This window comes from Dermacentor variabilis, chromosome 3 (genome assembly GCF_050947875.1).
Source record: "Dermacentor variabilis isolate Ectoservices chromosome 3, ASM5094787v1, whole genome shotgun sequence".
NCBI lineage: Eukaryota > Metazoa > Arthropoda > Arachnida > Ixodida > Ixodidae > Dermacentor > Dermacentor variabilis.
The window spans coordinates 172,534,234-172,656,129 of record NC_134570.1 but is presented as its reverse complement, the minus strand read 5'-3'; the positions used below and the strand labels follow the sequence as shown (position 1 = coordinate 172,656,129).

The 121,896-nt window shown below is 47.9% G+C and overlaps 2 protein-coding genes and 31 non-coding genes across 33 annotated transcripts; all 33 read right to left on the bottom strand.

Annotated features, from left to right (window-relative positions):
* Positions 1-11,566: 11,566 nt before the first annotated feature.
* Positions 11,567-11,638, bottom strand: TRNAA-UGC (transfer RNA alanine (anticodon UGC)). Its single transcript has one exon. It is a non-coding gene; the product is annotated as a tRNA-Ala (tRNA).
* Positions 11,639-12,230: 592 nt separating this feature from the next.
* Positions 12,231-12,302, bottom strand: TRNAA-UGC (transfer RNA alanine (anticodon UGC)). Its single transcript has one exon. It is a non-coding gene; the product is annotated as a tRNA-Ala (tRNA).
* A 5,509-nt stretch (positions 12,303-17,811) lies between these two features.
* TRNAA-UGC (transfer RNA alanine (anticodon UGC)) lies at positions 17,812-17,883 on the bottom strand. Its single transcript has one exon. It is a non-coding gene; the product is annotated as a tRNA-Ala (tRNA).
* Positions 17,884-18,146: 263 nt separating this feature from the next.
* Positions 18,147-18,218, bottom strand: TRNAA-UGC (transfer RNA alanine (anticodon UGC)). The gene has a single exon. It is a non-coding gene; the product is annotated as a tRNA-Ala (tRNA).
* Positions 18,219-18,478: 260 nt separating this feature from the next.
* On the bottom strand, positions 18,479-18,550 carry TRNAA-UGC (transfer RNA alanine (anticodon UGC)). Its single transcript has one exon. It is a non-coding gene; the product is annotated as a tRNA-Ala (tRNA).
* A 258-nt stretch (positions 18,551-18,808) lies between these two features.
* On the bottom strand, positions 18,809-18,882 carry TRNAA-UGC (transfer RNA alanine (anticodon UGC)). The gene has a single exon. It is a non-coding gene; the product is annotated as a tRNA-Ala (tRNA).
* Positions 18,883-19,145: 263 nt separating this feature from the next.
* Positions 19,146-19,219, bottom strand: TRNAA-UGC (transfer RNA alanine (anticodon UGC)). The gene has a single exon. It is a non-coding gene; the product is annotated as a tRNA-Ala (tRNA).
* A 6,785-nt stretch (positions 19,220-26,004) lies between these two features.
* Positions 26,005-26,076, bottom strand: TRNAA-UGC (transfer RNA alanine (anticodon UGC)). The gene has a single exon. It is a non-coding gene; the product is annotated as a tRNA-Ala (tRNA).
* Positions 26,077-29,539: 3,463 nt separating this feature from the next.
* Positions 29,540-30,751, bottom strand: LOC142574911 (uncharacterized). The gene has a single exon (XM_075683906.1). The coding sequence runs from the start codon at positions 30,749-30,751 to the stop codon at positions 29,540-29,542; it is 1,212 nt and encodes a 403-aa protein (XP_075540021.1).
* Positions 30,752-31,037: 286 nt separating this feature from the next.
* Positions 31,038-31,109, bottom strand: TRNAA-UGC (transfer RNA alanine (anticodon UGC)). The gene has a single exon. It is a non-coding gene; the product is annotated as a tRNA-Ala (tRNA).
* A 262-nt stretch (positions 31,110-31,371) lies between these two features.
* On the bottom strand, positions 31,372-31,443 carry TRNAA-UGC (transfer RNA alanine (anticodon UGC)). Its single transcript has one exon. It is a non-coding gene; the product is annotated as a tRNA-Ala (tRNA).
* Positions 31,444-31,706: 263 nt separating this feature from the next.
* Positions 31,707-31,778, bottom strand: TRNAA-UGC (transfer RNA alanine (anticodon UGC)). Its single transcript has one exon. It is a non-coding gene; the product is annotated as a tRNA-Ala (tRNA).
* A 265-nt stretch (positions 31,779-32,043) lies between these two features.
* TRNAA-UGC (transfer RNA alanine (anticodon UGC)) lies at positions 32,044-32,115 on the bottom strand. The gene has a single exon. It is a non-coding gene; the product is annotated as a tRNA-Ala (tRNA).
* Positions 32,116-32,714: 599 nt separating this feature from the next.
* Positions 32,715-32,786, bottom strand: TRNAA-UGC (transfer RNA alanine (anticodon UGC)). The gene has a single exon. It is a non-coding gene; the product is annotated as a tRNA-Ala (tRNA).
* Positions 32,787-33,051: 265 nt separating this feature from the next.
* TRNAA-UGC (transfer RNA alanine (anticodon UGC)) lies at positions 33,052-33,123 on the bottom strand. The gene has a single exon. It is a non-coding gene; the product is annotated as a tRNA-Ala (tRNA).
* Positions 33,124-33,386: 263 nt separating this feature from the next.
* On the bottom strand, positions 33,387-33,458 carry TRNAA-UGC (transfer RNA alanine (anticodon UGC)). The gene has a single exon. It is a non-coding gene; the product is annotated as a tRNA-Ala (tRNA).
* A 263-nt stretch (positions 33,459-33,721) lies between these two features.
* Positions 33,722-33,793, bottom strand: TRNAA-UGC (transfer RNA alanine (anticodon UGC)). The gene has a single exon. It is a non-coding gene; the product is annotated as a tRNA-Ala (tRNA).
* Positions 33,794-34,056: 263 nt separating this feature from the next.
* On the bottom strand, positions 34,057-34,128 carry TRNAA-UGC (transfer RNA alanine (anticodon UGC)). The gene has a single exon. It is a non-coding gene; the product is annotated as a tRNA-Ala (tRNA).
* A 5,164-nt stretch (positions 34,129-39,292) lies between these two features.
* On the bottom strand, positions 39,293-39,364 carry TRNAA-UGC (transfer RNA alanine (anticodon UGC)). The gene has a single exon. It is a non-coding gene; the product is annotated as a tRNA-Ala (tRNA).
* A 262-nt stretch (positions 39,365-39,626) lies between these two features.
* TRNAA-UGC (transfer RNA alanine (anticodon UGC)) lies at positions 39,627-39,698 on the bottom strand. Its single transcript has one exon. It is a non-coding gene; the product is annotated as a tRNA-Ala (tRNA).
* Positions 39,699-39,957: 259 nt separating this feature from the next.
* Positions 39,958-40,029, bottom strand: TRNAA-UGC (transfer RNA alanine (anticodon UGC)). Its single transcript has one exon. It is a non-coding gene; the product is annotated as a tRNA-Ala (tRNA).
* Positions 40,030-40,291: 262 nt separating this feature from the next.
* Positions 40,292-40,363, bottom strand: TRNAA-UGC (transfer RNA alanine (anticodon UGC)). The gene has a single exon. It is a non-coding gene; the product is annotated as a tRNA-Ala (tRNA).
* A 261-nt stretch (positions 40,364-40,624) lies between these two features.
* TRNAA-UGC (transfer RNA alanine (anticodon UGC)) lies at positions 40,625-40,696 on the bottom strand. Its single transcript has one exon. It is a non-coding gene; the product is annotated as a tRNA-Ala (tRNA).
* A 262-nt stretch (positions 40,697-40,958) lies between these two features.
* TRNAA-UGC (transfer RNA alanine (anticodon UGC)) lies at positions 40,959-41,030 on the bottom strand. The gene has a single exon. It is a non-coding gene; the product is annotated as a tRNA-Ala (tRNA).
* A 263-nt stretch (positions 41,031-41,293) lies between these two features.
* On the bottom strand, positions 41,294-41,365 carry TRNAA-UGC (transfer RNA alanine (anticodon UGC)). Its single transcript has one exon. It is a non-coding gene; the product is annotated as a tRNA-Ala (tRNA).
* Positions 41,366-41,628: 263 nt separating this feature from the next.
* TRNAA-UGC (transfer RNA alanine (anticodon UGC)) lies at positions 41,629-41,700 on the bottom strand. Its single transcript has one exon. It is a non-coding gene; the product is annotated as a tRNA-Ala (tRNA).
* A 263-nt stretch (positions 41,701-41,963) lies between these two features.
* On the bottom strand, positions 41,964-42,035 carry TRNAA-UGC (transfer RNA alanine (anticodon UGC)). Its single transcript has one exon. It is a non-coding gene; the product is annotated as a tRNA-Ala (tRNA).
* Positions 42,036-47,199: 5,164 nt separating this feature from the next.
* On the bottom strand, positions 47,200-47,271 carry TRNAA-UGC (transfer RNA alanine (anticodon UGC)). Its single transcript has one exon. It is a non-coding gene; the product is annotated as a tRNA-Ala (tRNA).
* A 260-nt stretch (positions 47,272-47,531) lies between these two features.
* Positions 47,532-47,603, bottom strand: TRNAA-UGC (transfer RNA alanine (anticodon UGC)). Its single transcript has one exon. It is a non-coding gene; the product is annotated as a tRNA-Ala (tRNA).
* A 5,228-nt stretch (positions 47,604-52,831) lies between these two features.
* Positions 52,832-52,903, bottom strand: TRNAA-UGC (transfer RNA alanine (anticodon UGC)). Its single transcript has one exon. It is a non-coding gene; the product is annotated as a tRNA-Ala (tRNA).
* Positions 52,904-53,165: 262 nt separating this feature from the next.
* On the bottom strand, positions 53,166-53,237 carry TRNAA-UGC (transfer RNA alanine (anticodon UGC)). The gene has a single exon. It is a non-coding gene; the product is annotated as a tRNA-Ala (tRNA).
* A 263-nt stretch (positions 53,238-53,500) lies between these two features.
* TRNAA-UGC (transfer RNA alanine (anticodon UGC)) lies at positions 53,501-53,572 on the bottom strand. Its single transcript has one exon. It is a non-coding gene; the product is annotated as a tRNA-Ala (tRNA).
* Positions 53,573-78,371: 24,799 nt separating this feature from the next.
* Positions 78,372-100,782, bottom strand: LOC142574910 (organic cation transporter protein-like). The gene is made up of 2 exons (XM_075683905.1): positions 100,267-100,782; positions 78,372-79,784 (listed from the first exon to the last, which is right to left on the bottom strand). The coding sequence occupies exons 1-2, from the start codon at positions 100,780-100,782 to the stop codon at positions 78,372-78,374; spliced, it is 1,929 nt and encodes a 642-aa protein (XP_075540020.1).
* Positions 100,783-121,896: the final 21,114 nt, after the last annotated feature.

Sequence of the window (121,896 nt, the reverse complement as noted above, 5' to 3'; positions counted from 1 at the left end):
ATCTAATCACGTGCATTATGGCTTGGAGCGCTAAGGCCTACACTATGTGGCGGCGGAGGAAGTCAGTATACGGAAGGCGATTCCTTCAGTGCGCATTGCGTGCTATTATGTGCGCAGTGCGAAATAATTAGTTCATCGTTCTCACTATTGTACAAAAAAAAAGTAATTCAGCCAACGTGGATGTACCGGGGATCGAACCTGGGGCTTTTCGCATGCAAAGCGAGCTCTCTACCTCTGAGCTATACCCCGTTTTTTTTTCTTTATTACCGGCTTGGCAAGTACATACAAATATTGTCAAATAAAACCGAATGTTAAAACGTCTAGTCGTTAGTAAGACTGACGTGTCATGTTAAAATAGCTTCATCGAAGCCAAACTGTCCAACACCGAAAGCCAAATTGGTGGATCACTTAGCAGTTTCAACACTTCGTTTGTATAATTAACATTCTCAATAAAATAATACATTGCTGACCTCGCATGAACATCAGCATTTCGTACCGCCATACGAGTTCGCCACACGCTTTGCATGCACAGTAGCATCAACATGTCTACCGGCACACCGTCAGGTTCAGCACATGGCAAAAACCTTATTCCGAACGCATTGATAGGAAGCTCCTTTTTTAACGTTCTTTGCAGGATTTCCCAAAGAAAGCGGGCATCGTGGCACTCAAGAAAAATATGTTCGACAGTTTCTTCCTTGTTACATATGGGACAGTTGTCTGACCATGGGACAAACAAGCCCTTACTTCTTAGCCATGGCTTAACAGGCAGTGTGCCGGTATGCAGTTTGAAAAAGAATGATTTTGCGTTAGCTCGTACAGGCATATTATTGACTCGTTTGAAAACGTCTCGTTCAGGGCCTAAGTAATACATAGACCGATACACTGGTGTAGGTACAGACGCTTCGACAAGATCCTTATACAATTGTTTTCGTGACACTGCAACCAATCTTTCGAAAAACGAGCGTTTAGAAGACGTATCGCCATGGAAACTTCATGCAGATAGCCCTTTAGTGCCATCGGTTCGATTGCGTGCGACGATACAAGAAAATCGGGCAAAGCGTCGCGCAATCTCACTTGGATTACCGTTCGCAGAAACCCATCGCTTTGGTCGCGGAAGAAAACAAATCTCGACACAAGTTGCTTGAAAAACGAACGTGTTAAACCAAGTCCCCCATTGCGCTATGTGTGAAACAAATTACTTCTGCTCGTGCGTTCCCACACCGAACCCCAAATAAACTCAGCAAACACTCTGTATTTTTTGAATTGAAGATCGGTTCATGCATAGCACCTGCAGGACGTAGAACACTTTAGCTACTAAAAAGATATTACATACTTTGTCCCTAGCAAACATTGAAAAGTTGTGGCCTCCCCATTTGTTAGTTTGCTCTTTCATTCTGTCTCTCTCGCTCGTCCAGTATTCGATTGGCTCACGGTAGGCACAGAGCGGAATCCCAAGATAAGTGCCTGGTAATACACTCCACTGCACTTTGCAAAAGGCTTCAGGTGCATCTGGCCAATTCCCGTGCCAAAACCCTAAACATTTTGACCAACTTATGGCACTACCGGAAGCATTGCAAAAAGCTTGGGCATCTCTCACAGCTTCTGCAATGCTCTGTTTATCGCGACAGAACACTGCTATGTCGTCGGCATAAGCTAAAACCTTTATTTCTCTACCAAGGAATGTGTACCCGCGAATATTATGGCTATGTAGTAACTTTAAACAGAAAGGTTCTAAATAAAGTGCAAAGAGCAAGGCCGAGGTCGGACAGCCTTGCTTTATGCTAGACATTACTGCAATCCGCCTGCTCAGTTTGTTGTTAATAATTCAGTTTGTGGTACAACCATCATACATCATTTTCACCCCATCCAAAATGACTGACCCGACATTAACATAATCAAGAAGCATAAACAGGATTTCGTGTGACACCCTGTCAAAAGCTTTGGCCAAATCTAGTTGCAGCATAGATACATGATCCCCCATCGCATCGCAACATTCAAGTAGGCTTCGCGCTATATGTATATTTGTGAATATAGTCCTGCCTTTTATACCGCATGTCTGATGTTCACCTACTAGGGATTTCACTACACTCTGAAGGCGATGGGCGAGCACCTTCATAAATACTTTATTATCAATATTTGCTAAGCTTATTGGCCGGTAGGCCTCTACGGATTGAAGTTTGATGTGGTCTGTTGATTTAGGTATCAGTACTACATGTGTCTGTCGGAAAGAAGGAGGCGTCCATTTTTGTTCGTAACACTTGGTTATGACGCGGTGCAGAGCCTCAGCCATTTCAACCTTGAAAATTTTATATATCGCTGCCCCAATCCGTCCGGTCAAGGTGATTTTCTTACACTAAGGTCATCTATATCCTTTTCAATTTCTGTTACAGAAATCGGCCTCTCAAGGGCATCCTTAAGCTCGCCATCAATTTTCGGCATCAGAGGTAAATATTCACTCTTAAACGCAGAGATATCGCTTGTCCTCTTGCTTAGCAGCGTGCTATAGTAGTCAACGAAAGCGCGTTCTATCATTTCCCCGTCATTTGTTAGCTGCCCTTGATAAAAGATTTCTTTTGCTTCCTGGGTCATAGCGTACCTCTTCTCTTCACTTAAAGCTCGCTTAGTGGGCGTTTCACCCAGCCATACACGTTCAGCGCGTGCTCTTAAAACCGCGCCACGATATCTCTCTTCATCAATCACTTGAAGTTTCGCTTTAAGTTCTTTGATATCATGTGCAAATATACCAGCCTGACGTAGTAGTTCTGCGGAAACCCGCAAGGTGGAGAGAAATAATGAATAAAGGGAAAATCAGACATCCACCCGATCGTAGTAATTGCTACAAAGGAAACCCTTTGGGTTTCCTTTGGATGTCTGATTTTCCCCTTATTCAAATATACCAGCCGCGCCGCTTTCCATGTTCAACAGGTATGTTAACGGGCATTGCAGTTGCTTTTCTTCTTGCTTTTGTTTCTGCCGCAACACGCATGCTCTCTCTAAAGCAATTTTTTTCGCTTCGGTTTTGAACATCTCCCAAGCTTCTAGAACATTTTTTGCATCCTCAAGGAGAACAGCGTCTAATTTCTCTTTTATTCTTTTAAGAAATACTTCATCTTGCAAAAGGTTGTCGTTAAGTTTCCATAGGTGCCAATTAAATTTCTGCTCTTTCTTTTTCATACCTATCGTAACCATTACCAAACAATGGTCACTGAAACTGATACATTCTACACTATATTCAGAAAGCAGCGAGTGAACAGGAACATAGATGTGGTCGAACCTTGAGTGGTTGTCTCCTTGAAAATGCGTATATTGCACATGACTGTAAGAACCAAGAACACTCCCAACATCCTCAAGATCAGCATCACACAAAATTTCATGCAGAAGTGCGGCACTTTTATCTCCGCTAAGTTCCTTTTTCAATTGATCTATCGGCCGGCACACACAATTGAAGTCGCCAAACATTAGAACGTGTCTTTCATACCGCAAGAAAGACCTCAGATAAACAAAAAATTGTTCACGTTCACGAGCATTACTAGGGGCGTATACACAAACCGCCCGCCACAGCAATCCAGAAAAAGAAAAATCACAAATAAGGAAACGCCCCCCCCCCTCGCATGAAGTAACTTGTTGCTCTGTTATCCCAATGCTATTTCTAATAAACAAAAGGCAGCCCCCAGAAGTACCACTCGCGTGGCAAACGCATACATTGTACTTATTTCTGAAAATTTCCACCAATCTAGCCGTTTTTTCTTCAGATTAAATTTTTGTTTCTTGGACAGCCATCAAATCAATTTCTTTTTCAAGTAACATGCGACTTATCTGACACTGTCTTCGTCTCTGCGACAACCCTCTGACGTTTAATGTCGCCAAACGAAGCGGACTGGTGAGGTTAATAGTGTCTGCCATTGTTTTAGTTACATTTAGGGTACGCCCCTACACAATTTTTCTTAGGAAACATACGGACTCTGGTATGCAGTGATGCTCGTTGAACATGGCCCTCCCTTTCGAGCCGACGACTGCCAACCCACGTAGTCGCAGGCCCATCCCGATCAAAGATCGGGTTTTGGAAGTTCTTTCCGGGACACTACCTCCGCTAAGGCGGAGGTGGCCCATGTGGCAGCCGTCCGTCTGGCGGCACGTCGGGTTTGATCTTCAACGTCGACCGTCGGCCTGTCTGGGGCTTCTGTGCCGGTCTTTCGGTACCCGCGCCGTCGGTGTCTCGGCTGCGGTCCTCAACATCGTCGCGCAACCGCTTTCCGGCACCCTTAGCGTCTGAAGTCATGTCCATGCTCTCGGAGATGCTGACTGTCTCGTCAACCGCGGTGGTTGGGGTTGCTTGGATATTTGAAGACGCACCCGTCGCCTCAACACCACTTTCCTTCACTTGAACCTTCGCGGGTGGAGGCGCAGAATCCGGCACGTTGCCCTTATCAGTCCCCTCAGAGTTCACCTTTTCGGTCTTCATTTCCAGACATGTAGACTGAGCATCCACCCCTTCAGTTGCTTCCTTAGCGGCCTCACCGGCATCCTCTTGATCCATAAGGAGCTCCGATGTGTCTTCGCTCCTGCCTGGACCAGCGACGTTGGCGTACGTTCTCACGCACTGGGTGTCGTCGTGGCCGAAGCGACGACACAGCCCACAGCGTGGAACCCGGCATTCTCGTCTAATGTGTCCGGTGCCAGGGCACCGGAGGCAGAGGGGTGCTCTGCCCGGGACAATGACGAGAGCCAGGTCTTCCGCGACCCGAAGCTGATGTGGTAGGTCGTCCGCTGTCATTCCGGGCTTGAGTTTAAGGACCACAGACCGTGTCGTGGTTCCTTTGTCGTTGCAGCCTTGTACTTCCCACTTCTCCCTCGTCACTTCGGTCACTCTACCGAACGGTGCCAACGCTGTTCGTACGTCTTCATCAGGAACACCGTGCAGCAGCCAGAAGAGCTTGAGCCTGACACCCTGATTGCGCGGGTCAATGACCACGAATCGATGTTCTTTAACAAGAAATGCTTCAGCGTCAAGTATCTTCCTTTTTGCCGCCTCATTCGAAAAAGTTACGGCACACACATGATTCATCTGATAAGCCCCAAGGCCCACCACTTCCGGCAGCAGCATCAGTCTTGAAAGCGCGTCTCTGAAGTGCTCAACACGGTAAGGCCGTGCTTTAACTTCGCCGTGGATAAAAATAGTGTTCAAAACACTAGCACCTGAAGGAAGTTCTGGTAGAACCATCTGGTAGTCCGGAGAAGGCTTTTCCGTTGACCGGGAACCGCGCCCAAGGGCCGCTGTAACCGTTCCTGGGGAGCAAGACATTCCGCAACCGTTCACTGCGGTGGCCAGAAGTCTGCTATACCCCCGAATGGCGCTCAAACGGGAATATTACGCACCTAATGTAATATTTTAATGGAATATTATCAAAAATTGAGCAGTTTGATCTAATCACGTGCATTATGGCTTGAAGCGCTAAGGCCTACACTTGTTACTATGTGGCGGCGGAGGAAGTCAGTACACGGAAGGCGATTCCTTCAGTGCGCTTCCTTTCAGGTGGCACATTAGGCTTTGGCTTGTAGCCCATCCGCCTTCCTTGTGGCGTCTGCGTCGGTGGCCCTTCGCTGGTGCTGGTGGCACCACCATCCCTGTCCTTGGGCTCGTCGTGGGGTCGCTTGACTGGGGCACCGAGAGTCACAGTCCGCTCACCGTCGTTGACGCCCTTGTCCTGCAGCAATGCCGTCGGGTCATTGTCGGGCGCCTCTTCGTTAACGCCCCCCGTAGCACGGTTCAATGCAGGGAGGTCCTGTACCGGCTTGCCCGCTTTCTCGGAAGTCTCAGCTACTGAGCCTTCTGCGCCGGCGGTCGATGACCCGCTGAGTGTCCCTGTCGAAACCACGTCTCCCGTTCCCTTGGCGGCGTCCTGTGTCTCGACCACGTCCATGACGTGCTCTGCAGCAAGGTCACTCGCTGCTGTTCCTGTCACGGCGGCGTAGCATTTGACGCAGTCAGCGTCAACGTGGCCGAAACGTCTGACACTGGAACAGTGCGGAACTTTACATTCTCGGCGGACGTGCCCCGTGCCTTGGCAGCGCAGGCACTGCATGGGTCCACCGGGAACGACCACGTGCTTCTAATCACGTGCATTATGGCTTGAAGCGCTAAGGCCTACACTTATTACTATGTGGCGGCGGAGGAAGTCAGTACACGGAAGGCGATTACTTCAGTGCGCATTGCGTGCTATTATGTGCGCAGCGCGAAATAATTAGTTCATCGTTTTCACTATTGTACAAAAAAGCAAAAGTAATTCAGCCAACTTAGAGGTACCGGGGTTCGAACCCGGGGCTTCTCGCATGCAAAGAGAGCGCTCTACCTCTGAGCTATACCCACGATTTTTTTTATTGCCTGCTTGGCATACAACAAAAGTAGATACAGTGCATTGTCACTTTTAAAAGTGCTGTCACATCACTTTCAGCACGTGAGGGGTTAAAAACGCAGTTGTTTCATCCGCAGATAGTTCCCCTAAAAGGGGGTACCACTCAGGCTTTTCCGTTTGAACTGTGTACACTTCTCCCAAGTATTCTACACTCTCAATGAAATACTCTCGTGCCGGTCGCGAATTCAGGTCCTCGTTGCGCACGGCCATCCGCGTCCTCCACACGCTGTGGAGTACTGGTGCCATGAACATGTCGTAGGGCACACCCCCTACGTTCTTGACAGGCAGAAAACGGATGCCGTACGGGGTAATGGGCAAGTCTTTCTTCAAAGTCCTCTGGAGGATGTCCTAGAGAAAGACTGCATCACTACAATCCTGAAATATGTGTTCGACTGTCTCCGGCTTTTTGCAGATGATGCAGTCTAATGACCAGGCAACAAAAATGCCCTTTTCTCGCAGCCAAGGTTTTGTAGGGGGTGTGCCAGTATGTAGCTTGAAAAAGAACGTTTTTACTGATGGTCGTACAGGCATCCTTTTAACTCTTCCTAAAACATCGTCCCCTGGACCTCTTGAGTACAATGATCGGTATACAGGAAGCGGCAACATGGTTTCTACAAGATCTTTATATAATTTCTTACGCGTCACCTCAGAGAGATACTCCATGGAAAAGCGTACTTTTAGGATTTCGAAAGCACCAATAATTTCACGCATATGACCGCTTGGCCGTCTTTGTTCGACATTGACCGTTGAAACAATAAATTCTGGCAAATAATTCGACAATCGCACATGTAACACTGTTCTCAAGAAGCAATCGCTTTGATCGCGTAAGAAAATAAACCTAGCCATGATCTGCCGCAAGAAAAGGTGGACTAGGCCAAGCCCCCCACTGCGCACAGATCGAAACAAATTTGTGCGACTGGTTCTTTCCCACGTAGAACTCCAAACAAATACTGCCATCACTCTGTGTAGCGTTTGAACTGCATTACGTGTCATAGATAACACTTGAAGAACATACCACACTCGCGAAACAAGAAATATGTTGCACACAGTTGAACGCGTAAACATTGAAAATTCTCGGCCACACCATTTTTGGGTCTTCTCGCGTAGTTATTCCGTTTCTTTCTTCCAATATTCTGTTGTGTCCCGGTAGTGTTGGAGTGGTACGCCTAGATACTTATCAGGCGTCACCGTCCATGTGACATTTTCAAACAATGAGGGTGTACTTCGCCAATTTCCATGCCAGATACCGCGGCATTTATTCCAATTAATTCTACTACTGGTGCACCCACAGAATGTCTTCACATCATTTACTGCCGCTCTCACACTTTCTTGATCATCACAGAACACTGCGATATCATCCGCATAACTAAGCACTTTGACTTCCGCGGTCATCAAGCGGAATCCACGAACTCGTTCATTCTGAAGCACTTTTTGGCAAAGAGGCTCTAGGTAGAGAGCGAAAAGTAATGCTGACGCAGGACATCCTTGTTTTACGCTTGATAAGACTTGAATGCTTTCGCTGAGCTGTTTGTTCACTACAATCCTCGTAGTGCATCCAGTGTATACCATTCGTACCCCCTCCGAAACCACAGATCCCAGTTTTACGTAGTCGAGGATGCACAAAAGGATCTCGTGACTCACGCAGTCAAATGCTTTCTCGAGATCGATTTGTAGCATCGCTACCCTACTCTCAAAATCTTCACAACATTCTAAAATATTCCTTGCAACGTGAATATTCGTAGTTATAGATCTACCTTTGATGCTGCAGGTCTGATGGGGCCCTACGATTTCTTTAATAACAGTTTGAAGTCGCCTGGCCAACACACTCATAAACAGTTTATAATCAACATTGGCCAAGGTTATGGGCCGATACGATCCAATAAATTGCTGTTTCGCGGGGTCTGTTGTTTTGGGAATCAACACAATGTGTGATCTGCGGAAGGACCCTGGTAATTCTTTCTTTTCATATGCCTCGTGCAAAACTTCACATAAGGCTGCTGCCACAGGGCTTTTAAATATCTTATAGAAAGCTGCGCTTAGGCCATCTGGGCCAGGTGTCTTTCGAGAGGTAATTTTTTCAATTGATTTTTCAATTTCTTTGACGGTGATAGGTGCCTCTAAGCTTGCCTTTATGTCGTCGTCGAGTTGCGGCATAAGTGATAAGAATTTATCTTTGAATGTGCTACTGCCCTGCTTGATGCTTCCTAATAATTCGCGATAATGTTCCACAAACGCTTGTTCAATTATTGCTTTATCGCTTGTGACGACGTTTTGATATTCTATCGCCTTGATTTCGTTTTTAGTCGCGTAGCTCCTCTCGTCTGCCAGCGCACGTTTCGTGGGCATCTCGCCACACCAAAGCCTTTCGGCGCGTGCGCGCACCACAGCTCCCTTGTATCTTTCTACGTCTATAGTCTCCAACTTTCTTTTCACATCTTTAATTTCATTACTGCGCATGGCCGGTTGCACACATTCTTGACAAAGCAAAAAATCTAACTGGCACTGCAACTGATTTTCTTCTTTCATTTGGCGGTGTTTTATACAAGATGCTCTTTCAATAGCTTTCATTTTTACTTTTTCTTTAAAAGACTCCCATGTATGAATTAAACTGCCCATGTTACACTCGAATACTTCTTCTAATTCAGTTTTAACGTTCTCTACAAACGTGTCATCATCGAGTAGCTTGTCGTTCAATTTCCACAGGTCCCAGCTAAACCTCTGCTTTTCTTTGTTATTGATGGTGAACAAGACTAGGCTATGGTCGCTGAAAGATACGTGCTTCACACTGTAATCTCGGCACAAGGGGAGTAGCACAGTAGACACGTAGGCTCTGTCAAGCCTCGCCTGACTGCTAAGCTGGTAATGTGTGAACTGCGTGCCCTGAGAAAGCACATATCCTACGTTATCCAACTCTCGCTCGCGAACCAGTGCATTCAAAAATAAGGCACTATAATCACGCACCGGCGCTTTGCTTGCCCTATCTTCGGGAATGCAAACGCAGTTGAAATCTCCGAGAAGAATAATTGTCCTATCACACGACAGGTGCACTTCAAGGTTTTCGAAAAATATTTTGCGCTCTTGCTCCCTATTTGGTACATATACACAAACAATCCGCCAATTCGCGCCAGAAAAGGAAAAATCACACACAATTAATCGTCCCAAATCGTCAATATGCAGACACTCTACTACAATACCAATGCTGTTCTTCATAAAAAGCAAGCAGCCACCAGATAGAATGGCTGACACATACATTGTATAGGGAGCGGAAAGGCGAAAGCATGCAGTCTGTCTGCTCTTGGGACTCGACTTTCGTTTCCTGCACGGCAGCAATATCAACGTCATTCTCAAGCAACAAACGACGCAACTGATACTGTCGCCTCCTAGACCCAAGTCTTCTAATGTTGAGCGTTGCTACGCATAAGGCTCTTTCTAATTTAAAGGACATGTTGTCGCTATGAGTAGGCCTACCACACGGTTTTTACTTCAAGTGGTTTCTCGCCAGAAAACAAGGAAATCGCACGACTTACGGGCGTCTCGGCTTTTTTTCATGTTTTTACGTCTCGGCTCCCGTACAACACTTTCACATTTGTCTCTTACATATTACTGTCTCTCCAAAAATCACGACAGTCTCACCTACCCGGGCGATGAAGACGGGATAGGTAGCTTGGCCTCTGCCCGTGGGTCGACCAGAATTTTTGGCCGCGGTTTGAAAGACGGACGCCTAATCCCCGTTGTCTTCGTCGGTGGTTCTCCACCCTCGCCGCCATCAGGAGTACTTGTCTCGTCTCTACTTTCGTCCCAAGGGCGCTTGCCGACCAGGCCGCCGACTGCGCTCTCGCTGTCGTCCATGTTGCCCTGTCCAGCTGTAAACTCTGTTTCCTTGGCAGAAGTTTCACATGATTCTGGCCTCTCTGAGGCCGTTGCATTCCCAGGTTGTAGCTCCGACGGCTGTTCTGCGGGCTCTTGCCCTGTTGTCGCGTTGGGCCCTTTCAGTGTAGCCGGGTCTAGCGTCGCCAGCACTCTGTCGGACCCTCTGCCACCCGGACTTGCTGCGTCTTCAGCGTCAGCCTCGTCCATGAGTAGCTCGGACGCGTCGGCACCCTCCACGGGCCCGGTGACGCTGGCATAGGATAGCGTGCGCTCGTGCTCCTCATGACCGAACCTCCGGCAGCTACTACAGCGCGGCACTCGTCAGTCACGACGAATGTGCCCTTTTCCTCGGCAGCGTAGACAAATGGGCGCTCTTCCCGGCACAACAACAAAAGCTTGCTCCCCGCTTACGTTCACTTGATGAGGAAGGTCGTCAATTTTAAGGCCCACCTTCAACCTGAGAGTTACCAGACGGGTCGTTGAGCCCTTGTCGGCCACGCCGTGCACCCGCCACCGCTCCCTGCTGACTTCCGTCACTTGGCCGTACGGCGCTAACGCACGTTTCAAGTCTTCGTCTAGTACATTGTGGAGTAGCCAGTGTACCTTCATCCGCACATCTTCGTTTCCTGGATCGATCACGAGGGAGCGAGAATTTTTCACCTTGAGGTCACCGACGCCAAGGATCCTTTTCGCAGTATCCATATTCTTGAACGTCACGGCCCACACATGGCTCATACGATACGCCCCTAAGGCAACAACCTCGGGGAGCAGCGTCAGACGAGCCAGTGTGTCACGGAAGACTTCCACTCCATATGGCCGGGAACGCACGTTAGCACGCAAAAAAACAGTATTCAAAACAACACGTCCTGTAGGAAGGTTCGGCAATAAAACTTCATAATCATTCTCAACGTCAAAAGACCTGTTACCGCGGCCAAAAAGTACCGCTGTAGCCACCCTTGAAGGGCCTGCCATCCTGCGTCCGCTCAGCTCGGCTGCCGGAAGCAGAATCCCAGCTATACCCACGAATTGCGTTTGAACGGGAATATTACGCACTCCGTGTACTATTTTAATGGAATCGTATATATCAAATGTTGAGCAGTTTGATCTAATCACGTGCATTATGGCTTGAAGCGCTAAGGCCTACACTATGTGGCGGCGGAGGAAGTCAGTACACGGAAGGCGATTCCTTGAGTGCGCATTGCGTGCTATTATGTGCGCAGTGCGAAATAATTAGTTCATCGCTTTCACTATTGTACAAAAAAACAAAAGTATTTCAGCCAACGTGGAGGTACCGGGATTCGAACCCGGGGCTTCTCGAATGCAAAGCAAGCGCTCTACCTCTGAGCTATACCCCCGGATTGCGTTTGAACGGTAATATTACGCACTCCGTGTAGTATATAATGGAATCGTATCAAAAATTGAGCAGTTTGATCTAATCACGTGCATAATGGCTTGAAGCGCTAAGGCCTACACTTATTACTATGTGGCGGCGGAGGAAGTCAGTACACGGAAGGCGATTCCTTGAGTGCGCATTGCGTGCTATTATGTGCGCAGTGCGAAATAATTAGTTCATCGTTCTCACTATTCTACCAAAAAAACAAGAGTAATTCAGCCAACGTGGAGGTACCGGGGTTCAAACCGGGGGTTTTCGCATGCAAAGCGAGCGCTCTACCTCTGAGCTATACCTCCGAATTGCGTTTGAACGGTAATATTACGCACTCCGTGTAGTATTTAATGGAATCGTATAAAAAATTGAGCAGTTTGATCTAATCACGTGCATAATGGCTTGAAGCGCTAAGGGCTACACTTATTACTATGTGGCGGCGGAGGAAGTCAGTACACCGAAGGCGATTCCTTGAGTGCGCATTGCGTGCTATTATGTGCGCAGTGCGAAATAATTAGTTCATCGTTCTCACTATTCTACAATAAAAAGTAATTCAGTCAACGTGGGGGTACCGGGGTTCGAACCCGGGGCTTCTCGAATGCAAAACGAGCGCTCTACCTCTGAGCTATACCCGCGAATTGCGTTTGAAGGGGAAAATTACGCACTCCGTGTAGTATTTTAATGGGATCGTATCAAAAATTGTGCAGTTTGATCTAATCAAGTGCATTATGGCTTGAAGCGCTAAGGCCTACACTCATTACTCTGTGGCGGCGGAGGATGTCAGTACACGGAAGGCGATTCCTTGAGTGCGCAGTGCGTGCTATTATGCGCGCAGTGCGAAATAATTAGTTCATCGTTTTCACTATTCTACCAAAAAAAAAAAAAACAAGAGTTATTCAGCCAACGTGGAGGTACCGGGGTTCGAACCGGGGGCTTTTCGCATGCAAAGCGAGCGCTCTACCTCTGAGCTATACCTCTTTTTTTTTTATTTATTGCCGGTCTTCGACATTACTCAGACGGTACAGTTAGCACACACTTGTGTATCACAAATTCCAACCGTTGGAGGAGGAAAAAAAAAACGGAAGGTGCGTAAGGAAAGAAACCGCACAATAAAGCCGTCTGTCCATATTGGACTGGCTTTGTCATACTAAAATTCCTTCATGGCTGTCAGGGGTTCTAGCCTCGACAGCCAATCCGGTACACATTCTTGTATTTTATGGATTTCAATAAATCGCGACATACATTCCTTGAAGTAAGCACGAGCTGGCCTAGCATCAGGATCGCAATGGTACCCTGCCATACGAGCCCGCCATATACAGTGTAGAGCATTTAACATAACAAAGTCATAGGGAACCCCGTCGTCATCTTTAATGGCCAGATACCTGATACCTTGGGGGTCCACCGGCAGCTCTTTCTTCAGGGTTCGCTTTAAGACGTCCCAGAAGAAAACTGCCGCCCAGCAATGTAGGAAAACGTGATCTATATTTTCGGGCTTCTTGCATATCAAGCAGTGCGACCCCCAAGGTACGAGACAACCCCGTTCCTCCAGAAACGTCTTCACGGAGAGCGTTCCTGTGTGTAGCTTAAAGAAGAAGGTCTTTACCCCTGGTGGCACCTGCATCTGTTTTACTCTTTTAAGTACATCCTGTCCTGGCCCTCCACTGTATATGGCTCTGTATAAGGGCACTGGGAAAACAATGTCGCATACATCTCTATACAATGTTTTCCTTTTCACATCACAAAGGTAATCATTTGTAAAACGAACAGAAAGGAAGCGTACACTGTCAACAACTTCCTTGAAATAACCACGCAGGGTTCCAGTCAAATTTGCCGTGCTAACAACATGTGCCGGCAAAGCGTTACACAACCTTAGCTGACATACGGCGCGCAGAAAAGGATCGCGAACATCGCGAAAAAACAAAAATCGGTTTACAACTTGACGAACAAAAAGATGCGCCAGGCCCACACCCCCATCCTTCACTCTTCTGAACAAATTTGTTCGGCTGCACCTTTCCCATGTTGATCCCCAGATGAAAACTGCGAACACTCTGTGCAGCCTTTGCACATTTACTCTAGAACAATACAGCGTTTGCAAGACGTAATATAACTTAGTAATAAAAAACACGTTACAAATTGTCGCTCTTGCAAAAATGGACAGGTTAGTACTTTTCCATTTGTCTACTTTTTCTTTCAGCTCCTTGGTTTGGTTCCTCCAGTATTCGTCGCTGCTATTATACCTGTCGAGGGGAACACCCAGATACCTGGTCGGAGTTTTCACCCGGTTCACGTTCGCGAAATAGTCGGGTGCAGAAAACCAGTCCCCGTGCCACAGGCCTAGCGATTTGCCCCAGTTTACTCTGCTACCCGTTACGGCGCAGAAATGTTGTACTACAGATATGGTTTCCGTTACACTTGGTTTGTCAGTGCAACACACTGCAATGTCATCTGCATATGCGAGCAACTTCACTTCGGTCGCTGCCAATCTGAAACCACGTATTCCGTCATTTTCATTAATTGCTACACACATTGCTTCTACGTAGATAGCAAATAATAGCGGACTGAGGGGGCAGCCTTGGCGCACTGAACGCCTGATGTTAATGGGGGCCCCCAGACACTTGTTAACAATTAATCTTGTTGTGCAGTTCTGGTACGCCAAGGCCACGCCCTCAGTGATGATGGAACCGACATTAACATGATCTAAGATGGCAAACAAAATAACATGAGCGACACAATCGAACGCTTTCTCTAGGTCGAGCTGAAGTACTGCAACATGGCCACCGATGACGTCACAGCACTCGAGCACACATCGCATCTTATGGATGTTTGAAAAAATAGATCGCCCTTTGATGCCACAAGTTTGATGGTCTGCGACTATTTCCTTGATGACGCCTTGAAGCCTGCTAGCTAAAACCTTCATAAATATTTTATAATCGACGTTTGTTAGTGAAATCGGTCTGTAGGATGACTCAAATCTGAGTTTGTCTATTTGATCGCTCTTCGGTATTAGAATGGTGTGCGTTTTTCCAAAGGAAGGTGGTAATGATTTCTTTTCGTATGCGTCATTAAATACATGCGCAAGCAAAGGCGCCAGCTCTCTTTTAAAAGCTTTATATAGACCCGCGCTGAGTCCATCAGGTCCCGGTGATTTACCCAAGTTCAAATCGTCGATTGCCTTTTCGACTTCTCTCTCCCTTATTTTTTCCTCTAATCGCTTTTTTACGTCATCGCTCAAACGTGGCATGAGATGCAGAAAACCTGCTTTAAAACCCTCAACATTCGCTTCCTGAAATGCGAAGAGCGAGTGATAGTACTCAAAGAAGGCGCGCTGAATGCTATCACTGTCTTCAACGACATTCCCATTCACTAAAATCTGCTCGACATGGTTTCTTCGTCCATACGCCTTCTCAAGACCCAGCGCCCTTTTAGTGGGCGTCTCCCCTGCCGCTAGTGCATCCGCTCGTGCTCGCACGATGGCTCCTTGATAGCGTTCCTTGTCAAACAGTTCAAGTTTTTCTTTGACGTTTCGCACATCGTCTTTGTACGCACCAGGCTCTTTGCACTCAAGCGTTAGCAGCTGCCCAAGCAGTGTTCTGAAACCCTTTTCTTTCATTTCCTTCTCGAATTTTTTACAACTGGATCTTTCTATTGCTTTCATTTTAATCTTTTCTTTAAAACATTCCCACTTCTCGACGATTGTTCCCGCAGCATCACATTGAACTTCATTAATCGCATCCCGTACTACCTGTAAAAAGGGCTGGTCATTTAGTAACAAGGCATTCAGTTTCCACATATCCCACTTAAATACATGTCGCTTTTTCATTATACCTACGTTACATTTCACAAGGCAGTGATCTGAAAACGACACTGGTACTACATAGTAACCGTGGCATCTTGGAATCATATCCAATGAAATGTACATTCGGTCCAAACGCGCATGGCTGCTGCCCTGAAAACGTGTAAAAGTCACTTGACGCCCCCCTTCCAGACATTCATAAACATCATCGAGTTCATTTTCATCAATTAAATTTGATAACACTTCACTGCTTCGGTCACGCACACCTGCATTATTGACTCTGTCTCCAGCACTCAACACACAATTAAAGTCCCCTAACATCATCACGCGCATATTACAACAAACATATCGTGAAAGGTTCGAAAAAAAACGGGCGCGCTCATCTACTGAATTCGGCGCATATACGCATATGATGCGGAACTCTGAATCACCCATAACAATATCACAAAGAACAATCCTTCCTGACTGACACGAAAAAATGCTCTGAATCTGCAGTCCAGGCAGCTTCTTCACAAGAAGAACGCACCCTCCAGCCGTGCCAACAGCATGGCTAACCACCGCAAAATACCTAGTCGTGAAACGTCGCACCATGCTCCCGGTCTCCTCCTCTCCTTCAACCTTAGTTTCCTGGACGGCTAGTACGTCTATGTCGTGGTCAGTGACCAAACGTAGGACCTGACTTTGCCTACGACTAGCCGCCAGCCCTCTCACGTTTAATGTGGCAATCCTCAGGGACGGTATTTGAGCCATCTTGATCTAAAAGAAAAGTAAAGTAGGCCCGGAGCATGGTGCTTACCGCTCACGACTAGCCCTCGGCTAGCCGCCTCCGGGACCTCCCGGTTTGTTGGTGTCCTTAGACGTGGCCGCTCTGTCGGCAGGCTTCCTTTCAGGCGGTACATTGGGCTTTGGCTTGTAGCCCATCCGCCTCCCATGAGGCGTCTTCGTCGGTGGTCCCTCACTGGTGCTGGGTGCCCGATCCTCGCGGTCCTTCGTCTGGTCGTGGGTGCGCTTGACGGAGGCAGCAAGAGCGCCAGTACGGTCGTCGTCGGTGACGCCCTCGTCCTGCTGCATTGCGGTCGCGTCGTCAGTTGCGTCTTCACTGACGTTTCCCGTCGCCTGCCCCTGGGTCGTAGCATCCCGTTCCGTCCTACTCGGCTTCTGAGTAGCCTCAGCCGCGTTGCCGTCTACCTCCAGAATCGTCGTCCCACTACTTGTCTCTGTCGACACCATGTCACCGGTTCCTTTAGACGCGTCCTCCGCCTCGGCCACATCCATGAGGTGCTCTGCCGCAACATCATTCACTGGTGGGCCTGTCACAGCGGCATAGGACTTCACGCATTCAGCGTCGACGTGGCCGAAACGTCTGCACCGGGTACAACGCGGTACTCTGCACTCACGGCGGACGTGTCCCGTGCCGTGGCAGCGCAGGCACTGCATCGGTCGACCGGGAACGACGACCAAGGCTAACTCTCCACCGACGCGGATCTGATGTGGGAGGTCTTCCACCTTCACGCTGGCCTTCAGCTTGAGAAGGACGGTCCTGGTGGTTGAGGTCTTGGTTCCCATGCCTTTAACGCGCCACCGTTCCCGGCTCACCTCCTCCACCTTGCCGAAAGCCGCGAAAGCCGTCCGGACGTCCTCGTCGGCAACGCCGTAGAGCAGCCAGTGAAGCCTAAGCTTCACATGTTGGTCCTGCGGGTCAATGATGAGGCACCGTCGTCCCTTCACTTGAAGTTCCTTCAGGGCAAGCAGCCTTTTCGTTGCAGTTGCATCGCAGAGGGTCACTGCCCAGACGTGGTTGATTTGGTACGCCCCTATGCATACCACATCCGGCAGCAGGCCCGTCGGCAGAAGGGCATCCCTGAAATCCTCCACCTTGTACGGCCTCGCACGTACATCACCGTGCAAAAATACGGTGTTAATCACCAGTTGTCCTTTAGGCAGCTGCGGCAAAATAAAAGCATAATCCTTATCATCGTTGAGCCTATTTCCGCGGCCAAAAGTGGCCGCTGTCGCTGCTCCACTAGAGCCCATGATCCTGCTGACCGCTCAGCTCGGCTGCCGGAAGCAGAATCCTCTGAGCTATACCTCCGAATCGCGTTTGAGCGGTAATATTACGCACTCCGTGTAGTATTTAATGGAATCGTATCAAAAATTGAGCAGTTTGATCTAATCACGTGCATAATGGCTTGAAGCGCTAAGAGCTACACTTATTACTATGTGGCGGCGGAGGAAGTCAGTACACCTAAGGCGATTCCTTGAGTGCGCATTGCGTGCTATTATGTGCGCAGTGCGAAATAATTAGTTCATCGTTCTCACTATTCTACAAAAAAAAAGTAATTCAGCCAACGTGGGGGTACCGGGGTTCGAACCCGGGGCTTCTCGCATGCAAAACGAGCGCTCTACCTCTGAGCTATACCCCCGAATTGCGTTTGAAGGGGAATATTACGCAATCCGTGTAGTATTTTAATGGGATCGTATCAAAAATTCTGCAGCTTGATCTAATCAAGTGCATTATGGCTTGAAGCGCTAAGGCCTACACTCATTACTCTGTGGCGGCGGAGGAAGTCAGTACACGGAAGGCGATTCCTTGAGTGCGCATTGCGTGCTATTATGTGCGCAGTGCGAAATAATTTGTTCATCGCTTTCACTATTGTACAAGGAAAGAAAAGTAATTCAGCCAACGTGAAGGTACCGGGGTTCGAACCCGGGGCTACTCGCATGCAAAGCGAGCGCTCTACCTCTGAGCTATACCCCCGGATTGCGTTTGAACGGTAATATTACGCACTCCGTGTAGTATATGATGGAATCGTATCAAAAATTGAGCAGTTTGATCTAATCACGTGCATAATGGCTTGAAGCGCTAAGGCCTACACTTATTACTATGTGGCGGCGGAGGAAGTCAGTACACGGAAGGCGATTCCTTGAGCGCGCGTTGCGTGCTATTATGTGCGCAGTGCGAAATAATTAGTTCATCGTTTTCACTATTCTACAAAAAAAAAAGTAATTCAGCCAACGTGGAGGTACCGGGGTTCGAACCCGGGGCTTCTCGCATGCAAAGCGAGCGGTCTACCTCTGAGCTACACCCCCGAATTGCGTTTGAACGGTAATATTACGCACTCCGTGTAGTATTTTAATGGAATCGTATCAAAAATTGAGCAGTTTGATGTAATGACGTGCATTATTGCTTGAAGCCCTAAGGCCTACACTCATTACTATGTGGCGGCGGAGGAAGTCAGTACACGGAAGGAGATTCCTTGACTGCGCATTGCGTGCTGTTATGTGCGCAGTGCGAAATAATTAGTTCATCGTTTCCACTATTGTAAAAAAAAAGTGATTCAGCCAACGTGGAGGTACCGGGGTTCGAACCCTTTTGGCTTCTCGCATGCAAAGCGAGCGCTCTACCTCTGAGCTATACCCCCGAATTGCGTTTGAAGGGGAATATTACGCACTCCGTGTAGTATTTTAATGGGATCGTATCAAAAATTGAGCAGTTTGATCTAATCACGTGCATTATGGCTTGAAGCGCTAAGGCCTACACTCATTACTATGTGGCGGTGGAGGAAGTCAGTACACGGAAGGCGATTCCTTGAGTGCGCATTGCGTGCTTTTATGTGCGCAGTGCGAAATAATTAGTTCATCGTTTTCACCATTGTACAAAAAAGCAAAAGTGATTCAGCCAACGTGGAGGTACCGGGGTTCGAACCCTTTTGGCTTCTCGCATGCAAAGCGAGCGCTCTACCTCTGAGCTATACCACCGATTTTTTTTTTTTATTTCCGATGTTCACATGAGGAGCAATAAGTCACAAACGATAAAGCACTTCAGCTACGCTTGAGGTGAGGCGAGCAAAGTTAAATTTTCTTCAAACTCACTAAATCATCCAGAAGTGTTACCCACTGAGGTGGGTCATGCTGTGCCCGGATACATTCGCGAAGGTAAGCGGCGCTTTCAATAAAGTTTTCACGTGCACTGCGCGTATTAATATCTGCATGCCTTACTTGCATTCGTGTTTTCCACAGGCTGTGGATGCCAAGAAGCATGAACGAATCATACGGTACATCTTCGTGATCAACCGGTAAAAACCTGATACCGTAAGGGTCTAGTGGTAACTCTTTCTTTATAGTTCTCTGTAGGACGTCCCAGTGGAATATCGCGTCCCAGCAGTCCAGAAAAACATGTTCGCCTGTCTCTGGCCTCTTACATAACAGACAGTTCGTTGTCCAAGGGACAAAGATTCCCTTTTCTTGAAGCCACATTCTGACAGGTAATGTATTAGAGTGTAACTTGAAAAAGAATGTTTTCACGCCTGGCCTAACTGGCATCTTCTTCACTCGCTTTAAAATATTCTGCCCTGGGCCTCCACGGTAAGACGCACGGTACAATGGCACAGGCAGCATCCTATCCACAAGATCTTTGTACAGCTTTTTCTTGGAAACACTGTACAAATAGTCTGGGGAAAAACACACTTCTAACAACTTACATGAAAGCACAACCTCGCGCAAAAATCCGGTTACAGCACCGCACATGTTTTCACCAGAGGACACTATGTTTCTTGGGAGTAGCCTCTGCAATCGGACTTGTATAACCGTTCTTAAGAAGATGTCATTTTGATCACGAAAGAAAAAGAAGCGTGATACCACTTGACGCAAAAACAAATGAACCAGTCCAAGGCCTCCACCCTTCAGTGAAAGAAACAGGTTCGTCCTCCTCGTTTTTTCCCAGGTCGAATTCCAAAGAAAGACGGAAAATATACGATGCAATTTTTGAATAGAGGTCCGCGAAGCACACAGCACATTCATGAGGTACCATATTTTTGAAATGAGAAAAACATTGCAGACAAAGGCACGTGAGAAAATTGATAGATTCCTTCCTTGCCATGCTCCCCCTTTCTCTCTCGCCCTTAACATCTCTTCGTTCCAAAGTGAGCTGGGATCGCGATAACATTCTAGGGGCACACCAAGGTATCGCGTTGGCATGGGAGACCATTGCAGCCGTGAGAAAAATTGCGGTGTAATATCCCATTGCCCGTGCCAAAATCCAGAGCTTTTTTCCCAGTTTACTTGACATCCAGTCTGGTTACAAAACCTTTCCAGAGTGTTTGTAACTTCACAAATGCTTTCTCTGCTTGTGCAAAATACCGCTATGTCATCCGCATACGCAGGAAGTTTCACCTGAGCAGATTGCAGCTTGAAACCCGTGACGTAATCACTGTTGATAATGGCCAGACATAAAGGCTCTAGATACGCTGCAAAAAGCAGGGGAGAGAGCGGACAACCTTGCCTCACCGAAGAACGCACTGTGAGGCGCTCAGTAAGGTCACCATTAACTATAATGCGTGTCATACAGTTTTGCGTCCGCCATTTTTACTCCTTCTACTATTACGCTACCCAGGTTAGCATGCTCTAGAATGGAAAACAGAATGTCATATGAAACGCGGTCGAACGCTTTGGCCAAGTCCAGCTGTATCATAGCTACCTGGCTTCCAAGCACGTCAACACGTTCCTATACGGTTCTGGCCACATGTATATTTGTTGCAATGCTGCGACCTTTGATGCCACAGGTTTGGTGCGGCCCTAGTAATTTGTCGATTACACTCTGAAGTCGTCTGGCTAGTACCTTCATGTACACCTTGTAGTCGACCTTAGTGAGGCTGATAGGTCTGTAGGAACCAACTAACATTCGTTTCTCCGGATCATCAGACTTGGGAATAAGTACAATGTGTGAAGTACCAAAGGACAATGGTACTTTTTTGCGTTCATAGGCTTCTGTTATCACTTGTAACAAGAGCTGAGAAACATAATGTTTTAAGGTTTTATAGAAGGCAGCGTTCAGCCCATCTGGCCCCGGAGCTTTTCCAGACGGAAGATTATCTATTGCTTTCACGATCTCTTCCAAAGTAATAGGCAATTCAAGACGCTCTCTTACATCATCGTCGAGTGTTGGCATTAGTCGTAGGAAATCACCTTCAAACCCTTGCGCATGCTCGCGCCTATTGCTAAAATGTTCAGCAAAGTATTCCGTAATAGCGTGCTGAATCTCACTAGGGTCGCTTGTAATGTGCCCCTCGTATCTTAATTGCTTGATTTCCTTCTGGCAAGCGTACCGCTTTTCATCTGATAGCGCCCACTTTGTATGCGCTTCGCCTGCCCATAAGTTATCGCTCCTTGAGCGTATTATTGCTGCTCTGTACCTGTCAGTGTCAATTGTTTCAATCTGACACTTCACGTCTTTTCTTTCTTTAATAAAATTTCCTGGCTGATTTTTTTTCATGCTAACCAAGCACTCGAGCTGTTCGCGAAGTTCCTTTTCTTTTTCTTTCTGTTTATACCGAATTGCGCTACTTTTTTCTATAGCTTTAAGCTTCACTCATTCTTTGAAACTTTCCCATTCAACGGTAAAGCAGTCCGCTTGCTCAGCTAGTAGACCATCGAGATCGCTTTTAATTTCCTTTACGAATCCTTCATCGTCTAAAATTTTCTCATTTAGTTTCCAAAGGTACCAATTAAAGCGTGATTTCCTTCCCTTCGTTCCAAAAGTCGCGCTCACAAGGCAATGATCGCTAAACGACACAGGTTTTACATCATAGGCTGTGCATAGTGGCACGAGATCAGCAGAAACATCATCATCATCATCATCATCATCATCATCATCATCATCATCAGCCTAGTCACGCCCACTGCAGGGCAAAGGCCTCTCCCATACTTCTCCAACTACCCCGGTCATGTACTAATTGTGGCCATGTTGTCCCTGCAAACGTCTTAATGTCATCCGCCCACCTAACTTTCTGCCGCCCCCTGCTACGCATCCCTTCCCTTGGAATCCAGTCCGTAACCCTTAGTGACCATCGGTTATCTTCCCTCCTCATTACATGCCCGGCCCATGCCCATTTCTTTTTCTTGATTTCAACTAAGATGTCGTTTACCCGCGTTTGTTGCCTCACCCAAACTGCTCTTTTCTTATCCCTTAACGTCACGCCCATCATTCTTCTTTCCGTAGCTCGTTGCGTCGTCCTCAATTTCAGCAGAACCCTTCTCGTAAGCCTCCAGGTTTCTGCCCCATATGTGAGTACTGGTAACACACAGCTGTTATACACTTTCCTTTTGAGGGATAGTGGCAACCTGCTGTTCATGATTTGAGAATGCCTGCCAAACGCACCCCAGCCCATTCTTATTCTTCTGGTTATTTCAGTCTCATGATCCGGATCCGTGGTCACTGCCTGCCCTAAGTAGATGTATTCCCTTACCCCTTCCAGTGCCTCGCTACCTATTGTAAATTGCTGTTCTCTTCCGAGCCTGTTAAACAATACTTTAGTTTTCTGCAGATTAATTTTCAGACCCACCCTTCTGCTTTGCCTCTCCAGGTCAGTGAGCATGCATTGCAATTGGTCTCCTGAGTTACTAAGCAAGGCAATATCATCAGCGAATCGCAAGTTGCTAAGGTATTCTCCATCAACTTTTATCCCCAATTCTTCCCACTCCAGGCCTCTGAATACCTCCTGTAAACATGCTGTGAATAACATTGGAGATATCGTATCTCCCTGTCTGACGCCTTTCTTTATAGGGATTTTGTTGCTTTCTTTGTGGAGGACTACGGTGGCTGTGGAGCCGCTATAGATATCTTCCAGTATCTTTACATATGGCTCATCTACACCCTGATTCCGTAATGCCTCCATGACTGCTGAGGTTTCGACTGAATCAAACGCTTTCTCGTAATCAATGAAAGCTATGTATAAGGGTTGGTTATATTCTGCACATTTCTCTATCACTTGATTGATAGTGTGAATATGGTCTATTGTTGAGTAGCCTTTACGGAATCCTGCCTGGTCCTTTGGTTGACAGAAGTCTAAGGTGTTCCTGATTCTATTTGCGATTACCTTAGTAAATACTTTGTAGGCAACGGACAGTAAGCTGATCGGTCTATAATTTTTCAAGTCTTTGGCGTCCCCTTTCTTATGGATTAGGATTATGTTAGCGTTCTTCCAAGATTCCGGTACGCTCGAGGTTATGAGGCATTGCGTATACAGGGTGGCCAGTTTCTCTAGAACAATCTGACCACCATCCTTCAACAAATCTGCTGTTACCTGATCCTGCCCAGCTGCCTTCCCCCTTTGCATAGCTCCTAAGGCTTTCTTTACTTCTTGGGGGGGGGGGGAAACATACAGCCTATCTAATCTTGCGTGACTGTCGCGTTGAAAGTATGTGTAATCAAGCCGTGTTCCAGCCGAAAACACACTTCCAACGTCCTCCAATAAATAATCGCGCACAAGTTCAATCAAGAGTTCCGCGCTCTTATCCCTCACTGGTCTACACTTCACTCGGTCAGTAGCAGCACAGACGCAGTTAAAGTCTCCCAGTAGAAGCAGCACCTTGTCACAATTCAAGAACGGCTCAATGGAATCAAAAAAACATTTACGTTCACTTTCAACATTGGGGGCATAAACACATACAAAGCGCCAGTGTAAGCTTGAAAAAGAAAAATCAACAACCGAGAGGCGGCCACTTTCACATGCAATTACAGACTCCACACTTATACCTAGTGTGTTGCGAATGAAGAGGAGGCATCCACCCGATGTCCCAACGGAGTGACACACACACACTTCAAAGTTGGCGCGGAAAGTGGGCACCATGCGGTTAGCGTGTTCTTGCGACTCTATCTTTGATTCTTGCACAGCTATTAGGTCAAGGTCATTATCAATGAGCAGGCGATTAAGCTGACATTGCCGCCTTCGTGCTCCCAGCCCTCTAACATTCAAAGTTGCTACACGCAATGGGGCTCTTAGCTCAACTACCATACGTTTGCGTAATAAAAAGGGGCGTGCTCCGCATGATGCCTACCTCTGTCGACCATGTGGTTCTCCCGACTGATGTTCCGCAATGACGTTCGGGGGATCTGTCTGGCCACCCAGAAGGGTTGTCTGGTGTTTGTCTCGAAGTGGTCTGAGGCACTTCCTCGTCACATCCTCCACTTTGCATGCGCGCAAACTCGAAATGTCAGCCAAAAACACTGTGTCGGTCGACACACAACCGACGCTGACATTCCACAGAACACCCTTCCGTGACTCGGCCAAGAGGTTTGGCTGCGGCTTCAACGACGAAAGTCGACTTCCTGTCGTTTTTAGAGGCGGCTCCCCACTGATACTACCACCAGGCTGCAGGTTCTCTCCGGCGCTCTCTTCGCGGGACCGTTTTCCAGCGGTTAGGGCAGCCGCTTCATCGTCGGCGTCCATGGCGTCGCCAATGCGAGGCTCCACGCAGTCCGGGGTTTTCAGCGAAACTTTCGTAGCGGCCACCGCACTGTGACCGCTGTCGATTTGGGGGCCACGCTGCGCTAGCTGAGATGCCACCACTGCAGGAGGCGTCAACGTTGTCTTCTGCTTAACCAGAGGCGTAAAAGAAGGCCCATCTTTCGTCCCCGTTTTCCAGTTGTCCTCGCTGCCTCTTCTGCGTCCGCCTCATCCATCAAATGCTCCGAGGCATCTTCACTGGTTCCAGGGCCGGCGATACTCGCATAAGTACGGGGGCACTCACCGTCTTCGTGACCGAAACGTCGACAAGCTCCGCATCGCGGTACCTTACACTCCCGACGAATGTGTCCCGTACCTCGGCAGCGAAGACATAACGGAGGCCTTCCAGGCACAACGACGAGTGCCAACTCACCCCCAACGTTAAGCTGGTGCGGCAAGTCGTCCAGTTTAACGCCAGCTTTCAATTTCAGCGTGACCATCCTGCTCGTTGAGCATTTCTCTGACACGCCGTGCACACGCCAGCGCTCCCGGGCCACCTCGAAGACCTTCCCGTACGGTGCAAGCGCGACACGCACGTCCTCGTCCGGCACGGTGTGAAGCAGCCAATGGAGCTTGAGACGTACGTCCTGGTTCGCCGGGTCGATAACCATGCAGCGGCGTTCTTTGACGCGCAGCTCACCGACGCCTGCAATCTTCTTAATGGCATCCGCATCCTTGACCGTTATGGCTCAGACATGGCTCATCCGATACGCACCCAGGGCGATAACGTCCGAGAGAAGCGATTGCCTAGTCAACGCGTCTCGAAAATCTTCCACCCAGCACGGGCGGGCCCTAATATCCGGGTGCAAAAAAAAAACAGTATTTAAAACTAAACGCCCGGTTGGGACACTTGGCAGAACAATCTGCTGGTCGTTTTCCATTTCCATAGCCCCGTTACCGCGGCCAGAACTGGCCGCTGAAGCCCCTCCAACGGAGCCCGTCATCATACGTCCGTCACGCTTGGCGGCCGGAAGCAGAATCCTCAAGCTATACCCCCCGAATTGCGTTTGAACGGGAATATACGCACTCCATGTAGTTTTTTGAAGGAATCGTATAAAAAATTGAGCACTTTGATCTAATCACGTGCATTATGGCTTGAAGCGCTAAGGACTACACTTATTACTATGTGGCGGCGGAGGAAGTCAGTACACAAAAGACGATTCCTTCAGTGCGCATTGCGTGCTATTATGTGCGCAGTGCGAAATAATTAGTTCACCGTTTTCACTATTGTACAAAAAACCAAAAGTAATTCAGCCAACGTAGAGGTACCGGGGTTCGAACCCGGGGCTTCTCGCATGCAAAGCGAGTGCTCTACCTCTGAGCTATACCTCCGAATTTTTTTTTCTTTATTACATGGAAAAGAAAACTGAAGGTGTATTACAAAGTGGACACGACTACACACTTAAAACTCAGGCAAACACACACATGCATCCAACAAGAGCATCCAGTCTGGCGGAGGTTCCTGCGCAGCGTAGACACTTCTTACATAAGCAGCACTTTCGCGAAAGAAGGACTTTGTAGATCGCGGGCTTTCGGCATGGCGGTCACAGTCTACTTCTCCATAGGCTATGTAAACCAAGTACTATGAACATGTCATAGGGAGGACCACCCGTAACCTTAAACGGTAGAAACCTAATTGTATATGGGGTCATGTCAATGTCCTTTTTGAGCGTCCGTTGGAGAATGTCCCAAAAGAATACAGCGTCCCTACAGTCTATGAAGCAGTGATCTATGGTTTCGGCACGTGGACAGAGCCGACAGTTTGTTGACCACGCCACAAAGCAACCCCTCGAATTCAACCAAGTTTTAACAGGGAGTGTTTCCGAATGTAATTTAAAGAAAAATGTTTTTACTCCAGGAGGTACACACATTTTTCGGACGCGCTTAAGTACATCCTGATAAGGTCGGTTTAAATAAGGTGCACGATACAAAGGATCTGGGAAAATAGAGTCCACCAGTGCCGCAGAAATTGCTTTTCGACTCGCAGTGAACACGTACTCCAGGCTGAATCTAACTTTCAAGAAAAGAAATGTGTCAACAACCTCCTTAAGAAAGCCCCAAGGGGCCTGTGGGACATCTTTGGCATTTGATGACACTACTATATTAGGAATATAATGAACTAAACGGAGTTGCAACATTTCACGCAAAAATGGATGGTCATTGTCTCGAAAGAAAAACAGGCGTGAAACAATTTCCCTGGTGAAGAGGTGGACTAATCCTAGACCACCACGTTCAAGAGGGAGGAACAGATTGTCGCGCCGCATCGATTCACAACTGGAACTCCAAATAAATGTTGCAAATACGCGATGCAGTGCCTGAAGGCGAAGTCGTGAGCAGTGCAGTACTTGCAGCACATACATAAGACGGGAAGCTAAGAAAACGTTACACACTTCAGCACGAGAGAACATTGACAAATTCCGCCCTCGCCATGAATTCACTTTACGTTGAATTTTGCCAACTTCTCCCGACCAATGAGCGTTGCTATTTCTATACTGTGAGAGAGGCACACCTAAATAACGCAGATCTTCTTTCCATTGAATGCCTGCGTAATGTGATGGCATTGTGGCCCATAATCCAAACCAAAAACCTGAACTTTTTTCAAAGTTAACGCTTGCACCAGAAGCCGCACAATATTCTTCTGTAATTGCAAGAGCAGTCATCACACTCTCTTTATCTGTACAAAAAAAGGCCACATCGTCTGCATACGCAAGAACCCGAACCTCATTAGTGAGTAATTTAAACCCTTGGAAATTTTGTTCATTAACAATGCTCATACAAAGTGGTTCTAAATACAAGCAGAACAGGAGCGGTGACAAAGGGCATCCTTGTCGTACTGATGATGCAAGCCTAATCGAATCGGAGAGAGAGCCATTCACTATCAGCCTCGTTGAACCATTAGCATAACATATCCTGACGCCTCTAAGGAGCAGGGACCCGATATTTATATGCTCTAGTACAGTAAACAGGAATGAGTGATTTACCCTGTCGAACGCCTTAGCCAGATCTAGCTGTACCATTGCCACCTGTCCAAACCCCTCAGCTACACACTCTAGCACCGATCTCGCAACATGAATGTTCGTCTGAATGGACCGGCCTCTGATGCCACATGTTTGATGATCACCGACCACAGATCTTATTACAACTTGCAAACGGTTAGCTAATACCTTAGCAAAAATTTTATAATCAACATTGCATAAGGAGATAGGCCGATATCCGTCAACGTTTTGCAATTTAGTCTCATCATCGCTTTTGGCTATAAGGACGGTGTGTCCTTCGTACATTGTGGTGGTTAGGTAACCTACTTCCAAGGCCTCACGGTACACCTGAAGTAATAATGGTGATAAGAGGGAACGAAAACACTGATAAAATTCGGCAGTAAGGCCATCGGGGCCGGGCGTCTTGCCCTTCGCTAACGAATCGATGCATGAAGTTACCTCATTGATATCAATGTTTTCATTTGTGTAATTGTAATCATCCTGATTTAACTGGGGCAGCAACGATACAATTTTTTGGCAGCATCTGTATCCAATGGCTTGTGGTCTCGAAATAGTTTTTGATAATGCTCGAAAAACGCTTTAGTTATTAGAGTAGGGTCATTAACAAGGATTCCACCATACTCTATATGTAGGATTTGTTTAGACAGCGCGTGTCGGTGTTCATCACCAAGGGCCCTACTGCAAGGCTGTTCTTCCAGGAAACGCTGCTCTCGCGCACGCACTAGTGCACCTCTGTATTTTTCTGCGTTCAAAGTTTGTAACTGTGCCTTGACCTTATGAATATCATCAATATATTGACCCGGATGTAGGCATTCAAGCTCATGCAATTCACTCAGAAGTTTAAACAATGTTTTGTAATTATTCTTTTTTTCAAAGGCCAATATTGATGATTCTTCGATAGCTATCATTTTAACTTCCTGTTTGAATAATTCCCACACAGCAAATAGTGGCAAGTCCTTGCGGCATGATGCATGAGCTATAAGCTCAGTAACACGATTTAAGAAACACTCACGCGAAAGTAATTGGTTATTAAACTTCCACAGCTCCCAGCACATACGCCGACTTTGATACCGACGGCTGCCAAACGATGCTGAGACTAGGCAATGGTCACTAAAGAATATAGGGTGCACAGTGTAACCATATATAAGAGGTAGTGCGCTAAGTGAAACGTAAATTCGATCAAGCCTTGCATGCGAGGTGCCCTGGAAGTGCGTATATCGACATCCTGCGTTTTCATTTTCGCCAATGTCCACAAGCTTATAATCACATATCAGGCGTTGCAATGCATCACTACTTGGATCATGTCTCAGCTTCAGTGACGTACGATCTTGCGCCTTACATACACAATTAAAGTCTCCAAAGAGGACCAATGCGCGACCAGTACAGAAATGATGTTCTAGAGATAAGAAGAAGCACTCGCGTTCACGTAACTTGTTCGGAGCATAAACACACACAAATCTAAAGCTCATACCACTGATATCCATATCGCAACAGATTAGGCGCCCTTCCCTATCTGTAAACAAATGTAGCAAATCACATGGTAAATGTTTTCTAACAAATAACATACAGCCTGCGGAAACGCCGACTGCATGGCTGACACAAACATTATAGTCAGATAGGAATGGAGATAGAGCTGCTTCTGTGTTTTCATCGGATTCAATCTTTGTTTCTTGGATAGCAGCAATGTCTAATTTTCTATTGCGTAACAAATGAAGAAGCTGTACTTGCCGTCGCTTACTTCGTAAGCCACGGACATTTAAAGTGCCAAAATGGAAGGGAAGAGCGCCCGCCATGATTACCTATGTAGGTGCAGCGTCTAAACACTGCTCCAGAGGTGCACCACTCCCTTCTTGATGAGGTGATGCACAATGGGCCTTATGGTGCACGTTAACACACGGGACATCTGCAGGAGTAGGCGTTCCCCGGAGCGGTTTTGTCAACTTTGACACCTTGGGAACGCGAGCCTCTTTTCCCGAGGGCGATGAATTGTCAGATGGCGCTGGACGCTTCTTAGCGGCCTCGCACATCGATCCAGATTCCACTGACGGTGGGCGATCTTGAACTGGTGGCGATTCTGCCCATGACACAGATGGTTCGTCGTCAGGCGCCTTCGTCTCATCCTCGCTCGCAGGCTTCTGGCTGAGGCTAATGTCAGCCGATGACGGCTTAATCTGTTCTTGTCGATGAGTCTCAGGGAGTGTTTCTCCAGTTGCATCCACAACTTCGGTCACGTCCATGAGATGATCGGTGATGGTATCATCCTCAGCTGGTCTATTCCCACGAAGCTTGTCAGCGTAGGTTCCGACGCATGCATCTGCAGGGTGACCGTAGCGGTGACAGTTACTGCAGCGTGGTGTTCGACATTGTCGCCGGATATGCCCAACTCTGTTGCACCGGAGGCAAAGTGGTGGTCGGCCAGGTACCAAGATAAGGCACTGGTGGCCATATATGCTCAACAGATGTGGCAGATTACTGGCAGAAACGCCATCTTTCAATGTGAACGCCACGTCTCGGTTAGTCATTTGCCAGCCCTCCATGCCGTCACACCGCCACATTTCTCTCGTGATGGACTGCACTGTGCCATATGGCTCTAGCGCTTCAACAATCCGTCTCTGTTCGAGGTGTGGGGGAAGCCAAAGAAGCTTCATCTTGATATTCTTGCATTCAGGGTCAATGACAAGGCACTTGAGGCCCTTCACCAACAACTCGCCTTTGTCGACAAGTTTCTGTTTCGCGATGCTATTAACGCATGTCACCAACCACAAATGGCTCATCTCGTATTGTCCAGCGCCGAGTATGTCAGTTGCATTTAGCACTGACAGGAGAGCATCGCGAAAGTCCGGGGCTCGATACGGCCGCCCTGCCAGGTCAGCATGCAGGAAGACTGAATTGAGGACGGTGTTGCCAGTCGGTAGACGAGGAAGAACGACTTTATAATTACCGGAATCGGTAGATGACGGTTGGTGTGATCCTCGGCCAAGGGCCGATGCGCTGTTTCCAGCGGAGCTCATCGCAAACGTGGCCGTTCGAACAAGCCTGCGTTTCAACGGGAATATTACGCACTCCGTGTAGTATTTTAATGGAATCCTATCAAAAATTGAGCAGTTTGATCTAATCACGTGCACTATGGCTTGAAGCGCTAAGGACTACCACTTCTTACTCTGTGGCGGCGGAGGAAGTCAGTGCAGGGAAGGCGTTTCCTTGAGTGCACACTGCGTGCTATTATGTGCGCAGTGCGATATAATTAGTTCATCGTTTTCACTATTGTACAAAAAAACAAAAGTAATGCAGCCAACATGGAGGTACCGGAGTTCGAACACGGGGCTTCTCGCATGCAAAGCGAGCGCTCTACCTCTGAGCTATACCCCCGAATTGCGTTTCAACGGGAATATTACGCACTCCGTGTAGTATTTTAATGGAATCCTATCAAAAATTGAGCAGTTTGATCTAATCACGTGCATTATGGCTTGAAGCGCTAAGGCCTACAATTATTACTATGTGGCGGCGGAGGAAGTCAGTACACGGAAGGCGATACCTTGAGTGCGCATTGCGTGCTATTATGTGCGCAGTGCGAAATAATTAGTTCATCGTTTTCACTATTGTACAAAAAACAAAAGTAATTCAGCCAACGTGGAGGTACCGGGGTTCGAACCCGGGGCTTCTGGCATGCAAAGCGAGCGCTCTACCGCTGAGCTATACCCCCGAATTTCGTTTTGACGGGAATATTACGCGCTTCGTGTTGTGTTTTAATGGAATCGTATAAAAAGTGAGCAGTTTGATCTAATCACGTGCATTATGGCTTGAAGCGCTAAGGACTACCACTTGTTACTCTGTGGCGGCGGAGGAAGTCAGTGCAGGGAAGGCGATTCCTTGAGTGCGCATTGCGTGCTATTATGTGCGCAGTGCGAAATAATTAGTTCATCGTTTTCACTATTGTACAAAAAAACAAAAGTAATGCCGCCAACGTGGAGGTACCGGGGTTCGAACCCGGGGCTTCTCGCATGCAAAGCGAGCGCTCTACCTCTGAGCTATACCCCCGAATTGCGTTTCAACGGGTATATTACGTGCTTCGTGTTGTGTTTTAATGGAATCGTATAAAAAGTGAGCAGTTTTATCTAATCACGTGAATTATGGCTTGAAGCGCTAAGGACTACCACTTCTTACTCTGTGGCGGCGGAGGAAGTCCGTGCAGGGAAGGCGATCCCTTGAGTGCGCATTGCGTGCTATTATGTGCGCAGTGCGAAATAATTAGTTCAGCGTTTTCACTATTGTACAAAAAAAAACAAAAGCAATGCAGCCAGCGTGGAGGTATGGGGGTTCGAACCCGGGGCTTCTCGCATGCAAAGCGAGCGCTCTACCTCTGAGCTATACCCCCGAATTGCGTTTCAACGGGAATATTACGCACTCCGTGTAGTATTTTAATGGAATCCTATAAAAAATTGAGCAGTTTGATCTAATCACGTGCATTATGGCTTGAAGCGCTAAGGCCTACACTTATTACTATGTGGCGGCGGAGGAAGTCAGTACACGGAAGGCGATTCCTTGAGTGCGCATTGCGTGCTATTATGTGCGCAGTGCGATATAATTAGTTCATCGTTTTCACTATTGTACAAAAAAACAAAAGTAATACAGCCAACATGGAGGTACCGGGGTTCGATCCCGGGGCTTCTCGCATGCAAAGCGAGCGCTCTACCTCGGAGCTATAACCCCGAATTGCGTTTCAACGGGAATATTACGCACTCCGTGTAGTATTTTAATGGAATCCTGTCAAAAATTGAGCAGTTTGATCTAATCACGTGCATTATGGCTTGAAGCGCTAAGGACTATTACTTCTTACTCTGTGGCGGCGGAGGAAGTCAGTGCAGGGAAGGCGATTCCTTGAGTGCGCATTGCGTGCTATTATGTGCGCAGTGCGAAATAATTAGTTCATCGTTTTCACTATTGTACAAAAAAACAAAAGTAATGCAGCCAACGTGGAGGTATGGGGGTTCGAACCCGGGGCTTCTCGCATGCAAAGCGAGCGCTCTACCGCTGAGCTATACCCCCGAATTGCGTTTCAACGGGAATATTACGCACTCCGTGTAGTATTTTAATGGAATCCTATAAAAAATTGAGCAGTTTGATCTAATCACGTGCATTATGGCTTGAAGCGCTAAGGACTATTACTTCTTACTCTGTGGCGGCGGAGGAAGTCAGTGCAGGGAAGGCGATTCCTTGAGTGCGCATTGCGTGCTATTATGTGCGCAGTGCGAAATAATTAGTTCATCGTTTTCACTATTGTACAAAAAAAACAAAAGTAATGCAGCCAACGTGGAGGTACCGGGGTTCGAACCCGGAGCTTCTCGCATGCAAAGCGAGCGCTCTACCTCTGAGCTATACCCCCGAATTGCGTTTCAACGGGAATATTACGCACTCCGTGTAGTATTTTAATGGAATCCTATAAAAAATTGAGCAGTTTGATCTAATCACGTGCATTATGGCTTGAAGCGCTAAGGACTATTACTTCTTACTCTGTGGCGGCGGAGGAAGTCAGTGCAGGGAAGGCGATTCCTTGAGTGCGCATTGCGTGCTATTATGTGCGCAGTGCGAAATAATTAGTTCATCGATTTCACTATTGTACAAAAAACAAAACTAATTCAGCCAACGTGGAGGTACCGGGGTTCGAACCCGGGGCTTCTCGCATGCAAAGCGAGCGCTCTACCGCTGAGCTGTACCCCCGAAGTGCGTTTCAACGGGAATATTACGCGCTTCGTGTTGTGTTTTAATGGAATCGTATAAAAAGTGAGCAGTTTGATCTAATCACGTGCTTTATAGCTTGAAGCGCTAAGGACTACCACTTCTTACTCTGTGGCGGCGGAGGAAGTCAGTGCAGGGAAGGCGATTCCTTGAGTGCGCATTGCGTGCTATTATGTGCGCAGTGCGAAATAATTAGTTCATCGTTTTCACTATTGTACAAAAAAACAAAAGTAATGCAGCCAACGTGGAGGTACCGGGGTTCGAACCCGGGGCTTCTCGCATGCAAAGCGAGCGCTCTACCGCTGAGCTATACCCCCGAATTGCGTTTCAACGGGAATATTACGCGCTTCGTGTTCTGTTTTAATGGAATCGTATAAAAAGTGAGCAGTTTGATCTAATCACGTGCTTTATAGCTTGAAGCGCTAAGGACTACCACTTCTTACTCTGTGGCGGCGGAGGAAGTCAGTGCAGGGAAGGCGATTCCTTGAGTGCGCATTGCGTGCTATTAAGTGCGCAGTGCGAAATAATTAGTTAATCGTTTTCACTATTGCACAAAAAAACAAAAGTAATGCAGCCAACGTGGAGGTACCGGGGTTCGAACCCGGGGCTTCTCGCGTGCAAAGCGAGCGCTCTACCTCTGAACTATACCCCCTTTTTTTTTCTTTATTGCCAGTCCTCGACATAACACAACACAAATTCCTAAATGATATAAACAAAGACCAAAGAAGCAAAAAGGGATGAATACACAAACGGAACAAGGAACAGTAATATTTACATTCGCTGCCGTCCGCTACTGTGGCACGACGTTGTCGGATTAAAATTCCTTTAGTGCTGTAAGGGGTTCAACCCTCGACAGCCACTCAGGAACAGGCTGTTGCATCTTGATCACTTCCACATACCGTTGCATGGATTCACAAAAGTACAGACGCGCCGGTCGGGCATCCGCGTCACAATGGTAACCCGCCATTCTTGCGCGCCATAAACTGTGGAGGCCCGTAAGCATGATCAGGTCGTACGGGAAACCTTCGTCGTCATATACTGGCAGAAACCTGATTCCGTGGGGATCTATAGGTAGCTCCTTTTTTAGAGTCCTTTGTAGCACGTCCCAGAAAAAGACCCCTTCCCAACAGTGGATGAAGACGTGATCTATGCTTTCTGTTTTTTTACATATAAGGCAGTGGGTTCCCCATGGCATGTAGAACCCACGTTGTTCAAGGAAGATTTTAACAGGTACAGTACCAGTGTGTAATTTAAAAAAGAACGATTTAGTGGCTGGTTGAACTGGCATCTTCTTCACCCTTTTCAATACATCTAGGCCTGGGCCTCCACTGTACGGGGCTCTGTACATAGGTACCAGCAAAGCACTGTCACATAAATCACGATATAACTTTTTCCGTTTTACACTCCACAAATATGCACTTGAAAAACGAACACGCAAAAAGGAAACACTCTGAACTATTTCCCGAAAGAAACCACGGACTGGTCCTGGCATTATTTCCGTACCTACAACGAATTCGGGAAGTGATCTTGACAGCCTCATTTGGATCACCGTGCGCAGAAATGGGTCGTTAGTATCTCGAAAGAAGGAGAATCTATTCACCAGTTGACGCAAGAAGAGGTGCGCCAACCCCAGACCACCATCCTTCACGCGCCGGAAGAGATTATCTCGGCTACATCGCTCCCAGCTTGATGCCCACACGAATACAGCGAACACGCGGTGCAGTTTCTGCACATTAATACGAGAGCACTGTAGTACCTGCATTACGTACCAGATCTTTGTCACGAGAAACATGTTGCACGCTGTAGCTCTCGCGAATATTGATAGGTAACAGGCGTTCCATCGGTCGGCTTTTTTTTTTAGTTGTTTTGTCCGCTCCTTCCAGTACTCGCTACTGTCCCTGTAGGCATCAAGGGGTGCTCCAAGGTACTCAACTGGCGTCGTGACCCAGTTTACGTTCGAAAAGTGGTCTGGTGTAGACGCCCATCTTCCATGCCAAAACCCCAAACATTTCTGCCAGTTAACGTTGCTGTTAGTGACGTTACCAAACTTTTTGACGATATTAACAGTATTCAATACACTTTGTTTGTCCTTACAGCACACAGCCACATCGTCAGCGTATGCCAGTAGCTTCACTTCTGCTGATTGAAGAGTAAACCCCTTAATACGTTCATTTTCAATGATGGCCAGACATAGCGTTTCTATGTAGACACAAAACAGGAGTGGACTGAGTGGACAACCCTGGCGAACGGAGCGCTTCACGTTAATGGGGGCCCCCAACATCTGATTAATTATAAGTCTGGTATAGCAGCTCCGGTACGCCATGGTCACCCCTTCAGTGATTATGTGGCCAAAATTAACGTGTTCAAGGATGGTAAGCAATATGTCGTGAGAAACACAATCAAACGCCTTCTCCAAGTCTAGCTGGAGGATGGCTACTGCATCGCACATGGCGTCACAACACTCCAGCACACACTTCATTTTATGGATGTTAGTGAAAATGGTTCTTCCACGAATACCACACGTCTGGTGTGGGCCGACTACTTCCTGAATAACTGACTGGACCCGTCGTGCCAACACCTTCATCAATATTTTGTAGTCACAGTTAGTAAGCGCTATGGGTCTGTAGGAGGAAAGTTGCTTGAGCTTTTCGGTCTCTTCTGTTTTCGGTATTAGTACTGTATGGGACTGGCCAAAGGATGGTGGAAGTATTTTCAGTTCATATGCTTCATTGAAAACTGCTGTTAAGATAGGAGCTAGGTGGCTTTTGAACGATTTGTACCATGCGGCACAAAGACCGTCTGGACCTGGCGACTTCCCAGGATTCAGGTCTTCGATGGCTTTCATCACTTCATGTTCTGTTAATGGTCGTTCTAAGGTTTCTTTAACCTCACTCGACAGCTGTGGGATTCGTTGCAAAAATAATTTCTTGAAATCGTGCATGTTGACAGGCCTGAATGTAAAAAGTTCTTTGTAATGCTCAAAGAAAGCACGCCCTATATTATTGTTATCCGTTAATACCACCCCTTCATATTCGATAGCCTCAATCTGCTTACGTCTCGAGTGCTTTTTTTCTAACCCCAGTGCTCTTTTCGTTGGCGTTTCCCCGCATGATAGCCTTTCTGCTCTGGCGCGCACTAGCGCACCTCGGAAGCGATCTTCGTCGAATACCTCGAGCTTCTTCTTAACGGCGCGCATATCTTGTTGATAGGCGCCAGGTTGCATGCATTCAAGCTTCGCAAATTTTTCTAGCAATGTTGTTAAATCCTTTTCTCTGGCCTTTTGTTCATATCGCAGTACGCTACTTCTTTCGATTGCCTTCAATTTAATGCTTTGCTTCAGCAACTCCCATTCCTCACCAAATTTCGTAGAACTGTCTGTTCCAAAAGAATTCAGAGCAGCCACTACATTTTCGTTAAAAGTTTCATCCCGTAACAGCTCTGCATTCAATTTCCACAGTTCCCAGACGAACTTGTTTCGTTCTTTCTTCCTGCCCACCGTGCATTTTACCAGGCAGTGGTCAGAATATGATATGGCCGTAACTGTGTAGCACTGGCATTTTTCAACTAAATCATATGAAAGATAGATACGGTCTAACCGTGCGTGACTTGTGCCCTGAAAGTGAGTGTAGCTTACGTCTCCGTGACCGCGAAAACATTCTGCGATATCTTCTAATTCGAATTCGTGTGTGATCTGCGCCAGGATGTCACTACTTTTGTCACAAACCACGCGACGCGTAGACCTATCCTCAGCTTTCAATACGCAGTTGAAGTCGCCTACACAGGCTATCATTTTTTGCACATGTAAATGATGCTTTAAACTCAAAAAGAAATTTGCCCTCTCTTGCACAGTATTAGGCGCATAAATGCAAAACACGCGCCATTGGACATTACAATAGCTGAAGTCACAAAAGACAAGTCGACCAGAAGTACAGGAGAAGTAACCATCTATAACAAGACCAGGGAGCTTCCTCACGAACAGCACACACCCTGCCGAAGTCCCTAAGGCGTGGCTCACTACCGTATAGTAGTTATACGTGAACCTTTGCACCATGCTCCCGGTCTCCTCCTCGCCGTCTACCTTGGTTTCTTGAACTGCTAAAACGTCGAGGTCGTGGTCCACTAGTAGTCTGTAAACCTGACTCTGTTTCCTTTTGGCGGCCAGACCTCGAACGTTTAGCGTGCCGAGGCTAAGCGACGGGTTGGTAGCCATTATTGGTGAAAACCAGAAGGGCAGAAGGCCCGGAGCATGGTGCTCACCTTAACGTCTAGCTGACCGCTAGACGCCTCCGTGGCCATCCGGCGGCCGTCGCCCGGGTTCCTCTTTGGTCGGCTTCGGGGTAAGCCTACGGTCAGTCTCCAGGTTCGGCTTAGGCTTGAGGGTGGAGCGCCTTCCAGGTAGCGTCTTAGCGGGTGGTGCCTCGGAGTCACCGCCGGCCTTTCCGTCGACTTTCTCCTCGTGCTGCAGGGATCTCTTGACCGGTGCCGAGACGGATTCGACGCGGGCGCTAGCAGGGGTCGCGTTGTCGTCCGCCTCTGCCTGCGTTGCATCCGTAGCTGGCTGGTGGCTCTCATTTTCTTGCGGGGCCATCTTCACGCTCTCGACTGTAGCTGCTGGTTCTTTGGGGGGAGGGATATTCCTTCCTCCTTCGGCTTGCTTGGTCGTCGCGCCGGTTTCTGCCGCCACTTTGCCGTTTCCAGCTCCCGTGGCCGCTTCCTCCGCCTCGGTCACGTCCATTACATGGTCTAACGTCGACGGCTCGCTCTCCGCCGAACCCGCGGCTACTGCGTATGAACGCACACAGTCCGCGTCGTTGTGTCCAAAACGCCTGCACCGCGAGCAACGGGGAACCTTGCATTCACGACGAACGTGGCCAGAGCCCCGGCAGCGCAGGCACTGCATGGGACGTCCTGGGGCTACCACCAGCGCAAGCTCGCCGGCGACGCGGATCTGGTGGGGCAGGTCGTCGACTTTCATTCCTGCCTTCAGCTGCAGCAGCACTGCTCGGGTCGTCGAGCCCTTGTCGGAAACGCCATCCACTCGCCAGCGCTCCCGGGTCACTTCCGTCACCTTGCCGAAGGAGGCCAGCGCGGTCTTGACGTCTTCGTCGTCCACCCCATGCAGAAGCCAGTGGATACGAAGCTTCACCTGTTGTTCCTTGGGGTCGATGACCAGGCAGCGACGCCCCTTCACCTGCAGCTCCTTTAGGGCCGCCACCTTTTCGGCAGCCTCGGCTGTCTTCATCGTCACCGCCCATACATGGTTTATTTGGTATGCTCCAAGGGCGACGACGCCAGAGAGCATACCAACAGCTTGAAGCGCGTCTCGAAAATCTTCTACACGAAACGGGCGAACACGAGCGTCGCCGTGCAAAAAAACTGTGTTCAAAACAATACGTCCTGTAGGTAGGCGAGGCAAAATTATTTGGTAATCTTTATCTTCTTCCGTCGAAAGCCTGTTGCCGCGGCTAACAGCCGCATATGCCGCTCCATTGGAGCCCATGATCCCGCGATCCGTTCAGCTCGGGAGCCGGAAGCAGAATGAGCTATACCCCCGAATTGCGTTTCAACGGGAATATTACGCGCTTCGTGTTGTGTTTTAATGGAATCCTATCAAAAATTGAGCAGTTTGATCTAATCACGTGCATTGTGGCTTGAAGCGCTGAGGCCTACACTTATTACTATGTGGCGGCGGAGGAAGTCAGTACACGGAAGGCGATTCCTTGAGTGCGCATTGCGTGCTATTATGTGCGCAGTGCGATATAATTAGTTCATCGTTTTCACTATTGTACAAAAAAACAAAAGTAATGCAGCCAACATGGAGGTACCGGGGTTCGAATTCGGGGCTTCTCGCATGCAAAGCGAGCGCTCTACCTCTGAGCTATACCCCCGAATTGCGCTTCAACGGGAATATTTCGCGCTCCGTGTAGTATTTTAATGGAATCCGATCAAAAATTGAGCAGTTTGATCTAATCACGTGCATTGTGGCTTGAAGCGCTGAGGCCTACACTTATTACTATGTGGCGGCGGAGGAAGTCAGTACACGGAAGGCGATTCCTTGAGTGCGCATTGCGTGCTATTATCTGCGCAGTGCGAAATAATTAGTTCATCGTTTTCACTATTGTACAAAAAACAAAAGTAATGTAGCCAACGTGTAGGTACCGGGGTTCGAACCCGGGGCTTCTCGCGTGCAAAGCGAGCGCTCTACCTCTGAACTATACCCCCGAATTGCGTCTCAACGGGAATATTACGCACTCCATGTAGTATTTTAATGGAATCCTATCAAAAATTGAGCAGTTTGATCTAATCACGTGCATTGTGGCTTGAAGCGCTGAGGCCTACACTTATTACTATGTGGCGGCGGAGGAAGTCAGTACACGGAAGGCGATTCCTTGAGTGCGCATTGCGTGCTATTATGTGCGCAGTGCGAAATAATTAGTTCAGCGTTTTCGCTATTGTACAAAAAAAAGCAATACAGCTAACGTGGAGATACCGGGGTTCGAACCCGGGGCTTCTCGCATGCAAAGCGAGCGCTCTACCGCTGAGCTATACCCCCGAATTGCGTTTCAACGGGAATATTACGCGCTTCGTGTTGTGTTTTAATGGAATCGTATAAAAAGTGAGCAGTTTGATCTAATCACGTGCATTATGGCTTGAAGCGCTAAGGACTACCACTTCTTACTCTGTGGCGGCGGAGGAAGTCCGTGCAGGGAAGGCGATCCCTTGAGTGCGCATTGCGTGCTATTATGTGCGCAGTGCGAAATAATTAGTTCATCGATATCACTATTGTACAAAAAACAAAAGTAATTCAGCCAACGTGGAGGTACCGGGGTTCGAACCCGGGGCTTCTCGCATGCAAAGCGAGCGCTCTACCGCTGAGCTATACCCCCGAATTGCGTTTCAACGGGAATATTACGCGCTTCGTGTTGTGTTTTAATGGAATCGTATAAAAAGTGAGCAGTTTGATCTAATCACGTGCATTGTGGCTTGAAGCGCTGAGGCCTACACTTATTACTATGTGGCGGCGGAGGAAGTCAGTACACGGAAGGCGATTCCTTGAGTGCGCATTGCGTGCTATTATGTGCGCAGTGCGAAATAATTAGTTCATCGTTTTCACTATTGTACAAAAAACAAAAGTAATTCAGCCAACGTGGAGGTACCGGGGTTCGAACCCGGGGCTTCTCGCACGCAAAGCGAGCGCTCTACCGCTGAGCTATACCCCCGAATTGCGTTTCAACGGGAATATTACGCGCTTCGTGTTGTGTTTTAATGGAATCGTATAAAAAGTGAGCAGTTTGATCTAATCACGTGCATTATGGCTTGAAGCGCTAAGGACTACCACTTCTTACTCTGTGGCGGCGGAGGAAGTCCGTGCAGGGAAGGCGATCCCTTGAGTGCGCATTGCGTGCTATTATGTGCGCAGTGCGAAATAATTAGTTCATCGATATCACTATTGTACAAAAAACAAAAGTAATTCAGCCAACGTGGAGGTACCGGGGTTCGAACCCGGGGCTTCTCGCATGCAAAGCGAGCGCTCTACCGCTGAGCTATACCCCCGAATTGCGTTTCAACGGGAATATTACGCGCTTCGTGTTGTGTTTTAATGGAATCGTATAAAAAGTGAGCAGTTTGATCTAATCACGTGCATTATGGCTTGAAGCGCTAAGGACTACCACTTCTTACTCTGTGGCGGCGGAGGAAGTCAGTGCAGGGAAGGCGATTCCTTGAGTGCGCATTGCGTGCTATTATGTGCGCAGTGCGAAATAATTAGTTAATCGTTTTCACTATTGTACAAAAAAACAAAAGTAATTCAGCCAACGTGGAGGTACCGGGGTTCGAACCCGGGGCTTCTCGCATGCAAAGCGAGCGCTCTACCGCTGAGCTATACCCCCGAATTGCGTTTCAACGGGAATATTACGCGCTTCGTGTTGTGTTTTAATGGAATCGTATAAAAAGTGAGCAGTTTGATCTAATCACGTGCTTTATAGCTTGAAGCGCTAAGGACTACCACTTCTTACTCTGTGGCGGCGGAGGAAGTCAGTGCAGGGAAGGCGATTCCTTGAGTGCGCATTGCGTGCTATTATGTGCGCAGTGCGAAATAATTAGTTCATCGTTTTCACTATTGTACAAAAAAACAAAAGTAATGCAGCCAACGTGGAGGTACCGGGGTTCGAACCCGGGGCTTCTCGCATGCAAAGCGAGCGCTCTACCGCTGAGCTATACCCCCGAATTGCGTTTCAACGGGAATATTACGCGCTTCGTGTTGTGTTTTAATGGAATCGTATAAAAAGTGAGCAGTTTGATCTAATCACGTGCATTATGGCTTGAAGCGCTAAGGACTACCACTTCTTACTCTGTGGCGGCGGAGGAAGTCAGTGCAGGGAAGGCGATTCCTTGAGTGCGCATTGCGTGCTATTATGTGCGCAGTGCGAAATAATTAGTTCATCGTTTTCACTATTGTACAAAAAAACAAAAGTAATGCAGCCAACGTGGAGGTACCGGGGTTCGAACCCGGGGCTTCTCGCATGCAAAGCGAGCGCTCTACCTCTGAGCTATACCCCCTTTTTTTTTTTTCTTTATTGCCAGACCTCGACATATCACAACACAAATTCCTAAAAGATATAAACAAAGACCAAAGAAGCAAAAAGGGATGAATACACAAACGGAACAAGGAACAGTAATATTTACATTCGCTGCCGTCCGCTACTGTGGCACGACGTTGTCGGATTAAAATTCCTTTAGTGCTGTAAGGGGTTCAACCCTCGACAGCCACTCAGGAACAGGCTGTTGCATCTTGATCACTTCCACATACCGTTGCATGGATTCACAAAAGTACAGATGCGCCGGTCGGGCATCCGGGTCACAATGGTAACCCGCCATTCTTGCGCGCCATAAACAGTGGAGGCCCGTAAGCATGATCAGGTCGTACGGGAAACCTTCGTCGTCATATACTGGCAGAAACCTGATTCCGTGGGGATCTATGGGTAGCTCCTTTTTTAGAGTCCTTTGTAACACGTCCCAGAAAAAGACCCCTTCCCAACAGTGGATGAAGACGTGATCTATGCTTTGTTTTTTTACATATAAGGCAGTTGGTTCCCCATGGCATGTAGAACCCACGTTGTTCTAGGAAGATTTTAACAGGTACAGTACCAGTGTGTAATTTAAAAAAGAACGATTTAGTGGATGGTTGAACTGGCATCTTCTTCACCCTTTTCAATACATCTAGGCCTGGGCCTCCACTGTACGGGGCTCTGTACATAGGTACCAGCAAAACACTGTCACATAAATCACGATATAACTTTTTCCGTTTTACACTCCACAAATATGCACTTGAAAAACGAACACGCAAAAAGGAAACACTCTGAACTATTTCCCGAAAGAAACCACGGACTGGTCCTGGCATTATTTCCGTACCTACAACGAATTCGGGAAGTGATCTTGACAGCCTCATTTGGATCACCGTGCGCAGAAATGGGTCGTTTGTATCTCGAAAGAAGGAGAATCTATTCACCAGTTGACGCAAGAGGTGCGCCAACCCCAGACCACCATCCTTCACGCGCCGGAAGAGATTATCTCGGCTACATCGCTCCCAGCTCGATGCCCACACGAATACAGCGAACACGCGGTGCAGTTTCTGCACATTAATACGAGAGCACTGTAGTACCTGCATTACGTACCAGATCTTTGTCACGAGAAACATGTTGCACGCTGTAGCTCTCGCGAATATTGACAAGTAACAGGCGTTCCATCGGTCGGCTTTTTCTTTTAGTTCTTTTGTCCGCTCCTTCCAGTACTCGCTACTGTCCTTGTAGGCATCAAGGGGTGCTCCAAGGTACTTAACTGGCGTCGTGACCCAGTTTACGTTCGAAAAGTGGTCTGGTGTAGACGCCCATCTTCCATGCCAAAACCCCAAACATTTCTGCCAGTTAACGTAGCTGTTAGTGACGTTACCAAACTTTTTGACGATGTTAACAGTATTCAATACACTTTGTTTGTCCTTACAGCACACAGCCACATCGTCAGCGTATGCCAGTAGCTTCACTTCTGCTGATTGAAGACTAAACCGCTTAATACATTCATTTTCAATGATGGCCAGACATAGCGTTTCTATGTAGACACAAAACAGGAGTGGACTGAGTGGACAACCCTGGCGAACGGAGCGCTTCACGTTAATGGGGGCCCCCAACATCTGATTAATTATAAGTCTGGTATAGCAGCTCCGGTACGCCATGGTCACCCCTTCAGCGATTATGTGGCCAAAATTAACGTGTTCAAGGATGGTAAGCAATATGTCGTGAGAAACACAATCAAACGCCTTCTCCAAGTCTAGCTCGAGGATGGCTACTGCATCGCACATGGCGTCACAACACTCCAGCACACACTTCATTTTATGGATGTTAGTGAAAATGGTTCTTCCACGAATACCACACGTCTGGTGTGGGCCGACTACTTCCTGAATAACTGACTGGACCCGTCGTGCCAACACCTTCATCAATATTTTGTAGTCGCAGTTAGTAAGCGCTGTGGGTCTGTAGGAGGAAAGTTGCTTGAGCTTTTCGGTCTCTTCTGTTTTCGGTATTAGTACTGTATGGGACTGGCCAAAGGATGGTGGAAGTATTTTCAGTTCATATGCTTCATTGAAAACTGCTGTTAACATAGGAGCTAGGTGGCTCTTGAACGATTTGTACCAAGCGGCACAAAGACCGTCTGGACCTGGCGACTTCCCAGGATTCAGGTCTTCGATGGCTTTCATCACTTCATGTTATGTTAATGGTCGTTCTAAGGTTTCTTTAACCTCACTCGACAGCTGTGGGATTCGTTGCAAAATAACTTCTTGAAATCGTGCATGTTGACAGGCCTGAATGTAAAAAGTTCTTTGTAATGCTCAAAGAAAGCACGCCCTATATTATTGTTATCCGTTAATACCACCCCTTCATATTCGATAGCCTCAATCTGCTTACGTCTCGAGTGCTTTTTTTCTAACCCCAGTGCTCTTTTCGTTGGCGTTTCCCCGCATGATAGCCTTTCTGCTCTGGCGCGCACTAGCGCACCTCGGAAGCGATCTTCGTCGAATACCTCGAGCTTCTTCTTAACGGCGCGCATATCTTGTTGATAGGCGCCAGGTTGCATGCATTCAAGCTTCGCAAATTTTTCTAGCAATGTTGTTAAATCCTTTTCTCTGGCCTTTTGTTCATATCGCAGTACGCTACTTCTTTCGATTGCCTTCAATTTAATGCTTTGCTTCAGCAACTCCCATTCCTCACGAAATTTCGTAGAACTGTCTGTTCCAAAAGAATTCAGAGCAGCCATTACATTTTCGTTAAAAGTTTCATCCCGTAACAGCTCTGCATTCAATTTCCACAGTTCCCAGACGAACTTGTTTCGTTCTTTCTTCCTGCCCACCGTGCATTTTACCAGACAGTGGTCAGAATATGATATGGCCGTAACTGTGTAGCACTGGCATTTTTCAACTAAATCATATGAAAGATAGATACGGTCTAAGCGTGCGTGACTTGTGCCCTGAAAGTGAGTGTAGCTTACGTCTCCGTGACCGCGAAAACATTCTGCGATATCTTCTAATTCGAATTCGTGTGTGATCTGCGCCAGGATATCACTACTTTTGTCACAAACCACGCGACGCGTAGACCTATAATCAGCTTTCAATACGCAGTTGAAGTCGCCTACACAGGCTATCATTTTTTGCACATGTAAATGATGCTTTAAACTCAAAAAGAAATTTGCCCTCTCTTGCACAGTATTAGGCGCATAAATGCAAAACACGCGCCATTGGACATTACAATAGCTGAAGTCACAAAAGACAAGTCGACCAGAAGTACAGGAGAAGTAACCATCTATAACAAGACCAGGGAGCTTCCTCACGAACAGCACACACCCTGCCGAAGTCCCTAAGGCGTGGCTCACTACCGTATAGTAGTTATACGTGAACCTTTGCACCATGCTCCCGGTCTCCTCCTCGCCGTCTACCTTGGTTTCTTGCACGGCTAAAACGTCGAGGTCGTGGTCCACTAGTAGTCTGTAAACCTGACTCTGTTTCCTTTTGGCGGCCAGACCTCGAACGTTTAGCGTGCCGAGGGTAAGCGACGGGTTGGTAGCCATTATTGGTGAAAACCGGAGGGGAGAAGGCCCGGAGCATGGTGCTCACCTTAACGTCTAGCTGACCGCTAGACGCCTCCGTGGCCATCCGGCGGCCGTCGCCCGGGTTCCTCTTTGGTCGGCTTCGGGGTAAGCCTACGGTCAGTCTCCAGGTTCGGCTTGGGCTTGAGGGTGGAGCGCCTTCCAGGTAGCGTCTTAGCGGGTGGTGCCTCGGAGTCACCGCCGGCCTTTCCGTCGACTTTCTCCTCGTGCTGCAGGGATCTCTTGACCGGTGCCGAGACGGATTCGACGCGGGCGCTAGCAGGGGTCGCGTTGTCGTCCGCCTCTGCCTGCGTTGCATCCGTAGCTGGCTGGTGGCTCTCATTTTCTTGCGGGGCCGTCTTCACGCTCTCGACTGTAGCCGCTCGTTCTTTGGGGGGAGGGATATTCCTTCCTCCTTCGGCTTGCTTGGTCGTCGTGCCGGTTTCTGCCGCCACTTTGCCGTTTCCAGCTCCCGTGGCCGCTTCCTCCGCCTCGGTCACGTCCATTACATGGTCTAACGTCGACGGCTCGCTCTCCGCCGAACCCGCGGCTACTGCGTATGAACGCACACAGTCCGCGTCGTTGTGTCCAAAAAGCCTGCACCGCGAGCAACGGGGAACCTTGCATTCACGACGAACGTGGCCAGAGCCCCGGCAGCGCAGGCACTGCATGGGACGGCCTGGGGCTACCACCAGCGCAAGCTCGCCGGCGACGCGGATCTGGTGGGGCAGGTCGTCGACTTTCATTCCTGCCTTCAGCTGCAGCAGCACTGCTCGGGTCGTCGAGCCCTTGTCGGAAACGTCATCCACTCGCCAGCGCTCCCGGGTCACTTCCGTCACCTTGCCGAAGGAGGCCAGCGCGGTCTTGACGTCTTCGTCGTCCACCCCATGCAGAAGCCAGTGGATACGAAGCTTCACCTGTTGTTCCTTGGGGTCGATGACCAGGCAGCGACGCCCCTTCACCTGCAGCTCCTTCAGGGCCGCCAGCTTTTCGGCAGCCTCGGCTGTCTTCATCGTCACCGCCCATACATGGTTGATTTGGTATGCTCCAAGGGCGACGACGCCAGAGAGCATACCAACAGCTTGAAGCGCGTCTCGAAAATCTTCTACACGAAACGGGCGAACACGAGCGTCGCCGTGCAAAAAAACTGTGTTCAAAACAATACGTCCTTTAGGTAGGCGAGGCAAAATTATCTGGTAATCTTTATCTTCTTCCGTCGAAAGCCTGTTGCCGCGGCTAACAGCCGCATATGCCGCTCCATTGGAGCCCATGATCCCGCGATCCGTTCAGCTCGGGAGCCGGAAGCAGAATCTCTGAGCTATACCCCCGAATTGCGTTTCAACGGGTATATTACGTGCTTCGTGTTGTGTTTTAATGAAATCGTATAAAAAATGAGCAGTTTGATCTAATCACGTGCATTATGGCTTGAAGCGCTAAGGACTACCACTTCTTACTCTGTGGCGGCGGAGGAAGTCAGTGCAGGGAAGGCGATTCCTTGAGTGCGCATTGCGTGCTATTATGTGCGCAGTGCGAAATAATTAGTTCATCGTTTTCACTATTGTACAAAAAAACAATAGTAATGCAGCCAACGTGGAGGTACCGGGGTTCGAACCCGGGGCTTCTCGCGTGCAAAGCGAGCGCTCTATCTCTGAACTATACCCCCGAATTGCGTTTCAACGGGAATATTACGCACTCCGTGTAGTATTTTAATGGAAGCCTATCAAAAATTGAGCAGTTTGATCTAATCACGTGCATTGTGGCTTGACGCGCTAAGGCCTACACTTATTACTATGTGGCGGCGGAGGAAGTCAGTACACGGAAGGCGATTCCTTGAGTGCGCATTGCGTGCTATTATGTGCGCAGTGCGAAATAATTAGTTCAGCGTTTTCACTATTGTACAAAAAAAAAGCAATGCAGCTAACGTGGAGGTACCGGGGTTCGAACCCGGGGCTTCTCGCATGCAAAGCGAGCGCTCTACCTCTGAGCTATACCCCCCTTTTTTTTTTCTTTATTGCCTGCTTAGACATTAACACACACAAAAAAAACATCCATATACACAGTGCACCCACATCACATCAGGTGGGATGGTCGCTAAAATTTCTTGAGGCACACCAGCTCATCAAGGATGCTAACCCAGTCTGGGGTTTCGCTTTGTGCACGATACACTTCTCGTAATAGTGACATACTTTCAATGAAGTTCTCTCGCGCAGAGCACACATTCACATCAGCATGACGTACAGCCATTCTTGTTTTCCACAAACTGTGGAGACCCAGCAACATGAACATGTCGAACGGTGGCCCGTCATCGCTTTCAACTGGAAGGAACCGAATTCCATAGGGGTTTATGGGGAGTTCTTTTTTAAGAGTGCGCTGCAAGATGTCCCAGTGAAAGACAGCGTCCCAACACTCAATGAAGGCGTGTTCAATTGTTTCAGGCTTTTTACACAGCCGGCAATCGGTAGTCCAGGGTACGAATATTCCTTTCTGTTCTAGCCATACTTTAACGGGGACGGTGTTCGTGTGTAGGTGGAAAAAGAAAGTTTTCGCAGCAGGTCTTACAGGCATCCTTTTGACTCGTTTCAGCACATCTTTTCCTGGGCCTCCACAATAAACACTCCTATACAGTGGGATAGGTAACATACTGTCAACTAAATCTGCGTACAGTTTCTTTCTTCTCACTGAGCACAAGTACTCCAGCGAAAAACGTGCGCAGAGTATTCTAAAAGATGCAACGACTTCACGATAGTACCCAGTCGCTCTAGTGATAGCACTAGATGTGGACACAACAAATTCAGGCAGTTCTGTTGCGATTTTCGCCTGAATGACCGTACGGAGGAAAACATTTCTTTCATCTCGCAGGAAGATGAACCGCGATACGATCTGTCTAATGAACAAGTGTGAGAGCCCAAGGCCCCCATTTCGAACTGTGCGAAAAAGATTTGTTCGACTGGATCGCTCCCAAGTGGAGTTCCAGATGAAGGTAGCAAACACTCGATGCATTTTTTGAACGTTTACACGGGACATGAACATTACTTGCAGTATGTACCAAACTTTGGCAATTAAAAATATATTGCAAGCTGAAGCACGTGCAAACACTGACAATCCCCGGCCCTGCCATCCTTTTATCTTTTCTTTCATTGATTCTATTTGGCCGGTCCACAACTGTGTCGAGTCCCGATAGTGCTCAAGGGGCACTCCTAGATACAGTGGAGGCACTGTAGTCCACTGCATACCGGCGAATTTTGTGGGTGTCGCGTCCCAGCTTCCATGCCATATCCCAACACTTTTTTCGAAGTTTATCTGGGCACCAGTGTACCTACAAAAGGATCTTGCAAGGCGGACAGCCTCGACCACGCTTTCCCTGTCTTCACAAAAGACGGCGACGTCATCTGCATAAGCTAGCATTTTAACTTCTGCGGCGTGCAGCCTAAAACCACGAATGTTTTCATTCCGTATGACTGCCATACAAAAGGGTTCGAGGTACAGGGCAAAAAGCAAGGGAGACAAGGGACAGCCTTGCCGTACAGACGAGCGGAGTGGCACCCGCGAACTAAGACACTTACTAACTATAAGCTGCATGTAACAGTCTTCATAAGCCATTTTAACGCCATCTACAATGACGCTCCCAACATTACAGTACTGCAGTATAGCGAAAAGCACCTCATGTGACACCCGGTCGAACGCCTTCGCAAGGTCTAGCTGCCACATGGCCACCCGACCCCCAATGGCATCGCAACATTCAAGCACATTCCTTGCAATGTGGGTGTTCGTGAAAATGGTGCGGCCTTTAATGCCACACGTCTGGTGTGGCCCTACAAGCTGCTGAATCACGCTTTGAAATCGTCGAGCCAGTACTTTCATAAATATTTTGTAATCTGTGTTGGTCAGACTTATCGGTCTGTATGAACTTACTGAAAGGAGCTTTTCCCGTTCATCGGTTTTCGGAATTAATACTATGTGCGAAGTCTGGAATGAGGGTGGTACTTTTTTAAATTCATACGCCTCTGAGAGTAGTCGGTGCAATATACACGCAAACTCCTGACTGAATGCCTTGTAAAAAGCGGCGCCTAGGCCGTCCGGCCCTGGCGATTTGCTTGATGGCAGTTCTTCTATCGCCCTTTCAATCTCGGACACAGCTATTGGTCTCTCAAGACTTTCTCTAACGTCGTCATCCAACCTTGGCATCTCGCTCATGAATTCACTCTCGAAGGCCAGTCCAGAAGGAGTCACATTGCCGAACAATTCGCGATAGTGTTCCACAAAAGCTTTCTCAATCGACGAAGCGTCTGACGTCACCTCGTTTTGAAGACGTATCTGTTGGATCTCATTTCTTGGCGCGTGACGCTTTTCATCGCTCATTGCCCGTTTGTTTGGTATCTCACCCATCCATAGGCGTTCGCTTCTAGCGCGTATAACTGCTGCTTTGTATCGCTCGGCGTCGATAACTTCAAGCTCGTGTCTTACTTTCTTTACGTTTTCAGCTAATAGATCGTGACCCGCATTTTGTGCGCTTGACAGATATTCTAGCTGTCTTTGCAGCTCTCTTTGTTTCTGTAATTTATCGTGCTGAAGGCTGCTTCCTCTTTCTATTGCAATGAACTTAACTTGAATCTTAAATTCCTCCCATGTGGCAGTAAAATATTCACCCTCATTTGTCATCAACTCTGTTATCTTTTCCTTAACTCTGCGCACAAATGGTTCATCATCAAGCAGCTTTTCGTTGAATTTCCACATGTTCCAGTTGAATCGTGTTCTTTTAACTTTTTCCCCAATCGAGAAGCTTACCAGGCTATGGTCCGTGAACGATTGCGGTGCGACGTTATAACTATTACAAAGGGTGATCAAGTCGTCAGAAACATACACTCTGTCCAGCCTTGCTCGGCTATTTCGCTGAATGTGCGTGTACTGCGGAATCATACCATCAGTGAGGACTAGGCCCACATCTTCTAAGTTGTGGTCTTCAATTAGTCTGCTCAAAAGGAGAGCACTTTTATCGCGAACCCTTTCCCTTTTTAGTCGGTCTTCCGGAGAACACACACAGTTAAAATCACCAAGTAATATGACAAAGCGATCACATTTTAGATATTGCTCGATACATTCAAAAAACAAAAATCGATCATTCACATTGTTTGGCGCATAAACGCATACGAGCCGCCACAAATCGTGGGAAAAAGAAAAATCTACAATAAGCAAGCGGCCAGTTTCAGAAACAGTTACACTTTCTTCAATAATACCAGCACTCTTCCGTATTAACAACGCACATCCGCCTGATGTGCCATTCGCATGGCACACGCACACATTGTAATGCGCCGTGAAAGGCGTCACCATGCGATCGGTCTGCTCTTGGGTTTCGACCTTAGTTTCTTGTAAGGCAACTACATCGAGTTCCTTCTCCATACACAAGCGGCTAAGTTGATACTGCCTCCTTCGCGCTCCAAGGCCACGGACATTTAACGTGGCAACTCTCAGTGCTCTCTCTAGTTTCACCGCCATTTATCTGCAAAAGCAAGCCGATCGCACGGTGTCGCTGAAGAACAAGCGATCCAGACACACTGTAGAAAAATTTGCATGCATAACTTTTGCCCTGAAAACCGCTCGATCCACACGCGTACCTTTAGAGCGTACGCGAAGCCCGATTCCAAAAAGGACGCCATCTCTTCACGACGTTAGTCCGGGCGCCCCAGTAGGCGCCGAGTCCTACTTAGGCGGTTTTGCCGCCGGCCGTCTGTCCGGCGGGATGTTTGGCTTCGGGCGCGCGGGCACACGACGACCCGCCTGCGCTTTTGGCGGCGGCTCGTCTTTGGCCCCGTTGTCAAGGTTGCCGTCCAGGCTGCCGTCCAGGTTGCCGGTCGAGTCCCTCGCTCTTTTCATGGCCACATTGCTTGCACTCGATTCTTCGACGTCCATCAAGGGAGTTGCCGGTCCGTGCTCCGTGGCGGCCTCCTCGGCAGTGGCGGATTTTGCGGCCGATTCTTCTTTGGCTCCTTCGTCGCATGGCCTTTGCACTGCATCTTTCGGGCTCGTAGGCAGCACATTTACCACCTTCGTGGCTTTAGCAGCCGGCACATAAGGTGTTGCAACTATGTCCGCCGGTGGTACTAGCACGCGGGAAGCCTCATCAACGTCAGCCTCATCCATTAACAGGTCAGCCACGTCCTCTCGAAGCGCAGGTCCTGCGACGGATGCGTAAGTCTTAACACATTCCGTATCCTGGTGGCCGTAGCGACGGCATACTGCACATTTCGGGACGCGGCAGTCACGTCGGACATGTCCGGTGTTTCGGCACTTCAGGCAAAGGGGTGCTCTGCCCTGTACCACAACTAGGGTCTGCTCACCAGCTACACGAAGTTGATGGGGCAGGTCTTCTACGGTCATACCCGTCTTCAGAACCAGGGACACCGCCCGTGTCGACGATGCTTTATCTTGAACTCCTTGAACACGCCATTTTTCATGGAAAACGTCCGTGACCTTTCCGAACGGTAACAGGGCTGTCCGTATATCCTCGTCCGACACGTTATGAAGCATCCAATGCAACTTCAGCCGCACGGCCTGATTGGCAGGATCAACGACAATGCACCGATGTTCATTCACCTTGAGGTTCTTGGCGCTTGAAAGCTTTTTCACGCCTTCGTCGCTCTTGAAAGTAACCGCCCAAACGTGGCTCATCTGATACGCCCCTAGGGCGATGACATCGGCAAGTAGGCCTAAGCTAGCCAACGGATCTCGGAAATGTTCCACACGATACGGCCTGGCACGCACATCCGCATGCAGAAAAACTGTATTTAAAACTATCCGACCTGTCGGCAATTGAGGCAGCAAAACTTGGTATTCCGGGTCTTCTGAGGCAAAACTCCTGGTACCGCGGCCCTGCTGGGCCGCTGAAGCCGCTCCTACGGAGCTCATGATCGGCACGTCCGCTCGCTAGCGCGGCAGAAAGCCGAATCTCTGAGCTATACCCCCGAATTGCGTTTCAGCGGGAATATTACGCACTCCGTGTAGTATTTTAATGGAATCCTATCAAGAATTGAGCAGTTTGATCAAATCACGTGCATTATGGCTTGAAGCGCTAAGGCCTACACTTATTACTATGTGGCGGCGGAGGAAGTCCGTACACGGAAGGCGATTCCTTGAGTGCGCATTGCGTGCTATTATGTGCGCAGTGCGAAATAATTAGTTCATCGTTTTCAGTATTGTACAAAAAAACAAAAGTATTGCAGCCAACATGGAGGTACCGGGTTTCGAACCCGGGGCTTCTCGCATGCAAAGCGAGCGCTCTACCGCTGAGCTATACCCCCGAATTGCGTTTCAACGGGAATATTATGCGCTTCGTGTTGTGTTTTAATAGAATCGTATAAAAAGTGAGCAGTTTGATCTAATCAGGTCCATTATGGCTCGAAGCGCTAAGGACTACCACTTCTTACTCTGTGGCGGCGGAGGAAGTGGGTGCAGGGAAGGCGATTCCTTGAGTGCGCATTGCGTGCTATTATGTGCGCAGTGCGAAATAATTAGTTCATCGATTTCACTATTGTACAAAAAACAAAAGTAATTCAGCCAACGTGGAGGTACCGGGGTTCGAACCCGGGGCTTCTCGCATGCAAAGCGAGCGCTCTACCGCTGAGCTATACCCCCGAATTGCGTTTCAACGGGAATATTACGCGCTTCGTGTTGTGTTTTAATGGAATCGTATAAAAAGTGAGCAGTTTGATCTAATCACGTGCATTATAGCTTGAAGCGCTAAGGACTACCACTTCTTACTCTGTGGCGGCGGAGGAAGTCAGTGCAGGGAAGGCGATTCCTTGAGTGCGCATTGCGTGCTATTATGTGCGCAGTGCGAAATAATTAGTTCATCGTTTTCACTATTGTACAAAAAAACAAAAGTAATGCAGCCAACGTGGAGGTACCGGGGTTCGAACCCGGGGCTTCTCGCATGCAAAGCGAGCGCTCTACCTCTGAGCTATACTTTTTTTTCTTTATTGGCATTTCTCAACGCTTTCACATACTCGTACATCTTATGAGCGACACAACCAAAACCAACAAAATAAATAAAACATTCCACGCTTCATGTAGAAAATGAAGCATTCTGCGATAAAGCGGCCAGCACAACTTGGCTGACTTTGTCTATTAAAATTCTTTGTGGAATGCCAACGCTTCAATCCTCGGTAGCCACTCAGATACAACAAATTCTCCTTTTTTTTTACTTCAATAAAGCGTGACATGTGTTCACGGAAATGCAGGCGCGCAGGCCGTGCGCCTGGGTCACAATAGAAGCCCTCCATTCGGGCTCGCCATAGACAGTAGAGGCCTGTGAGCATGATGAGGTCAAAAGGGACGCCGTCCTCATTATCTAATGGCAGAAATGTGATGCCGTACGGATCCAACGGGAAATCTTTCTTTGTGGTTCTTTGGAGGACCATCCCAAAAGAACACCCCCTTCCAACAATTCAGGAACACGTGGTCTACTGTTTCTGCTTTTTTTTGCAAATCAGACAGTTGGAACCCCACGGCATGTAAAAACCGCGTTCTTCCAAAAACGTTCTCACTGTCAAAGTGCCCGTGTGAAGCTTGAAGAAAAAATGATTTCACTCATGACGGCACGTCCATTCTTTTTACGCGTTTTAAAACATTGTTACCTTGACCTCTACTGTATATGGTTCTGTACATCGGCACTGGATAAATAACATCACACAGGTCACTGTACAATTTCTTTCTTTTTACACTGAACAGATAGTCATTCGAGAACCGTGCTGACAAAAAACGGACACTCGCTACTATCTCTTTTAAAAAAAGACGAATACAGTACGAGGCATTATTTGACTGCTGATAACAAACTCTGGTAACGCATAACAAACTCTCGCTTGACACACCGCTCTTAAGAACGGGTCGTTGACGTCACGAAAGAAAAAAAAATCTATTTACAAGCTGTCGCACGAAAAGGTGTGCCAGACCCAAGCCCCCATCTTTCACTCGCCGAAAAAGATTCGTACGGCTGCAGCGTTCCCAGCTGGACGCCCAAATAAAGACAGCAAAAACTCAGTGCAACTTCTGCACATACTCTCGTCAACAATACAACACTTGCATAATATACCATATTTTACTAACAAAAAATAAATTGCACGCTGTCGCTCTGGCGAAAAATGAGAGATGAGCACCTTTCCACCTCTCCGCCTTTTCTCGTGTTTCTTTCACGTTTGCTGGCCACAAATCATGAGTCTTATAATTTTCAAGTGGAACGCCGAGGTACTTTACTGGTGTTTCAACCCATTTCACGTTGGGAAGTCTGTTGGGGGCTGACGGCCACTCGCCATGCCAGAACCCCAGGCATTTTCCCCAATTCACAAGGCTCCCCGTCACTGCCTCAAACCTTCTTACTACCGCAACAGTCTCCAGGAGACTCTCTTTTTCCGTGCAACTCACAGCTATATCATCAGCATACGCCAAGAGCTTTACTTCCGACGCCTGTAATCGGAAACCATGAACCCGGTCATTTTCAATAATTGCCAGACATAACGTTTCAATATAAATACAAAATAAGAGCGGACTCGCTGGGCACCCTTGACGCACACTCCGCTGAACCTCAACTGGGCCCCCCAATCTGTTGTTGACTATGAGGCGCGTTTTGCAGTTTCGATACGCTATGGATATACCGTCCGTGACGATTGAGCCTAAATTAACATGTTCAAGTATGGCAAACAAAATGGCATGAGGTACACAATCAAATGCCTTTTCTAGGTCAAGCTGAAGGATTGCAACAGCCGACATCACAGCACTCGATAGGCATCACAACACTCAAGCACACACCTCATAGAATAAATATTAGTAAAAATAGAGCGACCCTTAATACCACAGGTTTGATGGGATCCTACAATCTGCGTTATAACTGTCTGAAACCTGCCAGCCAATATTTTCATAAATATTTTATAGTCACAGTTAGCTAATGAAATTGGTCTGTATGAGGTCACAAGTCTTAGCTGATCCTTTTGCTCTGTTTTTGGAATGAGCACAGTATGTGCTTGGGAGAATGACAGGGGCAACGTTCCCAACTCAAATGCCTCATCAAAGACATCTTTCAACTCAGAGGAAAGGTCATGTTTGAATGCTTTGTAAAATGCCGCGCTCAGACCATCCGACCCGGGCGACTTGCCAGGGTTAAGATCATCTATCGCTTTTTCTATTTCTGCTAGTGATATCGGTGCTTCGAGAGCTGCTTGTCTTTCTTCTCACAGCCGCGGCATGCGTTCCAAGAATGTTGTTTTAAAACCTTCCACATCTACTGGTTTATGGGCAAATAGCCCTTCATAGAATCGAAAAAAACGCTTGGCCTATGCCCTCTGTATCGGTTATCTCAACACCAGTGGCGTAGCTAGGTCGTCTGGCACCCGGGGCCCACAGTGCTTCTGTCACCCCCCCCCCCCCCCCGGGTGTACTCGAGGAAGGCGAGGATATTGACAATTTCCGGGTTTCAGCACCAGTACAGCCGCCTTGGACACCGCGCACGTCCTCCGGGTCCCCCTCTCCTTCGCTTTCTTTCCCAGAGGTCACGAATGCAGCAGGTCTTGGCGGCGAGGAGTTACGGAGTCGCCATCTATAGGAAGCGCCTCGCTGGCGTAGTATGAGGGATCACGCGGCGCGCTCCTCATAGGTTTTTCTGTCAGCGCTCACTGAAAACACCACACGGGAGCTGTCCCGGAAATTTCTGTAAATACTTTCGAAACGAGAGAAGTTTTTTACTGTCTAAATAATAATCTTGGGCAAACTGAAAGCACAGAATCGTTTGCAGACGCTATCTCTTTACCGAATACGTACAGTGAACGCCACTGCGCGCGGTCGCCGCGATGGAGTCTCCTGAACCGGCTTCTTGCGTGAAAGGTAGGCAAACGCCAAGACGAAACTATGTGAAATATGGTCTTATAGTGTTTGTATATCTAAATAGAGCGTAATAAAATGAAGCCTCAATGCAGCGATCGCACAGATTCGCAGCGACCTACTGCGCGTCTGCATGCTTGTCCGCGCACTGTTTCGCTTTCACCGCGCGCGCGTTTTCGCACCGTGACATGAGCTTTAGGTCGCTGAATATCAGCATTTGACAGTATACAAGCAACCAATGTTGCGTGGGCGCTATCAGAGCTGTTCAAAAATAATTTCATTGTAGAGACTTCGACGCCTACGGGGACTGATGTGCCGGACGTCGCGACGATTCAATCTTCTTTTTTTTTCTAAATTCTTGGTCGTTTCAATATTGTTTGTCGAGTTGCGTCGCACTGTAGGTTTATCGGTTTACTCAGCGTGCGATTTCCCGCTGCTTCTTTTTTTGTAATGCAGTGCATTAATTCATAACACAAACATGACCATATGCCACGCGTTTTTTTTTTTTGTGCTTCTTACCACTCCCTATCCACTCCAGTGAACTTGCCAGTATATATAGCATCGACAAGTTCATAGACCAAACCGTCATGACAGTCGGGCAGCGGACTCGGGCGAGCCTCTGAGTGCGCGTTTTCCGAACATTACAGATCCGGCGCCGTAGCAGAAATTTTCCTCGCGTCTGTGCTTGCTGAATACCCGAGTTGTAGCCGATGACTGTTTGCCGGTTTTATGTTTCGCGAGCCAAGCTTCACGTAGCTTCTTGTCCTGTGGCTACGTGTGAATAAGGCTGCCACCGGACACCGTTGCGTACGTCCGGCACTGTGGCACCGAGCAGTAGCCTACCATGTTGCGCGCCTTCAAAGGCAGCCACTACCTATTGTAGTGGTTTCAAGCGTTGCAAAGGAGACACTCGAAGCGGGAAAATATCGCCACTAAATGAGGACGGCAGCGTAGGAGGGAATTTAAACCCTCGTTTTCAGCTCGCTTCGGCGCTCCCGAAGCAGCCGACGCGGCCGCTATGACCACGTGATCCCTAATAGCACGTCAGGCCGACGGTGGCGCCAGCTTTTCCAGTGGTGGAGTTCGAGGCCAATACCGTCCTCCCTCGGTCGGCATCGTCGTCATGCTCGGTTCTGCCGCCGTATTGACGTTTCCAGCTCCCTTTGCCGCTTCCTCCGCCTCAGCCACGTCCATCAGGTGGTCTAATGTCGACGGCTCGCTCTCCGCCGAACCCGCGCCTACTGCGTAAGAGCGTACACAGTCCGCGTTGTCTCCGAAGCGCCTGCAATGGGAGCAACGAGGAACCTTACATTCTCGTCGAACGTGGCCAGAGCCCCGGCAGCGCAGGCACTGCATGGGGCGACCTGGGGCTACCACCAGCGCAAGCTCGCAAGCAACGCGGATCTGGTGCGGCAGGTCGCCAACTTTCAGCTCAGTCTTCAGCTGCGACAGCATTGCTCGGGTGGTAGAGCCCTTATCGGAAACGCCATCCACTCGCCAGCGCTCGCGGGTGACTTCCGTCTCTTTGCCGAAGGAGGCCAGCGCTGTCTACCTCGACGTCTTCCACGCCATGAAGAAGCCAGTGGACACGAAGCTTCACCTGTTGTTCTTTAGGGTCGATGACCAGGCAGCGACGCCCCTTGACCTGCAGCTCCTTCAGTGCAGCCAGCTTTTTGGCAGCCTCGGCTGTGTTCATCGTCACCGGCCATACATGGTGCATTTGGTAGGCTCCTAAGGCAACGACGCCAGAGAGCATACCAACAGCTTGAAGCGCGTCCCGGAAATCTTCTACACGGAACGGGCGAACACGAGCGCCGCCGTGCAAGAAAATCGTGTTTAAGACGATGCGTCCTGTAGGTAGCCACGGCAAAATAATGTCGTAGCCCTTCCTGCGTCGAAAGCCTGTTGCTGCGGCATATGCCGCTCTATTGGAGCCCATGAGTCCACGATCCGTTTAGCTCGGGAGCCGGAAGCAGAATGTCTGAGCTATACCCCCGCATGTCGGTTAAGTGTGAATATTGCGCGCTTCATCTAGTATTGCAATGAAATCGTTGTATGAAAAATTGAGCAGTTTGGATCCAGTCTCGTGCTTTATGGCTTGAAGCGCTAAGGCCTACACTTATTACGATGTGGCGGCGGAGGAAGTCACTGCCCGGAAGGCGACTCCTTAAAAGCCCATTGCGTGCTATTATGTGCGCAGTGCGACACAATTATTTCATCGTTTATACTATTGCATAAAAAAACACAAATAATTTTGCCAACATTGAGGTACCGGGTATCGAATCCGGGGCTCAAATCCGGGACTTCTCACATGCAAATCGAGCGCTCTACATCTTAGCTATACCCCCAAATTGCGTTTAAATGTGAATATTGCGCACTTCATGTATTATTATGGGTAATCGTCGTATGAAAAATTGAGCAGTTTTGATTCAATCACGTGCAATATGGCTTGAACCGCTAAGGCCTACACTTAATACTATGTGGCGACGCAGAAAGTCACTGCACGGTGGGCAACTCCTTCACTCGCAATTGCGTGCTGCCATGTGCGCAGTGCGAAATAATTACTTTCTTTAATGTTTTCACTATTGAATAAAAAATAATTTGGACGAAGTGGAGGTTCCGGGGATCGAACCCGGGGCTCTTTGGATGCTCTCTGTTGCAGATGTGACCTCGCCCTGTCACTCGGAGGAAAACTAATGGTCGCAGTCCAAGAGGCAAGGGCTGCGACACCGTCGAAATGTGAAAGTTCTCAACGCAGTTCCTCGAACGTAATTGACGTGCTTGTTGATGGTGTTCATGCCTCTACACTCGTGGACACAGGAGCCACCCTATCTGTTATGGACGCCATGCTTTGCCGTATACTTCAGAAAGTCTCGACACCCCTTTATGAGCTGTCCCTTCGCACAGCCAGTGCTCAGTTAATTCACAACTTTGTGGCTTGCGCTGCTCGTGTTGTGATTACCGACGTTCTATACGCCCTAGAAGTCATAATCCTTTCCTCGTGCTCTAATGACGTTATGCTCGGCTGGGATTTTCTCTCGCACCAGAATGCCGTTATCCATTGCGTTCGGGCCAAAATAGAATTTCTGCCGCTGTTCGTTTTGCCGTTCAGAAAATCGAACCCAGTAGCTACAGCGCGCGATGTTGCCTCCTTCCTGCTTCGTCGGATCATCCTGCGTCATGGGCCACCTCAGGAACTTTTCAGTGATCGCGGACGTGTCTTCCTGCGCGAAGTAGTTGAAGCCATTTTTAAAGAGTGCCACGTTGTTCATCGTACATCTACGGCGTGCCATGTTCAAACCGATGGCTTTATGGAACGCTTCAACCGTACGCTCGGCGATTTGCTTGCCATGTACTTCGCCTCCGACCACACGAATCGAGACGTCATTCTGCCCTTCGGGACCTACGCGTACAACACCGCTACTCAGAGCACCACCGACTTTTGAACGTTTTTCTTACTGTACGGTCGGCACCCGTTGCACACAATCGACACAATTCTACCATACCGGCTGGATGCATTTGAATGTGCTCCCATTTCTGTCACGGCAACACATGCTGAAGAGTGCCGCGATCTCAGTCGGGCCCTTACCTCCAATGGCTAAGAGCGCCAGAAGAGCACTCGCGGTGACACCACATCTTCGCCCACCTTCCTGGAGCACTTGTGTGGCTCTCGGTTGCCTCTACTGAACCTGGTCTCTCTTCGAATCTACTACCCAAGTATGAAAGGCCTTACCGTGTCATCGAACGCGCATCCCCCGTCCACTACGTGATCGAACCCGTTGAACCTTCTTCGGACATGCGCCGTCGTGGACGAGACATTGTCAACGTCGACCGCCTCAAGGCCTACTATGACGCACTCATAGTGCCAAGCTGTAAGGTCGCCGGGTGGCTTCCTTTTCGTTGCCGGAGTGAATTGCAGAAGAGGATTGAAACGGTATTGGCAGCGAGCTCGACCACTGAAAAAGCTAGCGCCACCGTCGGCGTGACGTGGCATGAGGCATCACGTGGATACAGGGGCCGCGTCGGCTGCTTCGGAAGCGCAGACGCGAGCTGAAAACGAAAGTTTAAAGACCCACCTGCGCCGCGGTTCTGATTAAGTGGTGAGGCTTTACCGCCTTGGGTGTCCGCTTGACAATATTTGAAAGTGCTATAATAGGTAGCGGCTGCCTTTGGAGGCGTACAGCATGGTAGGCTACTGCTCGGTGCCGCAGTGCCGGACGCACGCAACGGAGCCCGGTGTCAGCCTTATCCACACGTAGCCACGGGGCAAGGAGCTGCATGAAGCTTGGCTGGCGAAACTTAGAAACGGCAGACAGCCATCGGCTACAACACGGGTATGCAGCAAGCACAGACGCGAGGAACATTTCTGCTACGGCGCTGGGACTGCGCGATGTTCGGCGAGTAGGAGAAAACGCGCACTGAGACGCTCGCCCGCGCCCGCTGCCCGGCTAATGTCATGACGGTTTGGTCTATGAACTTGTTGATGCTAGATACTGGCAAGTTCACTGGAATGGAAAGGGAGCGGTAAGACGCACATTAAAAAAAGGCACGGCATATGGTCATGTTTGTGTTATGAATAATTGCACTGGATTACGAAAATCAAGCAGAGGGAAATCACACGCTGAGAAGACCGATAAACATACAGTGCGACGCCACTTGAAGACTAATATTGAAATGTCCAAGAATTTAGAATACAAAAAAGATTGAATCGTCGCGACGGCACATAACAGTTGCCGTAGCTAGGCGTCGAAGTCTCTATAACGTAATTATTTTTGAACAATTCTGATAGCGTCCACGCAACAATGGTTGGTAGTGTACCGTCAAATGCTCATATGCTGCGGCCTAAAGATCACGGCATGGTGCAAAAACGCGCTCACAGCAAAAGCAAAACATTGTGCGTGGACATGCATGCAGACGCGCCGTCGGCCGCTGCGAACCCGTGCGATCGCTGGATTGAGGCTCCATTCTGTTATGCCCCATTTGGTTATGCAGACACCCACAATAACAACATATTTCCCATAGTTTACTCTCAGCGTTTGCCTACTTTTCGCGCAAGAAGCCGGTTCGGGAGACTCCATCACGGCGACCGCGCGCAGTGGCGTTCACGTACTGTACGTATTCGGTAAAGGGATAGCGCCTGTAAACGATTCTGTGCTTCCAGTTTGCCCAAGAATATTATATCTACAGTTTGAGAGTGCGTGCATAAATGACCAGGAGGGCTGCCGCGTGATGAGCACCGTATGCGAAGCCTATGAGGAGCGTGCCGCGTGATCCCTCATACTACGCAAGTGAGGCGCTTCCGACCGATGGCGACTCCGTAACTCCTCGCCGCCAATAGTGGGTTGTTCTCTCCAGCGCTTTCCAGTGGGTCGTTCGTTTCAGCGCCCTTGTACGGGGAAACGCTGCTCGCGCTGGCAGTCCGTGCCCTGCCCTAACGATCGGTCTCAAACGCCGATGACAAATAAGCACATTTACAGTTCCATAGACTTAGACGTGAATCAACAGTGAAAAAAGTATGTCGTTTCCGATGTATCTGCAGAGCGCGTAGTAGTCTGATTATGCGATTGACGAATTACCACCATACGAATTATACGATTATACGAATTGCCACCATCACGCGGCCACACTGAGTCAACCAGCACCCCATAAAAAGAAAATACTGCGTGTCCCGAACGCTAATGCAAAGCACAGAAAGGCTAGAAAAACTGACGGCAATACAGTCACGTGGTATGCATAATTGACATTTGAAGAATTTTATTTTCACCCTGAAGTCGTTTAGCTAGTCAAATGGCCGAGCTACAAATCCTTCGCGTTACGAGCACACAGATAAATCCGACAGCGCAAAGCAGCTAACAAGCCAGGGAGTAAGTTCCAATTTGCTGAGTGTACCATGACACAGCTGCCGTACCGAACGCGCGAAGTGCGCGTCGTCAGATGAGAAACACCTCTCTAACCAAGGCCACGTCGCCAGTGCGAGGTACGAATGTGGGACAGCGCTAACAATGCATGATGAAATGATCATGCCCACTATTGGGCCCGACAGAAATTCATCCTAAACTGCGACAACCCGTTAATATGGCACAGTTTCCTAACGGCGGACAGCTTACATTCGCGAGCAGGCACTGGTTTGGATTAGCGCAGCGAAGCTCAGCGAGTCTTTTGCTCATTAAGCAGCATGAATGGCAGGAGATGTGAAGACAGTCTTCGCATTAGGCGGTGGCGACCACCACCAGGCAGTCAACCACTACTCTTCTTCGCTGTAGCCTCAGGGACTTCGCGGCCAGCCTTATCCTGGAGCAGCTTTGGAGCAGCTTCATTTGTAGCACGATTGTAGCAGCTTCAACGGAATGAAGCAGATCGGAGCAATTGTAGCAGTATTCCTACCACTGCGTGCCTGTTCTCATTCTACAGGGTGTTTTTAAGCTGCACCAACTCAATATTCAAAAATTGCCTGTGGCAGATACCGCAGTTTTGAGCCTTGTCCTAAATTAATCGATGAGGCGGCCCATTACTTCAACGAAAAATCATATATTTAATTCACTAATTAACTTAATTAGACGAATTACCGTTCTAATTAGGCACCTTACGGCACATATTCTAATTTACGATTTGTAGGTAGGGAGTATGCAAGGCATATCGAGTTGGCAGAACAAATTCTGAGGTTGGCACCGGTTTCGAGACGTGCTGTCAAACTTGAGATTAGCCAAAACAAACGCCCTAGTGATTGTAGGAGATTTCAACGCCAAAGATCTGACCTGGGGTTACAAAAAACCAGACAAGAAAGGCATGCAAGTTAAGGAAGCAGCAGATATGTACGGCTGCACCCTCATAACAGACGACAGTACGCCAACCAGACTAGGTAACAGCGTAAGCTCCGACACATGCCCCGACCTGACATACATCCGGGGAACAGACAAGGCGGTATGGGAAAACCTGCTGGAGAATCTGGGCAGCGATCACTACATCCTAAAAACGCAATTGGCAACCGGAAGAATAAAACGCAAAATTGGCACCACCAAGGGGACAGATTGGAATGCCTTCAGCAAGGAATGCAAAACTATAGAGGGAAACATCGAGTCGCTAGAAGGCTGGGGAAACAAGCTCAGGGAGGTGCTCGACAAGTACACCAAAGAAATAGACAGAACAGAGGAAACACCTGAGGTGGACTCGCGACTACTCAAGCTATGGGAGGCAAGACGCGGGCTCACTAAAAGATGGAAAAAACAAAGGCTAAACAGGAAGCTCAAAAAGAAAATCGCAGAGATAACCAAGGAGGCGGAGGAGTATGCGGCTCAGCTGACTAGGCAAAACTGGCAACAGTTTAGCGAGTCCCTAAACGGAACGCTTAGCACGGCAAAAACATGGCACATACTCAAGGCGCTCCTGGACCCAACAAAAACAAAATCTGAAAACAATAAGGCCATACACCGCCTGGTACACCAATTCGAGGGACCGGACTCGGAACTGCTAGAGCAGGTCAGAGTCAAATGTTTCGGACATGACCACCCGGCGTCCTACACACAACAATACAAAGGGAAAGAAAACGAGCTGCTGGACAGGCCAATCACAAAAGAAGAGGTGTACGCGGCCATAAGAAGCGTAAAAAAGAATACAGCAGCGGGCGCGGACAAAATCAGAAATTCACTTATTCGAAACCTAGGGGACGAACAGGTGGAACAACTCACCGCCTTCCTCAACCAACACTGGGCTGCGGAAACGGTACCAGAGGAATGGAAACACGCCGAGATTGTAATGATTCTCAAACCAGGGAAAAAACTACAGGTAACAAACTTAAGACCAATCTCCCTCACATCGTGCTGAGGCAAATTATAAGAGAGGATAGTAACAAAAAGACTACAACATTACATGGAGGAAAACGAGCTATACCCCCATAGTACGTTCGGTTTCCGATCCAAGCTTTCGACACAGGATGTCCTTCTCCAAATTAAACATGAGGTTCTCAGCAACATACCATACAACGGAGAACACATTTTAATGGCGCTAGACATAAAAGGAGCTTTTGACAACGTAAGCCACGCGGCAATCCTGGAGGGCCTTAACAGCGTAGACTGCGGGAAGAAAGTACACGGATGCGTCAAAGCTTTCCTCTCCAATAGAACAGCAACAATAGGTTTGGGAGAGATTCGATCACAAAAATTTCCCACACCAAACAAGGGGACACCCCAAGGTTCAGTAATTTCCCCGATACTCTTTAACATCGCTTTGATTGGCCTAGGGCATAAACTAAGCAAAATCGAAGGCATAAAACACGCCATTTATGCAGATGACATCACTATCTGGGCCACTAAAGGCTCGCTGTGCCAAAAAGAAAGCTATCTGCAAGAAGCAGCCACTTGCGTGGAAGAATACGTCGGGGAAAGAGGCCTTGAGTGCTCCACGGAGAAATCCGAGCTTCTGAGAATTACACGGGGCAAGAAAAGCAAAGAAAGCCTTAACATATGGCTAAAGGGGCAGCCGATACCCGAAAGCCAACAAATCAGGATCCTTGGAATGTGGGTGCAATCCAACCAGCGCTGCACCCACACGCTTAAAACACTCAAGCAGTCAACAACCCAAATAGCACGCATGATCACGCGGGTGTCACAAAAGAGATATGGGATGAAAGAAGGAGACACACTTAAGCTGGTTGGCAACCTGGTGGTCAGCAGGGTCGCATACTCACTCCCGTACTTCAACTGCACCAAACAGGAAATACAAGAAGCGGACACAATTTTACGCAAAGCGTACAAAACAGCACTTCACCTGCCGAACAATACATCGACAGAGAAACTAATGGCACTTGGTTTAAGCAACACCTTCGAAGAATTAAAAGAAGCCCAAAGTATCGCACAGCTGATGAGACTCCAGCAGACCAAAACGGGAAGGGAACTGCTAATAAGGCTAGGCTTCGCGGAATCAATCAAAGAAACCCAAAGAACGGAGGGGATTCCTGATGGATATCGGAAAACATACACTGTTAGCCCCCTACCCAAAAACATGGACCCAAACCTCCACACGGCGCGAAGGGACGCAAGGGCGAAATACGTCGAAAAGTACCTGGCCACAAAAAACACAACAGTATACACAGATGCTGCAGTATACGCCAAGCAAAGAGGCACAAACATAGTAAAGACAGCTGCGATAGTAATAAGCCAGGACTACAAAGAGATCAGCAGCGCGTCAATGAAGGACTGCTCGGTAACGGAAGCTGAGGAAATAGCCGTAGCTCTAGCGGCAGTGGAGGGCTACCGATCCGAAAGGTCTTTAACAATACTCACCGACTCGCAAACTACGTGTCGGAATTACATGAACGGCAGAATAGGACGCAGAGCGCTTCACATCCTCCGCTCCTGCAGGGCTAACAACAAAGTCAGGCATACAATTTTCTGGGTACCGAGACACGCTGGAATAGAAGGGAACCTAAGGGCGGACAAGGCAGCTCGAGAGCACACAAACCGAGCGGCCACAAGCACCGACCCTGAGGAACCCATACCAGTCAACCCAAGCTATTCAGACATTTTGAATTACTATAAGGGGGTCCGAATCAAATACCCTCCACCCCACAACAGCCTAAATCAGCATGAAGCAACCTTTTGGAGGAGGCTGCAGACAGGAACATATCCAAACCTAAACACACTAAGCAAGATGTTTCCCACCCAGTATAGAGACATTTGCCCCTGGTGCGGCGCCAAGCCCACCTTATATCACATTACATGGGAATGCGTTCAGAATCAACAATTCCTTCAAATAAAAGACCCGAGTGCGGAGCAGTGGGAGAGGGTGCTCTCCAGCAGCGACCCGAAAGTCCAGCATGGACTAGTAAGGCACGCTCGCCGAGTAGCCACCCTCAGTGGTGCCCTGGAATAGGGGCGTCGACCCTGCGCAGATGGGGAAGAAGACCGTGAAGACGGCCGACCGCATCTGCCACCGCTAATTTCTAACCAATTAGAGCAAATAAAGTTTTTCCTCCTCCTCCTTGAGGAAAAAATTCACTATTATTTTACTTCATCTTTAAGGCAGCGCTGCCTCATGCGTCGAAGCGCAGACTAATTGGAACGGCAATGCATTTCATTGGGCACTGGAAATTATTACCTCAAAGCTGTCGCAGTCCAAAAAATGCGTTGTAGGTCGATATCGTTTGCATATGTAGTTGAAATGTTCCTTAGCGTAATTATGCCAATTGTTCAGTTAAGCATATTGATTTCTCGTAGAAGTAATGGCTGCCTCATCGAGTCATTGTATCCATGTTTAGAATTGTGCTATCCGCCTTAGGCAATGTTTCAAATTGTGGTTCAGCTAAAACAGATTTTGAATATCACAACACCTAATCCACTGTAAAACCAAAATATGGCCTCCTGTCAACGTAAATATGTTGCCTCATGAAATGCAGATACTTGTAAACTACCTTTCCGCGTGTGTAGGATACAAGAGGAATAAGAAATTACCTTTCTTACTTTACAAATAATTAGGCTTGCGATAACAATGCCCTATCGTTATGTGGATTACAGTGAACAGCGTTCCCAGGCATCTTTCTGCTAACCAGCTCGTGACCTTGCTGATGGAACGCCACAACAGTCTGATTTTTCGCAACGCTTGCCACTAGGTGCGATTGAGCAGACATACCTAAATTTAGTTAATTATTCAGATACCTTTTAGGTTTCCACTGGAACACTGGTTGAACAAGCTTTAAGCTCTACCGCTGCCGCTACCGTCACCACCATCTACTGCGGGTATGCTTGCATTACCTACACCGCCCCACGCATGCAACTGGCGCAGCTTAGCGAGCATGCACCAACCAACTTGTACCGGAGACCGTCCCGGCAACGGTAAAGAGCGATATATAGCGCTATGCTAAACGTTTGCAACAACGTTAACATCGCAATTCCCGTTCGGATCCAGAGAATAGTGCTGGAGAAAATCGAAAAAGGAAAGTAGGACTTCACCGGTGATCAATTGAAGAGAGAGAATACCTTCATTGAATTGGGGAAAGCGGGATAGGGATTAGGAGCTTGATGGGTGGCGCCCCAGGTCCAGGGCTCCACTGGCTTCTGCCGCTAGCCGAACGTGACCAAGAACAGCCTTTTGCACCTTCGGATCTGAGCTGGAGAGTTGTGCCTCCCATTGCTCCAGTGTGTGGGTTAAATTATACCTAAGTAGGCATTTAAATTCAGCGGTCTATTTTTGCATCCCCATGAGATGTGGTACAAAGACGGTGGCGAGTCGCTACACCACGGACAGGCACGCCCGTACATTGTTGGGAAAATTTGCTCAATCTTAAATTTTAGTAGACCCCGTTTGAATCCTGCGGAGATCTATTGCATCTTTCACTTGCAAAGATGTGTGGCGGGCGCCGTATCTTTGCCGCATGCCGCGCTGGTGGGCAAGAATGTAGCGTGGTGCCATACGTGCCAGATCGTTATCCTCCTCCTCGCGCCGGCTTTCCTGTGAAGTGGCGGACTGTGAACGGGAGGGCGATGGTTGCTCCGCTCGGTTCGTGAGCTCTCGAGCTAGAGCGTCAGCCCTCTCATTCCCCTCCAGGCCTGCGTGTCCCGGACACCAGACCAGTCTGTGTGTATTCTTGAGTTCCTTTCCCAGGAGGTGGCTAACCTTGAAAGGAAGACGGCCGTTCATAAAGAAGCGCCACGCCTCCTGAGTGTCTGAGATGATGGTGATATACGACGGCCCCATCCGTTCCCGGTCTTTGATTGCCAAGGCGATGGCGAAGCATTCTGCCTTGGAAATAGAGGGTGTGACCAGGGAGGCGCTTGAGATTAGACTAGTCTTGTTGTTGCCTATGACAGTGACTATCGCACGCTTCCAGTTGTACTGAGAGGCGTCAACATAAACTGTATTCTCATTATGTCTGACTAGTTTGCCTAGCCAATTCACCCTCTCTTCTCTTTGCTTTTTTGTTTCTTTGTGCATATTTCTCGGGACAGGAGTGACGGAGATCTTGCTTCGGACGGGACCGGGAATATTCACCAGTACCTCGTCCAAGTTTTGGGGGTGTGGTGGAATACCCGCCCTCACTAGGATCTCTCTGCCCGATCTCGTCTGGCTAAGTCGGTTTCTGTGTGAAATTAAAGTCGCCGCCTTGAGCTCGGCGTATGTGTTGTATACACAAAGGCCAAGGAGCTTGTCTGTCGGGGTGCCTACCGGTAAGCGCAAGGCCACCTTGTAGGCGCCTCTGATAATAGTGTCAACCAGGTCCTCCTCACTCTTGTTGAGCGTGTGAAAAGGGAGGCTGTATGTTAGTTTGCTGATAACGAGCGCCTGTACTAAACGGACAGTGTCGCTTTTCTACATGCCTTAGTTGTGGAAGCTGATTCTTTGAATCCTCTTTGCCACTTGTTTTGTTGCCGACTTTAGTAAATTTATGGTGTGGCTGGCCCTGCCGTTGCTCTGAATCCAGAATCCCAAGATCCCAGCAACAGTAACCTCTTTGGTTTGCTGATTTTTGATTGCAACTTCTATGTCCCCATTACTTTTATATCGTTTCCCGTGGATGCGTATTATCTCCAATTTTTCGGGAGCACAGCTGAGACCGCTGGCCCTGGCAAAGTTTTCAACTGCAGTGGTCGCCTCTTGGAGTGTTTGCTCCTTCTCTGCTAGGGACCAGCGCGTGGCCCAAAGGATGATGTCGTCCGCGTAAATAGTATAACCCAGTAGCGGGACACCGTCTAGGGCACGCGCAAGTCTACACATGCTGATGTAAAAAGCAGAGGAGAGATGATCGCACCTTGAGGCGTACCTTTGTTGGGCAATTGAAACGGATCGGATTTGACATGCGATATTCCTATCGTAGCTTTCCTCCGCGTGAGGAATGCGCTAATGTAAATAAAGACATTTTCTCCCCAGCCAATTATATTAAGCTCGGAAATTGTCGTTCTTGCGATATATTGTCAAAGGCACCCTTCAGGTCAAGAGCTAACAATAGGTGCTCCCCACCCTTGGGTACCCCTTTGAGTACCTCTTCCTGCAACAGGAGGAATGCGTCCTGTGTTGAGAGGACGATGCGAAAGCCCAACATGGTGGCCGGGAACAAGCCCCTGTCTTGAATGAAATTTTGAAGCCTCGTCTGTACGACCCGTTCAAAGAGCTTTCCCATGCAAGACGTCAGTGGAATGGGTTTTGGTATTGTAATAATGTTTGTAGTTTTCCACTCTTCGGGGATCTCTCCCTTAAGCCAATAGTTTTCATTAAATTGCCTTGTGATAGCTTCTAGGACTTTATCGTTAAGGTTTCTAATCATAGCGTTGGTAATCTGATCGGCGCCAGGGGCTGTATTCTTCTTGGCCGCCTGGGCTGCCACAAGAACTTTTTCCGTGGATATTGGGGCGTCTAGCTTTTCATTTTCGATGCCCGTATAGTTAATTTGACCCGTTGATTGTATCGCGCTCCCTCCGACATATCTCTCCTTGAGAGCATCTATTATTGCCTCATTCGTGCCTGGAAATTCCTCCGCGATCCTTTGCAATGTTCTGCTGGTCGCGGATTTGGACTTTTCTGGGTCTAGGTTATTCCTCAGGATGGCCCAGGTTTTTGCAGTGCTCAGTGTGTCTTGTATCGAACTGCAAAACTGGATCCAGCCATCAAATGACAATTTACTGGCATATTTATTTGCTTCCTCTGCCAGAGCTGCGATCCTGCGCAGAAGGTTTCTGTTCAGACGTTGTTTTCGCCACCTTTTTAGCAGTTAGGCCTGCTTTCCTACAGGCTTAGGAGGTGGCTGTCTACCGCCGGTGTTTCCACCGTCCGCGTAATCTATTTAAAAGCCCGCCCGTGTGCTGCTTTAGTGAAATCGGACCATTCCCCCATGGAATCTGGTTCGGCATTGGATGGAGGGTTGTGAAGCCGAAATTTTGCCCAGTTTGTCAGCGTCGTTTCCCCCGCCACCCGGCGTAGTTTGGGAGTCGATAGGGAAATGTTGCTGAGGAAGTGATCTTTTCCTAGATTTTCATCTAGGTTGGTCCAGGTGACGTCCCTGATATTGCGTGTGAAAGTGAGGTCCGGGAACGTGTCTCTACTCACGCTGTTGCCCATCTTGGTGGACATGGTGGGGAGCGTGATCAGGCTCAGCCCCAGCCTGGATGCAGCGTGTTGGAGACGCGTTCCCTTGGGTGTGTCTTTTGGGTAGCCCCATGCGGTGTTGGGAGCGTTGAAATCTCCCAGCACGACGACGCGGTCTTTGGTACCAGATATTTTAAGAGCCTCCGCAAGTAGTTTGCTAAAATCTTCATTCCTGTTTTTGGGGGACTGTACAAATTTACTATTACAGTTCTCGCCTTCCCTCGCTTTAGTGGGAATAAGCTTATTATCTGATGATTGATCTGACGATTTTCTATCTGCTCTGCTTTGGCCGCGATAGTCCTGCTCACCAAGGTGTCAACGTGGGGATAATTTGAATTTTGCAGGGTGTAATACCCTGCAGCTTGACCACTTTGGGGCCAGTTTGCTGCAGGGTCTGGTCGCCTTGGTGCACAGATTATGTAGTTTTGGAGTGCGGCTGCGCGCTTTGTGAAAAGTGCGGCAACTCCACTGCCAAATCTCTAATTGTTCCGCACTTTTCAATTTAGTTTGAGCCATGACGTACGAGAGCCTCCGCGTCATCCCGACCCGCCTTCGATGGTTTATGGATGATTGGGGTAGCAAGAGGACGCTTATTAATTGCTCTCTGCAAGCCTCCCACAGCCTCGTTTATATATTGTTTCTGTATTCTTAATTCCTCGCCGATGAGTGATTTTATGTCTGACATGAAATTCGTTAAAAGATCGTGGAGATTCGCAATACTACTCCTATTTTCTTGGACTTGGTTCTGGATCTGTTTTATAAGGTTGTGCGTGTGCGTGTGGATGCCGAGAAGTTCATCGTCTCTTACCTTGCCTACTTCCATTTCCCTTTCTTGGGTGGGATGTATTTGTGTCTCGTGCCCGTTAGTGTTGACCACCGAGCCAGAGGCCTGCAGAGTTTTAACTGTGTTTCGAACTTCTTTTACAATGAGGAGATTGCCAATTGGAATTCTTGATGCTCGGGCTGCATTTGGACCTTAAGGTGTTTAATTTCTTGCGTTAGTTTTTGTTTTCATCTATGATTTTTCTGTATTACTGATTGTCTGTTGTTGGAGCACTGGGAGACACGACCCCCGCCAAGGTCACCTGATTGTTTCGTCGGTTGGCAGCTTCTCCTTCTGCTCCGGTTCCGGTCTGGGGGGTGTCTTCAGTTCGTTTTTCTTGGCCGAGGTGTTCTTGAGGTTTCGTTTCCAAGGGGTGTCCTCGGGTTTGTTGGCTTTGGTTTGGCGTGCACTCGATGGTGGTCTTGATCCTGATGGTGATCTTGATCGGGTCTTCCTTCGACTCATCGAGTCCTCCCGTTCCGAGCTGAACCATCGGGGGTGTCTCTGTTGCTCGATTTCGGGGAAGTCCTTTTTCAAATTAATCCACTCTGATTTCCGTCGAGCCTGCTCGATTCGAGAAGTTCGGGGGGCGATGTTTTTTAGCTTCTTTGTGCATGAACTGTCGCCCGTCGCATGTTCGTCACCACAGATGGCACACTTTGGCGAGCACTCGTGCCCCTGATTGGGTTCAGTTGCTCCACATTTGGAACAGATGATGATATCGGGTGTTGGGCACACATCGGTACGATGACCTGTTGAGCGGCATATTTTGCAAACCTGGATTGTGAGTTTTTATGGGTAACGGATCGCTTCCGCTCCCATGAAGTATACACACCTTGGAAGCACCTCTCCGGTGAAAGTCACTATCGCCGATTTGGACGAGCCCAGCATGCGAGCTCTTTCAATTTTCACACCCTGAGTGCGGATCCGCAGGTTCTCCATTAGTTCCGCCTGAGGTGTTCCGGGTGGTAAGCCGTGAACAATGCCTTGTACAGCATCTTATGGGCCTGCCCCATATGCATTAAAGGGGTGAAGCTGCCCTCTGATGTTTAGTTGTCTGATTTCTCGCAGCCTTCCCGCCACTTGTTCGTGTGGTGTGGATAATATGACAATATTTGATCCGGGAAGAATCTGCAGCAAAATCTGCTGCCTCCAAAAGTATTCTGGCAGGCCTCTATCACTGCCATAGAGAGCTCCGATCCAAGCAGATCTTTAAGAATGAGGCCATTGTGTGGCCTCAAAATTACCTTGATGTCATCCTTCGGGAGAGGCGGCGGCCCACGGCGTTTCCTACGTCGGAAGTCGCTGTTAGCCTGGCTCTCTCTATTTCTTGTCGAGTCGCCCTCGGATTTCATGATATTCCTTTCGGTTCCTCTTCGGCTTCCTTTTCGCTTTTCTGACCGTTATTTTTCTTGCGGCGCGATAGAACGGTGTGCCACCCGTCCTCCGTCCACGTTTGAGACGCAGAGATATCCGCGACGTTCTTGAGAGATGCGTCGTTATTTCCCGGCGCCTCATTATTTGATGTTATATGTTGCAGGATGCCCTCCGCTTCATTTGGTAGAAGGTCAGGCCCGGAATCGTCTCATCCACATCCATATGACCTTGAGTAATTGTTAAGCCCCGTCCGGCATGCTCGGTGGCCAAAGAAAAAGGATCGGCCACGGCCGTCCTCAGCGCTAAACATAATCCTAGGCTTGGGCTTTTCCGTCAGAACGTGAGTACTTTCCCACTCAAAAGTCTGAAAAGAGGCGGGAACGGCTCACCTTCGACTTTCCTGGCGTTAGTAAAAGTTCGTAGAGTCCATAAAAAGTTGATTGGAGTCCTGTGAGCACACACAAGCACCGCATCCGGCACGTACGAGAGTCTTCCCGCGCCGCGTCGCCGGCCGAAGTCGACGTTAGCGTTAGCACTTCCACATGTGCTTCGAATCTTCTGGCGACGATAGTTCTTCGTGAAGTCGTCGTAGGCCCAAGAATTCGGTATCCTCGGAAACCTTGTGACTCTACTAACAGGACGCATAATATTTTGGTAGTGTTCGGCGAGATTTCCGCACGATAACATTTTAAAAGCGGAGTGTGACGCGATCTCGTCCTCACTGTTCTCAGACGCTTGGAGCGTCCTCTATCCATTGAAGAGCCGACAACATAAACGCTAGACAAGAAACGAAACAGCAATTAACAACAGCGCAGAAACGCATAGCTGTTCTGACGATATTTCTTTGACCAGCGAAGCCAACACGAACACAGGGAAGGGTCGTACAAAGAGGAATGCTGCACGTGCGTATGTGTGCGCACCTTAGCAAAATCCATAAACTAAAATGAAAATTTGCTGGACTCTTAAGCTGCATCGTTAATAGTGGAACGCGGTAGCATTCCAAGATCCCCGACTGCTTCTCACGCTTTCCGGCGACTGCAGCTTATGCAACCGCCATGTTTTTCTGGAAACGCTGGCAGCCTACGCTATGCACGAAAGCAAGCTTCCCGCTTCCTTTCTTTTTATGCTGACCGCCTGCTCGCGGATGTGTAATACCCCTGCAAGTTTAATAGCAGTGCCATCCTTCACAGTTTTCCGCCGCCACGCGCGCCATGAGCCTTTCTCGCTATACCCGTTCCCTCCGCCGCCCCTCTTTCCCATTCGACTACCACCTTCACGTGACAGCGATAGCTTTTCCATTTTGTTGCTTTTTCATCCGAGGAAAAAAGCGCGCACTTTCACAAGTCTCTCCGGCGCCATTTTCTATGAAGATGAATGAATACGCATTGTAGTGTACGTACTGTGTGGTTTATATGGCGGCGGCAGCTTCCCTAGTGCGCGCGTCGTTAAAGGGACACTAAAGGCAAATACTAAGTGAAGCTAAAGTGATAGATTAGTGCTGGAGAATCTCCAGGGCATCAATATTATCGGGAACAGAGCCTTAGTAATCGATAAATTTAGGTAAATGCAGGACGTGGTTAGAGACTCCCCCCGGGACATTCAAGCACTTGCCCGATGACGAAAGCACTTCTCAGTTAAATTCTGTCACTAGTACTCAACGACTCATTGCAAAACCAAAAAAAAAACATCCTTGTACTGTATTATAAGGGCAAATAAAATGCTACTTGTTCAGTTCTACTTCATTTTTAGAAAGAAGAACTAATCGAAATTACCCTTGACAACGACGCGGGCGGTCGAATGGTTTCAGTTACGCTTGGCTCCACGCCGCCCATGCTTTCGTGTTTCACTGGCTTCCTTATTACGTAGTGCTGTGCTGGTTTTGCTGGCCCGCGAAGCTCGCACAAGCTACAAGTAGCAGAGAATCTAACTTACATGTGATGTCGCGGGATGCCCGAACGTTCTACGCCACTTGACCAAAAAGCAGTTGTAGCGGCGAATTCAGCGCTCTGTCTCGGCTCGGTACCGCCGTCTGTCAGGTGCCGTTTTACTCAGCGACGGCAGCAATGGGCGGTGAAGGCATTTGCGACGCCACCTCCCACTGTTGAGTGGCGGGAGATTTGAATTTAGAAAAAGGCATTCGGACCCTTCAGATGGAATTTTCTCGTGAACTAAGTCTTTTCATGGCGCGAAAGAAACGTTTAGAGATTTCTGTAATGGTATTTAAACAGTCCACGTCGACTTCGCATTTGCCTTTAGTGCCCCTTTAAGAACTGTTTCTAATCTTGGCCAGCAGCCACTGGCTGCCATCCTTAGCATTAAGAAAGAAACAAAAGTGACGTCAGATGCATGAATGAATGGTTTGAGTTCAGCTCTCATGCAGCATCACGGAATGGCGTCCCGTGGCATCAAGGGTGCTGACTGACGCGGAACAACGTTATTCACAGATAGAAAAAGAAGCATTAGCAGTGACTTTCGGTTGCCAGAAGTTTCATTACTTCAACTACGGTCGACATATTTTTGTGGAAATCGATCATCGGAAGTTGTAGCTGTAGCTCAAAAAGCAAACGCTCATATGCCGCCCAGACAACAAAGGTTTGTTTATGCGTCTGCTCAAATATGACTTTGATATGTTCTTTGATACGTTCCAGGAAACGTACTTATCTTGGTGGACATGCTGTCGCGAGCCATAGCCGTGATGCCGGACCGGGACGATGCGGACGCTGTTGCCGATGTGGAAAACCATGCTGTGAGCGTAGTTAGGGTTTTTGTGAGCGATGTCACGTTGAAGCGGCTAAACGAAAGACAAAAACTGATAAGGATCCCTATTTACGCGCAGTAATTCAGGACGTTCGCGCTGGTGGAAAAGTTGTAGGAGAGCTGAAACCTTTCACAGGCGAGCTGTTAGTTGTGAAATGCATTGTACTGAAAGGTACAAAAGTGATCATGTCTGTGTTCATGAGGGGCGAGGGGATGGAACGAGACCAAGAAGGCCACATGGGCCTTAATAAATCTAAAGCCAGGGCAAGGAGATTCATTTTTTGGCCAATCATTATCGCAGATATCACAGAAATGGCCCAGAGGTGTGTTGTCTTCAAACGCTATGCACATAGCCAGCCCAGCGAACTACTCATCATTAGACCTACACCACATCATGAAGGGGCGGCGTAAGACGACGAAGACAGAAGGCAGGAGCACATGGGACAGCGCTGAACTCACAACTAACCTTATTCGAAGGCATAAACAAAAATGTGTACTGCAACCCATAGCCACGGGCTCTCCCTTCGATGGTGTTATTATCGGTGCGCATGTAAAAACGCACATTCCTGTAATCTAATGCTACACTATGAGGCGGATTAGAAATTCAAATTCTTTGTCATACAAATTTAATGATGGTATGCTTACACAAGGCGATCCTCTGCTCCTGAAATAGTAGGCCTCAATAATCTCCATCGTAGTCCGATTGCTATGCGCGCAACGTATTGCGGTGTCTTCATAGATTGGAGTGCACCCATGCGCAGAGCAATGCCGCGGGACATGTGAGTAGGCATTACCCGTTAGCGAGTGCCTATGCTAAGACAATCTAATCTTCAGGCATCGGCCTGTTTGTCCGACATAGACGTGACCGCAGGAAAATGAAAGCTCGTAAACAACTCCCATTCTACAGTGCACAAGCGGGGGAGGTGTGCTTAACAGTGCGACCTTTTCCAGCATGAGTGGAGGCAGCCTGGGCCAACTTCCTCTCAATCTTACCGGAAATTTAAGTCATCTTGTTAGAGGCAGAAAAAAGAGCCTTTACATCAAACCTGCCTGCTATATTCCTGAGGCTGTGTGTTAGTTTATGTATAGATGGAACTATAGCTAGTTTTTTCTTCTTGTCGGCAGGCTCTGGATTATTCATTCTTGTGGGTGCTCCTAATTTTAGATGCTTAACAAGCTGCTGTAAGGCCATCCGGATAGCATCCTCCCGAAAACCTGCCGCTCTCAAATGCTCTAGTTGTTTTAAGAAATTCTCAGAAGCGTGGCGAAAACACAATTTCGTAAGTGCGGAAAGTAGAACCGAAAAAGCAATGCCATTTTTTACCACCTTCGAATGTGCGGAGTGAAAATTTAAAATTGGTTTTTCTGACCTTCAGCAATACATCCAGCACACATGCTGATCAGTTAGCTTAAGCCTCTTACCTAAAAATTGCAGCTCTTTCTTATCTGGCACTTCATGCGTGAAATCTAACCCTGAGCAACTTTTGTGTAATACTTGGAAGTACATCATGAAACATTTGTTGGAAATTAGTATTCTTCGCAAAGATAAGAAAATTACTCATCAGAAGATTTTCTGATCACTCGTCACCTTTTCCCAATGCGAAGTTTATTATCCAAGTCCCTTTTCCATGCGTGTCGTCTGCTCCTTTCGCGCAAAGATGGAATCATAGATAGCTGTCGCACGCATAATGGGACACAACAATTCCTTCGACATGTGTATATTTTTTTTTATTTTCGGGCTTGTGCGTGGGGGAATCACGACGATTAGAGAAATATGGGGCATTTAGCGCTTGCCATGATAGGAAGCCTTCTTTCGCTTCAAGCTTGAACCCGGAAGGGCTGTTTCTCGGTGTGGTCGCTAGGGGGAGAGAATTTAGTCGCAGTTGCCAATAGCGTCGCCCTGTTTATCTCAACGTCGCGGACTTGATGGGAGGAAAATGCAAAAACTCTTGTGTACTTAGATTGAGGTGCACGTTAAGAATCCCAGCTAGTATAAATTAATCCAGAGTCTGCACCTACTGTGTTCTTCATGATTAGACAGTGCTTTTGGCACGCGAATCTCCTGAATTTATTTTAAATGTCTTGTGTTTTGTTAAAGATGGTTAAAGGCCTTGGGTCCAATATATGTGCTTGCATACGCTTTGTCACTCGAGTCTAGCGCTATTTCTCGCGTTTGCTTAGCGTTTTTTCTTCGTTAAATATGTATAGACGCCATGAGTGGAAAGACAGCGCAGAGACTTATGTGCGGCTAACGGAAATGTGTGCCTTTAAGCATAATAAAATGACAAACTGAAAGAAACAAAGTGCATGTACGTGTAATTTGGTGCAGGCTGTGTAATAACTAACTACCATATAAAGACGAGGAAAGCACGAAAATTTGTTTTATACTTATATCCAAATAAGGATCAGCACACATACCTTCCAGTCACTTTCTCAAAACGTTATGTAACTATTTTCGCAACATCCAAGCAAAAACAGCTTAAAAAGACGTCGTGTGCTCACTGGGATTGTAGCCCACAGAAAAAAGCACTAGGCAATGAGTTCTCAAGAATTGTGCAAGGTCGGACTAAACATATACATAATTTCAAACCTCGGCTAACGGCATAGTTTCCAAAGAATATACAAAGAAGTGGGAGAAGTCCATCGTTCATGTCGTTTAGGGTCTTTCAACTATCACGTAAGAGTAATTTGATGGTTCATTTTATTTCCTAAAGGCAAAAAGAAAATATAAATGCACCCCAGCAGATTATTTATCACAGACACGCACACAAACAAAAAAAAATTTTTGAGAACTAACCACCAGTAAATATGTTCCTCTGGTGTCCAAGCCATATCACTTGAATTATCACACGGTGGCAGTGGTACCTGAAAGACTACTGCGGCGACTTTGCAGATTCCGGCGATTTGACGCTTTTGCTCTTGTGGTGTCGCCTATTCTTCCGGACATGTGGTGCTAGGGACTTTTTGAGGGCAGCCTTTGTTTCTTGTGGGCTCAGGGCTGCTGCGGATTTACGCTTCTTGATCTTCTCGATGAACACTTGAGGCAACCACTGTATAGCCACCACGCTGAACAGCGCCATGACGGCGAAGCACGCTTTGAACACCGGAGCAGCCTTTTCACCGACGGACTTCACGAGACAGGTGCCCGTGAGCGCGCCCAAGCCCCCGAAAAACAGGGCGATGCTGACACCGGCACTGCGCTGGTGCGTGGGGAACACTTCGCCCGTGTAGCACAGCACCAAACCAAGGGCGCACGATACTAGAGCCTTGGTGCCGGCATGCGCGACGGCAATCGCCACGCCGTATCCGGTCGCCGTCAGCGCTGCCTCGACCAACCCGTTCAATCCGAGGGCGGAGAGAATGGCCGTGAGCGTCATTCGGATGCCGTACGTGGACATGGCGTGCACGATGACCACGTATGTAAACGTCGTAAGGACCACGTGCGCCGCTTCCCCGAGGTGGTCGCTCGTCTCGTCGGTGATCATGATGCCGTAGTAGATGGCACACGTCGAGAACCTGGCGAAGAAGGCGGCGATCGCGCAGCGTCGCATGAGAGCCGTCTGTAAGAGGCTGTCGCTTGCCACCATGGTGGATGTTGTGGCCTCGAGGCTGCGTTCAATCTTCCTGAGCCGGTGAAGTATTTTATGGAAAGCCGCTGTGGCCGTGACCATGTCGACGCCATTGAGGTCGGCGGCTGCCAAGACGTTCACTTCAGCTTCCTGCAGGCGCCAAGTGGCCAGCTGCCAGACTGGGGACTCTCCTAGGTGCAAACACCAAAGCACGAAAGCGAGCGTGGGGACAGCGAGGAGTCCGTGCGAGAGAATCCAGCTCGGTCTCAGAGTAGCGATAGTGTCCAGGAACGCCGGCACGACGGTGCTGGCCACGGCGTAATGCAACAAGGTGAACAACGGCCTACGCGCTTTGCCCGTGACTTCGTAGACGAGTATGAACGTGAGCAGGTACGCGGCGTTCGCTGAGGAAACGGCCAGTATGCGCATGGTGACGAAGAAGGTGTACCTCGCTTGCAGGCAGCTGCAGAGAGACGAAAGGAGCACAGTGATCGCGCAGACCAGCGTGACTGGTCTCCGACCCAACCGGTCTGACGCGATTCCAGCTACGGGAGACAAGATCATGTAACCGATAATAGGCAGCAGCGTAGAAAAATCGTACAGGAAGATGCGGTCGCAGACTAGGTTGAACTGGCTCACGATGCTGTTCATTCGGTCGCGGACGTCGTAATCCCACTCGTCGCAGTTCACGATACTTCGGTTCCCGAGGTGCTCGTCCTGCGGCAAACAGAATACGAATGGCGTTAGTTGGGCCGAAGTGAAAGGACCACCAGCATGTTTGAGCTTTAGCTTTTCTGAGACCTTGCTTTGAGTCTCAGCTATATCTGTTGAAACCGACAAATTGGGTCACTGGGTAGTCTGTGGTGTAGTGCTTAGAGTTTCGATGCTGTGTTGAGGGAATCGGGTTCGAAAGCAACCGTCTGGACCACACGGTTTACAGGGTATGCGACAGTGGGCATTTGCCTCACTCAAAGAACATCTTTTACTCCCTCTTGGGCCACTAGATATGCGCCGCTCAATAACTGCCGTCCCATTGATGTTAACTTGGGCCACTGCATTTGTACCATTTAGTAACGTGCCTCTCTTGAATGCTAAAAACTCGTTTAAATTTCTCCGTTGGTTGGTGGAATCGATGTCACGTCATATAGGTTCAGATAATCTTGTTTCAACATATAAATTCATACGCGCGCCCCTTGCGGACTTGATGGTGGCGCCTCTAGATAGTGCAGCATGTTCACAGGGAATAGGGTGCCGTCGTGCAGGGTAAAGGCAATCTTTGACCGAATCTTCGCGTTGTCGCAAAGGCGCCGGCGCCAGATCGGCTTTATCTGGTGTGGTCGTGTCCTGCTCTTTCTTTTGTTTGAACGCCTTTCTGCCGAGTGTTTTCGCTAGCTTCGAATGTGCGTGCCTGTTTCTGCGCGCGTTTTATTTGCTTGGTCACGCTTTTATGTACGTACATGTGTGCTTGTGTGTGTATATGAGCGTGCGTACGTACTCCAGACGGCTGATAGAGCACTTTTTATCTTTGCATGCAACAAACCTCCCAAAACCGATGAAGTAGTTGCCATAAGAAACATTTCTCCGTTGACATATAATTTAGCATTAGCATTCTCAGGATACGTCACACACTTTTCGGGGGTCATCTATCAACCTTTGTATCTAGGTACCTATGATTGTATCTAACCGCTCTCCCACCCCCGGTAACTGAATAGTCCATAGTCTAATGGTTAGCGCATCGGGCTGAGCTGAGAAAGCAGCGTTCGAGTCCAACCATCCGACCGACTTGTTTAACTGAGTATACGGCAATGTGTAAGTGTGTGCCGTTGTTCAACTAACCTTTTTCACGCCCACAAGGGTCACTTAGATGCGGGACTGGGTAGGTACCACAGTTCGAAGAAACACTTTGACGACGACTTGGAGCACTATGTATGTGCCGCTCAGACTGTGCTTGTATTCAATGAATCTCTTCGATGCCAACTTAGGTCACCGGTTACGTTCCAGGTCCAACTTAATGAACGTCTCTGACGTCAACTTGGGTAACAAGGTATGTGCCACTGAGAATGTGCCGCTTTACAATGACAAAAAATTGTCCATTATATTTCTCCGGCGCTGAGCAGAATTGCAGACATGTCACAAGAGTTCCCCAAGCCAAACAACCGGACGCATCAGCAGGCTGCACCACAAATGCACTGGGTATTTGTCGATCTTCAATGAACATCTCGACAACTTGAGTCACTGAATATGCGACAAGTGAGGGAACAATTTTCAGCGTTCATAGGCACCGACGCACCACGCTTCTCATCTCGAAAACCACACGCTAACTTCTCAGCAGTGTCACTAAATGGGGCAGCGTGCCCATAAGGAAGCACGAGAAAGTAACCCGGTTGCCGCAAGACGCGTTGCTCAGCGTGCGCACGCGTCGGTGAGCCATGCATTTTGTAGGTTACGCGCAGGCTTCAAGGCGGCGCCGCTAGATGGCGCCGAGCGTTCATAGGGCAGCGCGAAAGACGAATCCCGCTGCAGTAAACGTCTCATACGTAGCTCGTTTCGACGGTGGCAATACGTGATATCGGTATGTTGATCAAGTGCTAAACGCATTACTGTAGTTAGTTAACGTGAGATGGTTTCCCCCGCAATTTTTGGGCAGGGGCTGCTGAAATACGTTTCTCCTAAATGCTTCAGGTAAAGCTTAAACTTTCTCGCGGATATTTATTGCGAATATTTTTTGCCGGCAAACGCTTTGATGGTTAGTTAGAAATTGTTGACGATATTGATAGGGATGTAGCATGATTTACAGTGCGAATGGCGAAAAGGATAGCGAAAATGTGTTGAGTGAAACAAAACGATGCCGACGATGACGATGCGCGCACGCGTTCTTTCACCATTGGACCACGCATGTGCATCATCTCACCGAGTCAATGACCCTTTGTTATTCCTAAGATCCGTCGTGCCATGATTGGTCCATCTGTAGCGAGCACGTGACTAGGCATGTGTTTAGTCAGCGGGGAACGGAAGGCAGCAGGCTCAAGTCTCGGACGCCGGCGCTCAAGCCTTCAAGGAACGCGGCCGTGCACGGAGCTGCTGCGTGACCGTTGCCCGCAACCAAGGCGTTCGCCAGCACGAGTACTGCAGCTCGGAGCGTGGCTTGGCCTGCTGTGTAACCCCTTGCCGCGAGCATAGAGCCTCTAGGGCAAGGTGTCTCCATGGTCAGCTATTCAGCGGAGCACCATTCGTGGCCTGGGTAATGATTGTATATGCGCCAAGCACGGCCGCTGGCGCGCAAGTCAGGCGCTGGACAGCATGACCATTTCTGCAACGTACGTTGCGGCTCGGATGCAAGCTGACAGCAGAGCGAACGGCTGGAAAAAATTGAAGCCCAATGCTCTGCCAAGGTTCTTTTCATTCAGAGGTAAATCACATATCTTTAACGAAAGAATGCGAGGCCTGTTGTCTAATACTGTTCCTTCTTCCAATCTTAGCCAACTTGCCCTAGCTTAGGACTGTTATTACTGGCCATCGTTAGAGCCACATGGAGCGACTACTCAGGTGTTTCTTCGGAGACAGAACCAAACGCACTTAGAGCAAAACACTCTTCATAGCTCCGGTCAAAGAATAGCTCGTTTCCTCCATTTTTTGTGGGGAGGTGAATCAACAGCGTCTTCCACCCAGAAGCATGCTACTGGCGATTAGGTATTTTCTTTAATTTTATTTCTATACGTAGCAAAGCTCACAGCATATTCGTTCGTAATACCAAAAGAATGTGCCAGCTGACATGCAACGTCTGTGCTTTCTATTTTCTTTCAGCGATGCCTAAGCACAGAAAGCAGCCAAAACAAAGCTTTTTACCGCAAGGGGCGCGTGCGACAGCAAAAGGAAGTACTCTGCAGCATCAACCCAGTATTCCTAGTACCTCACTGACAGAAAGTCGGGACCAAGAAAGAGAGAAATACAAATGAGAGAAAGGCAGGGAGGTTACTATAGTAAAAGTCTCCGGTTTGCTACCCTGCACTAGGGGAAGGGAAAGTCGTCAACGACATGGCTGGTATGCAACAGGCAGGAAATAAAGAATTGCAGCCAGTGCCGAGCCAGATAAGGTCCCATGAGCGACTTGCCTCGCCCAAGTTACACGACAGAAATTATCATCCCGCCGCAGATGAATTTGTGCAAGTTGCCTGCCCACTTCATGGAAACCGAGACGAATAGTTGTGAGAGAAGTGGTGTGACAGCTCGTGTGCTGCAGCCAATAAACAGCTACAGAACAAAAAGAGAAATATGTGAAACTTCGCGAAGTTCATAGAAAGGCAAGTGCTACAAATTTGTCAATAAAAAAACCATCAAAAGTTTCAAAATTCGTGCGGGATTTTACGGCAGAAATTGAAGTTCCTAAACATGAGGCTATGAAACCATAAGAGGACTTGGGTACGCGCTGCCTTATAATGGGACTCTTGTCCATCATCTTGACTGGCTCAAATTCCTGCCTGCAATTTTAGCCTGATTGATGTGCTCAGAGCAAGAGCAGAGGGCATTGAAGGCATTGAAAGAGATCGTGTTCTTTATCTCAATGAAATAGAAATTACCTACGGATATGAGCTCGATCGTGCTGAAGAAGTCGTATTTGGAGAGGAAGCACTCCCAGGAGAGGTATATGAACCTGCTTGTCATTGTTTAGCGTTTAGCGTTTATTGTCAGAGGATTGAACTAAAGGTGGTAGCAGGTAATCGCGTAATATGTTACAGGAACTTCTGTCGACGGCTGTCTGCTCAAGAATTTTGTGATGTAAATCGTGCAGCTTCGCGGATATATTTTTCTGAGTGCTTATGGTGACCTCTGAAATGGAAGCCTCCAACAGAGCCATCTGGCACAAGTTAGGTTTTTCTAGTCAGAGGAATTCTAACCCGTTGTGCTCAATACCTCATGCGATGCTTCAGGGAAAGGAACTACAGTTTACCGTGGATGTTGCACACGTGATAAAAAATATTCGAGGTCAGCTTTTGAACACTATTGACTTTACACTGAGTGATGCCACTGTCTACCATCATGGCTTACCCTCAAACAAAATGAAGCTGGAGCATGTGCACGCTGTCATATTGTATGACTCTGACAAAGAGATGAAAATTGCACCCAAACTTACTGAAGTGCATGTCAACAAAGGTCATTTCACTGAAATGTAGGTCGGCATAGCGGTTCAGTTTTTCAGGGTATCCCCAGCTGCCACTTGTCGGCTAATAAGAGAGAAAGTACTAGAACAGGAAGCTGAAACTACAGCATGGTCCCTGAAACTCATCGCAAAATGGTACGAATTGGTGTCCTCGCGAGATTCATCAGCTGCATTTAGTTGGCGAGACATGGCAAAGTACCACGAAGCCGTGGGCATGCTGCACCTGGTAGTGGAAACAATTCAAGGCATGAAAATGGGCCGCACATCCTAGTGGAAGCCCTCACACGCAGGCCTCCTGATTGCAACAGCAGTGGTGGCTCGTTTGCAACATGTGCTTAAAATGAATGACTACAAGTTCTTTCTGACTTGGCGACTGCGACAGGACTGCCTGGAGAACCTTTTTTCTATTGTGCGTCAGGAGAAACCCGTTCTAAACGCATACGACAAGAAATGCGCGCTTGTGCGTGTCAATGAATTTTTACACACGCCAGCGACCTGAAGTTTGTAGGTGGATTCTGTGTACCTGGCTGATATGATTTCACAAGGAAAAATATGGTGCGGTTGGGATGTTGAGAGGACATTGGTGATGGAAAAATTATTTTCATTGAAGCACTGACTTCAATTGTATGGAGCAATTTGCACCATACTGGTGCAGTTCTTGTGAAAGAAATATTGAAAAAAAATTCAGAGACCTTCCCCTATGTGAAGATGGAAGACCAGCGAAGATATATTACTCAATAGCCGTATTAAGTAATGTATGTTGCTTATGCTATATTGGTTGAAAAAAGGTACTAACTTATACCTTCGTTGCATGTTTCGTCTTCTTATATATTTCTCGTTTTTACTTTTTATTTCTTTTAATTCAGTCTATGTTTCCTTTCGTAATAATTTTTATGTTTCACTTTTTATTTTTTGTTTATACATATACACTGACGTTCCGACACGCTTCGTCATGGACTAGCATTTGAGCAAGAGCGTTCATCGCTCCGGCGCATTGTTTTGTCAACGTAACTTTTTGAAAACCTCTTCTTACCCTTGGGCCTGGGACCTCTTCCGGTCTCACGTGTGAGAATTGTAGTTCAAGGGCGCGTTACGGGCCCCTGAGCCCACAGCGGTATCTGCCATTGAGCTTGGACCCTTTCTGCAGTCACCAGGATCGATGCACATGACGATTAGTTTTTGTACACATCTGGAGACAGATTTTTTCCAGATCCTATAATAGACAACTTCGCTGTAGAAAAGAACTCCGAGTAGTGCAGGACCGCAATGGGCACCTCGGTGAGCCATGTGCATGCATATTTAATTGCACTAAAATAGTTTGTTCAGTCAGGGTGGCAAGAACTTGTGTTATCCCAGCGGTGAGGTTATGAGCTTGTTCAAATCTGGCCAAGAACAATTTAAAAGAATCACGTCCTGGACAGACAACCTGTTCACTTTGAAGTCTCCTCAAAGGCCGTTTGAGAATATTTCATCAAAAGGACCAAATGCAGTGTGCAGGCGTGCCAGCGACACAAGGATTCTGTAGAAAACATGTTATCAAGTTATGCGATAGTAAGGCCCAAAGAATGAAACCTTCCTTTTCTTCGACAGATTCCTAACATTACGCGAGGCCTCCTCACATCGAAGGAGCGATGGAGGAAGTAAGCGTAATCTGAAAGCTCTCTTCGCCCGCCCTTATGTAAGGAACGGTTGCGGTACACCTGGGTTCGAGAGCATCTCTTATAAGCTTTACGCGAGCACCTTCATTGAATAAAAGGAAAGTTCGGTGGTCACATATTTGGTAAATCGAATTGCTAATATGAAGACGCTTGCACGCTTTCGTGCAGTTTTGTTTACAGAACGCGCGCGCGAAAGAAAAGAACATAATTTTCATGTTTAGTGGTGTGGTGAAAGGCCCTCAGTCCAGAGCCTCGCTTGTGGCATTCTTCAGTGCAGCAGTAATGAACGCCGCAAGGTACCGTTGGTGGTCGGCGCTGGTTGCTTCTGTCAGCCACCCGGCATGAGGTTTAAGGGAAAAATTTGTAGGGGCACGCAGGGGAGGTGGGGGTGGTCCACAGGAGCAGAGGATATGGGATGCGTTCGGGTATTCGCCACATTATCGGCAGGGTGGGGATCTTCAGGTAAGAGGCAGCGGAGATGGTGCATTCGCGCTGGTGAAGGGATTGTTTCAGTCTGGGTCTGACGAATCAGTATACCCTGTTCACGGCTGAGCACTTTGCTGCGCTTGGGGAACTTGCGCCTTGCCTCTCGATAAGGCCGCCGAAGCAGGGGAGCTCACCTTTTTGTCTGGGCTGGTCGCGGAATTTAGGGTGCCTCGTTCAAAGTCTCGCAGGCGAGATGATTAGCTTTTTCATTTGCCGGCAGCCCGTCATGACCAGGTATCCAGATGATTTCTACATGACGCTGAAGGTGCTCTCGAATAAGTTTCGAAATGTGGGCCGAGAGATCGTTGTGCAACAATTTCTTGCAAGCCGCCATGGAGTCGGCAAATATGATTCTTGGGTGGACTGAGTTGTTAGAGGGCATGTGTTTGATCGCGATTGCAATGGCTGTCAGCTCCGCTAAGGTCGGATCAGTCTCTGGTAGTACCTCCGTATGTACAGTTTGGAGGTCGTTATTTACGACTGCTATGGCGGAGCCCTGCGCACCAACGATAACATCAACGTAGAAATATGTGCCGTCAGGGTGTCTTGCCGTTTACCTTTTGAAGTAAGCAAAACACTGGCCTCGCCTCTCCTTGCCTCGTTCTTGATTCATGTGGCATGGCTGTGGAGCTATGGTTAGGAGTTCGCGTCGTTTCTGGTGTAGTGGGACAAGAGGCGCAGCTTCTGGATGATGACCGATGCTATGAAGGATGTGCGTGCCTTGACAAGTGCGCTGAAAACGCAGTTCTTGGCGATGACAATAAGTACTGACTAGTTCCGCCACCGTCTTATGGCAACCGACGTCAAGGAGGAGCTGAGTGCTGGCACTAAACTTTGTTGCCTTCCGGATGAGCGCATCAAGCCGATTGATATCTTGCTGACGGAGATTGGTATCGGGCAGGTGATAGCGCAGGCGCGACATAATCAGTGGGTTTCGTAGCTGAAGCATATCCGCCTCTTCACTCCATTGGCTCGGTTGGAGACCCTACGCATCATGTGCAGGACCTGTTCTTGCTTGAGCAGGTGCTGCACCGTAGCAGCGGGACCTCCATCTTTCTGAATATGGAGACTGAGTATCTTAATACATTTTGGTTGGAAAATCGGCATGCCTTCGTTTACAATCTCTATGGTGGGCGGTCGCCGTCTTTTGTGATGGACCAGTAGCAACTCAGATTTTTTTCGGCGCACATCTAAGGCCAATAGTTTGAGCAGCCTCATACACCCTGTTCATAGCCTGTTGGAGAGTTTCTTGGATGTAACCTGGCGAATCCGTGTTAATCCAGATAGTGGTATCATCTGCGCAGGTCGCATAAGTGATGTCGGGGATGTCTGGTAGCGTTCTATGGACTACCCAAATGGCAAGCTTAAAGAGTGTGCGCAAGATCACTGAACCCTGCGGGATGCCTCTCTGCGGATGGGGATACTGTTGTGAGATGGTATCGACTACTCGTTAGAGGGTACGTACAATTCCGTAAGAAGTCCCTGATATAATTATAAAGCTTGGTTTCTCAGCCAGTAGCTTCGAACTATTGCAGCATAGCATCGTGGTTAATATAGTCAAAAGCTTCCTTGAGGTCGATGGCAAGAATAGCTTTAAGCTGAGCGCTGCTTGTCTACTTCTTGAGCTCGTGTTTGAATGTTAGATGCATAGATCACAGGGAGGGAAGGGGAGGTGCGGGGTGACCGCCGCGTTTGCGAGTTGCTCTCTTTGTTGGCCTCGGGAAAAGTTGTGATCAGGAGTCTGGCTGCGACCTCCGGGCCGGCTGCGGGCCCTGGACTAGCCGCGGCTCCCGGACTGGTGACGGCTGCCGGACTGGCTTTGGCTCCCGAACTGGCTATGGCTCCCGAAATGGCCGCGGCCCCTGGAATGGCTGCGACCCCTAGATCGGCTGCAGCCCCTGGACTGTTGACGGCTTCTGAAGTTACTTCTGTCTCTCGATGTGTTGTTGGAGTTGTGTTTTGGGCTTGGGCTTCGACTTGCGATGGTGACTGTTCTCATTTGCTCGTCGTCCTTTTGTTGTTGCAGACGCTTCAAGTAAGCCGCCTCTCTGACCGCTTTATCAGCTGCTCATCGAACTTCACAAGCTGGGCCATCGGCCTTGTGGTCTTTGCCGCAGCTAGGGCAGCCTGGTTTGCTGTCATGATCTTCTACAGTATTCCGGATAGATTTTCCACATGTTCTGCATCTTTGTTTTTCATCGAGGTGACAAACGTGTGATCAGTGGCCTATAGAAAAGCATGTTGAGCGAAATTGCGCCTTGGGTCGGTGAGGGACGCAGCTGTATACACCTCTGCCGAAGGTGACCTGGCGAGGTACATGCGAGCCCTTGAAAGTTATAATTGAAATGGCTGTTTTACCCTTCATACGAGCCGCAATAATTTCATAACTTTGAGCTCGGAGTTCTCACACAAGTTCTTCGGTGGTTGTGTTCAATTCCACGTTGTGAATCACACCTCTACACGAGTTCTGGGGCGATGCGATATAAATGTGGAGAGGGTAAGTTTTGCCATTAAGAGTGGTTTCGTTTGTGCCCTGGAGCTTTTCTGTCACCGAGGGGTCATCACTGGTTATTATGGCCAAATTCTTTCTATCTTATATCGACTGTAGCGGCACGAGCCTCTGCAACGGTAAGCGCCGCTGAGACGGTTGGCGCGGCGTCAAGCGTTCGTCGGGTCCACAGGTAGGAAAAGGCCAGTTGGCAGACGCAAAATGTGCGTTGCAACGTGCTGCGTATCTCGGGAATGCTGCGTAGCGTCGGTGACGAATTTTAGGGCCATTGCTGCTGCAGGAGTGCGGGCCTTTGGCGTACTTGACGGTAGGCCTATTCTCCCAGCCGTTAGGGCTAGCTGGGCGCCCTGCCAGGTCCGTGACAAAAGCACAGAAAGTCACAGTACGTTGGTTCGATCACAACAGAATTGGGCCAGAATTTTCGGATAATATACTAGACGAGGGGAGTTGTGTCTGAGGACTCATCCTTGTCGAATCAGTCGGTATTTGGGTCTTTCCTCTGGAGCGATGCTAAGGCACGTATGCTCGAACAGGAGCGACGCTCGCGTCTCATACTCAACGCGAGGAACCACCGAGTGCAAAATTTGATACGTTCCAGCAACACTAGCACACCGGTGTTGCGAGACGCCACTCGTGCCGACCGTGCGACCAAAACGAACGCTGACCCCTGGCGTTGTGCTCGCGCTCCTCCGCAGGCGGGCGACAGCGCGCATGCGCGAGGAAACATCACGTGGGCCACAAGTGAGCTGAAGCGCTCATTCAAGGCCAGGAGCGGCACAAGAACGCATGAAGGTGGTTTCGGAGCAACCTTATGCTACGGAGGTACCAAGGAATACTTCACTGAGGGCCCCTTAGTAAAGAAGCATTCAGAGTGGCATAAGGTGGCCTCACAGCAATGAGTTTCCTTACATAGGTAAGGTGGAGAACATTGTTTGGGCCTAAGGCTATGCGTTCACCTGCGCCAGCTCGAAACGCGAGAATCAGTGGGCATGGAAGCAAGACATGCGCTGCAGTAAATTTTCAGTTAGTTGTAGCGCTTGTTGTCTTTGAAGCCTTTTAAAGTTCCAGAAAAAATAAACAAGCTATCACATCGGAAATCGCTATCTCTTGAATGAAACTTGCTTTCTCATGGTTGAGAAGCCGCGTGGGCGATTCATTTTAGCGACATTGATGAACGCTTTAACAAGTACCAGTTTAGATTACGTTCTTGCAGAAAACATGCTAAACAGGGTTTCATAGTCAATGACTGCGTGATAATCATGATATTATGCTATAGAAACCACGTGTAAAGCACAAATAATCTGATATGTATTCAACATCTCTTACCTCATCTGCCTACCTACATTAATGTTAAAGAAATCAAAATAAAATTCAGAATAACTAAGGAAACACTTTGCTGAACAGAATACGGCCACAAAATAATTTGCAACGAGAAATGGAAGTATGCACTATATTAGCCCCAAGAACGAACTACAGGGATGCTGCGAACGCCGCTTGCGTGACGTCAGGGCACGGACTCGCGCCTGTCGTCTGCTGCATTTCGGGCGGTGTCCGGGCGGCTTCTACATTGTTTTCGTTTGTTCGCCTTCGTTCCATCTGCTTGTATACTTATAGCGGTCGTCTCAAATGCATTTTTAGGACGTGTTCGTTCGCAAAAATTTATTGAAAGAGCTTATTTCTTAGACGACAATACAGTTACAGTTACGCTACAGTGCAAGCTGAAAGAGCGCAGACCAGCCCATTGCAGGTTTTTCATGCGTGAATCGACAACCGCAAAAAAGAATACATTGCATATAAGAATTAAGTTATATTACGATACCTGCCGCGCTGGAACAAGTATGTCACAAAGGCTGGCTACGTACGACTTCTACAACAGTTACCTTGATTTTAGTCCGCTAAAACAGGTTTGCTCACGACGACTTGGTCATGGTGTAATATCGAATTTTTGCATTTCTTCACAGAAACGCTCGGCAGTAACACGAGGACTTAACACCGCGGTTTAGATACTACCAGCGGCATTTGCTTAACTGCTTCTCAAGATTAGGCGGTTTTTCACGTGTTTATTTTAAGTGGCGGCAATTTTAATTGAAGCTAATTGAGGCTTACAGCTGTTTGCAGAATACGAAAAGGAACGTACCAATGTATATTCCCTTTTCCGTGCTACACGTTCAACTCAATTGAGCAATTTACCTGGGCTTGTTGCTTCATGAATATACATGAATCTGTTTGGCGAAGTGACAAAGGCGGCTCGCCCAAATGTTTTAGCAAAACATGCCTTTTAGACCGTATGGCTGCAGCCAGTAATAAGCCGAAGCGTCAGTCATTAATAGTATGGGACATATTGAAGATATAATTCCCCGATGGTGGGTCAAAAATCAAGTGAAATATGTAAGGCTTGTGGTGTCTTATGAAGGTTTACGAGGTTCTCTTTTATGTACTGACGAAATGAATACTTCTGCGTTTCTATAATTAAACAACGCTGGATCGATACATGATGAGACAGAAGGTGCTTGAATTTTACTTTTCTAGGCAGCCTAAGCTGCGCAGTATAGTACCACGAGTATACTTTAGGAATTGCAATTGGCACTGTAAGAAGAACTTCTTTATGGTTTCAATTCGAAGTTCTAGTGAACTAATTGGTATCGCGTAGAATGTACGCCTCCCCATAACGACAGTCTGTTGCTATGGTTGCGTGACGGTGTGCCATATAGTTGATAAAGGCTATTGAGGGCCACAATGAATCAACTCATCGCTTGCAATTTATTGGCTCACAATCTTGATCACTAAACTTTTCTTTCAGGTGATTACTGCTATGGTATTTGTGAATTAACTATGTAAATACTCTACATGACGAGCCGTCGTGTTAGCAGCCATGAGCAATTCGTTTTATGGAGGCGTGTTTTAGAGAGCGGTGAAGGTAGCAGCAAACTTTTTCATACGAAATACGCGTCTAACTCTTTCTTTTACGCATTAAAAAGGGGCCACATTTGACCAGAACAACTCACCAGAGTAATAAGAATCATGATGAGAGCTTCCCTGGGCAGTGTCTTTCTAACACGGATAACCTGTTGACACCAAACACCAAGATTCTTTTTCCATGTAAAATGCAATGTCTCTCATGGCTAAGCACTAAGGGAATTTTAACTGTTTATCGAAGCGTCATACTCAACTTCGCGTGTTGAATTTGCAGACATTCTTTTTACGCAACATTTATGGACAGACACGGCACATATATGCATAGCAATACCAGTAGCCCCCTTGAACGCTACATAGCTTGTGATATTCGAGCCGCAAATTTTCTGGACTAACGCGCTTTTGAAGAAGAAACTGTGGTTCAGGCATGGCAGCAGAAAGAATCCGACATATGCTTTAATAAGCATGGCTCGAGCCACCCATACCCGAAGCATACATGAAGGGAACGAGCGCACGCGACATCCGAGCGAGCGGAAGCGAGCGGTGCCCTGCCTGCGACGTCACTGCGTGAGGGCGCCACTTCAAATTCTCGCCACTACTACTGAAGCTTACCATAAAACTGTGCCAGAAATGGTTCATTTCGTAGTAGCAGTGTGCGACATCCCACACAAAGGAAAATATAAATTACGCTTGAAACTGCAATGAAACAATAAAAGCGCCCCGGATGTATTGGGCCGGTGGTTATTGCGCTCGACTGTTAACCCTGAGGACGCAGGTGCGACCCAGTTGCGGCGGCTGAGTTTCGACAGAGGTGAAACACACGTAGCCGTGTACTAGTGCGATATCGGCGCACATTATTAAAACCTCAGGTGGACGAAATTTCCGATGTCCTCCACCACGGCTCCGTCACAGCTGATATCACGAGATCACGAAGCGCCGGGAATGTAATATTGGCTGAAATGTCCGATGTCAAAAAATTCTCGAATGTGAGCAGTTCAGGGTTCCAGCGCCAGTATCAAGTAGGACTATAAGGGAACTGTAGAAAAGTTAGTAGTGTTTACGACCTGCCTCATACCTAAAGTGCACCAATAATAATTAGGCTATACCAAGTTACCTTTCGCGCATACAAAGCAACAAAGCCTGTAACGTAGCCTCAAACGAATAACTGCCACCATCACTACAGTTTCCGTGATTTCAGAAACAACCATTCAACATTGATAGAATATCACTTACACAGGGCCTCCTTTCAACCGCAGAGTGCTTACTGCACAATCAAGATAATTGCCTTCTACTCCGCCTTCCAGAATTCAGTACGTAAATGGGCTAGCTGATGAATTATTCGAAAACAAGATTTGAAAGTAGGGTGTGCGATGACAGCTTTCCTTTTGCCTCATGAGGGCACGCGGTTCGTCAGTCAGATTCATCTCTCAGCCGGCAGCGAAGCGATCTTTACACTTTTGTTCAAGGCACCAAACATACACAGACACAATGAAAGGCGACGGGACTCGTGTCTGTGTGTGTTTCGCGCCTTAAAGCAAGGTGAACAGTTACCAACTAGCCCAACGAGTGGTTCTCTTAAGGTCTTTACGCGGCTTACGTGGACGGTAGTTTTCTGCTGCCAGGTAGTCCAGTCGGTAATTTCTCTTTAAAGATAAACACTACAGAACAGAAATCTGGGACCGTCACGCTACCTATGCGAAAATTTTGTGTTCTCACCATATCATTCAAGTAGCACAAGTTTTATCACAACAAACTTTACATGCGGTTGCGCAACGCCCATTGGCTGCTTACGGGTGGGCATCATAATGGCGGACGCCGTAGCAGACCACGCTCCGTGTAGCAGACACGGTTGTCTCCACCCTGTACGGTGGCGGAAGGGGGCGCGCGCATCGAAGTACCCTAATCATAGAGTTAGTAGAACAACTCTAGAGGAACAGCTGGGCCGGAAAAGTGGGAACCTCTAGGGCGCCGCCCTGTTGCTGCTGGTCAATGTGGCCAGCGCAATTACTATTGAAAGAGCTGAAAGCAAGTACAAGTCACCTTATGCTTTCTGATCTAAAAACGCATACCTGATGGCTTTATGAAGGTGGTACGTTAATATTAAGTTTACAGAAAGCGATCGCTAAGTCCGCGGCTTATGGAAATCACGATGTACGCATTCATGCAATAAAGGATGACGCGAATTTCGGTTTCGAATGTGTTTTTTGGGTGCGTAGTAGTTTCATACAGTTTAGGCTTGACATGCGATCGCGCGTCGACATCGGACGCTATGGCACACTCGTGCCTTGTGTGCCACCGAAGCCCCGAAGTGCTCTGGCATATACCTTCACATGTAAGTAAACGAATGTATCTCCTTGTTGAGAATATCACGCGAGTAGGCAGCTCTTGTGGTGCATCACAATCGTTTGAGAAGCGTCACAGTAGAGCATTTTTTTGCATGCGGAGCGGTGTTTTTATTTGCAGCTTTCCCTTCAGTAGGAAATTGCTGGACAGGCGGACCAGCGCACCGGAATTGTACTGGCGAAGCCGCAAGCAACTCAAAGAATCTGTTTAATTGTTGCACTTTGAACAATCATGCTTCTACAAAGCCCACAGCAGACAAACAGCCTGATGCCGAGTATTTCTGTGCGACGAAGTAATCAAGAGGCGAGTGCCTAATGCGGACGAAATCGAGTGCATCGAGACTTACTTAGAACGGCAGAAAGCTCAGCTACTTGGTAAGGATTCATTATGCAAAACAGAGGTGAGGCGTGCAGACAGGACACAAGAGTAGAGAAGTGGGCGGCGCTCGTGTTGTTTGCTTGTAAATACTCTACTCTCGTGTCCTGTCTGCACGCCTCACCTCCATTTTGCATAACGAGTGCATCAACCCACATATTAATAGCGTAGGCGTTTTATTAACTGTGTAATATTTTCAACACTTCCTTGCATGCCATTTCATGTGGAATATCCTTTCTGGTTACAAATTTGTGCAGCGAATCTATTTGCATGATTGACTCCGGGCCTGTGGGAACGTTCACTTGCACTTGATGCTGAGTCTTTTACATGTATCCATAAACTGAAGATATGCACATCAGATCCCTGCGAGCATTTTCAAAATTCAATTATTTTAGACAACAGGCACATATGCAATACTGACATAATCCCGAGTACCACTAAGCAGCTGGGACACATTTTTGTTGACCATACTCGCGGGTAAAATAAGTAGATCATGTGGACAGCTCCAGCTCATTCTCCTTAAATCAGTGTGTACAAGGGGTATGCAAAAATATTTTTTTTCTCGCGCACCGATTATTTTGCTGTATAAGCAAGAGAACCCACCACGTCAGTGTAACGTATCTTGTACATCACACTAATATGTGCTTTAATTTACCAAGTGAGATGAGTTACTTTTATGGCTCATTCAGTCATATCACACTGCAAGCTGCATTCATCAATCCTCAATTGAATTTTGCAAATGTTTAATGAAACGTTTCCCTTTTATGTAGATATGCAATGGCAAGCCCTTCCGTGTGTTCTAAAGGTAAAATTTAAGCTCTAAATTAAAAAAGACATTTTTAGTCAGAAACAAGCAAAAATGGTGAATGCAGAGTATCAGAAGCCCAAGGTACAGAAATTATGAGAAGTGTCGAATGATTTTAAGGAAAGAGTCGTATTTGAAAATGCAAGACTCTTTAGGTCAAGCAAGTCAATATAGGTAGAATACTCTGCAAAATTGTGCGAGTGAGGGGATGTCAAACAATGGGTCAGGAAATGCGTTTTCTGCAAAACAAAAGCTGATTGCCATTACATAAGTCGTTTTAGCATCATGAGACTGCTGCTTGGTAAATTCAGAAATAAACCAAAAAACAAGACAAGCAAAAATAAAAAAACAATTTAATGATGCTCTCTCCACACTAGGATAAATAAAAACAAACACATCTAATGTGGACATATCAGACGCCTTGTGAAACACTAAAGGAAAAATTCAGTTTTGAGCTATGGCACTTGCCGCATAGATGTGGGGGGCCTTGCACTAATAGTGATAGTTACCACTACATTTAGAAATTGAACGCATTCATGCAGACATGGATGATTCTTTATATTTTTGGCTACCACTTCAAATGCCTCCACCAAGTGTTACAATGCTGCACGCAGCCATACTAAGGATCTCGCAGCAACACCTGCAGGTATAAAGCAGAAGCAGTCAAAGTGCTGGTGTGTACTGGACACTATGTTCGAAAATTTTTGGGCAAGAAGAGTGCAAGAAGCAGACATAACTGCATTGATTTCAATAATTTCCCATTTGAATGGCCTTTTCTTTTTGCTTAGACAATGCCTACGCCTAGTCACAGCAGCTCCCTCATACAGACTCAGCAAGCCAAGAGGCCGTCGAGGCAAATGCAGGTAAGAGGCAAAAACCAATAGCACTGGTATCGACATTCATCTAATTTCTTTCTTTTTCTTTCGTTTAGGCAGCCAGCACACCTCAAACAGCCACCTTGACTGCGGGTGTGTCACCCTAGTCGCCAAGGAAACATTTGAGGGAAAGCGGCAGGCAATGTGAACAGCCACTTCTCCATGTAAACGATACTCTTTCTCTCGGATGACTCCTACGCCTCGCCACGCCAGCACACTTGTGCAGAAAGATGCCGTGGAGGCACGTGCAGGTCAGAGGCAAGAAGCAGTGGCACTCGTGTCGACATTCACCCAATTTCTTTTTCTTACACTGAGGCAGCCAGCACACCTCGAACAGCCACCTTGACTGCGGGTGTGTCAGTAGATTCCTGTTGTACATATGCTCATAATAAACTTCAGTAAACTTTAACTTGATAATAAACTTGAAGGCAAATGGGACATTGATGCATTGTGTTTTTGGACATTTATTGTACACATACAATATATGTTATACTTTGCAGTGCTACAGAGCGTATTTTGAAGCTTCCCCCTATATTTTGCACCTTTAATTACGTATGTGTTGTGTGGCCCTCAATGCAGTTCATGTTGTAGCAGCTGCTTTGTCTGTGTATCGCACATTGGCTTAAGCTCGTGATATCCACATACTTCTCTCACATATACAAAATAAAGTTCTATGTAGTCTTCAGTGTTACAACAAAAAATGAAAGTAAACAGTCCGATCGTGGAATTGTGTTTAATACAGTGATTCCTATGACAGTTACTGACAAGTTGACAACTTGAACTGGTCAATCGGTTCATAGCCTCCTCTATTTATCAAAAATAAAGGAGGCTATGGATCCGTCATGGCAAGGAATTGTATGTATACATAAAAAGAGGGGGGTATGTATGTGTGTTTGTAGTAGGGGGTATAGGATTAAAGCGGTACAAAAAAATGTACCAACACCGTCCTCTAGACCCATTCCGTTAAGGTACCGTAACAGAGCGTATTATGCATAAAGTTCCTACAACCAACTCTGATATTACTGCACACGCCAGGCGACGCGAGCTACATTTGTCATGACGCATTCGCGACTGCACCGGATGCCCTCCATATTATTCTCTTTAATCGTGCACACTGCACCGAGGCAAAAGAAAGTTCATGGGCGCAGGTGCCTTTAAAGTATCTCGACCTTGCGAGGCTCTGCTGCACGTGCCAGGGGAGCTGTCCGCGCGAACACTCCCTGGCACACACCTGCCTCGGCGGCCCCAAACTACGTACCGTTCTGCTTCGAGCTTTGATCCCTCCACTGTCCCTTGGGTGCCCTGGAGTTCCTGCGCCGCCTGCTTTATTAAAATCTCAGGTGCTCTCCTGAGACTTCCGTTTGTAGGTTACATGTGCCCTACCCCAACTGGATCAGTGCTTATAATAATAAAAAAGCCCGATCTATTGTCGCGACGATAGATCGCGAAAGCGACTTTTGCAACATACCGCGCCCGTGCGAAGAGAATTACAGAACGCCAAAAAGGAATCTGACCACAGCTTCGAGCTCGTAACCTCGTCGAGTGACACTCCTGCAACAGGCGTGACCGCTGAAAACCGCATACCACCGGAAACTTCAACAGGATCATCCCTCGGTTGCATAACTGCCACCTGTACGGCCAACATGGACCACACCCGCACCGTCCCGCAACATAGAATAAAGAACCAACTTATAAAGCCCAAACACACGGCTGCACGCACACATCACGACAGTACAAGCGAGACGCCATGCTGCTACGCTGCTACTGTTGCCGGATTAAAACTGACTACTGTCACCAAGTCTAGCAAGCGTCTCAGGAGCTGGCAACCTCGGCGCGTAGCAACATGGCGGCGCTCTTGCGGTTCCCGATTTCAATGCATGGGCCATATGGGTAGCTTGTCCTCTAGAGTCTGTATAGTAACTCTATGACCCTAATTACTCTAATCAATGTAGGGTCATCGACTGCGCTCGCGCCCTTTCGGTTTCTGCTGCTACGCCGCGGTACCGCAGCCGTGGTGCTCACTGTGCGCGTTCGCAGCGTCTCCGTACGATTTTTTTCCCCTTTCAGGTGCCTTCCTCCTCCGGTGCTCGCTTCCCTCGCGGCGACAAACAGTGCCGCCGATTTCACAGAGAGGGTATGTACGGTTGCGCGTAAAAACTTTCTTGAATAATCAAGGGAGGGGAAAAGCGGAATATGGGAAAGGCGTTAATTGAAAAGCAGCACATACCCAGTGCGCTTGGGACGCAGCCTGCTAACGCGTCGGGTTTATATCATTGATGAAACCTTGTGACGTTGGTTTGATGCCGCTCGGCAGCGGACAACCGAAAAGGGATACTAAAGGCAAATATTAAGTCACGCTAAAGTGACAAATTAGTGCTCGAGACTGTCTAAGGCGCTAATATTATCGTGAACATAGCGTTAGCAATCCAAAATTTAGGTAAATGCACCACACGATTAGAGTCTACCGAGGGACATTCAAGAACTAGTCCGATGACGAAGGCGCTCCTCATTATAGTTCCGTCACTAGCACTCAACCACTAGTAATAAAAAACACAATTGTATTGCAGCATAAAACGAAAGAAAATGCTACTTCCCCAGTTCTATTTGATGTTTTATAAAAAGAAAGAACTCATTAGCGTTATCCTTGACGACGACGCGGCAGTCGAAAGGGTTCGTTTTCTCCACTTTGTGCCTCCCGCTCTGTCGCGTTTCAGTACTTTCGTTATTGTGTAGTGCTGCTCTGGTTTCTCTGACTCGCAAAACTAGCTCAAACTGCAAGCAGCAGAAAATTCCAAGCCAATGTGATGCCGCTTGACGCAGAGCAGCTGCGGCGGCGAATACAACGCTTTGTCTTGGCTCGGTTTCTCCGTGGCCACGCGTTTTCGTTTTGAGCAAGAAAACGTAGCGCCATTTGTCGGGCGCCGTTTTACTAACCGACGGAGGCAAAAGGCGGTGATGATGTATGCAACGTCACCACTCCACTCCCCCCCTCGGGGGCGGGCAATATCAAATGCGCTAGAGGTATGCGGCCGCCTCCAGGGCAGTTTTCTCGTAAACTCAGTCTTTTCTTAAAGACTGACAATGGCAGATACCTTGAGACATTTACACAATGGGCCACTGTCGGTGGACCTCTTGTGGCGCATGGCCACAGAGTTGGGAGACGACAGAGACAATGCGTGCTCTTTCACGTTTCCTAGGTGACACGGGCCTGGACTCACGCCTGTGATACCAGTTGTGTAATGTGTCCTTCACCTCGTTCCTCCCATTACCATCCCCATTGTGACACTTTTTCTTCCCCTCTACCCCTTCACTTACGTAGAGTAGCGGGCCAGATGCTCCATTATCCGGCCGACCTCTCTACATTTTCCAGTCATTAAAATACTTCTTCTTCACTCTTTTCTTGAGACGAAATAAGCACTGCGAGGTTTCTGGAATGGTATTTTAAGAGCCCACATCAACTTGGTATTGGCCTTTAGTGTCCGTTTAAGTAATCTTTTATGTCAGTGTGCAGCGGCACATTCCCAGTGTTGCACATTGCCAGTGGCATATATGTAGTTACTATAGTTCGCGTCGAAAGCGGTCACTGAAGAGCGACGCAAAACTACTGGCGCGTACCAAGCGACCCGACTTGGCATCAAAGAGGCTCAATGGAGACCAGCAGAAACCGAGGGGCACATACCCAGTATTCCAAGTCGCGTCAAAGAGTTCCTTCGAACAGCGGTACCTACCAAGTTCGGCTTCTACGACGACTTATGTTGGCGTTAAGGAGGTTGGTTCAAGAGCGGCACGCATGCACGCACTGCCACATACTCCGTGCCCCATGTGGGTCGCATGGTTGGTTTCTAACCCCGTTATTTCTGTGCAGCAGCCCGATGCGATATCCGTACGGGCACTAAATACCCAGTGACTCAAGTAGGTGGAGAAACGGTTAGAAACAAGCATACATGCAAATAAACATACGAACATAGACAGATAGCCCTCGAAAACTACCTGAGGTACACAAATAATGCTAACGCACTAAAAAAAGGCACTAATGCATCTATCGGTTGAGCCACGCTACGAGGATTCGGCACTTACCTGTGCAGGTGGATCGTACACCGTGCATGCACTGAAACTGCCGTCAACCTCGACGGGAATGGACTGGTTGCGCCACTGGCTTGCAGAGAGGTGGCCGTACTCCGGGGGAGGCCGGCACCAGTGGTCCACAGGCTGGCCGATGAGGCGTAGCGCCAACTCTTGCATCAACACCACGATAACGCACAGCATACCGCAGTATAGGATGCGACGCTGGTACGGGCCATGGTCCAGGATGACGTAAACGCTGTCCTGAAGGGCTGCCAGTGTGTCCGGGGTCCCGAAGTTAGACAGCTTACAGGATAGGCCGGTCGCTGTGCTTAACAAACCCGATGCTGGGCTTCGCGCATCGGATGCTGGGCTTCGCGCATCGGATGCTGGGCTTCGCGCATCGGATGCTGGGCTGCATGGTTCATACTCTGGGCTGGATAATCCGTGAGCCGAATCCTGACGCCGTGGTGGAGACGACGACGTCTTCGCCGGGTTCGGTTCTTGGTCTGAAGTTATGGCGCCCACCATTCCTGAAAAATGCTTCGCCCCTATTTGAACCACAGCAGTAGAATACAACCTATGCTTGTCCAAAGTGGATCTTCTTCTTTCAAGTGCAAAAGCTCATGATGATAATAATACCAGGCAATGACACATTCCCCCAACGGCGCATTTGCAAAAAAGCGCCAATAGAAGAGAAAAAAAAAGGCGCTGTTGACGGGCTGATACACTCTAAAAACAGTTGCACCCTTTGGGGTGCGTATTTGCCTCATAACAATAATCGTGATCTGTCTTGTCCGCATTTCATTTCTTTAACGCGGCGAGCCCGGTACTTTCCAGTAACGAACGGCATGCGCATTATCAGCATGACATAGTATTCCAGACAGGAAAGTAACGAGCGCAGCATTTTCAAGAAAGGAAATGCGGGCAAGACAGATGACGATTATTGTTCTGTGGCAAATATACACTCAAAAGGCTGTAAACTTTTCTTATAGCGCATTAGCTAAAGTGATCATGAAAATATTATGGTAGAAATATTTTTCATTGTAGTACTAATTTACAAGAACATATGCCTACAACCAAACGAATATTAATATGAACGCGTTGTTTAGCAGTGAGTCCAATATAGGGAGAAACTGCGGTAAACGCATCGCACGATGACCTACGGCAGTAACGGGGTAGTACTGAATCAATATCGCCAGACAACGTTTTGCCGCCATCGACACAACGTATTGCAACCATGAAGGCGAGGGATGTATGAGGCATGTAGTGAAGCGGGACTCTTCTTTCGCGCTTCCCCAAGAACACTCGGCGCGATCTAGCGCCGGCACCGTGAAGGTTGTGCGTGACCCCTGAAGTGTACCGCGCCTGAGAAGCGCGCCATGCAGCAACCGAGCTCCCCTATGGCGTTTCTTGCTGGACATACTCCGTCATTCAGTGGCACTGCAGCGAAGACCGTGCCTGGCAGCCGAGACGACAAGCATGCCGCGCCGGTAGTTGCGAACGCAGATAATTCTTCCCTCGCCGTGTACTCAATGGCACATACTCGGTAACCCAAGTTGCGAGAGGTTCTTTAAAGAGCGCCATGTCTGGAGCGTTCATGGAGCAGCTCACTAAAGCGTTGGCATGAAAGGCGTCCATTGAAAAGCGGCCTATAGCCAGTGCATTTGTGGGGTAGCCTGCTGAAACGTCGGGATGCTGCCCTTGACGAACCCGTGCGACGTGGTTTCGATTTCGGCCAGCATTGGAAACATTTAAAGGTTTCGTTTCTGTCATTTTAGAGCGACACACGCCTACTGGCACGTGCCGCCTGTCGTGCAAAAGGAGCAGATAGAGTTTAAGGGTATGTGATGAGATCACAGGTATTTTTTTATGCGGAAGCATCAAACGGCCCACTGAGCGCAAAAGCGGCCGTATGTCGTCTGCACAAGAGAAAAACGCCACATAAATTTCTGTTGGCTGCGATGCCGTGTCACGAGCGCCCCTGGATAGAGCAGACCTGGCGAAAGGGAACACATACTGCAGCAATGCGCGCCAAGTGTTACGTGAGGGGAGAGGGCTTCGCCACGACGCCACGTCACCCTCGCTCTCGCCAAATCAAAACGCGCCAAGCCATAGCTAGCAGGCCTGAGCGCTCTGCTTTATGAAGCCATGCTAGGCTGGCCGAAAATTCTATTGCCAAGCCCACTATCACGACAGCGGAGATGCCAAGTGACTCCGACTTACTCAGGAGCGTTCCCATTAAATTATAGGCCAGTCCGGCAAGGTAGCATGACGTGACAGATAGAAGTGCACCGGCTTTATGCTATGTATCCAAGCGTCTTAACCTGCTCGCGAGGAGTTCCTACCTCGAAGTACCGCTCAGCGGCATTCGATTGGATATTCACGTTTTCGCATTTACAATCCATAAGTAGGGCTTAGGTGCTCTTGGTTTTTAATGCGTAAGCATTCTTTGGCGTGCTCTTTAGCCCTGTAGCCACTATGTGCACACTGTGTGCACACTGGGGGCCTGTCTCACTATATATTGAGGCATGACTCTATGGGCATACTGTATATAATGCGCGTTTCATATCGCCAAGCGCCGGATAAATTCTAAAGTAGTTTTTTTTATCATCGAAGAGACTGTTCGTAACCAGTGACTCATACTCAGTGACCCGATTTGGAGCGAGATTCTTCAATTGAAGAGCGGCACATATCCAGTGCCACATATCCAGTGACTCAAGGTGGCGTCACAGATGTTCCTTGAGGAGCGGAACATACCCAGCGTGGCGCATTGAGTGAGTCAAGCTTGCCTAGCAGTTTGTTTCGAACATGGCTCTCTTTGGACATGAAGTCCGATGCTGCACCCATTAGACTATGCACATTTGGCTAGGTCTGTAGCGAGTTTTATCAACGCGACGGAAACGGAAAACAGTGCACAGCTTGTGATCACTAGGCAGGTAAAGCTGCATGTTTCATTTCGACTGCTTTCATCAGGCATTTAATGGCTGAAGATCAGGTCGCTGCCAGAAAGCTAGATCACTGACGAGAACAAGGTATGTGAGTACTTGTCCCGATTATGGTTCATCTTAAAGTTTCAGCTATGCCTCATTGTGTAATAAATAATGCCCTTTCGTATAACTATAAGTATGTTACTGACGCAACAGAGACAGACAAAGAACTTTATTGATGTCCTGAGGGACAAGCCGGCAGAGACCCGTTGGGGTCCCCGACTCGCCGCTGGCTGCTCCTATGTCGTTTTCGATAAGCCAAGCCTCTCCGCTCTTTCACGGGCCCTCTGGACGGCGGCGGGCTGGATGCTGAGTTCGGTACTTTAGTCCCAGTCCTGTTCGCTGGTGAGTGTCGTATCCCATAATGCAGGACACTGCGAGAGCATATGAGTACTCATGCAAGAATTGAAGTTTTTATGCTCGAAACTGCTGGTGCCTGTGATGTTTGGGCAGAACTTGTGTCATGCACTTTCTACAACGAAAACCTCTACTAACCCCGCACTTACCATTACGCTAACATTCACTGAATATTTCTGTAAACCTGTGTAACAAGCAATAACTGCTTCCTTGTTCTCTTATGTGTGGTTTTTGTGTGAAGATTGCAATTTTGTATGGCCGGTTCCTAACGCCTGCATAATTCTCGCTCAGACTAAAGTGAAGCCAGTACAGTTATGAGGTAACGAAATCAGTGCAAAGTAAAGAATTTTTTTCTTTGCGGAAAAATGTTGCGTGCACTTGAGTTTTTACCTCTCTGATGAAAACACATTATTCTGTTTTATTCTAAGATCGATACAAAGTATTCAATAATGATAATGACTGTCTTAATAGGCTGTGACCTAGCGTATCGAGGAGGGCGACAAATTTCGCTTGTCAGAACCTTCGCTTGAGTCAAATCCGTTGTTCAACCACTGCTGATCACTTCGTTGTATAGGCACCTTTCTTATTGCTGGCAGGTGCCCGCAGTGATTTTCTTAGTTCAACGTAGTAAGCTATAGACGAAGTTCCCCACGTGCTCTAAATAATGTTTCGCATGCATGCCCTCAATGTTTTGCAGCTGTAGTACAACGAACAAGCACACAACACCTAAATGACACAACACAACACCTGAATGACGTCGCCAAGGGCCACACAGCCGCGAACGCCCTGGCGGAACATCACGAACTAAATGTTGTCGCTTTCAATATGGGGTCAGCATTACAACATATTATCACGCGTACAGTGTTTTGCTTTCTGCCGGTGGTCATTTTTTCACCGGCTAACCGTTCCTACAAAGACACCACTCGGCGCAAAGCGCTCCTACTTCACCCGAAATTTTGTGAATATTGTCACCGAATGTAAGGTAAAAAAAGGGTTCTTGTGAAATTAGAGACACGCGCGACGCGAGTAGTGTTGCACATTGTCGTACGTACGCGAGTACAAGCGACTACGCTGGAAAGTATTATGAGTAGTGTGTGAATATCGTACGGCGCTTCACCTGTGGTGTCATATTTAGACTAATGGCGACTGCTCTTGCTGCAGGAATTGTGCTTTGAAGGTTGCTTGTTTTACTGGAAACAAGATCTACCCGTCAATAAGGAGTTAGATGCTTAAACCACACTTTAGTCAATTTTGGCTTCTTCAGAGTCACTGCAACGTGACAGTATGAATGTAAATAATGTGAATCATTTTAAACACATGGCTCTGAGGTCTTCGATCGTGCGCCATACATTGCACTAAATGATTTCCGGCCTTTGAAAAATAAATTTGAAGCCTTACGGGTGATACCGACGACCTCATTATGAGACACGCCGCATCAGGGAACCACGGATTTATTTTTGACAAACTGGTTTTCATTAACGTGTCACTAAATATAACTAAATGAGCGTTGCTGCCTTTCCTTCTATGAAAAGATGGCTGCCGTGGCAGTGTCAAACCCGCGACCTCTTGCTCGGCAGGAAAACGCCGTTGTCACTTTTCTACCTCTCCGGCCAGTTTTCTGGCTTTGTTTGAATGGAAATAATGGGGACCATCAGGAGGGATCACGGTTAGCGATTTTTCTGTAGATGCGTTATGGAGATTAGAGGCTGAAGTGCATGGGATATGTTGAGCTGCGAGGGATTTGTGGCCGGATCATGTGGCATGGAATACATTTATTTGATAACTGAGACGCGTTAAAAATAGGACCACATAATGTATGTGCTCTTACATTTACACACATTTCAAACTATCAAACAGCCTCTGCCATGACGTTGACCATGAATGTGGGAGCCTGAGCAATGGTACGACGATGGAGTGGGCAGAAGTACTGCAAGCTTTATTCCAGCCCTGTTAGTTATTAATAGTCCCGGTGAACTTTTCTAGGGCGCAGCTCTTAGGCTCTCGTTCCTGCGGCGAGGCGAGTGTCTGCGAGCCTCGGCGTCGTAGCTCGGCGTAATCGATCCAACGAGCATCACGAAAGATACAATCAAACGCGGAGCACAGCACGGGCTGAAAGACGCGAGGATGAAAACGGAGACGAGGGCGCAGCGGAACCGCGAGGTGGAAAGCGGAGGAGGGCACTGCGAAAGCAAGCGAAGAAAAGCGTAGTGTGACGACAGTGGCTACGAGATGGCGCCAGAGTAGCGCACGTAGGTCTGTCGGCGGCGGCTCTCCAGATTGACGAGGCAGTCGCACCGCACTTCGCTTCATTTGCAACGCGCCGCATGAGAAACGTTGTCCGCGCCAGCCAATGAATCGGCAAATGAAAACACGTTTAGAGCTGCGCTTAAATTTCGCAGTATCGTAGTCGTCGATGAATTTTTTATTAACTAAATTATGCATTTTTTAAATTTTTTGAGGAATCGATTTCTGACATCTGCTGTGAAAGAATTTTCATTCTACAGAAGCTCTTCCATTATTATGCAGCACGACAGCAACACACAAAAACACAGTTCCTAGTTACTCTAAATATTCCAGATACTGGAACCCTGCTTACTCTTCGCATAGGAAGGCATCCGTTTGCAGCATCGACACAGCTGGGCAGCATTTTCCCTGTCTCTCCATCTGAGCGAATGCCACATCCGGTGTCAAGATTGTCGTTACACCGTGTGCCTGTACAGCCAGAAAAACAAAATTAGGAGAAACCGAGTGATAACGCTGGTTGGCGGTCGGTGACACCTTCATCACTGTTGCAGTCGGCACTAAATTTTCACTAACATCGGCATCTGAAAAAAATATATATATAAATGTCTATCCAGCCTAGTATTTGTATATTCCGCCTGTGGTAGCTTATGCGGACAACATTCTGTATGATGGCTTTACTAACTAGGGTTGCAAAATGCTCGGAATTTCAATGCTTTTAGCTCACATCCCTGACTTTGTAAACTTTTGTCGTGGACTGTAGATTCGTTTACACGTATGCACGTGTTTACACGTTTACGGTATCGGGCATCAGGCAAAGATGGTTCGGGCGGACAGCGTGGCTCATATATTATATAACGACGCGACACCACATGAAGCATTTCTTGCAGCGCGAACAATTCCCGAACGAGAACAAGTTGAAGCCATTCAGAAAAAGTTGAATGCAACGATATGGTTGTGCAAGTAAATGGGGGCTTATGAAGCGATCCTATTTTGTTATGTGTGCAGTGTGACTGTATTCCTATCTATTTTCGGACGCAAATGTCTGCATCTAAATTTCTACGCTATGTATGTATGTATGTATGTATGCATGTATGTATGTATGTATGTATGCATGTATGTATGTATGTGTGTGTGTGTGTGTATGTATGTATGTATGTATGTATGTATGTATGTATGTATGTATGTATGTATGTATGTATGTATGTATGTATGGTAACTGGGCCAGTAATCTGTTCAGCGTTTTTGTTTTTTATTAAGTACCTGCGCCAGGCAACTTTGGTGTAAAAAATGTTCGTTGCTCTCGAAGGAGGGGCCTGCGGCCTCCGTGAATCTACTCAGCCTTACAGATTTTATGCGGCTGCTCCGATTATGTTGTCGAGGAGAAAATAGACTAGAATCGAATTAAAAAGCGGACGGCTTTCTAGAGCCTCGACAAGGGCTGGAGAGTCTTTCAGGAGGTCAAAATATACCGCTTTCAGAAAGTAAACGTTCAGGCACGCCTACACAAACGTGGCCTGTGTTTGTAATTTGTAATGAACCTATGGTCGTCCCTTTCTCCGCCCAAGAGCTCTATTTCTCGGTAGTAGATGGTCTCTTCTGCAGTACCTATCACCTGTCAGAACTCACATTGACACGTGCGAAACTCGCGTTACCACACATGAAAACCCACTTACTGCAAGCTGCAGCGTGCCGATGGCCCCTAGCCTTAAAATCACGACCACCTATTTCTTTTCCTTAAGAACCACTGTCTGCTGTTCAAGTGGCAAAACAATAAATTCAATAAAAATGGCTAACTTCAACATCATCCTGACGAAATATGAGTATGCTGGAGGACACTATATACAAGGTGGTATCAAAAAGTTTCGAGACTGAGTCTGTCCTGAAGAAACTTTTTAATTATCTGCATTGAAACATTGGTACCTTTGAAGTAGTTACCTTGCGCAGCAATGAAGCGCTTCCAGCGTTCCTGGTGGAACTTCATGGTGATGGTTCTACAGCTGGACCCCAGCTTTATCACATTAAGAAACAAGGACGAAGAAACCTGGGAGGATTGCAGCTACAATAATTCAAAGTGAGCACAACGCCATTAAACAGTGGTAAATAATTTTACAGGGTAAGCTGCTATAAGCTCACTTCAAAAGCTGTTTTCGTTGGCGATGTTGTACGCCTCCCCCCCCCCCCCCCCCCGCTGCTGTCCGTTGGAGCTATCTGCAGGCTCTGACTCACTATGGGGGATTGGTCGAAAAATTGTTGGATTGTCTTGAGGAAGAAACAGAAGAATAATATGTATAGAAAATGTTAGAACGAACAACATGTATGGCATACCTGATTAAATAAAGCAGGCAGGGTGACGGTTTGTAACACCCCCTTCAATGTGGATGTCAAGTGAATCAAAATAATAATAGCAATCATCATCACCATCATCGCATACTGCCCCTTTGCACGCGATGTCAGATGCGCGCTTCGTGGCGTTGATACGTGCTCACTTTGCACTGCAGTTGCATATTAATACAGCAGGTGCCACACCTTGTAGAAGCTGCACAGATAGCGGTACGAGGTAGTTTCTGTTTCCTATCAAGTATGTGGCTTCTACCCACTATGGAGGATTGGCCAAGAATTGGATGGATTGTTTTCAGGAAGAAAAAGGAGATTAAGGGTATGTAGACAAGAATGCTAGAATGAAGAAAAAAACATGTTTAGCAAACCTGGGGGGGGGGAGGTATTCTGTAAAAGTCCATTTAGTGGACTGTCAATTTCGGCCATTGCTGATTGGCTAGGGCCGCTGGTCTCCTCCTCTCTCGTACAGCTGCATACAATCAGCAGCGGCCGAAATGGACAGTCCACTAGGTGGACCCCCCCCCCCCCCCTCTGGTCAGATCAAGCAGGCTAGGTGACTGTTTGTCACCATCCTGTTTTAAAGGGAAGTCAACAAATCATCAGCAGCAGCATCAACAGCATCGAATCCTGCCCATTGTCACGTGATGTGACATACGCGCCGTGTAGCGTCGCTACGTGAAAACTTTGCATTGCAGTTGTGTTATATTCTACCAGGGGCCGTATTCTGACACGATACACTTTGGCGATAGTTTGCCGTCAAATGTGCGCTGATTGGATGGTTTAGCAAAATCATGTTTTGCTACAACAACCGATCAGCGCACGCCTCACGGCGCACTATCGCCGAGGCGATAGTATCGCCGAAGTGGATCGTTTCAGAATACCGCCCCAGGTGTCCCGACATCTAGCTGCTGCAAGTAGCTCGACCTCGCCAACTCAAGCAGGCTAGGTGTCTATTTGTCAACGCCCCGTACCCGAAGAGATGTAAATAAATGATCATCATTATCGTCATTGACATCATCGAATCATGCTACGGTTTAAGGGACGTGACATGTGCGCCGCGTAGTATGGATATCTGTGTTTTTTTTTTCGAACACGTAATGGCGCTTCCTCGCAAGGTACGAACCACTGTAGAAGAAGAGAGTCGTAGAGCCAACGCAACCAGGCAACAGCGGACTTGGCAGACCGCAGCGCTGAGAGCAGCACAAGCCGCAACTCGCCATCGGCGCTGGGCGGACCGTTTGGGTCGTTCTCGTGATAACGATGGAAAGAGACTTCGCTGCGAAGACCCTCTACTTCGAGCTGCCGAAGATGGAACTCCTATGAAGCCGCTCATCCTGCTTTACACTGTGACTGCTGCGTGTGGAGCACAGGCACTTGATATTTTTTCGATGCTTCTCCATTGTGAGCCCAGAATAATGTCAGCTGATCAGCTTTTAGTACTAACATCCACGTAAGAATCCCGCAGCAGTAAATCCACTTCCTAGGAAGCACCCTTATTCAACTGCGTACGGGTAGAGCATATTTAGTAGATTTCTTTTTTTCAAATGTCAGGTTTACCGTCGTCAAACGGCAAAGTGGGTTATGGAGGTCGCGGTAGCACTGGGGCGCGATATTCATCTTGACGAGGTCTTGTACATTACCGTGAACCTAAATATAATACGGGTGTCCTGCGGTGTGGTTTCGATCACGGTCGAGCCCGATCGAGATCGCATTCTATTGAAAGCTGAGGTGTGACGCCCGTAAGTACACGATCGTTTTGATGCGAAAGCATCAAACGGGCCATTGAGTGGAAAAGCAGGTGCCTATAGCAGTGAAACAGCACCTAAATTTCCAGTGTCTGTGACGCCTCGTCACATGCGCGCCTCGGCAGAGCAGAGCGGCCGAAACGGAACACCTGCTGCAGCGTTTCCGCGTAAGGTGTTGCGCGAGGGGAGAGAGCATAGCCGCGACGACAGCACCAGCGCGTCTCGAAGCAGATGTGACGACGGGACGCCGCAGGGAGAGGCGGGTTTTCGTCAGCGGGGCAGTCACGTGACATGCGCGTGCGGCCATCTCGCTCTCGGAAGCCGGTGCCGGGTCCCCCGCGTATCACTTTCTCCCTCACCACCACTGGGCTTAAGCCCCAACCAGACGTACGCACTGGTACGCGGCCGCACGCGCAGCGCCGCGTCTGGACGCGTACGGCGTCAGGCGCGGAGGCTGCGTACGGCGTCAGGCGCGGACGCGCGGCGGCTTGGAGACCTTGCACTGCTAGGTTTCTTGCGCCCGCACAGGAAGCTGCCGCTAGCGTCACCCGCCCGACGCGCCTCACGTGATGACGCCGATGAACGTGACTTCCGGAACGATTCTTCGCGCGGCGTGCAGGCAAGCCCGGGCAAGCTGCGTGCGCTGTCACCGGAGTTCCGCGCGGGTTCTGGTATTTTATGATGGCAGCCGCTGAAGTCTTCAACCGTAACGGGTACATTATTAACGAAATGTTCATCGCCGAAGTTCGGGACCTGACACAGCGTGAGGCACAGAGCAGGCGAGTGATGCTGTGCCGACGCTGCTGCAGGTTTCACCGAGTTCACAATTATGACAGTTGAGCTGACTGAACCACTACGTGTCCTGCAATATCATTTTTAAAATATAAAAACAAAGTTTAAGTTCAAACTGATTGCGTGTTATTGCCATCTTTAGCACATTGCTTAATGTGACCGTCAAGCGTAGGCTGGGTTGCCTTGAATCGCCGCGACGAAATGCGCGGCGACGAGCGCGCGGCAACTCCTGCATCGTTTGGGTGCGCGCCCTCTTCCTCCGCCGGGCGCGACGCGACGTCACGAGAGCGCGGGGCGTGCGGACGCGTTCCAACGCGTACATCTGGTTGCGGCTTTAGCTGCTGCGGGCGCGCCAGCCGGCCTTGGTGGCCGCTGCAGCTTGCTCGGTCTCTCGTCGCGCAGGACGTCGCTGGCATGCGGCCTCCTTGATTTCTCAGCAATATCGTTGAAATTGTTCCGGCCTACAGTCAACCTGCTAACTTAAAAACTGTACAAAAGAAAATAGCCTCCACCTATTTAATCGCAAAACTCGACAACATACTCCGCAGAAGCTTGAAAACATTACTGCGCGCAAAACTCGAAGGACGGCTCAGCTGCGTTCAGTTGGACATTAATGCTTTCGCAAACACAACTTCTAAGAAGTGCTCATGTGTCGTCGTATGTTATGGACCCCACCCCTATAGAAACGTGTCTGCTGCATCCGCGAATCGAACCACTGCGGAGGCCAGGCGGCCGGTCTTGAGAGAGCAAATGGCAAGGCTAAGATCCCGAGATAACTTTTTAGGGTAGCGCCATTATTTTTGCAGGCGCCGTTCTCATCACTCTCGAACTCACTGTGTTTTCTCCTTCTTTCCTATCTGCTATTTGTACATCATTGTCACATGACGTTCCAAATTGCTAGCAGTTATATTTATCATTTTCAGAAAGGTTCAAAACTAGGTCTCATGTGCAGTGACACTGTCGAATTTTGGCCGGAGGGAAAGACTTAGTCGTAGTAGAAGCATGAGATAGTGCTGAAGCTTTATTCTCGACAAACTTGGTGGCTGCACAGCAACCATTATTCGCCATGTTGGCTCTCTAGTTGTCTTTCGAAAGGCACATTTTACAGCGAAGCTCTCAGCCTCTCGTTCGTTGACACTTTTCGTGTCCATATCCGTGGGTAAAACTGTGGGCAGATCCCGGCGATAGTACAATACCGGGCCGACCCTCGGCAGAGGCGAAAAAGGCTTCAAGCACTTAGCAAAGTGAGGCGAAAAGTGCATTCTTTGAAATGCTGCATGCAGCATACACAACAGCGTTCGTTTCAATAAAGAACAAGCACAAAACAAGCATCCGAACCGCATAATGATAAGGCGTTCCTGATATCAATGCGAAGCAAGTAGCGCTCACAGAATCCGTTTCCCGGTGAATAGTACTGCCGCGCAAGCGGCCGCGGCGACGCATACTTATGCTATCTTCGGCTGGTCGTTTCTGAGCACTCTGGAGCGCTCTCGCGAGCGGCGTTGTCTTCGGCTGGTTGAAAGAGGGTGCGCGCCCTGCGTTCGGCTGGTTCTTCTCCATTGCTCTCCTCTATCTTGGAGCGAGCGCTCTGAGGCGCTCCGAGCCCTGTCGTCGGAGCACTCATCGAGATTGAAACGTCATCGCAGCGCCGCGTCGCTGCTGTTGGCGACGGCCCACCGTAACCATGGCAACCTAGGCCACTGCATGCTGGCGTCTCGACGAACGTTCGTCCCGCCGGCACGTCCGCCGGTTTTTCCGGCAGCGCCGGGAGCTTTGGATAGGCGAAACATCGGACGTTGGCAGTAGTCACGTGGTTTCGCATCAGCAATTTCCTCCGAGAGCGAGTCGCACGTTCGGCTTGCGCGCTTGTCCCCTACCTTTGAGCTCAGGAAACGACCGATCTGCCCGACTCTGCTTCGGGGCATACAGGCGACCAGTCGAAGATAACATTAGTACTCCCGACAAGTAGCGTGAACACTAGGAGCGGCGAAGGTAAAGAAATGACAATACGACCAGCGACAGCGTGATGTGAAAATTACCATTACTCTAAATTATCATTACTACAATGACTCTAAAGCAATAAAGCATGACATACCCGCCTCAGCAGTTGTAGTGGCCATGGTTTTCAACAGCTTTAATGGACATTCACTTTTGCAGCGCCAGGTTGGTGAGTGAATTTTTTTTTCTTAATTTGTGCCGAGGAGTTGAGCTTTAGCAATACGTAATTATGCATTTACATCAAAATTACAAAACGTCAAGTTCAGCTACAAAGTGCAATGAAACATTTTTGTCCGCGTATTGGCAGCATATAGCGTGGTTACGGCTAAAAAAAGAAAGTGAGCGGTATCGTGCCGCTGATTTGATAGTCGCTGTTTAAAATACTGTCGATTAGACCCATTGTATGGGCAGTGAAGTGCAGAAGTTCGAGAGACAGCCGTAGGACGCGTCGAGACTTATATATGTAATAGATGCAGCGCAGTCAGCGTCAATATACTCGCCGACCGACAGACGCTGTAGTTATAAGGAAGCTTCCAACAGTAAAAGAAACCTCACTGGTTTATTGCGCTAGCGTAATGAAAGCGTCTCCACACATAGACACACGGAAATACTGTAGGAGCCATGTAAGCAGTGGCTAAGCTTACATATATATATATATATATATATATATATATACATATATATATTTATTTATTTATTTATTATTTAGTACATGCTGCAGACCACATTGTGGTCCTTGCAGGACGGGCGGACATTGAGTACATGACATATACAAGATACGTTCGCATACATTCATAAAATATATAGACTCTACAATGAAATATTGCTCACATAAACATTTAGTAAAAAGACCAAAACGCAATACCTAAATCAATTAATGGGGCAAACAGAACGATGTAAAAAAAAAGGCAAGGGAATTGCACATCAAAGGCAGGGGAGTTTGAGAGCCGAGTACCTGCCCCGTTCATTCAACAGGAAGAACACATTCTATACAGAAAAAACAAGACGATAAAAACTATAAAACACATTCACATGTTGTAAGGGGCGGGCAGCGAATTCCATTCAGAAATAGTTCGGGGAAAGAAGGAGAACTTATAGCTGTCTGTCCTAGCATAGATAGGTGTCAGTGTATCCGAACGATGGTGTCGTGTATACCTAGTGGAGAGATGACTTACATATAGTGAAGGGTCCAGAGCCAATTTGTGATTAATTGGATTATGCAAAAAGTCTAGCCTGTGTTTCTGTCTTCTTTGTTCAAGCGAAGGAATATCGTTAGCCAACATCAACTCTGGCGGGGAATCCGAACTTTTTAACTTAGAATAAATAAAACGAACAGATTTTCTCTGTATTCTCTCAAGTTTGTTAACATTGACTTTAGTATAGGGATCCCATGCAACGCGAGCATATTCAAGTTTTGGCCGGATATAGCTTAGGTAAGTGAGTAGCTTAACGTTTGAAGGGGCATTTCTTAGTTTGTGTCGCAGATAGGTTAGCTTCCGAAAGGCGGAAGAACATGTGTTGTCAATGTGAAGGTTCCAAGAAAATTTATTAGTGAACGTTACGCCAAGGTACTTGTAACTCTCAACTTGCTTTAATGAAACAGGTCCCATTTGATACGTGTATTCCAGGGGATTCTTTTTATGCGTTATGCGAAGAGAGACAGTTTTATCTATGTTTGCAGCCATGCCCCATTCTTCGCACCACAAAAATATATTATTCAAGCTAGAGTTAAGTTCCTTCTGATCATCCACGGACTTAATAGTACGGAACACAACGCAGTCATCGGCAAACAGCCTTATTTGTGCTCCTGGTTTGACGACGGTAACAATGTCATTAATATATAAAAGAAAGAGCAATGGACCCAGGACACTGCCCTGGGGAACACCTGAAGTGACTGGTAGATATACCGAGTTGTGAACATCAACTGAAACATACTGTTGGCGATTATCCAGATAGTCTGTAATCCAGGTAATTATGATGTCCGGAAGATTAATGTTCCTTAATTTTGATATTAGCTTTCTGTGAATTACCCTATCGAATGCTTTACTGAAGTCCAAAAATACTGCATCAATTTGACCGTTGGCATCCACAGCTTTGGCAATTGAATCAATTATTGTTACTAATTGTGTCGTAGTGGAGCAACCTTTTCTGAAGCGATGTTGAGCACTTATTAGTATGGAGTGTTCATCTAAAAATTCATTATAGCGAGTTGCGATTATGTGCTCGAAATGTTTGCAGCAAGATGACGTTAATGATATGGGGTGGTAATTCTCAAGCAATAATCGATCGGCTTTCTTAAAGACCGGAACAACTCGAGCCATCTTCCAATCTTCAGGCACTTTCGCACTTAACAAAGATGCTCTGAATAATAAAACTAAGAATTTGGCAACAGTTTCGGAGTATCGCCTAAGAAACACATTCGGGAGGTTGTCAGGGCCACGGGTTGTTTTGGTTTCTAAATTGAGTAACATAGACACAATGCCATGGTAACATATAAAGTTCCCCTCATGCTCTTCAAACACTGCAGAACTCATAGGTGGGCCTGATCGTGCACGCGAGAATACGCTATGAAAATCAGTGTTAAAATGTTGTGCGATGGCATTCAAGTCGTTAAGAATGGTTCCATTAACTGCAATTTCCGTAATAGTCTTCTTGCTATTGCCAAGGTATCCCCAAAACTTATCCGGTGCGTTTTTTATAAAGTTGGGCAATGTTGTGGAAAAATAAAAATTTTTTGAATCGCGCACGGCGCATGACAGCTGTTTTTGGAGTTCCGTGATAACGACTGTGCGTGGATGCTTCTTTTTTATTCGTTTGATTTAGCGCTTTAGTTGTGTTATTCCACGCGTCATCCAAGGCGTACTCTTATTGACTTTCTTAGTTTTAGTGGGTATGAATGTATCTATGCAATGCCTGCACATTGTAGTAAACGCGGTCCAAAGTGCAGACACATTACTACCACTATCTGTAAAGTGCGTAAGACAAGTTTCCATGTAGTCGACTATGCTGGCGTCATCCGCTCTGGTGTAGTTTTTAAAAGATTTGGTATTGGAAGTTTTAGGAACAGTAGTTTTGACAATGGGCCAATAAGGTAATGGTGAGATAAGCCATCTTCGATTGACACGGTATGCTCGGAAAAGGTTCGGTTTAAAAAAATAACATCTAATATAGAACATGGTGACCCTTGCACACGCGTGGATCCATTAACCACTTGAATAAGATTATGTGTTAGCGTAATGTCAAAAATAATGTTAGCATTTGCATCGGCCTTATTGTTTGCTTGGAGGAGCTCCCAATTGATACCAGGCAAGTTAAGATCGCCGATCAGAAAAATTTTCTTATTTTGGTAGAGAGACATGTGCTCTTTAAGTTTATTCAAGTAATCTGGTGTAGCATCAGGTGGTCTACAAAATGCGAACAGCACAAAGCATTGACCCCAGCACGATAACCTGACGCATAGGTACTCTAGTTCGGGAGTATCACCGATAAGCGTGGCTCCGATTTGATCTTTAGCTAGAACCGCTATACCTTCGCCTCTGCGCAGTCTATCCTTACGAAATACTTTGTAATGGGGTGGAAAAACGAGGTTGTTTGTTATATCGCTGCGCAACCAGGTTTCCGTTATTACAGCGATGTGAGGATCGTGTTGTAGCAAGTGAATTTCTAGGGAATCTATCTTGTTCACCAGGCTACGAGCCTTAAAATTAACGATACGCAGATGTTTCCCCTTGGCTGAAACTGAATTTCTGTGGATGACGGGTTCGTAGATTTCTAAACACGAAAGTTCTGATACATTGTCCGGATCATCGGCGACTCTCGTGCCTATTTCTGCGCGTGCGCGTGACGACGGGTCGTGGGGCGGTAGGGTTTTTCTGCGTCGTTTTTTGGAACAGGATTTCTTTCATTTGTTTCCTCGCTCCAAATATAAGCTGTCCTATGGATGTATAATTTATCACAAGCTAAGGAAACTTTACCACCCTTCTCGCGGTTTGCTTTCGCACCTGCCCACAGCTTCCTTGTAACTTCTCGAACTTTTCGCGAATAGTCTTCACTTATTGATATAGCAGTCTTCTTCAGTTTGTGGCATTGTTTAAAAATTAACGCTTTGTCTCTTGTATCGAACAATCTCAGGATGACAGGTCGTTTCTTATTTGTGGACGGACGACCCAATCTATGTATTCGTTCAACAGCTATCGGGTTCAGTTTGAGAAGTTCTTTAAAGATACCTTTATTTACGGCTGTTTCCAATGATTCGCCGTTTTCACTCTCTAGTTCTGTTAGGCCAAAAATAATCAAATTAGGTCTTCTACTGTGGTTCTCCAATTCGTCTATTTTCTTTTCAAGGGTCAGGACAACTTCGTCAATATGTGAAAGCCGATTTTGGCATAAAGTGACCTTGTCTTCAAGTTTCGATCAAGCGTCTACCTTCTTTTTCAATTTCTACCAAGCGGTTTTCTTTGATATCCTTAATATCAGCTGCGATTTCCTTAAGTTGTTTCAAGATTTGAGAAACTTCGGGCCCGGGGTTAGTTTCAATGTCCCCTCCTAAAAGCAGTAACTTCCGGAGGCAAAAAACATCAAGCAAGCAACACAGCCACACACACACACACACACACACACACACACACACACACACACACACACACACACACACACACACACACACACACACACACACACACACACACACACACACACACACACACACACACACACACACACACACACACACACACAGACACACACACACACACACACACACACACACATATATATATATATATATATATATATATATATATATATATAATTCTCGCGGTACAGCGCGGACAGAAGACAGGGAGACGTTCTTCAAGAACAACAGGACAACCTGTTCAAAAACAAGCGGAACAGAGGAGGCACGTCTCCCTCGTCCTCGCCCAATCTGAGCCACCCACAAGTCCGTTAATGACCCCATCGTCGTTGTGTTCTGCATAGAATACACGCGTCATTTGTCCTTCCCTAAAAGAGCATCGCCCGGATGCTTAACAAGAAATGTCACTCGCGGAAGTAAGAGTCTCTCGCATAGTGATTCGCGCACATACGGCTTATTGCGGACAACGTCCACAAGTGCAGGACAGTATGTGCGGCACCGCGTACAATTGGGACTATCGGGAACGACCTCGCACGTGACATCACTGAGTCGCCGCAATAATTCACAAGGACCGAAGTATCGCCTTAACAGTTTCTCGGAGAGCCCTCGTTACCGTATGGGTGTCCAAACCCACACTCTGTCTCCGACTTCATAGCTTGCTGTTCTACGGTGAAGGTCATAGCGGCCCGCGTCGTAGTTTTGCTGCTGGCAGATCCGTAAGCGCGCCTGTTGGCGAGCCTCTTCTGCGCGTTGCGTAAACACATCGGCATCCATTTTAGTTTCGTCAAAATCATGTGGAAGCATCGCATCCAACATCGTTGGTACATCCCGTCCGTGAAGAAGGGTGAACGGAGTAATGCGCGTCGTCTCTTGTTTCGCCGTGTTATACCTAAATGTGATATAAGGTAGGATGTACTCCCAATTTTTATGTTCAACGTCCACGTACATTGAGAGCATGCTTTCAATTGTTTTGTTTAGGCGCTCTGTTAATCCATTGCTTTATGGATGGTAGGCGGTTGACTTCCGATGAGCCGTTCCACTTAGCAGCAAGACGTGATCGAAGAGTGCAGCCGTCAATGCTGTTCCTCGGTCTGTTATGACGACGCTTGGTGCGCGGCCGTGCCGCAACACGACATGCTCAATAAAAAAGCGCGCCACCTCGGCTGCTGTGCTTCTCTGGATCGCCTTTGTTTCAGCGTAACGTGTGAGATAGTCTGTTGCGACGATAAAAAAGCGATTGCCTGCAGTAGAAGTAGGAACCTGGACGGGCTGTAGAAGGCCGGTTGGTTTCGACGGAGGCGACTTGCGCTTCTGGCAGTCTAGGCAAGTGCGAACGCGATGTTTCACGGCGGTGATAAGTCTCGGCCAATAGTCCCTTTGCTGCACTCTCGCCAACGTTCTCGTGTAGCCTAAGTGACCAGGAGTCACCTCGTTGTGACAGGCTTGAAGTACTTCCGTGCGAAGAGCTGCAGGAATGACGAGCAGATAGGGGGACCCGGTCGAAGAAAAGTTTCTTTCGTAAAGGACTTTGGCCCGCAAACAAAATGACGACACTCCTCTTGCGAAAATTCTAGGGGGTTTCGCAGATCTATCCTCTAAGTAATTGATGAGTTCAAGCAACTCAGGGTCGTCCCGTTGTTGTTGCGTGATAGCGGATGTGTCCAGAACAGAAATGAACGCTAAGTCTTCTTCGGGTGGAGCAGGTGACTTTATCGGCGATCGAGACAGGCAGTCAGCATCCGTATGCCGTTTCCCCGACTTCTACATGACAGTCATGTCAAACTCTTGCAGTCTTAGGCTCGAATGCGCCAGTCGTCTAGAAGGATCATGAAGGTTTGCCAACCAACAAAGTGAATGGTGGTCACTGATAACTATGACGTGGCGGCCACACAAATATGGGCGAAATTTTACAACCGCCCATACCACGGCGAGGCGTTCTTTCTGAATCGTGGAGTAATTAGCCTCTGTGTGTGAGAGTGTTCTCACAAAGGACAGCTCCCAAGCCGACGTTGCTGGCATCAAGGTGGAGCAATGTAGGAGCGGTCTCATCAAAGTGAGCAAGCACTGGCGGTGTCTGGAGACGTTGCCGCAAGCCTTTGAATGCACCTTGCTCTTTGTCGCCCCATACAAAAGCTACGTTGTCTGTCGTGAGGCGAGTTAAGGGCGACGCAATGCGAGCAAAGTCCGCAATAGACCGCCGGTAACAGGCACAGAAGCCGAGGAAGCGCCTGACAGCCTTTTTATCGGATGGTTCGGGAAACTATGCGACGGCGGCAATTTTTTCAGGATCCGTGCGGACACCTGCGTGGCTGACGACGTGACCAAGAAATTGTAGTTCCGCAAAGCCAGGGTGGCCCTTCTCCGGTTTCAGGGTAAGGACGGCGGACCGGATGGACTGCAGAACCGCTTCAAGCCGTTCGAGGTGTTCTTCAAATGTTGCGGAGAACACGATGACGTCGTCCAGATACACTAAGCAGGTTTTCCACTTCAGGCCTGAAAGCACAGTGTCCATTAGGGATTGGAACGCAGCAGGGCAGAGCACAAGCCGAAAGGCAAGACCTTAAGAGGAAGCTTTAGCTCAAGTGCTCCTATCTCAATACATGCAAAAGGTGAAATCGCTATTCTCGGCAACCACTGCACCAAATTTGACGAGGTTGTTGCATTTCAAAGAAAAACTTAAAAGCTAGGCACTGCTAGTTTCGAATTCCGGATTTAGATCGTTAATTTGTTATTAAAAAATTGGCAAAAATTGATCATTTTCAGAAAACACAACTATCAAGTTTACAACTCTGTAACTCAGCAACGCAATATGATATCACAATTATGTTAGTTGCATTCAATAGTACATCTAAAGCGGCCAAAATTGATATGTTACTGATGAATCTCAACAAGTGTAGTAATACGGAAATACAGCTTTTGCCGAACCCTTGTTCACAACGTAAGAAATTCACGTAAGCTATAAATTGACACAGAATTTGTCCGCTTTGAATGATATAATGGATGCCTTTACAGAACCGCGAGATATGTTCTTGGAGCAGAACTATATGTAAATTTGATGCTTCTATTGTTTTTCGTACTTTCAACTTTTTGAAAATCGTTTCAACAAATTTCAAGCCCTAAATAGAAATTCTGCTTCCAGCAGTCACTAGAATTTAGCTTTCTCTGTCAAATGCAACAAACTTCATTAAAATCGATCCAGAGGTTATCTCAGAAAAATGTTTTTGCGTTTTACATGTATTTGAATAGGCAACGTCGGAGTTGGGCCCAAGCTATAGCTTCCTCTTAAATTCATATAGGCCGTCTGGCGCCACAAAAGCAGTTTTTTTTCACGCTCTCTCGGGTCTACCTCGACATGCCAATATCCGCTTTTTAAATCCATTGAAGAGAAGTAACGTGCGTGTCGAAGCCTGTTGAGTGAATCGCCTGTACGGGGTAGCGGGTACATGTCTTTCTTTGTCACCTGATTTAGTTTTCGGTAGTATGCGCAGGAACGCACTCCGCCGTCTTTTTTCTTGACTAGAACTAGCGGAGATGCCCAGGGACTCCGACCACTGCCCGCCGGCCAAGCGTCGATGCTCCTCGCCGCCGACCCCTGGGGCTTAGCACAGCTGGATATTTTCGGCGAAAATGGAGGTTGTTGTTCAAGGGGAGGATATTTCTCCTGAAGAATTTTCCGAAAAGGTCGGTTGGTTCACGATCAACACAAACCAACAACGCGGCAGCCAAGATGGCGGAGGCCATTGAAGGAGGGAATTTGAAGGAGGCTAAAGAAGACATTATTCAACTTAACACCAAACGAAACACCATTTTGGTGGGCACCATGAGTGAAGAAAGAATGCATCGGTACCTGAAGATAAAAATACTTCAGGTTGATCAGGCAAAATTCGAAGTAAACGCCCACCTGTCAGCCCCCGAGGGTAGTGGCAAAGGAGTTATTCATGGGATCCCGGTGGAACACACGGAAGCACAGATTCTGGACAACCTGGATTGTTCAAGGAACCTCAAAATCAGAGGGCTCAGAAAAATGGGGAAGACATCGACCTCAGTTCTGATACTCTTCGTCAATGAGAATGTGCCGTTTTGGATTTATTATGGAGGCGGGCTCCTCAAGTGCTTCTTCTACAAAAAGAAGTTTGAGGTGTGCAACGCATGCGGACATCTTGGGCACTGCTCTGATGTGTGGAAGCCACCGGATGGACACGTGTGCAATCCCAAATGTGCTCTTTGTGGAAAGGGACATGAACTGGGAAACAAGAAGTGTCGCGAGATCTACCGAACTCCGTACATCGTCAGGAAACGCCAGTGGGAGCGGAAGCTCCAAGAAGAGGATGCGAAGAAAACACCCCCGTCTGGGCGGAAAAGCCGCTCAAGAAGCCGGGAGGGCTTCCGGAGCCGCTCCGACTCCTTCCCTCGCCTCGATCACCCGGGCCGTTCCTGCTCCAGGGGCTGGTCTAGCTCCAGGGATCGTTCCGGCTCCGGGGTCCACTCCGGCTACAGGGCAAGACTGTCGTCAAGGCCGAGGAATGAAGCCAACAAGCAAAGGGAGGTG

Bases quoted from the DNA above. Each gene is read 5' to 3' on its own strand.
- LOC142574910 (XM_075683905.1), bottom strand. From the start codon at position 100,782: ATGGTGGGCGCCATAACTTCAGACCAAGAACCGAACCCGGCGAAGACG. The intron at 79,785-100,266 runs GTAAGTGCCGAA...TGTTTGCCGCAG, and splicing joins TGTACGATCCACCTGCACAG to GACGAGCACCTCGGGAACCG.
- LOC142574911 (XM_075683906.1), bottom strand. From the start codon at position 30,751: ATGAGCTCCGCTGGAAACAGCGCATCGGCCCTTGGCCGAGGATCACAC.